General features: G+C 43.3%; 2 protein-coding genes across 3 annotated transcripts; one reads left to right on the top strand and one right to left on the bottom strand.

Moving 5' to 3' along the window:
* Positions 1 to 272: 272 nt before the first annotated feature.
* Positions 273 to 5584, top strand: TSHB (thyroid stimulating hormone subunit beta). Its single transcript, XM_055586870.1, has 3 exons — positions 273 to 366; positions 4643 to 4805; positions 5247 to 5584. The coding sequence occupies exons 1-3, from the start codon at positions 308 to 310 to the stop codon at positions 5499 to 5501; spliced, it is 477 nt and encodes a 158-aa protein (XP_055442845.1). The 5' UTR covers positions 273 to 307; the 3' UTR covers positions 5502 to 5584.
* Positions 5585 to 22179: 16595 nt separating this feature from the next.
* On the bottom strand, positions 22180 to 60885 carry TSPAN2 (tetraspanin 2). 2 transcript variants are annotated; one of them, XM_055584633.1, is made up of 8 exons: positions 60758 to 60885; positions 43612 to 43714; positions 33109 to 33206; positions 31867 to 31941; positions 30377 to 30475; positions 28960 to 29031; positions 25643 to 25726; positions 22180 to 22433 (listed from the first exon to the last, which is right to left on the bottom strand). In XM_055584633.1, the coding sequence occupies exons 1-8, from the start codon at positions 60824 to 60826 to the stop codon at positions 22368 to 22370; spliced, it is 666 nt and encodes a 221-aa protein (XP_055440608.1). In that variant the 5' UTR covers positions 60827 to 60885; the 3' UTR covers positions 22180 to 22367. The 2 variants fall into 2 exon arrangements, with proteins under 2 accessions (XP_055440608.1, XP_055440607.1); XM_055584632.1 differs by lacking the exon at positions 60758 to 60885 and adding an exon at positions 46695 to 46815.
* Positions 60886 to 121896: the final 61011 nt, after the last annotated feature.

Genomic DNA, 121896 nt, shown 5'->3' with positions numbered 1-121896 from the left:
TAGACTATATTAAGGGTTTTGTTTTTTTTTTTGAATTTGTTTTTTCTCCTTCTGTGTTTATATTTTTAAATATTAATAAAGGATGTATTTACAAGAGTAATTTTATTTTGAAATAGGAGAAAAGGAAAATTCATGCTACAATAATGTCAGAGTTTCCAGAGGAAGATGTGAAGTTGTTTGTCTAAACACATTTTATTTGAGATTCAGTATGAATTTTCAATAGGTGGTTTTCAGATAAGAAAGCAGTAATTCAAATGTGATTATATAAACAAGAGGATCAGAGAGGAATTATCCTGAAGGGTATAAAATGAACCAAGAGCTTTTAGTCTGGGTCATTACAACATCAGCTCACCAATGCAAACTAAGGTAGGTGTCTACCCTGAGAAGGCTTTGTGAAATGAAATGTTGCTATTCCAAATTATTCTTATTTTCATCATTTTAGCAGGTATTTAAAAATGGCAAATGCTGAGTGATAATTTGCTTTGATAAGCTCTAGAAATCCTAATTACTGCTTCAAAATTGTTCAATGGTGGGTGAAGATGAATAAATTACATATGTAAGGATAAGAAAATTTTCTACTGACTTCAACACAGAGGAAAAATTGGTCAGTTCCCTAATGAAGGCTGATTGCTATTCATGGCCTTCCCTTACTGTTTACATTTGATTTAAATGTTTTAATCAACTGAATAATCTATGTATTAAATCCTGTCAATTACTAATGATTATTTTTGATGATAATGTGCTTCTGAGAAAACGTGGAGTAAATTCAGTTTGGGGTACTTGTGGAGGTAATTTACTCTGTATTATTTTAGTTATAGCTAACCTGCCTTGGATAGTGTCCAAAGCACATACATACCTTTTGCTACATTTTGCTCTCTAGAAAAATATATTGCTTTAGCGTAGTTCCTGGATTGTTCACAGGGTGGGCAATCGATTCTTTTCATAGCACAGTAAGGGATTTGAAGAGAAAAGATTGGTGAAAGAAACTAGAACAATAGAGAGAAATATGCTTAGAATAAAGGTAGTAAGAACAAAAAAATGAGAGAAAATGTTGGGTAGGGGACAAAGCAAAGAGGATATCTTGGAATCAGGAAAAATGTTGCAAGTGTAGATGTACATGATCATGGCACTGAAAAGGGCATCTCATAATTTGTGCCTGAAATCATGCCTCTGTGTTTAGGTGCTCAATAAATCATTTATGAATAATTTTAAAAGAGGCGATTAAGTTGCAGAGGTTGAGAATCCAGGTGACGATACAGGAGAAATTGTGGCAGGTCTTATAAGAAGATATTACCTAACACTGATTTATATACTGAATGTTATATAGTTACATAGTCTTCTGTAGCATTCCAAGTGCTTCACATGTATTGTTTTATTCTTATTATGATTTTAGGAAGGAGTATATGGAAAAATGAAAGCACAGATTTCTTAATTTCTTAGTTACACACAATTGCAATAAAATCTGGAAGCATAATTTTAGATCACTATTAGACCAGGGACCTGACACTAATTTATCACATAGAATCATACTCTGTTTGTGCTGAAAAGTCCTTCCTTATCATCTTCTGGGTCTCAGTGTTTTTTTACAGCTGAAGAAATTAAGGCCCAGAAAAATTCTTTGGGTGAAGTTTTACTATTTGCAATAAAGGAGAAAGAATAATTCTTACTTTATTTACTGTTATATAGCAAAGATGATTCAGCACTTTTAATTTTTCTTTTGTTAGCTTGGAGTTTTACATTTAAAAGAGGAACTTCAGAACAATTTAGAGTGTCCATAATGGATATGAGAACAATGAGTAAAAGTTCCAAGACTGTTTTTTAAAAATTCTACAGTTTCAAAAAGGATCAGATGTACTTGTCTCTTTCTGCTTTGCAGATGGGGAAATTAGGCCAGACAGATTCAATATTTTAGTTGATTTCTCATAGATCTATGGGAGATCTTGAAATCTGTTCCTTACCTTCAGAACCAATATTCTCATCACTAGGTTAGCACATATCTATTTTATATAGATCGTACGCCTAAAAGTTAAAATACGTGAAATTAATTATTTCCAATGGCAAAAATCCAGTGGTTGGCTGGCTAAATGGGCAAGAACTGTATGATCATGGTGTGTGAGTATTTTATGTCATTTACTCAGTCAATATTTTTACGATCCTTCAGAGGATTCTCTAAGTCTGTGGCTCTAAAATAATGGAACCAACTCTACCATAGAGGGAGCTCACATTTGTGAAGCACTGAGAAAATCAGACTCTATGAGCAAGGAATTCTTGTAATTTTGCTCTTGTGCTTTTGCCCTGTTCTTTTGCTGTACACAATTTCTGTAATTTTGTTTCTTGGTATTTCATACCAAGAATATGCAAATTTTATTTGAAAGTATTTACCAGAAAACCCTTTTTAATGGGTGAGTTCACTTCCTTGTCCATATAGAAAAAGTCTTTGATTATTGTGGTGTCAGAGTCATAGTTTCAAGCCTCTGAGCACTTAAAACACTAACTACTTTTTGTAAACATTTATTCTTATTTATCTTGAGTGGATATCTAGGAGTAGAATTGCTGGGTCATCAGTTAAGTATATGTGTAATTTTATAAGAAACTGTCAAACTGATTTTCAAAATATTTTTATGTATCATTTTACCATCCCACCAATAGCATATGAAGGTTCTATTTATTCAAAATCATCACCAACACGTGGTGTTACCAGTTAAACAATAGGTATTTTTCTTAATTAGTGTTCATAGTTATCTCTTTCACTAGACTAGCCCTTGAGGTCAAAGACTATAACATCCATTTTATATCTCTCAGTGCCTAGTTAAAATGCTCAATATATATTTGTCTAATTCATCTGTGGTTCTCATTCTGCAAATAGGAGACTGGTTGGAATAGCCACTAATCTCTGGAAGTTGACATTTAAAATACCTGTTAGCTTGTCGAATGTGGTTTCATTTTTTTCTTATGAGTTAATTAAAGACAAAAATTCTTTAGCTTGTTAACTGAGGCTGAGTCCATGAGATTTCAATTAATGGAAGTTTTAGTGTATGCAGTTTAAAGATGCTATTGGAATATAATTGATAGATTTGAGGAAAAATTGAGAAAAATCTTGATACAGTCTTCTTGATTGAATGAAAGTGAAAGTGAAGTCACTCAGTCGCATCCGACTCTTTGCGATCCCATGGACTGTAGCCTACCAGGCTCCTCTGTCCATGGGATTTTCCAGGCAAGAATACTGGAGTGGGTTGCCATTTCCTTCTCCAGGAGATCTTCCTGACTCAGGGATTGAACCTGGGTCTCCTACATCTGAGCCACCTGTGAAGTCATTCCACTATAGTTTGGCCCCAGATTGAATAACAATGTTTGATGAATTATAATTTATTTAATAAAATAATAAAACAAGTTTGTGTTCAAAGCTATTCCATGAAGATATGTATTTTCTTTTCTGACTATGATCCTTGAGAAGGTAAAGAATCCAAATATGCCAAGCCAACTGTATGGTATTTATAAGATGAAAAAAATCTTCTTAATCTTTGAAGTGATCAACTTATATCCCAAAGTCTCAAACTTGATTATCCCCTGTCAGTGGCAAAACTGTCATAACATTATCCAGCTCATTACAATGACCAGTTGATAGTGAACACACTCTTCATCAGGGGGCTCTCATTATTTAGGGCCTGAAATCATACCTCTTTGTTTAGGTGCTCAATGAATCATTTATGAATGATTTTAAAAGAGGCAATTAAGTTGCAGAGGTTGAGAATCCTCTGATGTCTTCCATGCAGCCAAAACTTATTTTACTTTCCTGGCTAACCTACAGTGGGCCTGTCATCCTTGATTGTGTTACTCTCATTGTGTCAACCTATATTTTTTGCCTCCATAATCTTTTTAAGATAATGAGTTCCATACAACTTCAAGTAAAATAATTTTATTTTTCCAACTCTATTTCTTTCAACTTTAAAGGAATATCCCAAGGGTTGAGAAGAGGGGTTTTTAGATTGCTGGGTTTAGCCCTGTAACACCAGTGTAATTTTAATTGACCATTTTTGGACTTTCTCTAGCCTTGTCTTTCTTGACAGACATTGGGTAGAATCATACACAAGATTATTTGCCTTGAGCTGATACTCAAGTTTGATCGTTCACTTCCTTGATTTCTTTGCCCTTTCTTATTATGACCAATTTGTTGGCCTTTTAAGCTATTGAACCAAAATTTTTAGAAAAGCACGTTTCTGGGAACGCCCTTACTGAAGCCTATTAACTCACTTCTTATAATGATAAAGGCAGGTATTTTGATTGTTTCCAATGAATGAATTATTTTGTACTTAGTTGACTACATGTCCCTGCTACTTTTCTGTTGTAGTGTTTCAGGCTCGCCATTTCACTGGATCTAAGTGGCACTTGCAAGCAGGACTTTCATTCTGTGAGCTTTGTCATGATGGGGTACATGGATCATAGCCACATCTAAGTGTGCACAGAAAGGTTATTGAGAAAATTAACTATTCAAAAACACTAATATAGGGTCTAAGACAAAGTAGGGTATTCAATACATACATATATTTATACACACACACATACACATTATAGCACTTTCCAAATGTCCCTTCTGAATGTTCTAAAGGATACATGTAATATCTTAATCTTATCTTTGATTTAGCATGACTGCTATCTTCCTGATGTCTGTGATTTTTGGCCTTGCATGTGGACAAGCAATGTCTTTTTGTATTCCAACTGAGTATATGATGCATGTCGAAAGGAAAGAATGTGCTTACTGCCTAACCATCAACACCACCATCTGTGCTGGATATTGTATGACACGGGTATGTAGTGCATTTCAGTTCTTTTAGCTGAAAATTAGATAAACCTAGACCCAGTCCTTTTCTATCCAGAAAGAAAATGAGATAAACCACAACCTCATTTCCAAAATCTAATGCTTGTTGGCTCTGTAGAGGTAGAGTGCACAGGTTACAGTGTGTACTCAGCACAGTGGACACAGATAACTGTTTGTAACAGCTTTTTCCAAAATTTATTTAAATGGCATAGTGGTCGCATGATATAAGATGAAAGAGAGGGAGTGTCACTTTTATCTCAATGGCATTTAGTGTGGATATATTAAGTTGGCATTGGGAAATGGAACTAAAGAATCCTCCTCGAGTCCTATTTATGACAAAATAATATGTTAATTAATTTTTATCTGTTTCCATTACTATCTATTTTCTAAAGTCCTATTGCATTATGCTCCTTTTAAATTCTTTCCTCAGGATGTCAACGGCAAGCTGTTTCTTCCCAAATATGCCCTGTCTCAGGATGTCTGTACATACAGAGATTTCATGTACAAGACTGCAGAAATACCAGGATGCCCACGCCATGTTACTCCTTATTTCTCCTACCCGGTAGCTATAAGCTGTAAGTGTGGCAAGTGTAATACTGACTATAGTGATTGTATACATGAGGCCATCAAAACAAACTACTGTACCAAACCTCAGAAGTCCTATGTGGTGGGATTTTCCATCTAATTTTAATAGTAATGTAATGTGCAACTTGGTTAAATGTATTTACCTGGAATAAAACTAATAAAATATTGACATATTTCACAACACCTTGTATACATTTGAGTACTATTTCATCCATATCCTACCCATTCATGCATTAGAGAGCGTAAGGGCTTCAGAAGAAAAGGGGAGTGAAAGAGCATTTCCAGCTCATATGAAGGATGATTTCCACATGAAAGGGCAGAGTGGTAAAATGAAGAACAGGGACATGAGTTACTAATGAAAGCCAGTCTTAAGTAGACTCTTTTAACAGAGGGCCATAAGGTTCATCTTAGCCTATTAATAGAAAATGAATATGGGAAAGCTACAGAGTAGTGTTATCAGCTCCTGAAGTAACACATGGCATCAGTGTACTGGAGACACCTACTTCCAAAGGCTGAAACAAGACTAGAGCAGAGGGGAATAGTAAGGAATATGTGAAATTTGCAATATAGTACTTTATCCTGTCATTCAAATGCACAAGATAAAACTTCACCAAAACTCAGTAAACAGTATATTCTAATCTATTTAATTACTCTGGTGGGCCTACTGACTTATGAAAGCTATACTCCAAAAGCTTAGATAAGAGGCCATGATCATTTTACATGTAGAAGTCTAAATCCTTTGTAGTCTTTCAGGTAATTTGAGACATTTTTCAGCAACTTGTGCTGTTTGGGCTTTTGATGTCATGAAAAACTAGTATAATTATGAAAGATTTTAGAAATAGTGGTAGAATGTGAAGGGATTTCATTGAGAGGAATCATCTTAAATTTTAACCTAAACCTTCAATATGGAAACACTGTTTTCCAGTAAATTTGCTTAGTAAGTGTTTTGTTTTTCTTTTCCTTTCTTAAGTACTCTTTCATATGAGTTTGGTTTCAAGAGCTGTGTGAAGTGACAGACCTAGTCCCCTGCAGACCTGACCTCAGAAGGATGACTAATCCTGTATTTTCCATTTCTCTCTATCCAAATTCTGGATAGAGAATTTGCCACTGGGTGAAAACCATTGTCAGCAGGGTCAGTTGTCTTTGCTATATCCCACAGTCACTGGTTGCATTAACGTGGGCATCATGTAAATACCTACAGGCTGACAGTGTCTGAGGGGATGCTAAGGCAGTGCAGATGGATTAGTACCCAAACCCATGCTCCACCGACGAGGACACAGTAGTTGTACATTTATAGGCAAAGTCAGGAATCCAAATTATTCTTACCTTAATATCTGAAGTTGATATTAGGATGAGCTCCAAATATTAATCTGGGTCTTCGGATTCTCATATTGCTTGATGACATGAACACTTAAAGCTGCAGGATTATAACATTCCCTCTGAATCTGTATATTGAATATAGATATTTGATTAATGAGTAAAAAGTCTAATGTTTAAACCTAACTGGCATTAATCACATAAGACTTTCACAGAATCTGAAAAATGTTTTTCAAGAACTTGAACTGTGGAAAGGCTATGAGGTTCAGAGAGAGCCCTTATAAATAGTCAAGCTCAGAAGACATTTTTTAAAATTAATTAATTTATTTTAATTGGAGGCTAATTACTTTACAATATTGTAGTGGGTTTTGTGATACATTGACATGAATCAACCATGGGCACACATGTGTTCCCCATCCAGAACCCCCCTCCCACCTCCCTCCCCATCGCATCCCCCAGGGTCATCCCAGTGCACCAGCCCTGAGCACCCTGTCTCATACATCGAACCTGGACCAGCAATCCACTTCACATATGATAATATACACATTTCAACGCTACCCTCTCAAATCATCCCACCCTTGCCTTCTCCCACAGAGTCCAAAAGACTGTTCTTTACATCTGTGTCTCTTTTGTTGTCATATAGGGTCATCACTACCATCTTTCTAAATTCCATATATATGCATTAGTATACTATATTGGTGTTTTTCTTTCTGACTTTCTTCACTCTGTATAATAGGCTCCAGTTTCATCCACTTCATTAGAATTGATTCAAATGCATTCTTTTTAATGGCTGAGTAATTCTCCATTGTGTATACGTACCACAGCTTTCTTATCCATTTGTCTGCCAATGGACGTCTAGGTTGCTTCCATGTCCTAGCTATTGTAAACAGTGTGGCGATGAACATTGGGGTACATGTGTCTCTTTCAATTCTGATTTCCTCAGTGTGTATGCCCAGCAGTGGGATTGCTGGGTTGTATGGCAGTTCTATTTCCAGTTTTTTAAGGAATCTCCACACTGTTCTCCATAGTGGCTGTACTAGTTTGCATTCCCACCGATAGTGTAAGAGGGCTTCTTTTTCTCTACACCTTTTCCAACATTTATTGTTTGTAGACTTTTTGATAGCAGCCATTTTGACTTGCATGAGATGGTACCTCATTGTGGTTTTGATTTGCATTTCACTGATAATGACAAAAAAGATCTTACCACCCAGCTAATCACGATGGTGTGATCACTGACCTAGAGCCAGACATCCTGGAATATGAAGTCAAGTGGGCCTTAGAAAGCATCACTATGAACAAAGATAGTGGAGGTGATGGAATTCCAGTTGAGCTATCTCAAATCCTGAAAGATGATGCTGTAAAAGTGCTGCACTCAATATGCCAGCAAATTTGGAAAACTCAGCAGTGGCCACAGGACTGGAAAAGGTCAGTTTTCATTCCAATCCCAAAGAAAGGCAATGCCAACGAATGCTCAGACTACCGTACAATTGCACTCATCTCACATGCTAGTAAAGTAATGCTCAAAATTCCCCAAGCCAGGCTTCAGCAATATGTGAACTGTGAACTTCCTGATGTTCAAGCTGGTTTTAGAAAAGGCAGAGGAACCAGAGATCAAATTGCCAACATCCGCTGGATCATGGAAAAAGCAAGAGAGTTCCAGAAAAACATCAATTTCTGGTTTATTGACTATGCCAAAGCCTTTGACTGCGTGGATCACAACAAACTGTGGAAAATTCTGAAAGAAATGGGAATACCAGATCACCTGACCTGCCTCTTGAGAAACCTGTATGCAGGTCAGGAAGCAACAGTTAGAACCAGACATGGAACAACAGACTGGTTCCAAATAGGAGAAGGAGTACATCAAGGCTGTATATTATCACCCTGCTTATTTAACTTCTATGCAGAGTACATCATGAGAAATGCTGGACTGGAAGAAACACAAGCTGGAATCAAGATTGCCAGGAGAAATATCAATAACCTCAGATATGCAGATGACACCACCCTTATGGCAGAAAGTGAAGAGGAACTCAAAAGCCTCTTGATGAAAGTTAAAGTGCAGAGTGAAAAAGTTGGCTTAAAGCTCAACATTCAGAAAACAAAGATCATGGCATCCGGTCCCATCACTTCATGGGAAATAGATAGGGAAACAGTGGAAACAGTGTCAGACTTTATTTTTTGGGGCTCCAAAATCACTGCAGATGGTGACTGCAGCCATGAAATTAAAAGACACTTACTCCTTGGAAGGAAAGTTATGACCAACCTAGATAGCATATTCAAAACCAGAGACATCACTTTGCCAACAAAGGTCCGTCTATCTAGGCTATGGTTTTTCCTGTGGTTATGTATGGATGTGAGAGTTGGACTGTGAAGAAGGCTGAGCGCCGAAGAATTGATGCTTTTGAACTGTGGTGTTGGAGAAGACTCTTGAGAGTCCCTTGGATTGCAAGGAGATCCAACCAGTCCATTCTGAAGGAGATCAGCCCTGGGATTTCTTTGGAGGGAATGATGCTGAAGCTGAAACTCCAGTACTTTGGCCACCTCATGCGAAGAGTTGACTCACTGGAAAAGACTGATGCTGGGAGGGATTGGGGGCAGGAGGAGAAGGGGAGGACAGAGGATGAGATGGCTGGATGGCATCACTGACTCGATGGACGTGAGTCTGAGTGAACTCCGGGAGTTGGTGATGGACAGGGAGGCCTGGCGTGCTGCAATTCATGGGGTCGCGAAGAGTCGGACACGACTGAGTGACTGAACTGAACTGAACTGATAATGAGTGATGTAGAGCAATTTTCATGTGTTTGTTAGCCATCTGTATGTCTTCTTTGGAGAAATGTCTGTTTAATTCTTTGGCCCATTTTTTGATTGGGTCGTTTGTTTTTCTGGAATTGAGCTGCAGGAGTTGCTTGTATATTCTTGAGATTACTTCTTTGTCAGTTGCTTCATTTGCTCTTATTTTCTCCCATTCTGAAGGCTGTCTTTTCACCTTGTTTAGTTTCCTTTGTTGTGCAAAAGCTTTTAAGTTTATTTAGGTCCCATTTGTTTATTTTTGCTTTTATTTCCATTACTCTGAGAGGTGGGTCATAGAGGATCCTGCTGTGATTTATGTCAGAGAGTGTTTTGCCTATGTTTTCCTCTAGGAATTTTATAGTTTCTAGTCTTACATTTAGATCTTTAATCCATTTTGAGTTTATTTTTGCCTATGGTGTTAGTGTTCTAGTTTCATTCTTTTACAAGTGGTTGACCAGTTTTCCCAGCACCACTTGTTTAAAGAGATTGTCTTTTCTCCATTGTATTCTTGCCTCCTCTGTCAAAGATAAGGTGTCCATAGGTGGGTGGGTTTATCTCTGGGCTTTCTATTTTGTTCCATTGATCTATATTTCTGTCATCAAGTACCATACTGTCTTGATGACTGTGGCTTTGTAGGAGAGCCTGAAGTCAGGCAGGTTGATTCCTCCAGTTCCATTCTTCTTTCTCAAGATTGCTTTGGCTATTTGAGGTTTTTTGTATTTCCATACAAATTGTGAAATTATTTGTTCTAGTTCTCTGAAAAATACTGTTGGTAGCTTGATAGGGATTGTATTGAATCTATGATTGCTTTGGGTAGTATACTCATTTTCATTATATTGATTCTTCCAATCCATGAACATGGTATATTTCTCCATCTATTTGTGTCCTCTTTGATTTCTTTCATCAGTGTTTTATAGTTTTCTATATATAGGTCTTTTGCTTCGTTAGGTAGATATATTCCTAAGTATTTTATTCTTTTTGTTGCAATGGTGAATGGAATTGTTTCCTTAATTTCTCTTTCTGATTTCTATATTGTTAGTGTTATAGGAATGCAAAGGATTTCTGTGTGTTAATTTTATATCCTTCAACTTTACTATATTCATTGATTAGCTCTAGTAATTTTCTGGTGGAGTCTTTAGGGTTTCCTATGTAGAGCATCATGTCTTCTGCCAACAGTGAGAGTTTTACTTCTTCAGAAGACATTTGTTATGTGGGCTTCCTCCTTCATTAAGGAGGCTAGGCCTGGACATGAGTATAGTGGCCTGTACCACCATGGAACCTTATAGTGAGTGCATCAGAGACAACTTGTTTCCTTCCACTGAAGGCAATCCATTTGGGTTAGACACATATATGTTGTATTAAACTACTTTTGAAAATGGAGTTGTCCAAGCAAAGAATCCATGAAAAGAGCTTTGGAATTGGCATGACCCACAATTTACCTCAACTGGATCCAGAAACTTGAGTATATGGAAATGCTGTTTTGGAAAGTATTAGTATTCTTTGGGTTTAGAAGTGAGATAATAAATAGAGAACTTAGAATAAATAAGAAATAAATAACAAATGAGCATAAATGAGAAACTGAAGAATTATTGCTTGTGTGAGAAGAGAAAGATGGAAATTTGGGAACATGTTCTGAACTGGTCTTTAATTCAATCTCAAGTTTGAAGGACAGTTTTTGGCAGAGGAGATTTGAGATTCTGTTCTTTAAAAAGAGTCCCTCTTGTTTCTCATTTGATTTTTCAATATAAAGAGTTCTTTCATAACCTAATGGATTTGGAATCAGTGCAATAATCTTTGCTTTTCTAATGGCCAAACTCTTTAGAAGTAAGTGAATGTACCAAGATGATATATTGTCAGGTAATAGTGTGACGCTTCCTGATAAAAGGAAATTCAAGTAATACAAGTTCTCTTTTAGAGGAAATGTACCTCAACATAATAAATGTCATATATACAAGCCCACAGAAAACATCATACCAATGAAAACGTTTTCTCTAAGATGAGGAACAAGACAAGAATATTCACTCTCACCATAGTATTGGAAGTCCTAGCCAGAGCAAGTAGGCAAGAAAAAGATAACAGATATACAAATTGGAAATGAAAATGGTCACTGCATGACACTATATACAGAAAACCCTAAAGACTTCATCAAAAAACTGTGAGAACTAATAAATGAATTCAGTAAAACTTCAGGATACAAAATCATGCATAGAAATTGGTTGCATTTCTATACATTAGTAATAAAGTAACAGAGAAATTAATAAAACCATCCTATTTACAACTGCATCAAAAATAAAATACCCAGGAGGTAAAAGTCCAGTACACTGAAAACTATAAGACATTGATTAAAGAAACTGAAGAAGACCCAAATAAATGAGAAGATATTCTGTGCTCATGGACTGGAAGAATTAATGTTGTTAAAGTAAATTTCCATACTACCCAAAATGATCTACATAATTCAATTCAATCTTTATCAAAATTCCAATGCTAGTTTTTACAAAACTAGAACAAACAATTCTAAAGTTTGTATGGAGCCACAAGAGATCTCAAATAAACAAAGCAAATTTGAGAAAGAAGAACAAAGCTGGAGCATCATCCTCCCTGATTTCAAACTATATTGCAAATCTATAGGTATCAAGACAGTATGGTATTGGCATTAAAAAAGACAATCAGTTGAACAGAATACAGCACCTAGAATAAAACCATGCATATATGGTCAATTAATATACAACAAAGAAGCCAAAACTATACAATGTGGAAAGAATAGCCTCTTTAATAAATGGTGTTGAGAAAACTGGACATCTATCTGCAAAAGAATGAAACTGAACTACTTTGTCACAGCATATACAAAAATCAACTTAAAATGAATTAAAGACTTAAAGGTAAGACCCAATTCCATAAGACTCATAAAAGGGAATGTAGGCAGTATGCTCTTTGATGTTGGCTTTAGCAATATTTTTTCAATCGGTCTCATCAGACAATGGAAACAAGAGCAAAAATGAACTACATCAAACCAAAAAGCTTCTGCACAGCAAAGGAAACTATCGACAAGATAGAAAGACAACCTACTAAATAGGAGAAGGTATTTGCAAACAATATATCCCAAGGGGTTAATATCCCAAATAAACAAAGACTCATATAACTCAACATCAAAAAGATACATAAGCGATCTGATTAAAAACTGAGCAGAGGACCTGAATAGACAGTTTTTCCAAAGAATACATACAGATGGCCAACAGGTACATGAAAAAATGTACAGTGTCACTAATCTTTGGGAAATGCAAATAAAAACCACAATGAGATAGCATCTAACACCCATTAAATGGCTATTATCAAAAAGAAAACAAATAGCAAGGAGAAAAGGAAACCCTTGTACACTGTTGGTGGGTTATAAATTGGAGCCACCATGGAAGACTGTATGGAGTTTCCATTAAAAAATGGAAAATAGAGCTACCATATGATCCAACAATTCCATATTTGGATATTTATCTAAAGAAAATGAAAACATTAACTGGAAAAGATATATGCACCTCTATGTTCATTCCTGCACTATTTATAATAGTCAAGATTGTAGCATCATTGAAAACAACTAAGTGGCCATGGATGGATAAAGTTTTAGTAGATGTATATAATAGACCACTGCTCAGCAGAGAAGGAAATCTTCCTGTTTTTGACAACATGGATGGACCCTGAGTGTATTATAAGTGAAAAATTCTGATGGAGAAAGACAAATACCATTTGATTTCACTTATATGTGGCAAAAAATCCCAAACAAGCCCAGAAAAAAAGATAACAGATAGGTGGTTGCCAGAAGAGGAGGGTGGGGGGTGGGTAGATGAAATAGATGAAGGGAGTCAAAAGGAACAAATCTCCAGTTATAAAATAAACAAGTCATAGGGGTGTACAGCATGGTGACTGTAGTTAATAATAGTGTTGCATAGTTGAAAGTTACTGAGAATAAATCTTAAAAATTCTCATCACTAGAAAAAAATTCTTTAACAATTTATGATGACAGATATTACCTAGACTTATTGTGGTGATCATTTTGAAATATTTACAAATATTGAATCATTAATTCATACACCTGAAAGTAATATATGTCAATTATACCTCAATTTTTTAAAAGTTTGTTTTTTCTGTATGAGATTGCTTCCTTTACTGAGCAGCAAGTCTGAATTTAAGTGCAATAAAAATTATTTTTTTTGTGGTATCTTCCACTCTACTTTTATTGTTAAGTATTAAGTTCTTCCCTACCCTCTCATTTCTCCTGGCCATTTCTATTTAGCTTTTAACACAGCTATGTCTCACTTTCTCTACTTCTATTACTTTTTACTTGACTCATTTGTATGGGTTCTTCAGGACTCAGTTTGGTGTGCTTAAAATTCAGGAAGCCTCTCTCCTCTGACCATCCTCTCCAAGGCTGAGTGGATCCACTCTGGGTTAATGATAATCACAGCACTTACCTTATGGTAATTATACTTTCCTGTTTTCCACTCTAACCTCCTTGAGGGCAGAGACTTGCTTTGTTCATATTAGCATATCAGCAGTCTCATAACAGAGTTTTTTCAAGTGTACAAAATAGTAGTTTCAAAACAAAGTAAAAAAATAATTCTAATGTTAGAGTGGGTTGCAAAGAAATAGAGGAAAACAATAGAATGGAAGAGACTAGAGATCTCTTCAAGAAAATTAGAGATATCAAGGGAACATTTCATGCAAAGATGAGCTCAATAAAGGACAGAAATGGTATTTACCTAACAGAAGCAGAAGATATTAAGAAGAGGTGGCAAGAATACACAGAAGAACTGTACAAAAAAAGATCTTCCCGACCCACATCCACATGGTGTGATCACTCACACTCACCTAGAGCCAGACATCCTGGAATGTGAAGTCAAGTGGGCCTTAGGCAGCATCACTATGAACAAAGCTAGTAGAGGTGATGGAATTTCAGTTGAGCTATTTCAAATCCTAAGAGATGATGCTGTGAAAGTGCTGCACTCAATATGCCAGCAAATTTGGAAAACTCAGCAGTGGCCACAGGACTGGAAAAGGTCAGTTTTCATTCCAGTCCCAAAGAAAAGCAATGCCAAAGAATGCTCAAACTACCACACAATTGCACTCATCTCACATGCTAGCAAAGTAATGCTTAAAATTCTCCAAGCCAGGCTTCAGCAATATGTGAACGGTGAACTTCCAGATGTTCAAGCTGGTTTTAGAAAAGGCAGAGGAACCAGAGATCAAATTGACAACATCCACTGGATCATGGAAAAAGCAAGAGAGTTCCAGAAAAACATCAATTTCTGGTTTATTGACTATGCCAAAGCCTTTGACTGTGTGGATCACAATAAACTGTGGAAAATTCTGAAAGAGATGGGAATACCAGATCACCTGACCTGCCTCTTGAGAAACCTGTATGCAGGTCAGGAAGCAACAGTTAGAACTGGACATGGAACAACAGACTGGTTCCAAATAGGAAAAGGAGTACGTCAAGGCTGTATATTGTCACCCTGCTTATTTAACTTATATGCAGAGTACATCATGAGAAATGCTGGGCTGGAAGAAGCACAAGCTGGAATCAAGATTGCCGGGAGAAATATCAATAACCTCAGATATGCAGATGACACCACCCTTATGGCAGAAAGTGAAGAACTAAAGAGCTTCTTGATGAAAGTGAAAGAGGAGAGTGAAAAAGTTGGCTTAAAGCTCAACATTCAGAAAACGAAGATCATGGCATCTGGTCCCATCACTTCATGGCAAATAGATGGGGAAACAGTGGAAATAGTGGCTGACTATTTTTCTGGGCTCCAAAATCACTGCAGATGGCGATTGCAGCCATGAAATTAAAAGATGCTTACTCCTTGGAAGGAAAGTTATGACCAACTTAGACAGCATATTAAAAAGCAGAGACATTACTTTGTCAACAAAGGTCCATCTAGTCAAGGCTATGGTTTTTCCAGTAGTCATGTATGGATGTGAGTTGGACTATAAAGAAAGCTGAGTACTGAAGAATTTACACTTTTGAACTGTGGTGTTGGAGAAGACTCTTGAGAGTCCCTTGGACTGCAAGGAGATCCAACCAGTCCATCCTAAAGGAGATCAGTCCTGGATGTTAATTGGAAGGACTGATGTTGAAGCTGAAACTCCAATACTTTGGCCACCTGATACCAAGAGCTGACTCATTGGAAAAGACCCTGATGCTGGGAAAGATTGAGGGCAGGAGGAGAAGGGGACAACAGAGGATGAGATGGTTGGATGGCATTACTGACTCAATGGACATGGGTCTAGGTAGACTCTGGCAGTTGGTGATGGACAGGGAGGCCTGGCGTGCTGAGATTCATGGGGTCACAAATAGTTGGACATGACTGAGTGACTGAACTGAACTGAAGAGTGGGTTGCATCTTACAAGACAGAGAGACCCAGAGAAAAATACAGGAACTCTAGCTATGGCTCTTGATATATAGTTGTTAAATTAGAATTGGGAAATATATCAAAAACTATTCATTAATTCAACAGATGAATGTGTTCAAATAGGTATTTGTCATTTGTGGAAGTATCTTTCAGTTCAGTCGCTCAGTCGTGTCTGACTCTTTGCGACCCCATGAATCGCAGCACGCCAGGCCTCCCTGTCTATCACCATCTCCCGGAGTTCACTCAGACTCACGTCCATCGAGTCAGTGATGCCATCCAGCCATCTCATCCTCTGTCATCTCCTTTTCCTCATGCCCCCAATCCCTCCCAGCATCAGAGTCTTTTCCAATGAGTCAACTCTTTGCATGAGGTGGCCAAAGTACTGGAGTTTCAGCTTCAGCATCATTCCTTCCAAAGAAACCCCAGGGCTCATCTCCTTTAGAATGGACTGGTTGGATCTCCTTGCAGTCCAAGGGACTCTCAAGAGTCTTCTCCAACACCAAAAAAGCATCAATTCTTCGGCGCTCAGCCTTCTTCACAGTCCAACTCTCACATTCATACATGACCACTGGAAAAACCATAGCTTTGACTAGATGGACCTTTGTTGGCAAAGTAATGTCTCTGCTTTTGAATATGCTATCTAGGTTGGTCATAACTTTCCTTCCAAGGAGTAAGCATCTTTTAATTAGTTATACACAATTATGCATGTTTCAATTATATTAGGTTGGTGCAAAAGTAATTGCGGTTTTTGCATTGTTGACATTTGTCATTTGATATTGGAATACCTTCTTAAATAAATGTGATTATGTTAAAACATCATTTTAATGCACATTTCTCGTGCTATGTTTTTTCCTGATGATTTATTACTTGCTCTTTATTTTAGGCTAGGGAAACGACGTTAGACAAAAAGCAAATTCGAGTGATTTTCTTATTTGAGTTCAAAATGGGTTGTAAAGCAGTGGAGACAGCTTACAACACCAACAATACCTTTGGCCCAGGAACTGCTAATGAATATACAGTTCAGTGGTGGTTCAAGAAGTTTTGCAAAGGAGATGAGCCTTGAAGATGAGGAGCATAGTGGCTGGCCATCACAAGTTGACAATGACCAACTCAGAGCCATTATCGAAGCTGATCCTCTTAAAACTTCATGAGAAGTTCCCCAAGAATTCAACGTCAGCCAGTCTATGGTCTTTTGGCATTTGAATCAAATTGGAAAGGTGAAAAAGCTTGATAAGTGGGTGTCTGATGAACTGACTGAAATTTTTTAAAAATTGTCATTTTGAAGTGTTGTCTTTTCTTATTCTACACAATGACAAACCATTTCTTGATCAGATGTGATATGTGATGAAAAGTGTATTTTATTTGACAACTGCTGATGACAAGCTCAGTGGTTGGACTGAGAAGAAGCTCCAAAGCACTTCCCAAAACCAAACTTGCACCGAAAAAAGGTCATGGTCCGTAATTGGTGTTGTGCTGCAGATCTGATCCACTACAGCTTTCTGAATCCCAGCAAAACCATTACATCTGAGAAGTATGCTTAGCAAATTGATGAGATGCACCGAAAACTACAATGCCTGCACCTGATATTGGTCAAAAGAATGGGTCCAATTCTTCTCCATGACAATGCCCAACCACATGTCACGCAACCAACACTTCAAAAGTTGAATGAGTTGGGCTGTCTCATCAGCCATATTTACCTGATCTCTTGCCCACTGATGACTACTTCTTCAAGCATCTTGACAACCAGCAGCAAGCAGAAAATGCTTTCCAAGAATTCGTCGAATCCCGAAGCACAGATTTTTACACTACAGGAATAAACAAACTTAATTCTCATTGGTAAAAATGTGTTGATGGTAATCATTCCTATTTTGATTAATAAAGATATGTTTGAGTGAATTATAATGGTTTAAAATTCACATCCAAAATCATAATTACTTTCATGCCAACCTAATAATTAACAAAACTCATAAACATAATAATTATAACAATAGGTAATATTTATCAATGTCAGGTATGTTAGGCACTTTGCTGATTATACCTTTTAATTTAATTTAAATTTCTTCTATTTAATATAAGTAAAACCATCATAGGTTATACAGGACAAAAACAAAACAACATCAAAATTTTGAAAGTGTTACTGGCATATTAGCTAAAAACTTTGTGAAATCAGCATAGATTTTGCTTTGCAGCTTTCTGGACATATTACTTCTATTCTTCAATGTGTTCCATGTCCCTAGAGACAGCCATCTGAATAGTGGACTCCTGAAATGTATTTAGTCATCCTTGTTAAAATGAGAATATCAACAAAATGATTAATAATAACATTTTGCATTGGTGTAGTCTTTTTACCTTTCAAAGGACACCCACATGCAATACCTCACAGGCACATCTTATAGAAAAAAGAGTCATGTTGAAAGAAAATAGAAACCTTTTGTCTCTCTTAAAATATGCGTGTGTGTATGCTATGTCCCGTCAGTCACCTGTGACTCCTTGCAACCCTATGGACTGTAGCGCACCAGGCTCCTCTTGATTCTTCAGGCAAGAATACTGGAGTGGGTTGCCATGCCCTCCTCCAGAGGATCTTCCTGACTCAGGGATTGAACCTCTGTCTCCTGTGGCTCCTGCATTGCAGGTGGATTCTTTACTGCTGAGCCACTAGGGAAGCCCATCTTAAAATATACCTTGAGACAAATTTGATTTTGATGAGCCCAAACTAAGATGATGTAGTTAAGCAACTAACTTCAAAGGCCCGTTAGTGCTCCCTCCTATGGGTAGGGAAAATGAAGTTGCTGAAATCAAGGGCCTGGTGGTCAAAGGGCATTACAAGGGAGCAGTGTGCAATTTTACAGGTTGTATTTTGGATAATAAAGGAGCTACTCTGGGGAAGAGAAATGTAATTTAGGTCAAACAGTATTAATTGAAATAGAACTATATACGATAACTTTGTGAGAGTGTTGTTTTTAAGTACAGCTCCCACTTCAGTTTAGTTCAGTCACTCAGTCATGTCCAACTCTTTGCGACCCCATGGACTGCAGCACGCCAGGTTTCCCTGTCAATCACCAACTCCTGGAGCTTTCTCAGACTCATGTTCACCAAGTCGGTGATGCCATCCAACCATCTCATCCTCTGTTGTCTCCTTCTTCTCCTGCCTTCATTCTTTCCCAGCATCAGAGTCTTTTCAAATGAGTTGGTTCTTTGCATCAGGTGGCCAAAGTATTGGAGTTTCAGCTTCAGCATCAGTCCTTCCAATGAGTATTTAGGACTGATTTCCCTTAGGATTGACTGGTTAGATCTCCTTGCAGTCCAAGGGACTTTCAAGAGTCTTCTCCAACACCACAGTTCAAAAGCATCAACTCTTTGGTGCTCAGCTTTCTTTATAGTCCAACTCTCACATCCATACATGACTACTGGAAAAACCATAGCTTTGATTAGACAGAACTTTGTTGGCAAAGTAATATCTCTGTTTTTTAATATGCTCTCTAGGCTGGTCATAGCTTTTCTTCCAAGGAGCAAGCATCTTAATTTCATGGCTATAGCCACTATCTGCAGTGATTTTGGAGCCCAAGAAAATAAAGTCTGTCACTGTTTCCACTGTTTCCCCATCTATTTGCCATGAAGTGATGGGACTGGATGCCATGATCTTAGTTTTTTGAATGTTGAGTTTTAAACCAACTTTTTCACTCTCCTCTTTCACTTTCATCAAGAGTCTCTTTAATTCTTCTTAGCTCTCTACCATAAGAGTGGTGTCATCTGCATATCTGAGGTTATCGATATTTCTCCCGGCAATCTTGATTCCAACTTGTGCTTCATCTGGCCTGGCATTTCGCATGATGTACTCTGCATATAAGTTAAATAAGCAGGGTGACAATATACATCCTTGACGTACTCCTTTCCCAATTTGGAACCAGTCTGTTGTTCCATGTCCCATTCTAACTGCTGCTTCTTGACCTGCATACAGATTTCTAAGGAGGCAGGTAAGGTGGTCTGGTATTCCCATCCCTTTAAGAATTTTCCAGTTTGTTGTGAGCCATAGTTCCCACTAATAACACTATGGAACGGTTACTACTCTTTCCTTTTTTCATCAATTGTTTGGGTTGATTGATATTAATAGTTAGACATTTAGATAAGTTGTATGAAGGTATGGATAAATAAATAATGGAATTTTAAGATAAATCAAACAAGCAATTGCAGTACATAAAAATTTAATTTTGAAATAACTTAAAATATTTCATCAAGATGCTTTGATTCAGTGTCTGGGTACCATACATTTAAGAAAATGTTTGGGTCTGATCTCATATTAGTTCAGGTAAACAAATATAACAAAAAACTTATATATGTGCATATATATTTGTACACATATATGTATACATGTGTTTATATATACACATGTATACATATATTCAAGTTATGCATGTATATTCTATATATAGAGAGAGTCAAGATATATATGTATGTAAGTCTACTCTCACTCAGAGGTTAAATTCTGTACTTTTACTCACGGCACATATTTTAGAAAAATTACTCCCAAAAGGTGCACTTTAATCATATATGGAAAAAATCTCTACTCTTCCACTTTTAACTAGACTTCTTTAAGGTTAATTCAGATATAGAATGAAACTCACTTTTGTTGAATCCCAGAGGAATCTGAGCTGGAAGAAACCTAAGTATACCCTGAGGCTTGTTTCTTGTCTTTAGGCAGACAAATGAAGTAAAGCCAGCAAGAGAGATGGACTGCTTGTTCTTTACTTTCAGAGCTCTATTTCTCAACTACCAGCACAGAAACATCTATTTCATGAAATGATTTTCTTAAAATAATCTTTTTGTTACCTATGGACACAGCGAAGTAACCATGCACAATTAAATTTTTAGCTTGCCTCCAACTGGACTTTTTTTCTAGAAATCTTCCTCCATGGTTATTAGCATTAGCAAGTATGGCAGGAGAAACACGGTTCTCCAAGGGAGTGAGATTATTTCAAACGGATAGGCCTTTTCAGCAAAATGTTTTGTGAAAGTTTCTTGAAGTATACACTTTCCTTTAGTGCAGACCCAAAGACTTGTGTTCTCACACGAGTATAAACTTATTTGGGGGTTTCAAAAGTCCCCCATACTTTCATTTTTGTATGGCCTTTTAAAATGTAAATTTTAAAAAATCTATGTTTTACTAGATGCAGCAAGTTGTTAAAAATGTACATACATGTCAATTTAGATTATAAATTTGGGATTACAATGAAGCATCAAGACCATAAAGAACACAAACATTTTATTTTTATAAAGAGACTTGCACAGAAGGAACATGTTTCTGTTGTGTGTGTATTTTTATTTCCTTAGCTTGTCTCTGTTGTGTGCACAAAACTAGGAGAGGATGTTTTCCTTTATTTTGGTTTAGCTAAGGATGCTCATGATATAATCTATTTTAAGTGGTGAAAACTTGTAGTTCTTAATCTATAAAGAAGAATTCTCTAGGTGAATAAATAAGAAAAATACAAAAAATTAGGAAAATATGTAAACTCAAGTTATGAGGTATTTCAAAGATGCAGTGCCAGTAAAAAGTTTCTTTCCCACAATTTGCAACTGCCAGATGTCTTGCTTTAGTCTTTCTATGCTTCCATCTGAAGAAACACAGAAAAGTTTGAGATCAAAGCCCTTTTGTGGATGTGAGGGTGGCAGTGGTTCAGAGAAGAGTCAGAAAAGGAAAGTTATAAAGCAATATTTAAATGTCTTTATATAAGAACAAAAATATTTCCTTAAAAAGTTGTTAAAAGGTTTTCCTTTTAGTCCTGAAAACACTCAGTTTTATAGAGCATGTGATTGTCTGTGTGACACTCTTTCCAGAGTGAGGTTTTTTTTTTTAATACTAGGAAAGTATGACTTATTCAAATTAGATTTTCCATGCTATATTTAGTTTTACAGGTGTATTTAATCCTAAATTCTGGAGAGATTACATATATAAAAATAAATCCCAGGAAACCCTTACACCTAACCCAAACACAGTCGTTTTTACCATTGCACCATGATCTCTCAATTTCTGTGGCTTATTGCTTCCATAAGTTAGAAATCCCTGAATTCTCTATATCTTACTTCCTATGGCTAGAGTCTGAGAAACTGACCTACTATCATTTTTCTTCTAAACAACCAAGTTTCTTTTTTCAAAGCTTTTTGATCTTTTTCTTAGAGTTAAATATGCTCACATACCAAGATTCAGGAATTCCCAGCAACCAGATTTCATTATGCATATACCAGAAACACACAGATCACACATGAACATGCTCTCAGTCAGCATACATAGGCATTCATTAAAGGTGCAAACCAGTCTTGAGCCAAACACGCATACATGTGCAAATGTACAGTTAACAGCAAATTATTTTAGATCCTAATGTCCTTTGAATATTAAAAATGAGCCAGGAGACAGCCCCTGTGACATTTGTATATTCTAGATTACACTTTTCATGTAGAAGTAGCTTCATATCACATCTCGTGAATTTCGTATCGCACAGCAAAGGACCATGCTGAATACCATGCCAAAGATCTGAAACAGAAGAAACCACTTGTTAATGACTTCCAAATGATGAAAATTGATTTTAAAAAAAGGCCAGCAAACTGCCTGCATGTTTAACTCAAGTTAACAAGTAATTATAACCAATAATTACTGGTTATAAGTGGCACTTTTATGTGTGATACATAATTATGGCTACTGGTGAAGACTTCCATTAACTGCTTAAAATACATTCCTATTTTATTATTTTAAAAATAACAAGACTCTGCTCTAAGAAAAGGCATCTATTTCTAGCGTATAGGACTGTTCTTAATAATTATAAAAGACTTAATACACTACCAGTTTTGGAATTTTATATTTCAGGTTAACCCCAGATCTCATTTTTATTTTTACTTTGGAAAATGTGTTTGTAACCATTTGTTGTTTAAATACACTTGTGGTCTAAATAGTTTTCTATTGCTGGCAAAGCTTTGAATTTTTGCAACACTGACCACATATTAAAAAATGGAGCATTTTGGGACTTTCCTAGTAATCCAGTGGTTAATACTCAAGGCTTCCACTGCAGGGGGTGTGGGTTCATTCCCTGATCTGAGAGCTACGATTAAGATCCTGCATGACATGCAGCATGGCAAAAAAAAAAAAAAAAAAAAAAGCCATTGATTCATTCAAGAAGTGGAGCATCTCTTCATTTCCAGTCCATTTTTAATTGCAAATGATTCTTAATAAAGCATCATTATTTAACTCAATAGTTTCACCAAAGCATAAACTGAGGTGTGTGAACTATGGCATTACTGACATCTTTTATGTCTTGGATAATTCTTTGAGAAGCTAAATATCTGGCAAAATCAATAGCTACTTAAATGGTTTGAACAGAAGGATGCCAAAAAATCATTTTTGTCCTCAATAACTTCTACAATTTTGTAGAGTCTATGAAACGCTATGTGTAGGTGTGATATTTCTAAACTGCTACCAATGTTTGTTCAAAGAAATTAGAATCATAACTCTCTGACTCTCTCCTCAATCTCATCCTACATCAGACTAAGATCTATAAATGCTGGATTTAAAAAGGCACATGTTAAAAATAAATAAATCAATAAAAAGGCACGTGTTATCAGTTTTTGGAAGGGAAAAGATAAACTTAAGGGAATAGCTGGGATCGGGACTCCAAGCTTCTGACAGAATTCAGCAGCAGGGTGTGGCAGGGGAGACACCTAATGGCTATTTTGTTAACTGATTATACGGTAAAACTTACCTTATGAAGAAAAGAATTAAAGAAGGAACTTTAGGGGTGCTGAGTCAAGATGGCCAGCAGAGGGCATTCCCCCTTTTCCGTGGTTGTGAGGCTGGGTGCAACCCATACTTAAGCCACAATGTACCCTCAGAGAGAAACTTCTTCAGTCTCCCCCTGCCACTGTCCTGAGTCAGGGGTGACCACTTTCAGAATGGGCAATCCTTGAGACTGTAAAATGGTTGGCAGGGTCTATTTGATACTTCTGTTAATGCAGATCTTTTTCAAATCTTCTGCCTCAGAACTGTCCTTGGGAAGCCACAGACTAGTCATCAGGCTAGCCCCAGGGTGGGTGGGGAGGGCCCTGAGAGAGGTCCCCAGATAGGGATGTGTTCAGCATAGTATTTTCACCCATTGCCCCAGCCCTCTGTGCTCTAAATACAAGAAAGGAGCAAAGATGACTGCGTGTCCCCTGAGAACTGCCAATTCATTCATTTCCTCACAATTCCATTGCCCTTGCCTTAGCTTAGACCATGAATTAATCTACATAGGAGGACTAGAGGGTAAGTCTATCTTGTCTGCTCATTTGTTCAGTCATGCCTGATTCTTTGTGACCCTATGGCCCACCAGGCTTCTCTGTCCATGGGATTTTCCAGGCAAGACTACTGGAGTGGGTTGCCATTTCCTCCTCCAAGGGATCTTCCTGACCCACGGCTTGAACCCACATCTCCTGTGTCTCCTGCACTGGCAGGTGGATTCTTTACCACTGAGCCACCTGGGAAGCCTAAGTCTATCTTGAAGTGAAAGTGAAAGTCGCTCAGCTGTGTCCAACTCCTTACGACCCCCATGGACTATACAGTCCATGAAATTCTCCAGGCCAGAATACTGGAGTGTGTAGCCTTTCCTTTCTCCAGGGGGTCTTTCCAACCCAGGGATCGAACCAGGGTCTCCCACATTGCAGGTGGATTCTTCACCAACTGAGCTCCCAGGGAAGCCCAAGTCTATCCTAGCATTAGCTGTTAGTAATAACTCAACCCCTGGACAGTGGAAATCACCTTTTTAGGGGCCTACCTAAATCTTACTTCCCTCCAACTTTATCTCCACATTGAACTACATGTCCTTCCAAACCTGGGTGGCTCCCCTCTACCTTAAAGGATAAAGCCTGACCTATCAAAAAGTAACACAAAGAACTCAATTATATGGACCCTCCTAAACCATTCCAGTGTCGTCTCTTGCTACATGTACCATAGCTTTCTGACCCTATCGACTCTTGTACATTCTTCTTTTGGGCTTTAGAGGTACTGAGCTCAGTGCATGGGTGCAGTATGCTTCAGTTCACACGTCTATATATGCTTTGCCTGGGTCCTGGGTTTGGGAACACTCATTACATGTAGATCTAGCATTTATCGACTGTTGCATTCCACACACTTTATATGAATTAATTTCTAATTATTCTTTACATCTATTATCCCACTTAATCGTCACAACAATTTTATGAGGTTGGTATATTAAGATCCCCATTCTGCTGATGAAGGAATTAAGACATAGAGAAATTAAGAAAACTTCCAGTGACCCCAGGGCTTGTAAGTAGTGGGGCTAGCAGTTGAATCCAGGGAGTGGGATGCCAGAGAGCACATTGTTAATCACCACATGGTGCTGCCTCTGAAGATCATAGGTGAGAGAGTTTAACCTATGTTACCTTCTTCTAACAAAGGAAGAGACTCGGAATTAAAAATCACTTGTCTAGTTTAAGCTTGATGGGCTTAAAATGGGAAGCTATTGCAACAATAAACTCAAAGTCATAATTCGTTTAAAATGGAAATTTGTATCACATTTTTAGAGAATTAAGTATTGATGGGTTTAATTAGCTTTGTTCTTAGATATCTTGTCAAAAAGTCTTTGTCTTTTATGAGAAATCTCTCTGAAGACACAGCCACATCACACTTGAAGAGAAGATGCAAAGGTTCAAAGGTTTCTTAGGGGTCAAAGAAGGTACATTCTAGAACTTGCTCACCGTGAGACCTGCGATTCCAATACCGACAATTCCGATGAGCTGGAGCTTAACACTGATTATGCTCTCAATTTCGTCAATGCAATTCTGTTTTGGAAAAGAAAAGGTCAGGAATAACAACTGATGGTATGTGTGAATCATCCAGTTCCAATCCATTCCTGTGAGAGCTGACCTATGTCAGCTTCTGGTCATATTTAAACCATTCCTCCTAGGTACTTAAAATCTCCTTTAGGTTCTGATAAACCAAAAATGTAGTTGGGAGAAAAAGAATAATACTCTCCTTTTGGTGGAATTTTCCTATTTAGGCCAATGGCTGCTTCAAAGCCCTGAAACCTGGCTGGAGGAAGCTATTCTGGAACATGAGGCGTTTAAAAATTTGCAGCTTCTCTTTCCTTTCAGCAAATAAGTAAAATACACCCAGAATAATAGCCCCTTGTTTTGGGTTGCCATTTACAGTTTAAATGATTTTACATACTTTTTAAAAATACTTGGTCCAATTCACTATGCAAGGTAGGTATCACCTAGTGGTAGGTATGTAAGTAAGAAGCTATAAAGTCTGTATAGGTTCAAATTTAACAAAGGAAAGCCAAGTGCTGGGGGCTGGAGGATTGTTTTCTTCTTGGGTGGCTGAGATGGATGGCATTATTCTTCCATCTGTGTCCCACAGAGACTGGGCAGGGCAGGTCCAAAGAAACTTCACAGATGGGGGAATATTGGACAGGGGCAGAATAGATCACTTGTATAATAATTGTAATTACTTTCTCCAACTTCTGTTTGGTCCTCTTAAATACAGAGGTATTCTTGCAACCCAAATTTGCCCTTAGGCTGCCCAGGTCCTTTTACTTGTCAATGATCCGCTCTCTCTGATACTTGCATAAGCTATATGAAACTCTTAACACTGCCTTCACATTTCCTATCATACTTCATTCATTCATGGTTAATTCATTCAACAAACATTTCTCAGCATCTGCCTTACATGCCATGCCACTGGAATGGCATGATGGATTTGGAGAAAATAAGACATGGTTTCTTTCACTCTCAGGGAGCTAATAGTTTAGAGAAGGCCATAGACTCACAAAAATAATTACATTGCATTCTGGTAAAAGTTCGAGAACCACTGCTTTAGATAATAACTTCTTTACTTACTGGAGTCAAGCCATAGAAATTCTTCAAACCTTCCTCACCTGCACCTATAAACTTACACACCCCATTCATCCAGTGCCAGGTACTGCTCTCTGCAGGGAGCATGCAAGGTGAGCAAGGCACACCGCTTCTTGTCACTGCCCTTCTCTGTGGAAAGTTAACCCCTTTCCTGACTCTGGGTCTTATTCTCTCATCACTTCTGGAAGCTTGTACTGCCGTATATCTCCCTTCCTTCCTACACATGCAGCCTCTCCTTCTGCACTGACACTGTCACCCATCATGTAACAGCATGCACATGATTTGCAGTCTAAAGCAAAAATCCCCTCTAATCGTGTCCTCCAGCTCTGCCCGTGTCCCCTCCTTTCTTTCACAGAAAGTTTCTTTCTATGAAAAAGAAACTAAGAGGTAAAGTGAGGAGATAGGATAATGTGAGGACCATGATACAGATGCTTCTAGAAACATCCTCATACTTCCCTCATTTCCTACATTGTTCTTGTGCATTCCAAACTGCTTCACCAAAACTGCATGGCAAATGTCATTAAGAATCTTCTAAGCATCAAATCCCAACACATTATTTCCAGCCTTTATTTCCTTGTCCTCTTCTCAGCATTTGACTTTATGGATAAGCCACCACCTCCCTCACTCTACAGGAGCATTGTCTTTGAACTCTTCCTCATTCTGACTCTTTCTACACAGTCTCATTCTGGCTACTTGTCCTCACGTGTGTGCATGCTCAGTCATTGAGTTGTGTTCAACTCTTTGTGATTCCATGGAATGGACTGTAGCCCACCAGGCTGCTCTCTCCATGGAATTTTCTGGTCAAGAATACTGGAGTGGGTTCCATTTCTTTCTCCAGGGGATCTTCCTGACCCTAGGATCAAACCCACATCTCCCATGTCTCCTGCATTTCAGGCAGATTCTTTACCACTGAGCCACCAGGGAAGCCCACTTGTCCTTAGCTTACCCCTTAAATGATAGTACTTTTGCCCACCTCATTCCTTATTCTACATGCTCTCCTGGGCATTTCCGTTCACTCCTAGGCTTTAGCTATCACCAGCTCGCTGGTTTCTGACACCTGTGTCTTCAGCTCAGATTACCTGCAAATGTCACAGGTACCTAGTGTGCAAACTTGACTGAAACTGAAGCTGTCAACTGCTCCTTTCCCTCTGTTCACCTCTCTTAGTGAGTGAGCCTCTGTCTACCCAGCAGGAGTCCAAAGTCTCAGCTTCTTCCCTTTCACTCCCCATCCACATCTAGTCAGTAACCTAGGGCTGCGGATTCTACCCCTGGACATCTCTGAGTCTGTCACGTCCTCTCCCTCCCCTCTGTCTGTAACTTGCTCTAAGCCCTCATCCTCTCTTACCAGGGTGAAAACAAGCGTCACTTCCATGGCCTCCCTCCATGAATCTCCAGCCTTCTGTTCTACCAGTCACACCCCCAGTCACCTGAGTGCTTTCTACAATGTGAAACCGATTATGTTTATCCTCTACCAAAAGCAACGGCTTCCCTCAAGTTCCAGGTATAAAATCATGTCTATGCTAGCCTTTCCAAAAATGTCCCCTGCCATTCCCTGTGGGCTCCCTACTCTCTTGCAGTCCTGGAATTTCACACTGTCATGTTTTCTGTTCCAGCTACTTTCAGGACCTGGAATGACCTCCCCTTGTTCAAACTTGGCTCAAGAATCCCATCCATGGTCAAGCTTTCCTGACTCCACTGTGTCTCCACTGTATGCTGGGCAGATACTGTACTCTGCATGGCACCAGCTCCCTTGACTAGACTGTGAGGCCATTGAGACAGGGACCATCTGTTTTTCATCTTAGAGTTTTCAGAACCTGGCATAGTGCCTGTCATGTAGCATTTAATAAAGGAAGCATTTATCAGTGCCATGACATCCATGGAAGACACTCATGGGGCAACATTCTTAAGAGTGCAAACCCTTGGCCTTGGTGAGCTTAATTAAGGCCACTCTATTTGCATTATTACCGGCAAGTTAGCACACTGTTATTCCCCAGGGTACCAGGAGACTGGGACTCAGCATTGCTTCACTTGTTCTATATAGAATAAAACTGAGACTAGAAGCCACTGTGAGAGGGCCTCCTAGAATCACACCCTCCATCTTGAGAGCAAGAACCATCTTAACACCACAGGCAGGATAGGAATCTGGTAGAGACGCTTACCTTGTGTCCTAGGAGCTCCTTTGGACAGGTGGGTTGGACCTGTTCAGGGCTTTCTTTTCCACAGCACTGAAACTAGAAAGTCAGAAAAGAGCTTTTAGGGAAGGTAATGAGAGGACACAGACGGAGAAGCAGCAGTTACAAGCCCGGGTCTCTCTGTAAAGGACTGGGATTGCTGAGGCCGCAAAACATGTTTGTCGCCTGACATTGCAATCCAACAGCCATTCTGGGGAGAGCGTGGTCATATGGTCATGCTGGCAGAGCAGAAAAATGACTTCACCAAAGTGTCCACCTTTTATGACAGGAGGTGACTGAAGGCAATCCAAACAAGGCAAGAGGCTGACAGTGCCTGTGTAAACTGCTGTTTTTAGACAGGAGTTGGGCCTTTAGATTTTTCCTTTTGGCTTTGCCAAGTAGCTAATGTTTTATGACCTTCAGGAAAGGCTCATTAACTGAAGAGAGCCCGGAACAGAGAGCAGAAGTGACCACAGAGAACCCCAGGGGCTAAAAGACTGGTGCTCAAAGACTGGCCAGCCAACAGGTATCCTGCCTTAGGGCTGCCCTTCAAAGACAAAGGAACCTGTGTGCTGTTTGACGTCCTTAGGGCGGCTGTGGCTGAACAGGATAAATGGTTGGCAACTTCCAGGACAGACCTGTGACATACAAGAACTAGGCTATCTGAAAACACCTAGCCAGGAGTTCACTGCTGCTTCTCTGTATCACGTGGTTGAGAAATCAGGACACCACTGGCCTGGCCCATCTCCCCCGGCAGTCTTTCTCGATTAAACGCTGGCAGCTGAAGAGTGCTGAGCCGACAGCACGTTCCCACAGGACGTCCTGGGAGAAACGGCACATGCCTCCCTCACGTACCCCTTTGTCTCACACCTGGGGGAGCTGAGTGAGGATCAGGGAGGCAAGGAACTTGCTCCAGGTCATGAAGCTGTTCTGCGGCAGAGCTGCAGCTAGAGATAAGCTTTTCTGACATGAAGGTCACGGTTGTTTCTGTTACACCGCAGGGCCACTCTTGATAGAAGCTGGTATTTACTTGGGCAGCTTTGCCTCTCTGGGTGCATGTCCAGACTTCCTCTTGTCAACTCCGTGTTAGACCTTTTTCTCTTCTAGATTCTGCATATAACGCAAATGGTGACTCCCACGAAGGGAGAAATACAATGCTGCTGCCTGGCTTCACTCAATTTATTCTTATTTTTAATCTAGGTGATTAGAGAGAACCTAGCTTGTGCATAATATTTGTTGCTGTTCAGTCGCTCAGTCATGTCCAACTGTTTGTGACCCCATGGACTGCAGCATGCCAGGCTTCCCTGTCTTTCACTGTCTCCCTGAGTTTGCTCAAATTTATGTCCATTAAGTCGGTGACTCAGTAATCTTTAGAGGATGAAATTTGAAGGAAGAAGTCACTTACCGTTGAGTGGAAGGTGATGAGAGTCCCATTTCCCTTTTCCTTGTCTCTAAGGTAATCATTATAAGCTTCTTCATACATGGTCTGAACATGTCGTATTGCCTGAAAAAAATATCAGGAAAACAAAGGGACATGAGTGGCAAGTTCCAAATGTTCTCCTTTCATCAAGAAAAAAGCCCTCTTCCCCATCCTTCAAGAATATGACCTTTTCATGTGTTTATTTGGACTTGAGGGTAATTCTATATATATGGACCAGATTGCAGGTTCTGGAATTTCTAAGATGCTTCTGATGGAAGGATAGACTAACCAAAAATAATTATCACAGAATAGAAAGCTTTCTTAGAGTGGAGGTTCTCAGCCCTGAATGGACAGCAGCAAAAACTGAACGCCAGGTTCCTGGGCCCCACCCAGGTGATTCTGATGCACAGCCAGGGTAGAAACCTATGCATTCTTGGGACTCCCTTGGTAACAAGTACTCAAATCTTTTCATGACGTGGTTTAAAAGGTGTTCATGACCAGGGAAAACTGTTTCAGCATTTAAATACCATAGAAAATGCAGAGAATGCTTTTTCTAGTGTAACAGCATGTGACCCCCAAATCCATAGGCTCTCAAGAAGTCATAAAATCCAATTCCTCTAACTTACATATTTGAGGTTAAAGGAGTTTGAGTAAACTCCAGGAGGTGGTGAAGGACAGAGGAGCCTGGTGTGCTACAGTCCATGGGGTCCCAAAGAGTCAGACATGACTTAGCAACTGAACAACAACAACGTTAGAAAAATTCCAGAGGAGGATATTTACTCATTCTACATATTTACCATTTTTAAAATCTAAAATAAATTCATAAACAGAATTGATAGCATGTGAATTTACAGGAAATACAGCAAAACTTAAGATTCCATTTTCCTCCTCTTCCATTTCACTCCTCTTTGCATGTTTAAGTCTAAAAAGTTCCCCTCGTCTGTGGGTTCTTCTGATAATCTATCCTGCATACCTACAGTTTGAGCACAAATCTAAACTGGCTTCATGGGCACCCAGAAGGCAGACTGTAGTCTTTGAGGTTTGTCCTCTGCCCAGGCCAAACCCTAAGAACAAAGGACAAGTGAACAGGGGTGCAAATGTGTGTTCTTCCCCATTCCTACTTCTCACACCTGTAATCTAGCTCCTCCCACATTCAAACGGGATCACCTTAAATTAGAGATCTTTTTGTTACAAAAACCCATAGATTCCTTCATGTATCTAATGAAAGCAATTAACTACCTCCCCAGGAATATATGTGCACTTACATGTATGTGCACGCGCACACACACACACACACACACATGCCTGCTTAAGTCTGCACCACATTTCTAGGTTAAAAATTCTGCATAAAAGATAATTCTGGGGTTTATTTGGCTTTGGAATGTCACTGTGGTTGTCAATATTCTCATGTCTTTTGCCATAAAGAGAACACTTTAACCATCATTAAAGAACATTTATAAGTAACATTTACTTACTACATCCTTGCCTATGAAAGCAAATACTCCAGTGGTTATTTCAGCAGCAAATATCACCAATAGGCAGATAAAAAACTGTGAAGGAGAGAAAATACTACCTTCATTAATTCAATAACCTTTTCAATTTATTTAACCTCTTTAATTCTAATTCCATTTGAAAAACAAGGTTATTAGTTTGAACAGAAATATTACAGAAGGAAGCATCTGATCCCTTGGTCCACGTGCAGCTTGTTTGCTCAGTAATTCATTCAGCAATCATTTATTGAGCATTTGCTCTGGGCCAGGAACTGCCCTGGGCACTGGGTATACAGTGGGGAATAAGATAAGATCTCAGTGTCTCTGCTCTTCTGGACATAATATTAATAATAGAAAGAGCAGGAGATGATGAATGAGTAAGCAATAGAAGAGTAAGATCATTTCAGAGTGATATAGAAATCCTACCACCTAGAACAGTGCCTGGCACCCATATGTTCAGTGACTGCTTGATGAACAAAAGAGGTTCTATAAAGATATAAAATCAGACCAGGAGATAGACAGTGACTGGAAGTGCTGGATTTGGGGAGGAGGTGACCTGAGACCGCAAGCTCTAGATGGATTCTCTGAGGAGGAGGGAGTGGAGGTGAAGGGTGTCCTTCCGGACAGATTTCTGCTCTGATCTCGTGGGTCTGCTCTGATTAAACTAAGCTCAGTGATAAACAAGACACAGGATGCTCCACAACAGGGGAAAAAGAAAGAGTGGAGAACTAAGGAAGTGAGTTAGAAACCTTACATGGCAAGAGATCAGGAGAAGTGGCCACAGTTCAAACATCAAAGATTGCAGAGAGCAAGCAGAGGCCGCCTAATAAACCTGCTGTTTCTGATGCCTCGTGGAGAAATACAAAAACTTCTTTCCTGCTCCTCTTTTTCCTTTGGTCACACTGGCATTGGATGGATAGCAGTTAACTGCAGTTTTTCTATTTTTTCTAAACAGAGGCTGCTTGTTAAAACAAACCACAAGAGGGATGTTTGCTTAAATTATTGATCTCAAACAGCAGTACTTTTCTTGTAGATAAGTGTTTCCCTGACTACAGGAATCTTGTAGCTGCCTCAGTCACTATGAGGTGTCATCAGGCACTTTTCCTCCCCAAACATCTTCACACTAACGAACTAATTTTTTTTTTTTTTTTCATGCTTTCCGTAGACATAGGGACAAAGATAATGCCCAGCTCCAGGCCAAGTCCCTCCCCATCTCTCCCCACTTACAGATCCAAGAACACACTGCGACTCCCTCGTGGCCCCACAGCACCCGAAGAAGCCCACGGCCATCATCAGGGCCCCTGCTCCAACCAGCACATACAGCCCTGTGGGGAGAGGACAGAGAAGATGCTGACCAGTCACGACGGGCTCTCCCCAGCTCCAATGCTGCCAGCCTGGCCTCTGTCACCACCACCCCAGACATCCTGCCTGGCAGAGCCTTCAGTTGTTAATAGATAAAGGTTAACCCTTGGGGAGTGCTTCCTGCTGAGCGCTTGGAACACCTGCACAAGGATCCTGAGAGGGAGGGGCTGCTATAATCCCCAGGGAACAAAGAAAGCTTGTGTTTACAGAGGTGAAGGAAGCCTCTCAGGTCACACAACGAGCAAAGACTGGCCGGTGCATCTGTTCCACAACTCTTAGTCACCTCCAAGTGCCTCCTATCTGCCTGGCACTGTACCTTCCAGCCTCCACTACCCCTGTGAAGTGAGTGTTAGTGCCATTCATATAAACTGGTAACAATGAATCCAAGGGTGGTGAGGAGCCAGTGCCAGAGCTTGGACAAGAACCCACATCTTCCTAGGAGCCCGTGGTCTCTCGTGGCACTCTGGAATTAGTAGCTGTTCGCCCACCTTGTAAAGGCCCTGAGGACAAAGTGTCTGGGAGGGGAGAGGGCTGTTGATCTGCCCAGGCAGAGACAGGGAAGCAGGGAGGAGGTGGGACAGATGAGGGAGGCTTTTAATTAAGGAGAGGGGCGGAAGACACAGTGATGAGGCAGTAAGGCTCTGTGTGAATGATAAACTTTACAGGGCAATACCACATACACAGGACACATGCTAGGTTATACATGTCACAAGAAAAAAGCTGGTGAGGGGAGGCGATAAGGTAATATGCACCAGCAGGGTTATTGTTAATAGACTATTAGCTACATTTGCTTTAAGGGCTTCTTTTCTCCAGGAACTGTTCTAAGCACTTGGCACAAATTTATTCATTTAATCTTCATGAAGCAGATACCATTATTATCTTCATCTTTTTTTTTTTTTTTTTAGGCAGAGGAGCTGGGTCCCGAAAGTTAAGTGATTTGCCCAAGATCACAGAGCTGGGATAAAAATACCCATCTGCCTCTAAAGCCAGCTCATGGCCATCAGCCCATCCTGCCTCCCCAGCAATAACAGAGGCCTCAATTTGAGTGATAATTTTGCTCAGTTCTGAAGTCAAGCCACAGGAACAGCTGTTCTCACAGAGAAAGAAAAGGGCAGAAATGTTCTCGTTGTGAGAGAAAGAAGGGCAAGCCAGGTTCTGACTTCCTTTTCTGATCCTGAGATAAGTTAGAACACAATATGGGGTCTGGAACTTGGCTTGCTTAGAATAATGCCCATTGCCTCAACTCTATTTTCTGCATTTTATTCATGTGAGTCACCTGGAAACCACGCCCATCCCTGAGGGGGTGGGGAGTTGGCACGCCACCCCTGTGGGGAAACCCTGAGGCTGGCCTGCAGGGAGCCTCTGGGGCCCCTCTGGGTGCTGTCGGTGGTTTGTGGGCAGACCTCGCTGCTCCCTGAGAGCTGAGCAGCAGGCGGGCCACCTCCTGCACCACCCAGGCTGTTCTCGGGCCCCTTTCAGAGTCGGGGAAGCCCTGTTCTTCCAAGGTCCCCAGACAGGTATTTATGTATTTCCTGCTAGGCAGGCTCAGCCACTTCCTCTTTTTTCCTTTTCCCTAAAAAAATAATTTCATGGAGAATGGATGTGGTAATGAGAGAAATGAAAACATATTAAAAATAATACTACTGTTGGCCCCACTGCCTAATTACCTTATTGTTCTAAAGAATTTCTTCACTTTTCAAAGCTCGCTTATTTCCGTCTCCTAAAAGCAGTAAGTAAGGCAAGTATTTTACATATTTCTATTTCTATAATGGGGGTCAGGGCAGCAAGAGGGCTCCAGGCAGGACACACAGGTCCGGAGCCCTGATTCCACCCCCATTGAAACAGTTCCCTCACAGAACATTTCCTGGTTGGGCCAACTTATTGGATGGATTTCCTGCTTATGGTGTCCGTTGCCTCTTCACTGCTGCATGATACTGTCTACAGATCCTGCTTGGAGTCACAGCCTAGAGACTGGACCCTCTGGGATCTTATCCATCCTACACTCCAGTCACATAGGAATTCATCATGATGAAACTCAGCCTGTGGGTTCCCATATATGTCTTTCTCATCTATAGATGTTAAATCCTTGAACAAACGTTATTCACCCTACCTAGAATACGCCAGGAACAAGATAGAATTCCCAGTCAGTGTTTGTTGGATATGAGGATAAAGGGAGAGCAAATCAGATTGGAAGTTTTGGATGGACTGTCTACCATCACCCATCTTTGCTTAGAGATACATGCTGGGGCTACATTCCAACAAGCATCCAAGAAGCCACCACATGGCTGGGCTCTCCCGAGTCAGGCAGATGAGGACTGGCTGCACAGCCTGCAGAAAGGCTCCTGAGAGTGTGCAGCCTCGCAGGGAGGGGTGCTCTTGAGGCTCAGGTACAGTGGACAGAGGCACCTAAGTCTGAGGACAGAGCTGCTCCCCACCATAAACAAGCTCACTCAGCCCCTTGCCCTTCCAAAATAAGAGCTCCTTTAGAAAATGTGCTTATTTGTACAATATTCCATTCTTCCAGTGGTAAAGAATCTGCCTGCCGATGCAGGAGATGTGGGAGACGTGGGTTCAAGCTATGGGTCAGGAAGGTTTCCCTGGAGTAGGAAATGGCAACCCACTCTAGTATTCTTGCCTGGAGAATCCCATTGACAGAGGAATCTGGTGGGCTACAGTCCATGGGGTCTCAAAGAGTCGGACATGACTGAGCACATACACATACTCCATACTCCATTCTTAGGCTATCAGAATCAGAGCTCAGAGCAAACCCCCTGAAACTAACCCAGCAGCTCCAGTTCCCGAGGCCTCTCCCTGGCAAACCTCTCCCCAGCACACCTCCTGTGCATGTGTGGCCACGTGACTCAGCCCCATGCCAAACAAGCACTGCTGGTTGGAGTTGATGTGAAAAATCAGAAGAAATTCTACTCGTGGCAAAGGTCTTGGGCCTGCTGAATCCAGTTTCAAATCTGACTGTAATACTCTGAACACCATGGGGCCACTTGTAGCTTCCAAGGATACCTTTTCCTTTTTCTGATCTGGCCCTCAAAACACAGCTATTGAATAGATAGATTGATCGGCAGGCACACTTTAATTCCAAGATGCTTTCTGTAGGTCGGGAAGATCCCTTGGCGAAGGGATAGGCTACCTACTCCAGTATTCTTGGGTTTCACTTGTGGCTCAGCTGGTAAAGAATCTGCCTGCAATGCAGGGAGACCTGGGTTCAGTCTCTGGGTTGGGAAGATGCCCTGGAGAAGGGAAAGGCTACTCACTCCAGTATTCTGGCCTGGAGAATTTCATGGACTATATAGTCCATGGGGTTGCAAAGAGTCGAACATGACTGAGTGACTTTTACTCACTATGCTGAGCTCCCACAGCAGCTTTGTGACAAGGGGATAACCTATACCCAATCCCCTATGCTTCCTGAGTCCTGTTTCCCTTAGTTTGAGAAAGAAAAAACATTTTGATATTGCATTTTTAGCATTAACAGCTGGGCCTTGCCACGCCAATGATCTCCAGGTGACATGCTACCACCAATTTCCTGACAGTTCCATCACTTGTCTCTGGTTTCAGATCCTTCTTTCTAAGCTAGAAGCATCATCCCAAGTAACACAGAAAGGAGACAGTGACCTCCTAAATGCCTGTCTGAGTCAACTCATTTTTAAATGGCTCACCTTTTAGGGACTGAATAGTGGCATGGTCATCAATTTCAGTGACTTTTTGGCAGCAGATGATTTTACATATCCATCTAATGACCATTTTTCATCAAAAAATATTTTTCTCTGCTTCTGTGCAACTTTCCCTCCCTCCTAGCTTGTTGTGGACACACACAATTATATATTAATTTGGAATACTGGATGGGACTTAATTCATGGAGAAAGTTAGGACTTGTGTGCTCAGTTGCCCAGCTGTGTCCGACTCTTTATGACCCCATGGACTGTAGACTGCCAGGCTCCTCTGTCCGTGGGATTCTCCAGGCAAGAATACTGGAGTGGGTTGTCATTTCCTTCTCCAGGGGATCTTCCTGACCCAGGGATGGAACTTGTCTCCTGAATTGGCAGGCGGGTTCTTTATCACTGAGGCACTTGGAAAGCCAGGTGAGACCTTGGGTCCTCACTAAATAACCATAGCAGCTGTTAGTTACTGAATGTTGTTGTAGGAATTTAACATGCATGAGTCATGGAGTCATTCAACACTAAGAGTGACCCCACCACTCCAGTGCCTCAGGGTCTCTGAGTCTGTACTGTGCCCTTGACGGGCATTATCTCAGGAGTCTGGTGCCCGAGAAGCCTCAGTGCTATCAGCTAGTTTCTTGGCCTGACTATCTGGCATCTAAACCACTCCAACATCTCCCCTTCTCCTCCTCTCCCATGCAGTTGTGCCACCCGCAGCAGACTCCTCCCTTGGCCTGCCCTGCAGTAAGAACAGCCGCTAATACTTATTGAGGGCTCACTGCACTCAAGTACACTCATAGGTTAAATCACCTCCTGCTCACATCAGCCCTGTGAGGTATGTAGAAGTGGTATTCATATTTCAGAGGGGAGGAATCTGAGACACAGAGAGGTAACTTACCGAAGACTGCACAGCTAGTAAGGCTCGAAACTGGAACCAAACCTGGGACTCTACTCCAAGGTGCGCACCCTAACTCCTATGCTGCACTTGCAGTAGGAACCAGAAGAAAGGTGATTTTCTTAACTAGAAATCTGTAACTTTTCATTGGAAGGACTGATGCTGAAACTGAAACTCCAATACTTTGGCCACCTGATGCGAAGAGCCAACTCATTGGAAAAGACCCTGATGCTGGGAAAGATTTAAGGCAGGAGGAGAAGGGGAGGACAGAAGATGGGATGGTTGGATGGCATCACCAACTCAATGGACATGAGTTTGAGCAGCCTCTGGGAGATCATGAAGGAAAGGGAAGTCACGGGGTTGCAGTCCATGACAAAACAACAACAAGAAACGGCAGGAGGGTTCTTTTCCTCCGTCCTTGAGAAAAGTGCCCAAGGAATCTAACACTGATGATTTCTGGGGTTTCCCCTCAAAGCATTTTCTGGGGCGGGAGCCAGAAATCTGGGTCTGCCAACTGTGTCTTTAGGTAAGTCCTCTTATTTCTCAGTTTTGTTATTTGCAATATGGCAATAATGATCTATACTTAAGTTCTTGTAAAAATGCTTTGGAGAAATTGTGTCAACAGTGTAAGCTATATCACATGTCTGTTTTGCAACTACTATGAATCTCAGGTACAACTAAAAATGGAGAAGTGAAAAATATTACCAGAGTGAGTCAGAGTCTTTAAAAAGCCCCAGAACACTCAGCACTGGAACGCTTACCTTACACATGACATTTAGCCACAATCAAAGCCAGGCTCTGCAGCTCTGTATTCACGGAGGGACAGCCACAGACAACCTGGGATTCCAGAGAGTGAGTGGCTGAGTCTGAGCAGGCAGCTCCTTCCCCTTGGGGAGGAACCTGCTGATGCCCTCCATCCTTTACTCATAGACATGACTTCATGTGTTCCAGCCTTCTGAGGGCCCAGGGAATCTCTCCCCACCCTGTGCCTCTGGAAGGAAGACCCCTATGTTGTCTGTACCCCTAAGGGGCAGCCCCAGAGAAAAACTGTAACGGGAGAGCAGAGTGGCATGTTAGTGGAACTTGGAAGACATTGGGGGTCTCTCCCAAGAGTGAAGGAGACCAACATAAAGAGGGTCTGGGAAACATCAAGTCACCCCAGCCTTTCTTGTTGCCAGTTCCACTCTTGGTAAGGTCTCCCTTCTCCACCCTAGCAACCAGTGGTCGTGATACCCTAGGTCAGCCTCCAAGTCTTGACCTGAACTCAGAAGTCCTTGAGAAGAGGTGGTAGGTGTAGTCAGTCTGACTGCCCTGGCTCCCTGGCCTCATTTCTAACTCTCCTCACAGCTGGATCCTCTCCACACTGGTTCCTCACTATGAAGTCAATCCCAGATCTTTATTATATGAGGGGACATTCTCTCCACCACCAAGGAGGAAGACACAAGGGTCCCAGAAAGGAAAGTATCCCCCTAGAGGAGGAAGTGTGTGTGTGCTGTGCTAAGTAGTGTCCGACTCTTTGCGACCCCATGGACTATAGCCCGCCAGGCTCCTCTGTCCTTGGGGATTCTCCAGCCAAGAATACTGGAGTGGGTTGCCATTCCCTTCTCTAGGGGATCTTCCTGACCCAGGGATGGAACTTGTGTCTCCTGCATTGGCAGTCGGGTTTTTTTTTTTTTTCCACTAGCACCTTTTGAACTGTGATGTTCAAGAAGAGTCTTGAGAGTCCCTTGGACTGAAAGGAGACCAAACCAGTCAATCCTAAAGGAAATCAACCCTGAATATTCACTGGAAGGACTGATGCTGAAGCTCCAATACTTTGGCCACCTGATGCGAAGAGCCAACTCATTGGAAAAGACCTTGATGCTGGGAAAGATTGAAGGTGGGAGAAGGGGGTGACAGGACAAGATGGTTGGATAGTATCATCGACTCAATGGACATGAGTTTGAGCAAACTCCAGGAGATGGCGAAGGACAGGGAAGCCTGGCATGCTGTAGTCCATGGAGTCTCAAAGAGTCAGACACAACTGAGCGAATGGACAGCAACAGCCACTTGGGTAGCCCCAGAGGAAGAAAGATTTCCTATAAAGGGTGGCAGTCATCTGCCCGGAAGCAGGGAGTTACACCACGTGCCTTCCTGAGGTCCCTCTCAGGGGAGGGTTGTGTTTCTTTAAGAGCACTTTAATAGGCCAAGCTTGTTCTCCAGGGCTCTTTAACAAAGTGGTGATAAGAGTTTAATGTGCTGATTGCTCTGGAACCTATTCTGAAAAGAAAATACACAGTTCAGTGCACAGCCTAGGGACATGAAGTGAGATTTTCCAAAAACTGGGCCTGCTTCTTCTTTAAAGTCCTATTACCTCATACTGTTTGCTATGCAAGTCCATAAAATGGTATCCTGGTACATTTTTTCTTCTCATTTTATTACTAGAGATCTGGTGTCTTTCCTATTTGGAAAATTATTTATTGAGGAAAGAAATATCAACCTCTGTAAACACATATATTGCTCTTTCTATTTATAAGAAATATTTGAAGTGGAGAGAAGGTTCCTGACTTCACAAGGACATTTTCTTGTTGGCACTCACCAGAGAGACAACACAGGGAAACAAACAGAACAAGCACAGGCCTGGGTATTGGCAAACCTGGACCGAGGGCTGAGCCCCACTGTGCAAAGCTGGAAAACCACAGCTGACCACCAGCCCCCTTTCCTGTCTGTTTCACCCCCTGGTCCTTAGTCTCCTTATTCTGTTCAGTGCTAAGACTCTGTGCTCTCTTCTCTGAACTTTGAGCACTGACCATAAGCATTCTCACCCCCAGCCCTTCATGGGTGACTTAGAGAGGGGAGCTGAGGAAGAACCAAGGGTGGCAGACCCAAGCCCACATCCCAGGCCACCAGGAACAAGCGCAAAGGGTTCAAGCCTTGTCGTGGGGACTGTTGTTTTTCCCACCCTGAGTTCACCTCCTCTTCTTCTCTATTAGACAAAGAGCATCCTTAACTCTCAGTCCATGTGGTCTGAGAGGACTGACTTGCCTCAGCTCCATGGCAGGTATGAGGCCCAGGCTTCAGCCAACAAGCCCATCTCAAGCAGCTGGCCACAATGACTGGTGTGGGAAGGGGCACTGGACCCAAGACCGCCAATGACAGTGAGACCCAGGACTTTGGTTGAATCAGCTGGAAGAAGAGCACACTGTTGCCAGGGTTACTTGGGAGGTGGCACCTGGAGCTGTGGGTGGCCAATTTATCAGAGCTAGGGGGAATCTGCCCCAGACTGGAGGCACAGGAAAACAGAGCTAAGAGATGGCTACAGACTGGATTCTGATCATATCACTTGTGTGCCTAAGATGAGTATTAATCCTGATGTTTCCGTTATGAGTCAAGAAATTTCCATTTTGCTCAAAAGAGTTTGAGTCTAGTTTCTGTGATTTGCAATTGAGAGAGTCCTGACAAATACGTCCACAAATATGTGACATTTCTTGCATCTTGGGCAGTTCATATGGCTTTAGTTTAGATTTGGAAATAGGATCAGGAATGTTTGTTTGGAGCTAGTTCACCCTCCTACTCAGCACAGGAATCTCCTGTATGGATAGAAGATCCATTTGGATTTTTGGTTAAATACCAACGTATCAGAGGGGTCACTTTCTATAGAAGTCTGTTCAGCTTCTTTGATTTATCAAACCATTGAAAAGTTTTTCTTTTTTTGGACCCAAATCTACACCTGTAAACTGCTATCAGTGCTTCATTTCTGGAGGAATACAGACAGAAGCTGCTCCCAGACTGGCCTCCATCCTTCTTTCCACCCGCATCCCTTCTCTAACCCAGCAGGGTCCCTGACTTCTGTAACTCAGGTTTCCATCTGAAAATCATGAGTTGTGACTTCTATGCTTGACTCTATCACTGATACCTTTTTTTGTTTTGATTCCTCTGTCCCTGAGTTAAACAGTGTTTAATAATAACATTTAATAATGCTTAATAAAGTTTCTTGCCTTTCTGTCCTTTTCTTCACAATTCCTACTACCACCACCATGGGTTATGCCCTTATTCCTTCAGGTCTGACTGTATCAGTAATATAGCATAGTCTTTTTTGTCCTCCCCTCTCATTCCAGAATAATCTCTTTAAAATGCAGTGTAGATTGATTGTGAAAGTGAAAGTCACTCAGTCGTGTCTGACTCTTTGTGAGCCCATGGACTATACAGTCCATGGAATTCTCTAGGCCAGAATACTGGAGTGGGTAGCCTATCCATTCTCTGTGAATCTTCCCTACCCAGAAATCAAACCAGGGTCTCCTGCATTGCAGGTGGATCCTTTACCAACTGAGCTATCAGGGAAGCCCTGTAGATTGATTGTACCCTCCCCCAAAGTCTAAACTATCCTTCTATTGTTTATTTTGTTCTTTAAAATTGTATTATTTATTTACTTTAGGCTGTGCTGTGTGGGGCTAGTTATGGACCTTCTTTTGTTTATTTTGTTTTTTAAAAATTGTATTATTTTTTTACTTTTGGCTGTGCAGTGTCTTCATTGCTGTGTGGGGCTTTTCTCTAGTTGTGGAGAAGGAGGGTTACTCTCTAGCTGCCATGCACAGGCTTCTCTTGTGGTGGACCACAGGCTCTAGGGCACACGGGGTTCAGCATTTGTGGCACTTGGGCTCTAGAGCACAGGCTCAGTAGTTGTGGTGCATGGGCTTAGTTGCTCAGAGGCATGTGCTATCTTCCTGGATCAGGGATGGAACCCATGCTTCTGCATTGGGAAGTAGATTCTTTACCACTGAGCCATGAGAGAAGCCCCCCTTCTATTGTTTATTAAATTAACTAGCACTGACATTCAAGGCGCTCTGTATCTGTCTTCCCTCCCTGCTCAACTTTTCTAATTGTAATTCCTTCCATGCCCATATGCTTTACATTCTGGTAAGAGTTATCTGCCCAACCTAGGCTTGCTAATCACTATCCCATAGGCATGCCTTGGTCCCAAACCTCTTCAGTCCCTAGTCGTCCCCTTCTCTATTGATTAAGGTTGGTCTTTCATACCTAACTCAAATCCGTCTTGCCTCACCAGTTTAGAATGACCCCTGATGCACCAACTGCAAACACCACTAAGCTGGCACTTAGTTACACACTAGTTTCTCAGCCTCAACTCTTCACATGGTCTACATCAGCTTCCCACTCCTCACCCCTTTCCCACTGCTGGAAGAAGGCTGCACTACCCCTCCCATGCTGAGGCCTCTGCCCAGGGAAGCTCTCCTGCCCCTACTCCCTTCCCTACCCTCCCCACCCCACTCTGCTCCACTTCCCCTCCCCTCTGCAGTTCCTAATCATGGAGGGACTCAGATTAGCCCCTCCACACCTTAAGCTGTCTCTCTTTATTTTGAATTAGGTGTCTCTCCCAGACAATTTAAAATATACAAGATCACAAATACACAAAACCAGAGCTTGACTGGGCAGGGCTCCCCTGTCACCCCAGGGATGAGCAAAGGACTGACTTTGCCGTGTACCCACTTCACTCAGGGGGTGCAGGGGGGGTTTTCCAGTTCTTTGGACGTGAATTGTGGTTACGTGCTGGGCTTCTTCCTTGAAGTGGCGGAAAGAAGTGCAACCGTTCAGTCCCACCTGGTTGTCCTCGGTTTTGGAAGCAGAGGGATGAGCCAGGTGTCGGGTAGCAGGGCCCTCTCCCCGCTGCCTGGCTTGGGTGGGCATCTGGGGCTCTGATTTGCCTCCTTTCTCTCCCTCCGTTCCCCTCCCATGGAAGTCTAGCTGCAGGCTCCCCTCTAAGCCCGGGCAACCCCGTCTAAAGAAGGGGAGGCTGCGGTCACTCACCCATGTAGAAGTACTCTGGGGACTTGTCCTCCGAGGAGAAATCCTTCATGGAGCCTCCAAACCGAAACCATAGTCCAAAAGCAATGACCGCAGACCCTGCCAGCTGAAAGGTAAAGAGCCTGTGTTGGCAAAGGAGGGCAATGTGTGTGTGTGAGCTGGGAGACTGGGGGCTGGCAGAGTGGCCCCTGAAAATCCAGCTGGACCCCTCTTCATGTTTCATACAGTGGGCGTGGAATGATGTGCTCAGAGTCCCCACCCCCACCCCAGGTCCCCGATGGGATGTTAAAGCTGGGCTCTCCTGATTCCAAGCTCAGAGTTTCTCCCTTCTGTCAGGCTGCCCTGCGATTATGGGGCAGGCACAGCCTAGCCCAGGATGCCTCTCAAAAAGAGTTCCCACAACAGTCCCCCTGGAAGCTATCTGCTCCTAGTCCTATTGTTCTCTGCTGGGTACTCTGGACTTCCTCACCAGCACCACAGAGAGAGGTCACCAAGAGCAAGATGAACTCCCAGACCTGGGGGAAACCCACTTTCTAAATAGGAAGAGAACATGCCAACCTCAGAACCCACCCACACCTCCTGAGTGCACAGTGCCCAGTTAGAAAGCTGCTTTAGAAGCTCTAGAACCTGTCCTGCCCCCAAGGCCACCATGGTCACTGCCCTGCCCTGCCTGAGGATGGTTGTCCAGGAGGGAAACTGGCCGGGGTTTTTTTTGTTTCTTTCTTTCTTTCTTTTTTTTTTTGGTTGCTATTTTGGGTTTCCATGGAAAGCAAGAAAGGAAAAAATAATTTTCTGAAAAAGCCTGGTCTGTGTGTTGTGAGGCTTATGGAGAGGCTGAGTGGCTGGCACAGGCGGTGGCTGGGCAGGCTGGCAGCTTCTGGACTCATTGCCTGCCTCTCTGCTGCTGTGAGGGCCTCTGTGAGGGTCCGCACTGGCTCTGAACGCCTTCCCTACCACTGCAGAGCTGTCCCAGCAGGCTCCCGCCGTGGCATCCTCTCTCTCTACAACCATCTCGAATTTGATTATATCAGTTCAACAGTTACTCACCGACACCTTCTGGACTCAAAGCACCACAGGAAAGTGAGCAGAGATGTAAAAAGAGCCCCCTGGTTCAGCCAACCCATCCGGTTAGAACTGGGCTGCCTAAGCCATCCCCGAACCACTAGTTCAGAGGCTGCCCCGGCCCCAGTAGCGAAGAGCAGACACGGAGGCTGGCGACAAGGAGACAGAAGCATGAAAGTCAGATACGTAGAGGTTTAATAAGGAAAATGATGTCAAAGTCGGGGTCAGAGCCCTGTGTATACAGGATCCTTCTTTGGGTATCTGTGAAGGGCTGGGGCTCTCTGACTGCATTTATATGAAGACTTTATCTCTTTTCACCCTTTATTCCCCCAAGGCCCATTCCCTTGGTGGCCAGCTTCTTCAGTAGAGGAGCATGATGTCTGCAGGAGGAACTGGAGGCACAGAGTTCTACCAGCGGACTCTCTGAGGCGGAACAACTAAAAGTTTCCAGTACTTAGAGGAAAGCACTAATTGGATAATGTGAGGGACAGCTAAAGGAACTGGGCTGCTCGACCAGCTTTAAAAGATTTTTGCAGTTTAAAAAACATTAACAAGGCATGGAAAAATATTTAAAGAAGTACTGTTAAAACATTAAGGATATTTTCTTTGAAAGGTAAAATTACAGGTGACTTTTCTCTTTGCACGATCCTCTCGAAGTTTTGTGGGTGAAGCAGGTATATTATAAGCTTAAAAGCCTGATATGGTAGTTTATCTCATTAATCCAAAAAAAGTGGGGTGAGTTTTCTTGGGCTGGGCTTTAGTTTGGGAGGAAACTGGCTTTGAAGGTCATTACTGTTTCTCGTACAGGGAAGAGAGTGATGTCCTTTGGGACAGCCCTGTCCTCGGGGTGCTGCCTGGATGGCTGTGTCCAGCAGAACCTCACAGGCAGCCCTGCCCGCCCCGCCTCTGCAGCCACTCGGTGGAAAGAGTTTCCAAACACAAAGCGAAAATCTATTGACAGAGGCATCAGGCCAAGGCTTGCAGCCACCGAGCAGACGGTGGAGGAGGTGACTGGTCCCAGGGACACCGTACCACGAGGCCACATTTTTGGCATCTCTGTACACAGGCTCTAATTTATAGCCGTCTGGGATCATCCTCCCAGACGGAATACATTTGTCCGCTTCTGGCACAGATGTATCTGATGCATAATGGAAAATTAAAAGAGAGGTTGCAATTTAAAGCCCCAGGGCCAATGAGGAAAAAAATCTGAGCATGCTCATCCATGGCCCCCCACCCCCAACCCCAAACCTAGGGTTTCCTCCTGGGTCCAGGAAACTGTGGGGGAGCTGGGTGTCGTCACTGTGGAGGGAATCCTCCCAGCATGCCGCCAGGTTGGGAACACTGTGGGTGTGGACCAGGTCAAGCCCAAGGCTGCCGCAGATGACAGCCATGCCTGCTTTGGAAAGTGGTATCAGCTGAGATGACATAGTCCTTTGGTCCTTTATAACTCACCATTCTTGCAAGACTCTTAAAATACTCTATGTTCACTGGGCTTTGGTTGATCTACCACACACCTGAAGTTGCATGAAAATAATTCCCATCAAGTTCAGTGCAGTCAGGGACAAAGTGAGCAAGTCTAGGGTCAGTAAGACCCATTGCTCTGTGCCCCCCAAACCTAGGAAGAGACGTCTCACTGAGTGAGCATCTAGGCCTATACTTTAACCCTCCTAGACAAACCCACCACCCCTCACACAATGCCCCCATCCTCAGTCCGTCTTTTGCATTCAGTCACAACCCTGCACCTCAGCCAACATGGGAACAAAGGCTGCCCGGCCATGGTGCTTTCCTTCTCACGCCGCTGCTGCCCTCATCTCCTTTCCTTTCTACATATCTTTCAAAGGTAACTATGGTCCTGACTGGGTACTAGGCTAAGCATCAAAGAAGCAACAATGAAGAAGACAGTCTGGCTTCCAGGGGGTGCTGGTGGTAAAGAATCTGCTTGCCAGTGCAGGAGATGTGGGTTCGACCCCTGGGTCAGGAAGAAGATCCTTTTGCAGGAGGGCAACCCAATCCAGTATTCCTACCTGAAGAATCCCATGGACAGAGGAGCCTGGCAGGCCATGGTCCATAGGGTCACAAAGAGTCAGACATGACTGAAGTGACTTAACACACATGTACAGGCTGACATGGAAGATAATCCCATAAGCTAATAAACGTCACAGGACGCAGGAAGTGTGCTCCATGGGACAGCATCACCACCCAGGGATTAGACCAAACTATGACGACCGGCTGTCAGCAGAAGACATTCCATTTTGATTTACATCTTGAAGAATGAGTTAGAGGAGCAGAGAGGGATGGCAGAAAGAGGGAACAGCATGGGTGAGGGCTTCCTTATGTGGAACCCTGTGCTGGGGAGAGAGAAGCATCTGGGAGAAGTCAGAGTCTGGAGCTTGAAACTGGATTTACAGCACGTGGCTCATGGCTTCTGCTAAGCTTGCTACCATTGTGTAAAGCCCATGGCAGGGTCTTGAGGGGAGGAGGAAGTGGAAGCCTTCACTTTAATGGGGATGAGTGCTGTGTGATGTCAGACAGTGAGGAGCCACAGGTAATGACCTGAGTGGCTGGAGATCAGATTGGGGTTGCTACAGGATGGATGCGGTGATGGGCAAGGACCATGAAGGATCCTCTCTATCAACTAGAGAACTTTGCTGAGAGCTGCTCTGCATCCAGGACCAGTATCATTCCCCATGCCTTTGGAACAATTGCCATTAGGAATATTGTTTTTCCAGGAATGGACATTTTCATACAACAGCATGAGTAGGGCTTTGATGTTAATCATTTAATAAGTATTTATTGGACATCTATTGTGAGCCAGGAGGCAAATATTCACAGATAAGGAAGATCTAGTTCCTTCTCCAGAGGATCTCAGGGGCTTGTGAGAAGCTGATCTCTGTGGCCCAAGAGAGACTCTTAACGCTGTGGGCAAGAATTCCATCAGAGAACCAGCCCCTGAGAAGACACCGGATGTCATCATTCCTTGTGTCACCATTTCTTTTCTGAGTACCTGTTGCGCATTAAGCACTCAGAATGTTATGCAACAGGATTTTGAGGGCAAAAGTGTGTGCACTATTTAAAAAGAGGACAGAAGTAAAATAGAGAAGATAGAAGTGAAAGAAACAGACAGTGACATATAAATCCTCGCCATTAGATCGGGGATCACCCGGTACAATTACATTGTGCATTTTCACGGACAAGTTATTTCAGCAGCTAACTATATTCTGTAGAGTCTGCAGGACAAAGTTGCAAACTGTAAGCATATGTCTGTGGAGAAAGTGTGTGTTTTAAAACTAAAGTAGCAGGGGACAGGACTACAGATTTGATTAGAAAATTTTTAATGCAAAGTGGATGGACAAAAAGTTTTCTTTTAAGTAATGCCCATTTGCCAGAAACACGTCATTTAACATGAAGCAAAGCTTGTTAGTGGATTTCAACTGTATTGTACTGTATTTATTTCCACTTTCCTGTGATTGTTGATGAAAGGTTCTATCTTGAGGATATATATTTTTACTTCAGAAATTATTTTTTCATGAATCAAAAACATGGTTCTTAGGAAGGTGCTAATTGAAGGGAAGGGCAGTGCCGAGACAGAAAAATGCAAATATTACTCCCCAGGCCTGGGTCCTCCATTTTGCTCAGCTCCCCCCAACCCCCACCCCCAGCAGAAGGTAGCCATGCTGACCACAAAGAGCAAATACATGCTACTCTATTATCTGATGACTAAACTCTCCAGATAAAAAGCATCACTTAGGGGTTTTCTCAGACAGTTCATGTGCTTTTCCCTAGATGGGTGTGTGTGCTTAGTCATTCAGTTGTGTCCAACTCTTTGCAACCCCATGGGCTGTAGCCCGCCAGGCTCCTCTGTCCATGGGGATTCCCCAGGCAAGAATACTGGAGTGGGTTGCCATGCCCTCCTCCAGGGGATCTTCCCAAACCAGGGATGGAACCCAGGTCTCCTGCATTGCAGGTGGATTCTTTACTGTCTGAGCCACCAGGGAAGCCCAAGAACACTGGAGTGGTTATCCTATCCTTCTCCAGGGGATCTTCCCGACCCAGGAATTGAACCAGGGTCTCCTGCATTGCAGGCAGATTCTTTACCAGCTGAGCTACCAGGGAAGCCCCTAGATGGGAGACACAGTAAATTGTCCTCAGATGCTCTCTCTAGTCACACACAGTTCCTCCTCTCACCTGGGGACCCTGCTCTTGCTATTTTCCTCTTCACTCCACCTGGCTCACAGCTTTCAGCTTTGACGTCACTTCCTCTCGGAAGCTTACCGTGGCCGACGTATGTGCCTTCCTCCATGTCTTATATAACCATTTCTGTTTAAATATTTTTGTAACTTAAAGAAAATTAAGGCCTGAGCTGTGTGAGGGCAAGCACAGGGTCTACACTGCTGTGTTCCAAGCTCCTAACCCCTCTCCCTTGAACAACCAGTTCCAAACAGACATCTGTTGAGTGAATGAATGGAGGGCCTTCTTCACAAAAGTGTCATTTAGGCTGTGCTGTGGACTGAATTGTGTCTCCCCCTAATTAATACATCACTGAAGTCTTAACTGGCCCTCACTGTGATGGTGTTTGGAGGTGGGGCTTTGGGGAGGTGATAGGTTAGATGAGGTCATGAGGTGGGGATTCCCTATAAGAGACATCAGAGCCCTCTCCTTGCCATGGAGGACGCAGGGAGAGGCAGCCGTCTGCAAGCCAGGAAGAAAGCTTTCATCAGGAACTGAACTGGCAGATACCTTGAACTTGACTTTCCAGCCTCCAGAACTATGAGAAATAAATTCCTGTTGTTTAAGCCACTCAATCTATAGTTTTTTTTCTTTATGGTGACCTGACCTAAGACAGGGTGATAGGAGCAACTGTGAACAACCTCCTTCACAGCCCTCCAAGGGAATACTTTCAGAGTACTAATTTTAAATTCATCTGCACCTGGGAAACACAGGGCAGACACCTCAGATGGCACTGTGTGAAGACACTGTTGAGTCTACTCAGCATAACACTTGCCCACAGAAAAATAATTAGAGCAGCTAGTATCAGGTCTGTGTTTTTCCAGCCTGTAAGGATGCATGCCAGGCATCAGGCATGCACACAAAGAATAAATCTATATACACCTTTTACAGGCAGAACATATGAAGACTTAACACAATCATGGCAACACACACACTCAGTGCCCTTAAAGGAAAGAATAAACAAACTGAATTCTGTATTTCTAGCTCTTCCAGGGTGAATGCCATTGTGTATATACATACCCAACTTGCTGGCAATTTTCTTTTTCGGGATGACGTCACACAAAGTGGAAAATGACACTTCAACCCTAGAGACTTCATTAAAAGCTTTTAAGCTAATACTTGCTCTTGGAGGCAATTCTCAGCCCAGATGGAATCATGTAATGAACACTCATAATTCTTCATCTGATTGCAAACCACATTAGGAAACCATAAGGGTAATGGAGTTTCATCCTTTTAGCAGGCAAAAGTCAGAAGCACATTTGCTCCAGAAGATGATACTAGTTTTGTCAAAGAGGAAAGCCAGCTCCCAAGATTTTCATCCTACTATGCAGTGAAAGCAAGGCAAGGATTCAGATGGCACGTTCTCAAAATGAAGGATTTTGTCAGAAGAAATTCAAGAGCCAAATACCATATGACATTCAGGTGAAACCACCTCGGAGGAAGGTTGGTGTCCTTGCTTCCACATCAGGACCAGGTGAGGTGGAATTGGGATGCAGGATTGTGGCAGCAGACGAAGACATGGCTGTTAGCTTGGAAATGCATGGCTGTCAGTCTGGAAATACACTGGTTAGATCCCAGTGTTTCTGATTTCCCACATTAGTTTCCTTATAACGATTTCATGAGAGCAAGCTCATGCTAAGAAATTCCTGAAAGACTTCCTTCAGGTAAGGATAGATTTTAAAATCAATGCTTAATTCTCGGTACCATGGAAGGGTATCTGTGTGTGCTTAGTCACTCAGTCGTGTCCGACTGTTTGCAACCCCATGGACTGTAGCCTGCCAGGCCCCTCTGTCCATGGAATTCTCCAGGCAAGAATACTGGAGTGGGTTGTCATTCCCTTCTCCAGGGAATCTTTAAGACCCAGGGATTGAACCTGGGTCTCCTGTGTAGCAGGCAGATTTTTTACCATCTGGGCCACCAGGGAAGCCCATTGGAAGGATTCTGCCATCCAAACCGCGACAGATTGGGACATTATCTATCTATCTAGAAAGACAATCAGGCGATATATTTGTGTTAAACACACCTTCTTCTGTTTGTTTAGGTTGTTATAGGGTTAACTGGTATGGATCAACTGACATTGCTGAGGTTGGGGGGATGCTTTACACAAAAGAACTGGGGAGACACTAAATTCAGGGGAGGAAGTTGAGCCAGGATGAAAAGCTTCCTCTGAATGATAAAGCAGGTAACTTAAATACAGATAGGCAAAGTGTCTGTGTTTATTCAGTGGTTGTACATACTGCATTTTTCTAAAGAAGTACAAGGAAAGGGAGAAGAGAGATCTGTAAGAATTAGGAGACAGATGATGGTTATATGGTTTTCTTCACACATTAAAACAAATGCCACAGACTACTGGCTAATGATTCCAATGAGCAGATGGCTTTATCAAATGAAAATCAAGTACAACTAAAGTAAAAGCCAAACTACCAAGCTACCAAATTGATTTAAACCCAATGTCCGTCTCACATGACCTGGAGGACCAGCTCCAGGAGGACAAAAGTGGTCTTTTGGATGTTGTCTGAACTTCCTCCTAGCAGCATCTAGCTAGCTTCATCCCAGGCTTGCCTCTGAGTAAACATGTGACATCTCATCTGTATGGAACTTTACACAAGCAAATTGAATATTTGCTTATTGAATACTCCACAAATGGAATATTAAACATTACTTATTTTATGGCCTAATATTTTACAAGGTAGTCTGAGAGAACTACTTTTGAGCGGATAGACAGGTTTCTGGAATATCAACCAATAATATCAATCTTCGCCCAGTTTTCGTTGTTGCAGAAAGACAATGGGAGGGGAGAAAAAATGTTTCAGGTAAAACTCACATTAGATTGGAACAAGACAAAACACTTTTTTAGTTAAAAAGTTAGCTTGAATGGAACCCAGTAAGAATCATGAGTCTTGTACTCTAGAGAGATTTTTCTTAACAGCTATTTAACCAGAAATTATTTGGGGTCAGGAAGGCAGACAGCACGAGGCCATTACAGGGGGCTAGACAGATACAGCTAGGGCAAGGAGAGACCACATGGGCTTCCTGGAGGAGTGGCAGCAGCTTCCAGGCCCTGTCCCTGCCCCACTGGGGGGCTCTGTTGTCTCTCCCCATTCCCTTGGCCTAGTTTATAAGCTGACACTTTCCCAATCACAATTACAACGGAGAGGACAGGGCTTGGCACACACTTTGGAACATTCGTCAACTGCTCTTGTAGAGAACTTCACCTCTTCTGAGCTTTCAGACTGAATAATGATGCACTTGGACAGGTTAGTAATAAAAACACCCACTTGTATATGCTGGGTTGTCAAGGAGCTGCAGCAGATAAAAATGAGGGTTCTAGGCATCCTGGGTTTGAATCAAGCTCTGTCACTTACTAGTCCTGTGACCTCAGGCAAGTCTCTTAACCTCTCTAATCCTCAGCTTCCTCAGCTGCAAAGTGGAGGTAATAATAGTGCCTCCCTGAGAGAATTAAATGACTTCATCTTACACACTTAGAACAGTGAGTGCCAGCACTTATGATTATTATGGAGGTAGACAGACTAATGTTACATTCAAACTGAAAACTTAATCCTACTCAAGATAGGAAATACTGTGGCCATGATTCTAATGACTTAGACCTCTGCTGTCTTCTTCTACTAATTTTTACTTTAGCTCTGTCTGTAATAGATGGGAGTTTTCTAAACCTCTACGCTAAGTATGTCATGGCCCCTTTCCAGAAGCTATGTTCCCCCTCTCTCTTTAGTTTAGTTAAGATCCAATAGAGAAAAGCAGGAGAAGAGGACTTATGAGAGAAAGAATAAATTAGGCTCCTGCTGCTGCTGCTGCTAAGTCGCTTCAGTCGTGTCCGACTCTGTGCGACCCCATAGACGGCAGCCCACCAGGCTCCCCCGTCCCTGGGAATCTCCAGGCAAGAACACTGGAGTGGGTTGCCACTTCCTTCTGCAATGCAGAAAAGTGAAAGTGAAGTCGCTCAGTTGTGTCCAACTCTTAGCAACCCCATGGACTGCAGCCTACCAGGCTCCTCCATCCATGGGGTTTTCCAGGCAAGAGTACTGGAGTGGGTTGCCATTGCCTTCTCTGAAATTAGGCTAGAGCTATCCAATAGAACTTTCTCCAATGATGTAAATATAAATGTTCTGCTGTCCAATACTGCAGCCATTGGTGACCCATCGTCATTGAGCACTTGAGATGTGGCTAGTGTGACTGAGAAGCTGAATGTTAAATTCCTTTTAATGCTGGTTAATTTAAATGTGAAAAGCCACATGTGGTAGTACAGCCACCATATTGGAGAGTGCAGAATTAACATGCTCATCCCAGCTTCAAACTTCTCTCCTTATCAGTCTGTAGACTTGGAGTTGTTAAGAGGGTAGAAACCACACACAGAAAGCCAGCTCTGCCACTAGTCAGCTCTGAGGCCCTGGAAAAGGCTCTGAACTCTCTGTCCCTGTTCCCTCATATGTAAACTAGGGGTGACAATAGCTGCTATTTTAGAAGGTCATTGTGAGCATTAAAGAAGTTAACATAGAAAAAATGCATGGGAAAGCAGATATCACCTAGCTTCCATTTATATTTTGTTGTTCAGTTGCTCAGTCGTGTCCAGCTCTTTGCAACCCCCGGGACTGCAGCACACCAGGCTTCCCTGTCATTTATGTAATGTTTCATATTCTTCTTCAATTTTTGCTTATTGAAATTAATTTTAAACACAGTCTCTTGATATCAGTATATACCCTTGATCAATTCCCATCTTGCTTTTCCTCTGCCTTAAGCTGATCAGAGGTATTCTCAACTTCTCCCTCTCTCTCTCATATGCCAGAGTGTTTTATGCATCTTTTTTGTACCTGCATTTCTGGAATGCATCAAGATAATATAATCTCTCTGGTCATAGACTTCACATTTGCCAAGTCTGCAGCATTTATTATACCTTACATTCCATGTGCCTTCATAAGTATGTGTGGTGAAAACAGCCCAGTGTTTAAAATCAGAAGACCTGAGTGTGAATCTTGGTTTTGTTCCTTTTTAACTCTTTGATCCTAGACACACCATCTACTGATCCTGCCTTCCAGCTTCCACATCTGTAAAATCGGGGTTACATTATTTCATGGGACTGTTGTGATTCACGATCAAATGGGATCATGTATGTAAGAGCATTTTGTAAGCCAAGGCATCATGTGAAAGTTATTTTTGCCCATAAAAAAATTCAAACAGGATAAAAAAAAAGCAAGCCAAGGTAACCCCTATTCATATCTGTATGATGTGCTCTCAACCCATCAGGTCATCCCATCTTACCCACTTCTTTCTCAATTCCTTCTCCTTAATTCCCTAGCAAGAATGACATGATGGTTAGTGTCGTGTCACTTGCTCTAGGAGAACAGCCTTGTTGTGATATAAACTGCAGTGGTAAGGTGGGGGTTAGAAGTTATGTTCCTTTTTGTCACGCATGACTGCAGACTCAAAGATACTGCATTTTCTCAGATAACACAGTGAAATGCCATGGACTATGGGCAGATGACCTCCTGGTAATTGTAGAAACCATCAACCCTCAATGTAAAAGAAAAATCTTAAAACAATAATGGTAGAGAGGTAACTGGAAAAAGAACTGCCACATGGAAGCCAGATAAGCAGGTCAAAAGGGAGGACACTCCCTGCTCCATTCAGAAATGAGAGCCACAGGGGCACTTTGATCTCTTAGGGCCACATCTAAACCAGTTCTCAAAATGTGTTTCCTGGACCAGCAGCAGCAGCAACATCTGGGGGCTTCTTAGAAATGCAGACCTACTGAATCAGAATATTTGTTTGAACAAGATTCCCTGGTGATCTGTATGCACATTAAAGTGTGAGAGGCACTGATCGTGGGGTTTTCCTAATTCCACCCAGAGGGCTCTGCTTGGTTGCACAGAAGCATGACAGGCAACAAACAAACAGCCGCCAAGCTGGTGTGTATTAACCAGAGCCATGTCAGTGACTGCTGAAGCTCCTCTAGGTGCTGAGGGATGGGAGGAGGAGGAGACCGGCACAGCGCACTCACACCCTCGAGGAGCAAAGACATTAGAGACATAATGAACTACACTCAAAGGCACACGGGAGTGTGGTTCATTATCTTACTAATAAAATAGGTAACTAATGAGAACCTGCTGTACAGCACAGGGAACTCTACTCAGTGTTCTGTGGTGACCTAAATGGGAAGGAAACCCAAAAAAGAGGGAATATGTGTATACGTATAGCTGATTCACTTTGCTGTACAGAAGAAACTAACACAACATTGTCAAGCAACTATACTCCAAGAGAAAGTTAATTTAAAAAAAGGGCTCAATGAAGCACCAAATAAAGGCCTCTTGAGTGTCTCAAGATCAAGGACTGTATCTTAATCATTTCTGAATGCTCAGGACTTGGCAGGGTGCTGGGCACATGCCAGGTGGTCAGCACATATTTGCTGAGTGACTAATTGCAGGGGAAAGAATCTGTCATTTTGACTCCAGGCCTTCAATAAGCTACAAGACTGTTGCCACTTTGCTTGATTGGTTGGACTTAGGACACCTGTTTCCCACTTTTCCTTACTTTCACGGATCTCTTAGATTCTGGATTCCACTTTCCTACTTGTCTTCTAGTGTTTAAATTGGATTACCACTAATATCTTGTGTTAGTGTTTACTATGCACATGTACCATACTTAATACTTTACATTTATTTACTCTTTTATCAGCACCAAAATCATAGATTGATGTTGGTACTTGATTAAGTCCATTATATAGATAAGAAAAGCCTCAAAGAGGTTAAACAGCTTACTCATTAAGCTTCCCTAGTTAGTAAATACTATGGCCAGGAATAAACTGAATGAGATGCAAGTATCCACTTTCCAGGCTTCGAATCCGGGGATGTGAACGGCCATGCTGCCTAGACCTGGCTGCGGTCTGTAAGACTACTGGTATGATAGCTCTTGCTTCTGCAGGCTGGCCCCTATTATAGGGTCCTTGCCTCTCCCAGCAACACTGAGCGCCCCCTGTCATCCACAACAGGGGAGGCTGGCAGCTGGCGCTCTCTTCTCACCTTGACAGAAATCAAACGTGGAGAGCAGGACTTCCCTAGTGGCACAGTGGATAAGAATCTGCCTGCCAATGCGGGGGACACAGGTTTGATCCCTGGTTTTGGAAGATTCCACATGCAGGGCAACTAAGCCTGTGTGCTGCAAGTACCGAAGCCCAAGTGCCTAGAGCCTGTGCTCTACAACGAGAAGCCTGTGCTTTGCAACTGAAGAGTAGCCCCTGCTCACCACAACTAGAGAAAAGTCCGCACAAAGCAATGAAGACTCAACACAGCCAAAGAAAAAAAAAAAAAATTATAAAAACATTAAAGATTAAAAAAAGCAGAGACCATCCAACAACAGGGCTGAGGAAATTCCTAATCGCCTTCTGGGGTGGTCTAACTTAGGGGTGGACCCCAGAGAATACTTTCTTCAGGTTTGTTTCTATAAAACAGTTTTTCTGATAGGTGGTACCTCTGAAGTTACTATTTGAAATAAGTTTGGGAAAGAGGAGGAGGCAACCTCTGTGAGCTTTGGTGGAGTCAAACATCTTTGACTCTCAAGCCCACAAGACACAGCCCTTCTTAAAAGGACCCATTAGACATCACCATGTGAAACCCCAAAGCTGCATTAACAACAGTGAGAAGGAAAGGAGAGCAACTTCAAACAAGCCATATATGGCATCGGACTTTCGACAATGAGCGGTCTTGCTTCCTGTTGGTCGGCAACCCTGAGCAGCTCACACAGCACAATGATAGGAAAATGCTGAACACACAACAAACCAAGGAATAAACAGCGCCCAGGTTTTTTTTTTTTCGTTAAACCAACACAAGTGGCTTGTTAGATGGTGGTGTTTTATTTATATTGCTATGCAACAGAGGGAAAAAAATAAAGGTGATTTCAGTGAAATGCATGGAACTATGCCATGCTATCTGATTGTAGTGGCCGAATTTAGACACGACAGATGTTGGGAAGGGTTACGTGTTAGACATCAACTGTGATAACAAATTAAATTAGTGGGGTTCGGGGCTAGGCTTTACTTGTGTTTTGTTAAAATTCAAGGGTGAACAGAGTCAGCAGCCCTTGGCCAGGCTCTGGTGGGATCTAGTTGAATGTTTATAAAATCAGGAGCATGACCTAGGGAAACTTCAGCCAAGCAGCCAGAAGGAGGTTGCAAATCCATTTGTCAAATTGCAGATCACAGAATATGCCGCACCCCCGCTTGCCTCTGCGCCCGCCTTCGGGCGAGTTCCTGACAGGAAAAGAGGTGCTGCCACCCAGGGGGACCTCAGCCGGGCAGACACACGAGCATCTAAGAGTGTGTGTAAATATTACGCTTCAAGTCCCGGCAAAAGCCAGTCCTTCCAGGAAAATTCTCCCCTGCTCTCTCCGCCTTCCCCAAACTTCCCACAAATTCTCCAGCCAGGAAAAAACAACATAAGAAGCTAGGGTGGGGCTTTTCTGCAGTCAGGTTCCCTTGGTTACAGTGAAGGTAGGTACTTAGACTATGTATCCCAAACAATCGCTTTCCTCTAAATCATTAGGCACTGGTTTCAAGCCCCTCCATTCCCTTTAGTTGTACAGGTATAGACATGAGAGAGCCGCCCGTCCCTGGTCCCCATCCTTGTGGAACTGAGAGTGAGCAAGGCCCTGCTTCCCCTCCTGGGCCCAATCTGTGCAAAGAATCCATCAACAAGTAATAAATAGAAAGAGTCCTCTGGATAAAATTGACAATTGATTATCTGTGCAAATAGCGAAGGCCATGTATATCAAGTTCTCTAGATTCATTAATTTTTTCTACGGGTGCTTTCTGTGTGCTGAGTACTATTAGGCACTAAAGATATATTTGTGAACAAGGCAGAAAAAAATTTTCTGCTCTCAGAATATTCTAAGTTCTAGTGGGGAAAACCCACAAGTACAAACTGAGAAGCTAACGTGTAAATGAAGACAAGCTGCAAGCTCCTTGGCAGCAAACATACACACTTTTCCCAGATATTAAGGGACTCTGGGGAAAGAGGGCTAACTTTCATTAATGCTTTCTGTGTGCCAGGCACTTAATAATAATTTTAAAAAATTGAGCACTTACTGTATAGTGGGCTTGTGGGAAGGCGAAATCAAATACTTTATGCCTTTCCTTTTAATCCTCTCAGCAACTCTTACCCCAATTGTTCAGCTGAGAAAACAAGGCTAGAAATAAGAATAACTTGCTCGAGCACACTCTGCTTGGGGTCTCTGTGCTTGAACCTGATCCCTTTGTCAGATGGCACTCTCACTCTTGCTGTTCTGCTGGGGATGGTGGTGGTGTATCACCCCCTCACCCTCGTCCACCTCCAGTCTTCCAGTCCTTCTAAATTCAGTTTAAACATCACCTTCTTCATGAGAACTGTTTCACCTCATCACTAATGCTATGGACTTTTAAAAAAATTGCTTACTTATTTATTTATTGTGTGTGTGTTTCTATTTATTTATTTGACTGTGTGGCATGTGGGATCTTAGTTCCCTGACCAGGGATCAAATCCGTGTCCTGCAAGACCCTGCATTGGAAGCATGGAGTCTTAACCACTGGACCACCAGGGAAGTCCCTCCTGTGAACTCCTTAATTAGATAAGATATATAAAAGGCCATGCCTAACCCTAGTGGCTAACACATGGTAGGCATTCAAGCATTGCTTGTTCCTACCTCCCTTCCTTCCTGTGTCAGAAGTGTGAAATTAGTCACTTGATTATACACTGTTGTGTTTGTTCTTGCTCTATATGCCTTGGTCATTTCCTCAACTAGATTAGCAGCTCAGGGCACAGTATTTTTATTTACAAATATATATGTGTGATTGTGTGTGCATATAGATATTTATATTTACATATATGCTGCTTTTACAAGTCTCATGTAATGATGGTTTAACAGAATGGTTCTCAAACTTGAACATGCATCAGCATTTCCTGGACTTGTTTAAAAAGATTGCTGGGTCTCTCCTCCAGAATTTCTGATTCAGCAGGACTGTGTTGGAACTTAGAATGTGCCTCTCTGACAACTTTCCCGGAGGTGCTCTGGCTCAGGACTCCCTTTGAGAACAGCTGGTTAACTACATGTACCACAGTGCTCAGAAGCATGTGGGTGAGCTGGAGGCCCACCTCTGCCTCTCATTAGCTGTGTGACCTTGGGAAAGTGGACCTATTTGTGCCTCTGTTTTTCCTTATTTGTATAAATGGGGATAATAATAGTATGCATATCCAGAGTGTTGTGAGGATTAAGTTAATAATGAATGCAATGTGCTTAGCACTCTCCCTGACACAATGAAAATGCTCAATAAATGTTGCCTATTATCCCTGGAAAGGCTGGCATGACATCAAGCACTAAAGAAGCTGAACCCAGTCTAACAATTCCTTCTCAGACTTAGATAAGACCTCTTTTAAGCAGTGAGAGTGTCACTGAAGCATAACACTTACAATTAACAGCTTTGAAATTAAGCCAGACTATTACAAAGCACAACATAAAAGGCCTTTAGGAATGCTCCCCCCCCCCCCCCCCACTATGCTGGATGCAAATGACCAAGGGTACAATAGCCATGTGTATTTTTAAAATTCAGGACTGTCTACGGGGTACCTGCTTCACACCTTACCCTGCTAAAGGATGCTGAGGATGGCCACTTGGCCTCTGAGAGCTTGGAACTGCTGGAGTCACCCAGGCCTCTGGGCTTATGGGTTGGCAGACACCAGTGGAGATCATCCTTCAGTAATTAGTTGGTGTCACAGATGAAAAGCTCCCCAGAGTAGTCAGGACAGCCACCAACCTCCTCTATCCTAATTGTTTGAAAGCCCTTGGCCCCCTGCTGCTCCCTCCCAGCTCTAAGAACTTCTTCACCCAAAGCAGGATCTGTATTTCCTTCAGGGTCTATCTGAGCAGTTAGTGGCTGGCAGTCCCTGGAGGAAGCCCAAGAAGGAATGTGCACAAGAGACAATTCTCAGACCTTGTTTCCCAGTCCTTCAGGGCCTCAGACAGAATATCTAGGAATTCAGGGATGGTCTAGCCTTAATTTTGTTCCAGTAGTACGGGAGACAAGGGTCCTGGCCGTATCAGTCAGCGAACCACTAATCCCTGGAATGTTGTTCATTCAATGCAAAGTTGAATGAGATCATCTCTGGGAGCAGTAGTATTTTGCAGAGCCTGCTGGCAGGGTGTTGTGGGGTGGTGCTGCCGCCCCTTGGAAGCCCCTCTCTTCCTCCCATTCCCTTACAGAAGAACACAACCCCTTCCTTCCATTCCAGCGGTACCCTCCCCTAATATTCAGAAAAAGGATGACCCCGCCAATATCACTTCCACTGCTACCCCCGATTTCCCACATAAGCCCACCACAGCCAGGTGCTGTCTTCACACACTCTGGATGGGGCACCACCTCTGGCAGTCCCGGCGCCCTGGCCAGGCCCAGGCTCCAACGGAAAGGCAGAGCGAGAAGGGGGTGTGTGCACTGGAGGGGGTGGGGGTGGGGGTGATGGTGCGGGGTGCGGGAGAGAATCTGGAGGTAAGGAGAGGCTGGTGTCCCCGCATCTGGTGTCATCAGGCTCCAGATGAAAAGCAAGGCAGAGAGGTTCTTCAACGGGAAGAGCCACACGCACGGGGTCTCCCCGCTTTTCACCATTTTTCGTTGCTCGATCTCTCTCTTGGTTCTCTCCCCCTCCATCCCTCTCTCCCACCCCCCACCCCCTTTTGTCTGCCTTTTTCTCACCTCCGCATTTTTGAACACCCAGCCTTCTGGAGCCGGGATCGGACGCCGCAGCGGTCAGCTCCCTGGGGACCCCAGCCCTGCGCCCCCGCCCGGCCCCCTCCCCTGCCCGGCCCTCTCCGCTCCGGGTCTCACCCAGAAGAGCAGGTTGAAGCCGAGCAGCAGGTACTTGATGCACCGCAGGCCCCCGCGAAAGCGCCCCATGCTGCGGCCCCGGCGGCGGGATCCGGAGTCCCCAGGCCCGGGCTCGGAGCGCCGGGAGCCGGCGGGGAGGGGGCGGAGCGCGATGGACCGTGGGCGGGGCCTGCGGCGGGCGGGGTCGGTGGTGGGCGGGGCGGCGGGCGGGGCGGGAGCCCGCACCGGGTGAGAGAGGATCAGGGATGACCCGAAGTCCCTAGGCGGGCGATGGGTGGGGGCGCCGCGGACCGGGGGTCGAAAGGACAGAAAGCGGATACCCGGCTCTCCCCCGGAACGAGGAAAGGCTGCCTCCTTCCCTTCCCAGGCCGGGGGACGCGCCCCGCAGGTGCCCGGCTCGCGGTGATTATCGGAGCATCTGCGAGAAAGGAGCGTCCACTGGGAATCCGAGACCCATTTAATCAGCGCTCTGTGCAGACTCATTTGAGGCCTGCGGTGATGGTTGAGAATAAGGACATGGCCCTGGTGGTTATGGAAACCTGGGAAGGTGGCCTCGGGTAGAAGAGATAAGTAGGACCCAAGGCTGCCCAGAAACTATCAGTACCCATCGCGGGACACCCGGCCCGGGGCACCCGGGTCCCCAGTTGTGGTTTCCCAGCGCCTTGCCAGCGCACAGGCCGCGCGGAAGCAGATTCTAGGGGACCCTCCCTCGGCTCCTCCCGCGCTTCTCCAGAACTCTTACCTTAATAGGCAAGAACTGGGAGAAGGCGCGGGATGCGGCTTTGCTGTGTCCAGAAGGCTGTTCCCCGCGCTGCACGGCCTGGCCTGCGGAGGGGTGTCGGACAACCCGGGTCCTGATGGATTGACAATGGAAACCCTTGGAAAGGAATGCAAAACCTCAGGGATTATTGTGATATGGTGATGGTAGAAAAGCGGGAGCAGGTTTTGTTTTGCTTTGTTTTATTAATATAAAACCGCTGGTGGGGAAACCAGGCTCCCACTTCCATTGACTAAGTGTCTGCAATATGTGGTGCCAGACAGTACGGCGGGGGCGACAAGAAAGTGTGAAATCCAGGGAGCCTATGCATTAATTCAGTAAAACTCCAAGTGCCTCTTATAGACCAGGGATAGTAGCAAAGCCTCAGGGACTCGACAATGAGAAGACAGCCAGGCCTGGCGCGATGACTCTGGTGATAGAGACAGATCTGTGAACAAATGTTATAGCAAGACGAGGGCAAGGCTCTGGTAGGCACCTCCTGGTCTCCTGGCATCGGGAAGGGAAGGCATTGCTGGGGAGAGTGGGCCTGAGCAGGTCCTGAATGAGTCTGAATAGAGAGGAAGAGCAGATGGGGCAGCTTGGGCAAAAGTACAGGCTGGAGAGGCAAGGGCCTTCTGTGGGGACTGTGAGAAGTGAGGGAGCCCAAATGGAGCAGGGGGAGGTGAGAGGGGATGGTGCTAGGGCGCAGCTTTCAGTCAGTTCCCCAAAGTGCAAAACTATGCTGGAGTCTCCGTTTCCTCATCTGCAACATGGAGATAATAGTACATACGTCATAGAGTTGTGAAGATTAATAAGTTAATATTTGTAAAGTGCCTAGAACAATGCATGGCACAGAGTAAGAACTGTAAGGGTTAGCTTTTACTGTGTTTTAGTCTTTCAGTCAGTTTCTACCATTTTTGGTACCAGTCAGTTGCCATCTTTGCCTACCTCTGTGTCTTTGGACATTTGTTTGAATATTTCATGCACTTTACTTATGAAAATGAATAGAAGGCAGAAAAATGAGTGTGCAGATTTGACTAATAAGTGTAAGCCCAAAATAGTAAAATAGTTAATTAGGTATGCAGAAAGAGGCACATCTCTAGCTTCAGTCAGACAACTTGACATCTCTGATCTATTAAAACAGAAAAATACTAAATTAAAAAATAATGTCTAGTACATAGTAGATATTAAATAAGTCTCTGAAGTAAATGAAAAACAATATCATTCTTTATATTGTTGAATATTATGTCTCTAAGTAAGACAAACTACATTTAGAGACTATTATAGGCTCTTTAGGAAAGAATCCCTATTATAAATCTATTGTTCTTTCGTATTACAATTTTAGTACACATGTATTAGAGACAGATCATTGCCTACTAACATAACAGATACAGATTTTGAGTGTAGACTTCCCCAGTCACTCCCTCCAACAAAGCTGCGTCTTAGGGGAGCTGACTCTTTATAGGACTAGGGCATTCTAACTGGTAACACATGTTCAAGAGTAGATTATTATATGAAAGCAGAAAAAATCCATTAAATAAGGAAGTTAGCCTTTAAACTAGACGTTATGCAAAGCTGGAGACAGAAACTAAGCAAGGGTAAGATGGTTAGATTTCTATTTTTAGTCAAGTTGGGACTGTGTGGAGGATGCTTTGAAGTGAAGACTTGAAGCTAATTAAAAGACTATTAGAGCAATGCATGGATTCCCTGGTGGCTCAGTAGTAAAGAATCTGCCTGCAATACAGGAGACAGGGTTCGATCCCTGGATCAGGAAGATCCCCTAGAGAAGGAAATGGCAACTTGCTCCAGTATTCTTCCCTGGGAAATCCCATGGACAGAGGAGCCTAGAGGCATGACCAGCAACTAAACCACCACCCATAGCAATTCAGATAAGAAATGAGAACCTGAACCAAGACAGGGGTAGTGGGTCTAGGAAAGAGGCTCAGATTTGAGAGATATTCAGACTTGATGAAAGATTAAGACAGATTGGATATGAGGTGTAGAGGGGAAAGAGAAGAAAGGATGACTGCTGGTTTCTTACTTGGGTAAGTAACCAGACAGATCATGGAATCATTAACAGAGATAGCACTTTTAGAAGGTGGAGCAGGTTTGGGGGAGAATGTTACAGACATTGTAGGTGGACTCACCTGTCACCCAATCCTACATCCAATTTAGAGGATAGGAATGCTAAGAACTTGCTTCCTGGTATCCTTTCCAGCTAGGCATGGTCGTATAACATATTTCTGATTAATGGAATTTATATGAAAGTCTGTTGGAAGGTTTCTGAAAAACCTGAAATTGTCTTGAAAAAAAGGTTCAGCTATTGCTGGCATTGCTCCCTTCCCTTTTTTCCTGTCTTGAACTAAGACATGATGCCTAGAGCTGTAGAACATTTTGTGACTGTGAGGAAAGGCCAAGAGATTGCAGACTTGCTAGCCAGGAGATCACTGAACTGTGGAACCAACACCAGTAGCCACTTATCTCCAGATTTCTTCTTATGTAAGAAAAATAACCCTCATTTTGTTTGATGCATATATTCTGTTATTTGTGGCTGATGATATTTTAACTGACATAGGGAAATAATACGTTCGTATTTAGATCTGTTGAGTTTTAGAGCTGATGGGAATTCCAGATGATGTGGTCCAGGAGACAGATGGAAATATGATTGGGATTCTGGAGAGAGGTTTGGACTGTAAGTTTAGGTTGAAGATTCATCAGCAAATGCTAATAGAAGCCAATGTTCTCCAAACTTTTGTCCACACATTCCCTAAAATAATTATGAAAAATTATATCCTTCTTTGCACATTTCTCCCAATATTTTATTATGAATATTTTCAAACATACAAAAAGTTGAAATAATTGAGCTGTAAACACCATATACTCACTGCCTAGATTCTACATTTTGCTTTAGTTACGTTACTTACCTCTACATCTATCCATTCATCAACTTATCTTATTTTTTATGGACTTATAGGTAAATTTTAGACATTAATGCACTTTACTTCTAAACTCTTTGGAATGAATAACAGTAAGTAGAGTTCTAATATTGGTTTATACTTTTTAAAGATGAAATTTATCTGAATGAACTGTTCACATTTTAAGCATACCAGTCAATGATTTTTGACAACTATGTTTGCCTTTCTAACTCCAAAGCCTGTTAAGGTATAGGATATTACTGTCACCACTGGAAAGTTTCCTTGTACCATTTCCTGGCCAGTCCATGGCCCCATGTCTCTTGGGGAAAACTACTGTTTTAATGTTTTTACTATAGATTAGTTTCTCTTGTTACATAATATCATATAAATAGAATTGTACAGTATTTATTCTCATGCATTAAATTGATGCATAAGATTATGTGTTATAAACTTGAGTGTATGCAAAAGATGTCATTATGATGTATTTTAAATATTTTGAAAGAAAATGATCACGTCCCTCATTTTAATGCATTCAGTAGAAACTAGTGTGATCTGCTACCTACCATCATCCAAGTTTTCTTTTTCAGATTTAATATCTGAAATGACAACATGAAATTTTTGATCAAAACTTTCAGATGATGTTCTCTTCAATTTTTAAACATTTATATTTATGAGCAGCTTAATTCAAAATAATTTCTTAAATTGAGATATAATTGACATGCAACATTAATTTTTGGTGTAAAAACATCATGATTTATCATTTATATATTCATCATCTGTTAAAAATACATGCACAAGCTCCTTGAAAGTTTTACGTCTTTCTTTTTTCTTCTTGAACTTGTATTTTATTTCAATGAAATGTAATCCTAAAGCAATGCATTTTTATGCTTGAAAGATTTTTCTTGAATATTCTTTTATACTTGTCTGAACAAATATTTCTATATGTTTATTAAAAGAGATTAAATGTTTCCTCCTGAGACCATAAAGCTTCAAGTTTTAATTAATTTATTCTAGACTATTATTAAAATTATTCTTAGTATACAGTTGACTACAATAATAAATACATCTTAAATAAGCAATCATTAAACATAGAAGTAAAATATTCCTGGAAGTGTATCTGTTAATGAGATTGGTGGGGTTGGGATTTTTTTCTACTAGTTCATGTATCCATGAATGAGAATATTCCTTATTGCTAGAACAACACAGGTCCCAGTGTAAATCCCCTTAACATTTTTTTATTGCTTTGATATTAATGCTGAGAAACTTTGTTTAGATAAATGAGTAGATGAGGATGGAAGGAGTTGTTATAGCAATGCCAATCAACTCTTTAAACCCCTTCTGAATTATATGCCCCAATTTGCATACTGATCTATCATCAAAAACTATTTCTAATGACCAATAGCTGACATCTTCATTTAGTGTTTCTTCAAATTTTTTGAAAGCATAGTTGGAACTCTTCTAACTTACAAGAGCATTTGTTGCCCATATTATAGTCATTCACTATATTAATGTCATTGTTAGTGGTCTCAGTACCTACATGAGGTTTTCAAGATGCTGGCCCAGAGAATTTTATATAAACTCTGGGGAAATGTACTGTGATTAGATTTAGGAGGAGTGAGCAGTAGCTTGTGAGGGAAGACACCTTGATTACAGACATATTCTCAGACACATCGATTCTAGGAAAGAGTACGTGTGGAAACTGAGGATCTGGAAATGGAGTCTTTAAAAACTATTCGTGTTGGAGTAGCCCTGGAAAGATTTCTTATACTGCCAGGATATGCATGCCCGAGACAAAAGGCTGTTTTAGGCCACCAGAATGGATAATATGGCCAGGGAGAATGTGAGAAGGGTTGAGAACAGAAACTTTAGAACAACAGCATTTTAGAAAGTGGGCTTCCCTGGTGGCTCAGACAATAAAGAATCTGCCTGCAATGCGAGAGACCCGGGTTCGATTCCTGGGTTAGGAAGATCCCCTAGAGGAGGAAATGGCAACCCACTCCAGTATTCTCACCTGGAGTCTATTAGGAGACAAGTACATGGACAAGTACAGAGGAGCCTTGTGGGCTACAGTCCATGGGGTGGGAAAAAGTTGGATACGATGGAGAAACTAACATACACACAAGAACATACAGAGATGTAACACTCAAAGGAGACTGGAAAGAAATGACCAGAGAGGTAAGAGAAAACTCAAAAAAAGTGATGTCACAGAAGCCGAGGGAGCAAAGGGCTGCTGAGGAGGGAATGGCCACTGTACAAATACCTCAGCAATAACAGGCGAGATTATAGTTCCCTGGAATTGGTGTTATTGAAATTTAGGGCCTTGACAACTGGATAAGAGCCATTTCAGAATAGCAGGGCGGTGTTCCTCCAGAATAGGTATACTTTGACTTCTGCAAATTATCTCAAGGTACTACCACAGTGTATTAAATCAGATGACAAGTGCATTTAAAGGTTGGTTTTACAAGTTGCCAGGGGAGTTCCTCACTAATCACCATGATCAAAATATGTACATCTCCTTTTGCATGATGGTTATTTCCTGTATACTCCTACCTTGAAGGTGTAGCCCTTGGGAGGGGGGACCAGGTTTGGGTGGGGTCTCCCAAAGACTCCTTACCTTAATGGGATTTCAGGCTTTACTTCATGAGCCCCAAGTCTTTGCAGCTGTTGAAACAGAAACTAGGGGCCAAAGATGGCCTTGGTACCTGCTTAATTTCGAGGGTTCTTGCTTTTATTTCATTATGGGCTTTGTAGATTCTCTTGCTTTTGTGCTAGCTAAGCAATGTGTTTTTAAAAAGATGCTTATATATTTCTAGTGTTTAATTTCAATGGAGAATGTAGTTTAGGGTATCAAGTCTGCCCTAGTGCTAGAAAAAGAAGCCTGGTGTGCCCGCTGTCGTGACTTTCGTTTTGATAAGCAGGACACGGGCAGTGTTTTGACTGCTAGGTTTGCAGCATATTAATCCTGTTGCTATGCAGTTGTTGCTGAAAAATAGTCTGTGGGCGCAGGGTTTCTAAACCAACCATGTCTTGGATGCCCAGAGAAGGAAGGAAGGCGAGGGCCTTGGCTTGCTGATTACAAACCATCTCCATGGTCACAGGTTGCTGAGCTCTCCTGTCATGACGTTTTCCCAGCAGCATGCAGGCATCTGTGGCTTCCTCTCATTATTTTTCTGCTTCTGGTGTTTGCTGGTGAGAGGAAGGAGTGTATACCTGCTTGTGTAGGCATGTAGGACGCAAGAGAAGGGGCTATGAGACAGGAGCAGAGCACACTCAAAAGACAGTTGTCTTCACAACCTTAGGAGTTGGGGAATAACCTAGGCATTTTAATTTTCCCTTCTGTAGGAGGTTGGGGAAAGGAGAGGAACATAACCCATTCAGGTCTAAGTTCTAAGTCTGAATATTTACTGTGTCTTCTAGATGATCCTCATTTGAATGATCTGAATTAGGACATTAATTAGATTAATTAAAAATTACAGAATAGGTAGGTAAAAAAAAAATTACAGAATAATAATCTGGTGTTATTTTAATGTGATTTTTCCTTTTGTTCCTAAGTTTCAGCAGAGGCCCCAAACACTGAGAACAAAATCATAGCTACCTAAGGACCTTTATAGTCTAAGGCAAAGTGCAAGACTGTCTGCATAGGCAGGGTTCTCTAGAGAAACAAAACCAATAAGATGTACTTGTATACATACTAAAGGGATTACTCATGTGATTATGGAGGTTGAAAAGCCCCACAGTCCAACGTCCACATGCCAGAGACCCAGGAGAGCCAATGGTATAGTTCCAGTCCAATAGCTGGCAGGCTCCAGATCCAAGTAGAGCTGATTTTTCAGTTGGTTCTGATTTTTCGGTTCCTGAAGGCAGAAAAAGACCAATGTCCCAGCTCAAGGAAGTCAGGCAGAAGGAATTCTCTCTTACTCAGCCTTTTTGTTCTATTCCAGTCTTCAGCTGATTGTGTGAGGCTCACTCACATTAGGAAGGCAATCTGTTTTACTCAGTCTACCCATTCAAATGTTAATCTCATAACAGACATATTCTCAAAGACACGTCCAAATAATGTTGGGCCAGATGTCTAGGTCCCCTCCGTCAAGGTGACATGTAAAGTCAATCATCACACAGTCTATATAGGACTTGCAAAAGATGGAATGAAACATGATTCTGCCAGCCAAGGGCACCCCTTATCATCTTGGCTAAGAGAAGGCTAAGAGTACATTGACAGATTAAAAAGAGAGGGTCAGTCTCACCCCACCAAGGAGAGGGGTGATAGATGGGATGCTGTCCCTTCCCAACTTCAAGTCACCTGTAAGAGGCTTCAAGAAAACCCCTGGAGGGGTGACAGATGTCCCCGGAGTTTTGGGGACAGAAGAACTGGTACTGGATTCATGTCTGGCCCTGTCCCCACACGATGGCAGAGTACAGTTGGCCCACTCTGAGAATGACAGACTTCATGACATGAGTGCTTCCTGGGGACCAGACGTGAGCCCTTTGGAGAGACTTGCACTTGGGATGTCCTAGAAGAGACCTTGGCAAGAGGAGTTCCCGGCAGATGTAGGGGGTGGTGGGGAATAGTTAGAAATCAGGAGCTCCAGGGATAGTCATGATTACACAGCTAGAAGGGGCATTCCCCAACTCAAGAGAACTAAAGATGGGGCAGGAGCTTCAGAGACCATAAAAATTTACTGTCATTTATGGACATGGGAAATTTATGGGATATTCCATGTTCAAACCAGCTATGCATGCATTACATGAGACATCTGGCTGCACAGCCTTTGATGGGAATAATGGAAATAATAGACTCTATTGAGCATTTAACATGCAGAGCTCTGTTCTGAGCTCATTATAGTTATTAGCTTCTTTGACCCTTAAAACAACTCTAAGAGTTATTACCATTTTAAAAATGTGGCATGGAGGGTTTAAGTAACTTGTCCAAGATAAACTGTGACAATGTTTGGTTTCAGGTCCTAGAGGTCTGACTAGAGAGCTTACGTTTTCACTCTGGCTTTGGTCACTCTTCAAATCTTGAGTGCCTACTATTTGCCAGGCACTGTGGTAGGCACTGGGGATATTGAATGACACCTGCTTTTGGGAGCTTATGGACCAATGGAAGCAACAGTCATTTAAACAAGAAATTATAATATCATTGACAAGTGTGTCAATAAAAAATGTCTAGAATGATTTGGGAAAACACAGAGGGGGGACTTAAGACAGCTGGGAAAGGCTTCAAGGAAGAGATGCCACTTTGGCTAACACTTGACGAGCTAGAGTTTGACAGACAGAGAGGAAGTGTATTTCTTGGGTTGATCATAAGAAGACTAGCCAAAGAGACAGTAAGAAGTTGGGTGTGGCTATAGTGTGGTTGGGGTGGGGTGCTGGCTGGGAGGAGAGCAGGGAGATGGCAGAGGGGATAAAATGACATGTGGGGCCAAACTGTGAGAGACCTTGTCTCTTTGTGTCTGCTAAGTTATTGGGACTTTATCTTGTGGGGAGCAGGAGAATGACTCGTTTGTATTTTACACAGAGGGGACTGAGGAGTGAGGGAGATACATTCATTCAGCTAGTCTTAATTGTGCCAGACCCTCTGCAGTGACCAGATGTGGTCTCAAGAAGCCTGCAGATGTTCTGAGAGGGGAGATGGCATCTACCCAAACCTCCCATTTCAAGGAGACCAACACTGAGTCCCAAATGAGAAGTGCCTGGTGCTTCAAGGGCAGTGAGGGTTCAGAGGAGTGAGATACCCTTCAGGCTGGGGGAGTCGTCGAAGGCCTCAAGAGGTGGGGGGGCGTCAGGGTTTCAGGCCTTGAATGATTGTGTGATTTAAAAGGCAGAATGGTGGTGCGACAAACATGGATGTGGGTGCTGTGTGTGGGGAAAGGTGAATCATCCCCTTCGGCCGGAGTGCAGGGGACATGAAGGGCACCTGGCTGGAGCCGTGGGCAGATCTTGAATTGTGTTTCCCAAAGTATGGTGCCAGTAGGGAATTCACAAGATGACTTTTGGTGGTACATGATGGACGTTTTAAAGTTGGGTGTTTATATGCATGCACACTAAAAATATTTAATCAGTAATTATAGTATTGCTTACAGTGAAGCAAAATAAATGAGGCAATTTAATCAACATTCAGGACGTAATAATATAGATGGTATTCAGATAGGACAAAATCATCAAGGAAATAAAGATTCAGGAAAATTGGGCTAAGGTGTTTAGAATGATTTAGGAGGGTAGGCACACCAGAGTGGGGATTCAATAGAATGATCAATCTGAGAGCTGGTGTACAGTGGATCAAACTGGAAAAAGGAATCTGAGCTGGAGAAACCAGTAAGGAAACAATTATAGTGAATCAGTAGTAAGAGTTTCCTCTTTAGGGAGCCTGTGCTGCTCCAGTTCTTGTAAATTCATCTTCTGGCTGTACATGGAAGTAACATGTGCTGTCGGAAGTGGCCACGATGTCTCCCACTGCCTCTCTGTAATGAGGCATCTCTTGGTTTTGGCAGTGGCGTTGTGAAGATTTGACACATTATACATCACAGTTTCATCTCTGAGCTCTTCCTTGGAATCATTGCCACTCTTTTTCCACCAGAAACTTTTCATCTAATGCAATGGAAGAAGTCTTCTGTGAAAGAGGGGAAAAAATGAGTCTTTCAGAAACTGTCAGGCCAATGCCTCAACACCACATAAGAACCTTGAGCTCTGTTCCAACAAAGCAAAACAGCATGAAGGCAAGCCAAGGCTTCCTGTCCCACTTCAGTGTCCAACTCTTGTGCAATTTTTATCTTTAGGCCTTTTGCAATGTTGCCTTAAGATACTGCAACCCACGTTTGAAATATTCTTCCTGTGAGAAATTTCATGTTAAATTTACATATTTTGAGCAAAGCTTGCCTGTCTGGAAAGGAAGTCACAATGCGACTCCAAGAGATGTATCTCCAGGGGCAAGGAAGTGGTCTGGCCCACCATGGGTGGTTCCTGACTACAGGCAGTTTAGCAGATCCCTTGTCTTACTTTCCTTTTGTCCTGCACACCCGAACTCTCATCTATAGGTAACACTTACCTCTTCCTTCACCCTCCAAAGCAGAGGAGAGGGTCAGAGTCAGATGTACATGTTTCTACATAATGATTGGCAGAATGAGTAAAGGTGGCTTGTGTATTTAGTGGTTACCTTACCTTTCTGAAGGCTACAGATGACTCAGAGAGTGGGGCCTGGGGGAGCATTATGTGATGTGTGCCCTGATATGAGGCGATGTCTGGTGGCTCTTTCTCTACTTCCCCTCTCTCAAGCCTCCTATATTGTCCACCCTCTTGATGGGATGTTGCCCGAGTTTGTTTCCTAGGCAAAACCACAGGAATCCAGTTTGTCCTTAATGATCCTCCTGCCTTTGTTTCAGAATCTTTAGTAGATCTCTGATTTTTTTTCCCCCCAGAATTCTTTCCCATTGGTCTTGGTTGCCTCTTGTGGGATCTAGTTCCATGACCAGGGATTGAACCCAGGCCCTCTCCATTAGAAGCGGGGAATCTTAACCATGGACCATTAGGGAAGTCCTGCCACAGACTTTTTGGTGATTTTCCCTTTGGGGGAACACTGGTCCCCCTTTGGAAGCTGTTTTGAGAGAGGCTGGCACTTATGTGTGTTGTCTTGTGGCCAAGTTGAGCCCACGTGAGTTTGGCAGGTTAGTTCTGATGGTGGTGAAAGTGAAAGTTGCCCAGAGTTGTGTCTGACTCTTTGAGACCCTATGGACTATACAGTCCATGGAATTCTCCAGGCAAGAACACTGGAGTGGGTAGCCTTTCCTTTCTCCAGGGGATCTTCCCAACCCAGGGATTGAACCCAGATCTCCCTGATTGAACCCAGGTCTCCTGCATTGTGAGCAGATTCTTAACCGGCTGAGGCACAAGGGAACCCCAAGAATACTGGGCTGGGTAGCCTATCCCTTCTCCAGCGGATCTTCCCGACCCAGGAATTGAACCAGGGTCTCCTGTATTGCAGGTGGATTCTTTACCGACTGAGCTATCCCTTAATCCCCGCTGCCTGCCTCTGTGGCATTTCCTTTGTTCCTGTCCTTTTCAAGGCTCAGTTGTTTAGCCTTTCCTTTGATGCTACAACATCTGCTGCCCATAAATTAGTTTTTTTCTGAAGCAAGTCAGACTCTGCTACTGTTATTTAAGATCAAAGAACCTGAAAAGGCCACTGTCTGCTCCCTTTTCTCAGTGCTCATTTAACTTCCCCCCTGCTTAAAGCTCTACTGTGGCCGCACACTTTTGTTAGATCAAGACCCAGATCCCAACCACCGCCTGCAGACCCAGCCTGTCCTGCCCTTGGTGGTCTCTCTGTCCCACCTTCTGCATCACTCTCTCTGCCGCCTGGCTTGCCACCTTCCCTTATCTTGAGTGTTCTGTGTACTATTGTGTGGGAGTTCACACGCGCTGCCCTCTGCCTGCCCAGCTCTTGGAGTGGGCCTTCCTGTGTGCTTCCCAACCCACAGCCGGGTTTATAGGTTAGGTGCTCTCTCAGCACACCTGGTACTTCTCCATCATGACACTTATCTCAATTTGTATATGTGCATGTGTGCTAAGTCACTTTAGTCATGTCCTACTATGCGACCCTATGGACTGTAGCCCACCAGGCTCCTCTGTCCATGGGATGCTCTAGGCAAAAATACTGGAGTGGGCTGCTGTGCCCTCCTTCAGGGGATCTTCCTAAGCCAGGGATCAAATCTGCTTCTGTCTCCTGCATTGGAAGTCAGGTTCTTTACCCCTAGTGCCACCTGGGAAGCCCTTGTATATATACACATGTGAATCTATTTACAGCCTAAGTAAGTGAAGTAGCTCAGTCATGTCCAACTCTTTGCGACCCCATGGACTGTAGCCTACCAGGTTCTTTCCTCCGTGGGATTCTCCAGGCAAGAGTACTGGAGTGGGTTGCCATTTCCTTCTCCAATTTACAGCCTATGTGATCCGTATTTATCTCCTTCACCAGATGACAAGTTCCATGAAGACAGGAAATATGTTTTTGTCCCAGACTGTATGCTGGTGTCTAACACAGCACCTGCTATGTGGTAAGAGTTCAAAACATTTCTGTGGAACAGATGCATAGGAAGATGCACAGTCTGACCTTGTCAGATGACCTGGGATGTGAACTGTGCTGCCAGCCTGCCCCTCACTGAGATCTCTGTGCTTCATCTGTCCTCTTTAGGGCTCTGGTCTGCACTGGGCAATGGTGGCTGCAGCGGTTTAATCACACAGCTAAACATGGTTTTTTGCTAACAAGCTTCTCCACTGCCTTCTTTTCTCCAGTCTTCTCTCATACCCTCCTCTCCAGCTTATCCTACTGAGCTGTATTCTTCTGCGGAGGCTGTCAGTTCTCCTATGGTTGGATTATTATACCCATGAAGGCAGGAACTAGGGGTGTGAAGACTAATTCTTTCTCTGGCTCTGCCTGAGTTGCTGGGTGGACATTAGCTAATTCATTTAATCTCACTGAACCTGAGTTTCCTCATCTTTAAAATGGAGAGAGTATCTGCTCCACTATACCGTACCATCCGTCACCCTTCAGTATCCATGAGGATTGGTTTCAGTCTCCCTGCTCCCCACTTCCTACACATCCCCAAATCCAAAGATGTTCAAGTCTCCTATGAAAATAGGAGCATAGTATTTGGATATAACCTACCCATATCTTCCCGTATACTTTAAATCACCTCTAAATTACTTATGATACCAATATAGTGTAAATGTTACGTAAATAGTTGCTCATGTGGCAAATTCAAGTTTTGCCTTTTGGAACTTTCTGGAATTTCTTCCCCTGAATATTTTCAATCTGCGGTTGATTGAAAGTGCAGTTGCTTGGATCTTTGGATATGGAACCCATGAATACAAAGGACTGCTTGTACCTTGTGGTTGGGAGGATGTGAAGAGACGATAAATGTCAAAGCACTTGGGAAAATTGCTCAATGGACAAAAAGTATAGGAAACATTTTTCATTACCTTATATCATTCCGATACCCTTTATAATATTTGGTCTTTTACAGGTACTCTCCAAAAATTACAGTGCCTCAACCTATCTGCCCTTATTTCATCTAGTAAGTAAAATAAGATGTACTAACAGCTAGACATGGAGTTAAAGGCTTCATATATGGGATCTCATTTCATCCTCTCAAGACTGACATTAGTTTTTCTCAACTGACTGGGAGAAAACTGAGACTGAGAGAAGTTAAACAACTTATTCAAGGTCACTCAACAGGTCGGGGAGCCGGGGTGCAAATCTACACCCACTGACTCCAAGGTCAGTGCTCTTCACCCAGACCCACAGGGCCTCCCTTGCGCATTCCTCAGGTGGCTGCCCAGAGGCCCCACTATGCTGAGTGTCCCACACTTTGGGCACGGTGTTGGCTGACTGACATCCTTCGTTTCCCTTCAGGTTTACACTACCACCATCATTTCACAAGTGAGCAAAGCAGAAGCTCAGAGACGGAACCTGGACTTCCGCTTCTGGGAAGAATAGATCAAGTTGCATCAGGCCACCGCCACTACCACTCAATGGCAAAGTAACAAGGAGAAAACCGGGGAAGCTGTCAAAGTCATCTACTGAAACAAGGAGAGCAGTAGAAGCAAAGAGTAGGAGGCAAACTGACCTAGAGAAGAAATGGCCTTTCCTAAAACAGCTGATCCCTACTTATTTTCTTCCCTGGGGGCATCTGCATATTCTGAGCATGGGTGTGGACTTGACCTGAGCGAGCAGACTCCACAGAGGGAGAGAGAAACCACAGAGGCTATGGCCATCTTGAGGGGCTGGTATGACAGATGAGAAACCATAAAGGCTGGACTGGTTTTCCCCCTGGGACTCTGGCTGAGCTCTGGGGAAGCCGGTAAGAGGGCTCAATAAGCTGGGAACTAAATCTGAGGCTGATTATCCTGCATCACAGGTTAGTTTTGTTTTGGGTTTCTTTTCTGGGGCCCATGTGGCCCAAAGGATCGTTTCTACTTCTTCCCTTTAGCCTCTGTATTCCTCTTGGACCAATCATGTCTAGATTTTCTGCGACAAGTAGCTTTCCGAAGACACTGGCGCCCCCTGCTGTCAGAAAGCATCTTTGCAAGGACTTGGAGCCTGCCCTTAGCATCTTCTGATACCCTTCTTCCAAGAATCAGAGGTTTAACCTCCATGATCAATTTCAAAGTCTGAGATTTTGTCTCACTGGTCTCTTTTGAATGCTGACTGTCTTGACTTGTAGATGCCCACGGCATCTACATGTCAGTTTCTCTTCTGTAAAACAGAGTCAAGAGGGACCACTTCCCAGGTTGCTTGTGCATTAAAGGCGGCAGTGGATAAAGTTTTAAACATTGCCTGGACCCAGAGGGATGGTATGGGGAGGGAGGAGAGAGGAGGGTTCAGGATGGGGAACACATGTATACCTGTGGCGGATTCATTTTGATGTTTGGCAAAACTAATACAATTATGTAAAGTTTAAAAATAAAATAAAATAAAAAAAATAAAGAAAAATAAAATAAACATTGCCTGGTATACAATTAGTGCCAGGTAGACACTTATAGTAGCAGTGATGATTGCTAAGGCTGCCTTAGGCTCTTCTCAAAGCTCCTCAAAGCAGGCAGCCCTAGCTGTCACTCTCAGTGGTGGTAAGAGCTACTCTGGCTCTGAATGTTCCAGGACGTTCAGATGTTCTCAGTTCTTCTAATAGAAGGACACCAAGGACCTGGAGGCTGGTGGTCAAAACTAGGAAGAGGAAGGCTTGAGTTATGGCAAGGTGAGTGCCATGCAGTTCCCCTGACTTCAGCCTCTAGTCTGTTAACCGGGTAGCCTTGGCGATTCTCAAGTCTCAGGCCTCTGGGAGCTGAGGTTACTAAAACTGTCTCTGAAAAACTGCCTTTCACAAGGTTGCATTTTGGTCCCCTCTTAGAAGATGAAACCTCTGACTTCCCTTACGTGGAAGTGCTCTTGAGTTGACTTTGCAGGGAGTTCAGGCCTTCGGGGTTTGTGGCTTCACCTCCGCATCATGCTGTTTCCCATTTTTCAGTTTCTCCACCTCTCAAATTTCTGTGTCACCAGTATCGAGAGCAGCATAGGTCTCATGGAGGCTTCTTCTCTGGCAACCAATTAGAGTTAGCGTCACTCTTCGTTTCAAAAGCATGCACTGTCCCTTGGGTGGCGACCTGCAATCCCTAGATCTTGGCACCGCCTCTCCTCGAGGCTCCGCCCCTGACCCGCCCCCTCCCAGAGTGCTTTGTGTCAGCTCTGGCCGAGTGGACAAGTGGACGCAGCTGGCTGCCGGACTTCGGGACTTCTCTCTCTGGATCCCATCCTGCCTGCGACACAGGGACAGGAATGCAGCTGGCAGCAGCCTGTGGGGGCAGTCAGAATCTGAGGTATTCCCGATAACTCTGCCACTGCCGGGCAGCCCACAGATCCAGTCGCCTCCTGCTAACTCTGAGCCACTACTTTTCCTCCCTCAGCATCTTTATTCTTTGACCTTTTAATTTCTCCCTGCTCACACGTTACTGCATATACGAAGTTAGGTTTGGGCCTTGTGGTTTTGTTCAGTTCTAGAGTTGCCAGATATAATACAAGATACCTAGTTAAATTTCAATTTCAGATGCAGAAGAAATCATTTTTTTTTTTTAAGTTTAAATATGTCTGAAATATTGCACGGGACATATACTAAAAAAAAAAAACAAAAACGTTTCCTTGTTCATCTGAGATTGAAGTTTCACTGGATATCTTATTTTTTTCACCAAATTCACATTTTATTCTGTTCTGTTCTGCCTGGTCACGGGCCTCCCTGCGATGAGGAGCTTTCTGGAGGAGGCGCTTTACCTGACATCAGGGACTGCACCACCCTTCAGATCAAGTGCATCGTTAGCATAATTTTTTCCTTAGACTGGAAGCTCCTTGGAGGCAGGACTTGTGCTTCCCCTCTGTGGGTAAACCAGTCTGCGTGTGGAGTCTCAAGCGAGGGCCTGAGGGCAAGCCCTCTTATAACAGTTTGAATGTGGGGCTCCCTTTCGTGAAGCTACCCCATAGGGCTGGGACCACATTTCCTGAAAGGCCGAGGGGCTTGTGAGCAGCAGGGAATCCTGGAGGTGGAAATCCCATGCTCACAGGTCTGATGATGTCTGCAGGGCTGGGGGATTGGCACTGAGCTTCTGCCCAGTGGGATTCTTCTGGGTGCCTTGTGCCATTCTGCAGGACACAGAGGTTTATTTGATACTTTTCTGTGGCATGTGTTTAGGATAAAGGGCAGACCTGGACTCCCTTCTCTACCTGATAGCCTCTCAGTTTCCTGGCTTGTGCTCCCTTTCAAAACAAGGGGAACAACTCCTTTGTTATGTGCACGAGGAGAAACATTTGAGCAGGCTTTGGCTCTTTTGCCTCTCAGTCCAGTGCTCAGCACTGCCTGTCTCCCCATGGATTTGGTGAGGGAGACGTAAAGCAGGAGGTTTACCTACACCCAGAACTCTGGCAGTTGTGACTGGCTTTGCTTCTCTTCTCAGCAGAGATGACAGGAAGTATCAAAGCCAAATATTCACTGGAGGCAAAGTCTGAACACTTGAAATAAGATTTAGTGACTCAATCCATTGTGGGCAACTTGGGACTCTGAAAATCCCTGCAGGTTATGTGCTGATGATAGCTGAGCTAATCTTAGGGAGGTGGACAGGGGCATCTTCTGGCGTCTATGTTTTCAAATTTCCTCTTTTCTCCTCCATTCAGGAAAAATAAGCTTTATTCTTGGGTTGTGAAGCCGAAGAAGCCTCTGGAAGCCTGTCATCGGTGAATGACAAGGTCAAGGTCTGAACCCTAGAAAGCCTTGGCCTCAAGCAATGCCATTCCCTTCTCTGTCCCTGCCCATTGATGTCCGCTCATTTCCAGGAACCTGTGCGGTGTGCGGATCACACCAACGCTGGTTCTCTAAGAGGCACAGAGGTTACCCTAACTGTCCCCTGCCTCAATGGGGCCCATCTGAAAGGGTGTCCCATTTTGTAAAAAAGTGCAAAAAATTTTCTTGTTTCTGCTTTAGCCAGAGCTCTCCTTAGTTCACTACCCCCACCTCCCATTCTTATCATCATTTTTTGCTACATTTCTCATCCCTAAGTGCCCCTTGGAGCCCTCTGTTGGGACTTGTCCAATCCTCTGGCAGGGGGAGGGCTACTCCTTCCCTTGGGCTCTTTTCCATTTCCCCCCACCTCTTGCCCACCGGGCAGCTCTTAGGGAGTGATTGATGGTGTTGTCTCTCATTATGTTGCCAGAGGGGAGATGGTGAAGAGGCTAAGTGAAAGAAAGGGGCCTGGGTCTAGGGGTAGGTGGGTTTGTTTCTCTGGAGGGGTTCAGAGGTCCTTTTTCATACCTTAAATTTCATGAATGGATCTCCTGTGGTCAATAAAATAAGTTTTTAACTAAAAAGGAAGTTTTAGAAAGGACTGCTCTGCCTCCCCCAGCATTGATGATCTGGCATGAGAATAATTTATTCTTAAACAAAACATAAAAGAAATTTACTATAATATTGATTATATAAAAATGAGGAATTTCTGTTTATTAAACATCTTAAAGACAGGTTATACACTGGGAAAAGATTTTTGTGATACATGTAACTTGCAAAGGATCAGTATGAAGATTATACATGCAGAATTCTTGCAATTCAAAAAAAAAGGAGATGGATAAATAGGAAATGGATAAATGACATGAACATGCTGCTGCTGCTGCTAAGTCGCTTCAGTCGTGTCCGACTCTGTGCGACCCCATAGACGGCAGCCCACCAGGCTCCCCCGTCCCTGGGATTCTCCAGGCAAGAACACTGGAGTGGGTTGCCGTTTCCTTCTCCAATGCATGAAAGGGAAAAGTGAAAGGGAAGTCGCTCAGTTGTGTCCGACTCCTAGCGACCCCATGGACTGCAGCCTACCAGGCTCCTCCGTCCATGGGATTTTCCAGGCAAGAGTACTGGAGTGGGGTGCCATTGCCTTCTCCAACATGAACATGGGTTTCACGGAAAAGGAAATTTATGTGATTAAGAAACATATGCAGAGGTATTCGGTCTCATTAGTTATAAAGGAAAAATAAGACAATAATGAGTTAACATTTGTCTGACTAATTGGCAAAAGTTACAAAGTCTGTTGATACAGGGAATTGGAAAAGATGTAGACATTCATTTATTCAATAAAAGTTCATCCACTTCTCCTTTGTCCTAGATACACATTTAGTGCTCAGGACATAGCAGTGAACAGAAAGACAAATATGCTAGTTGTTACGATAGCTTACGTTCTTCTGGGAGGAGATGGACAAGAAGCAATAAATATAATAATTAGCTAGTTGTATAGTATGCTAGGAAGTGAGATATAGAAAGATGTGAAGACAGTTGAGCATAATGTGGGGGAAATTTCAGTTTAAATGGAGTAAGTCAGAGTATATCTCATTGAGAAAGTGACATTTGAAAAAGATTTGAAGGGCATGAGGCAGTGAATTGTGCATGCCTAGAGAAGAGCATTTCAGGCAGAGAGGATAGCCACTGTAAGAACTCCGAAGTGAAAAATCAGCAGGATTTCTTATACCCTGTCGATGGAATGTAACTTAGTATAACCTCTCTGAGAAACAATTTGGCATTATCTTGCAAATTTGAACAGCAGTTCTGCTCCTAAGTATATATCCCAAAGATGCTTTTTCAGATGTTCACTAGGGGAAATGTGGGACTTGAATCTGCCTGTTCAATTCCTGGGTTGGGAAGATCCCTTGGAGAAGGGACAGGCTACTCACTGCAGTATTCTTGGGCTTCCCTGCTGCCTCAGATGGTAAAGAATCCACCTGCAATGTGGGAGACCTGGGTTCGATCCCTGGGGTGGGAAGATCCCCTACTGGAGGGCATGACAACCCCACTCCAGTATTCTTGGCTGGAGAATCCCCACGGACATAGGAGCCTGGTGGGCTACAGTCCTTGGGGTTGCAAAGAGTTGAACATGACTGAGTGACTAAGCATAGCACAGCACAGCACAGGGAAAATGTACAAGAAGCGTTCATAGCAGTGGTGTTCACAATTGCAAAAAAATTAAATAACTCAAATATCCAGGCATGGGGTTTTAACCATATTGTCAAGGTATATGTTCCAGTTATGTGTTGCTGTAAAACAAATCATTCCCAGACTCAGTGACTTAAAACAATAAGAGTATTTTATTATCTCTCATAGTTTCTGTGAGTCAGAAATTTGGATAGGTCATAGAAGGATTGACTTGTCTCTCCTCCACAACATCTGGGGACTCAGCTGGAAAGACTTGAAGATTGGGGGTGGCTCAATAGCTTGGACCTAGTATTATCTGGAGATGTCAGGAGTCGCATGGTTTGTGATTGATGCTGGCTGTTGGCTAGAATGTAGACTGGGCTGTTGGATAGAAAACTTTACACATGGCCTCTCCGTGTGCGATAGTTTGGACTTTCTCATCACTTGGTGGTTGAGTTCCTAGAGTATGTGCCCGTGAAGAGTAAGGTAGCAGCAGTACATGGGCTTTTTTTTATTTAACTTTGAAAATGACAATGTTCCTTCTGTCTCACTGTGTTGATAGAGGCAGACACACTTAGGTGCAAGTTGAAGGCATATGGACACCACCCCTCAATGGGAAGAATAGCAAGACAATATTGTAAGAAAAGCATGTGGAATGGGAGATCTTATTGTGACTATCTTGGAAAAATGCAGTTTGCCACAGTCTACTCTCTGGCCACAACAATTCCCTCTCATACACAAAATACACTCATCCCCTCCCCTGCGACTTCCAAGGCTTATCCCATTATAGCCTCAGCTTGCAGTCCAGGATTTCATCATTTAAATCAGGTTCAAATGGGAATGAGGCTACTCAGCTGAAGTCCTTAAGGATCAACTTGAGTATATTCTTCTCAAGAAGATCTTTGGACTAAAGACATGTTTTCTCCCCACACAGGCAACGTACAATGGTAGGTTAGGCATAAGTTCTAGATCTTTTGGTTCATAAAGAGGAAAATAGAAGACATATAGCAAGCAGTCACTGGTCCATAGTAATTCTGAAATCTATTTGAGCTCATATTGCAAGGTTGTTCCATTATGAGGGCTCAACTCTGCTCTCTGGAAATTTTATGAATCTCTTGGCTCTCTTTTCTGGGATCTTGGAATTTTGATCTTACCTTCTGAGCCACTCTTCTTTTCACATGTAAAACAGCTCTTTTACAGCTGAGTTATTTTCTGAGCCTCTCGTCTGCTTATAGAAGCTTGAGGGTTCAAAGATCCCTTCATTTTGTAGTGTCTGTCTCCCTCAGTTGAAACGAGTATAATCCTTTGTGGCTTTTATGTATCCATTTGTTATCTACTCCATTAATCAGAAGCCTGTGCACAGTGATGTTTGAGATAAGATCCTCTCTACACTGGGCTCGCAATGAGACTGCTGTGAATCAATGCCTTTAAGATATTATGAAGCTCTGTTTTTTAACAGAGAATCTATGAGACTTGCCTTTCAAATTCTTTAAAGGAGGAAACATTTTGGAATGGTGGAATAAGAACCTCTGAAAATCAGTTCCTGTGTAAAAGCAGCTTGAACACTGAAAAAAAATGCCATAATCAGTTTTTTTTTTTCAGAATTCTGAAAATTAATAAAAGACTTGTAACAATTAGTTGAGTGTTTAAGAAGCCATCTTGGCAAGAACCAACTTAATTTCAACAGTATAAAATTTGCTCTAATTTGGTTTTTGTTTACTCTTTGCCTCCTTTGTGCTATAATTGTCATAAAAATTATATCTTTTTACATTGTAAGCCCATCAACACACTTTTATTATAATTATTGATTTATGCATTTTCTTTAAAATCAGATAGGAAAAGAAAAGAGTTACAAATAAAAGTATATTTGTACTGCCTTTTTATTTATCTATTAGTTACCTTTATGATGTTCTTTAGGCTTCCCTGATAGCTCAGTTGGGAAAGAATGTGCCTGCAATTCAGGAGACCCCAGTTCTATCCCTGGGTTGGGAAGATCCACTAGCGAAGGGATACGCTACCCACTCCAGTATTCTTGGGCTTCTCTTGTGGCTCAGCTGGTAAAGAATCTGCCTGCAATGCGGGAGACCTGGGTTCGATCCTTGGGTTAGGAAGATTGCCTGGAGAAAGGAAAGACTACCTACTCCAGTATTCAGGCCTAGAGAATCCCATGGATTGTATAGATAATTCCACTGTGTAAATAACCAATGGGTCGAAGAAGAAGTCCCAAGAGAACTTAGGAAATTCTTTGAGATAAGTGAACATAAAAACACAACATACTCAAACTTATGGGTCACAGTGAAAGCAGTGCTTAAAGAGAGATTTGAGCTATGAACATTTATATTAAAATGATGAAGATATCAGATCAATAATGTAACCTTCCATCTAAAGAAACTAGGAGAAGAAGAGCGATCTAAACCCAAAGCCTGCAGAAGGAAGGACATAATAAAGTAGAAATAAATACAGTTGGGAATAGAAGAACAGCAGAGAGAACCAGTGAAACCAAAAATCAGTTGTTTAAAAAGATCAATAACTAAGGTGGGGTGGGGAAAGTAAAAAAGGCTCAAATTTCTAAAATCAGGAATAAAAGAAGAGACATCACTTTTGACCTTCCAGAAACAGAAAGTGTTGTAATGGAATACTGTGAACAACTGTAGGCCGATAAATTGGATAACATAGATGAAATGGAAACATTCCTAGGAAGACACAGACTACTGAAATTGACTCAAGAATAAATAAAAAATCTGAATAGACCTGTAACAAGTAAAGAGATTAAATTAGCAGTTTAAAAACATCTCAGGTCCAGATGCTTAACTGGTTAATTCTACAACATATTTGAAGAATTAATACCAGTACTTCACAAACTATTAAAAATAGTAGAAGAGAAAGTCAGACTATTAGGCCAGTTTTACCCTGATACCAGACAGAGACATTACTAGAGAACAAAACTACAGGCCAATACCTCTTATGAATATAGATATATATCCTCAACAAATTACTGGCAAACCAAACCCAGAAACATATAAAAAGTATTATACACCCTGACCAAGAAGGATTTATTCCAGAAATTCAAGGTTGATTCAATGTATGAAAGTTAATCAACTGTAATATACCATATTCATACACTAAGATCGCATGATAATCTTGATAGAGAAAAGCATTTGACAAAACTGAACACCCTTTCATAACACTAACTTGACACTTCATAGTGAAAGGCTGAGAGCATTTCTCCTAAAATCAGGAAGAAGACAGTGATCTCCATTCTTTCCACTTCTGTTTAATATTGTAGTGGAGGTTCTAGCAGAGCAGTAGGCGAGAAAGTGGCCAAAGGATTTGAATACATGTTTCTCCCAAGAAGACACGCAAACAGACAAAAAAGCACAGGAAAAGATTCTCAAAATCATGAGTCATTGAGAAATGCAGATCCAAGTGCAATGAAACAGCAGTTCATGCCCACTAGAATGGCTTTTAAAAAAGAAAGACAAAGCCATTGTTGATGAGGATGCGCAGAAACTGGAACCCTCATACATTGTTGCTGCTGCTGCTGCTGCTAAGTCGCTTCAGTTGTGTCCGACTCTGTGCGACCCCAGAGATGGCAGCCCACCAGGCTCCCCCATCCCTGGGATTCTCCAGGCAAGAACACTGGAGTGGGTTGCCATTTCCTTCTCCAACATTGTTAGTAGGAGTGTAAAGTGCTGCAGCCACTTTGGAAAACGGTTTGGCAGTTTCTCAAAAAGTTAAACATAGAGTTATCTTATGACCAAGCGATTCCACTCCTGGGCATATATCCAAGGAAACTGAAAATATATGTCCACACAAAACCTTATATATGACTATTCATAGCAGTACTGTTCAAAATAGCCCCCAGAATTGGAACAACCCAAATATCCATTAACTGTTGAGTGGATAAGTAAAATGAGATATATACATATAATGGAACATTATTTGACAATAACATGAAATAAGGTACAGAACTGATACCATTTTTATGTATCTTTTTCTTTCAGAATTGGAAACCAAGGCTGCCAAAGATCACACAGCTAGTTTAAGTGGTGAAGCTGCAATTCTTACCCAGGAGCAAGCCATCAAGGATGGAGCTGGTGGGTGAGAACAGGAACTAGCGGGAGATGGAGCTGGAGGCATGTGGAGGGTCTGGGTCATGTCCAGCCTTGCAGGCCATGGGAAAGGAGTTTGGATTTTATTCTATGTGCTTGAGAAACTATCAAAAAGATTTAAGCAGGAGAGTGCATGATTTAATGTACGTGTATAAAAAGCCAATGATGAACTTTGTTTCCATAAAAAAATTGTGTTTTATGGTTATAAAAACTAAAATTATTCGTTTGGAAAATTCAGAAAAGCATGAAGTTGAAAACAAAAATCATCTCTTAATTCCACCCTTTGCAGACAATAGGTAATCACTGTTAACCTTGGAATATAGTAACCTTGGCATATTGTTTTCTAGTCATTGAAAATATTTATATTTTCGCATAACTGGAATAATCACTCTATACATATTGTTCTGCCAACCAGCACTTAAGAAAAGTAGAGTGTCGAGTGGTAGTTTTGTTCCAAGGTTTCTCAGGAAGAAATGGACATTAGTTGGGGTGGTGGGAGAACCTGAGGAGTGGGGTTGGGGTATGGAAAGAATCCCATTGTGTTTTCAGGGGATTAACCCAACAGGAAGTTGGGTTGTCACATTGGAAGGCTGCCTTTGAACCACATGTGAGTTCACTGAAAATTCCAATTTCTTTGAGTTCTCCGAGAACCAGACTAGAGCCCACACCTCTTCTTCTCCTACAGGCCTTGGCCACAAAACCCCAGCTATCCTATGCAGCTCCTAAAGTGGAGAGATTGTCCTTCTGTGAGGTTCTGTGGGCCTCCCCCATCCTCATCTTCCCTTCTGCTTTCACAGCATCGTAATTCTGGCATGAGAGGATGGATAGGTCATAGGCTTCAGCCTGCTCCTCTTATTTACAGTTGCAATACATCACCAATTTTGTGTCAGGCACAGCGATAATTCCTTTTTTATGTATCGTTTAAATGTATCCTGCCCCATACTCTGAGGCAAGCTCTTTCACTGGTGCCTGCGTGCTCAGTTACTTCAGTCATATCCGACTCTTTGCAACATATGAGCTGCAGCCCACCAGGCTCCTCTGTCCATGAGATTCTCCAGGCAAAAATACTGGAGTGGTTTGCCATGCCCTCCTTCGGGCGATCTTCCTGACCCAGTGATCGAATCCACATCTCCTGCTTTGCAGGCTGATTTTTTACTGCTGAGCCACTGGGAAAGCCCCTTTCACTGGGGAGGAAACTGAAACTCAAAGAAGTAACAACAGCTAAAAAGTGGTAGAGCCAGTTGAATCTGAATATGTCAAATCCAAAAATTCCATGTATTTAACCACTTCTTCATATACCCCGTGTTCCCTCAAAACCCTCTGTCATGAACCTGTCTTGCTGGTGGCAGAAGTTCACTCTCCACGTCTCACTAGGATTAGGCTGGGCTGAGGTATGAGCACAGGTTATCGGTGAGGCCAACCAGTGTTAAAGCCTAAGGTGTTTCAGTTCAGTCGCTCAGTCGTGTCCGACTCTTTGTGACCCCATGAATCGCAGCACACCAGGCCTCCCTGTCCATCACCAACTCCCGGAGTTCACTCAGACTCATGTCCATCGAGTTGGTGATGCCATCCAGCCATCTCATCCTCTGTCGTCCCCTTCTCCTGCCCCCAATCCCTCCCAGCATCAGAGTCTTTTCCAATGAGTCAACTCTTCACATGAGGTGGCCAAAGTACTGGAGTTTTAGCTTCAGCATCATTCCTTCCAATGAACACCCAGGACTGATCTCCTTTAGGATGGACTGGTTGGATCTCCTTGCAGTCCAAGGGACTCTCAAGAGTCTTCTCCATCACCACAGTTCAAAAGCATCAATTCTTTGGCACTCAGCTTTCTTCACAGTCCAAATCTCACATTCATACATGACCACTGGAAAAACCATAGCCTTGACTAGGCAGACCTTTGTTTGCAAGGTAATATCTCTGCTTTTTAATATGCTATCTAGGTAGGGTATTTAAGATGTGCAAATAATAACCCAGGCTGAAGAACTGCCATGCAGTTCCGGCAGGGAGAGGAAGCTGGTTTGAGGGCATCAGGACCACCTACTGTTTAAATATCAGTGCTAATAGTCTGAATCCTCACACCCATCAGGGCCTCCACCACAGCTGGACTGGATCAGGTTGGAGTAACTTCCCCAAAGCCAGCTGGGAAAACCTCCAGGATGCCGTTCCCGGGGAAGCCGACCCTGCTGCCACCCCCCCACCCCCCCGCCTCCTTCCATTCATGGAAAAGTACAGGCAGTACTGGTGCCCCACAAGCCTTCAGGCAAATGCCTGGCTGCCCTCTGGACTCACAACGGCAAGCTCTGACTGGTTTGTCCTTGGTCCAGGGCTGGAGGAAAATCGCTTCCCAAAAAAAGCAGTTTAAAAAAAAATGTGGAAAATATACACAGCCCAAGTGTCTGCACAGAGCGGGGGCGGGAAGTCTTCTAGACAGCCTTGCAGAGAAGATTCCATGGTCCTCCTGCGAAGAGGCTGGAAGGAATGTGAAACCCTATCACCCGGAGGAGGGGAAATGCACACTACGCCTTTCACTTTCTGCCCGCTCTAGGAAGGCGTCAGGGGTGTGGACCATGCTGCAAAGTCTGCTTCCTGAGATGCTGCCTCCGACAGCTGTGGTTCAGCAGGTGGGCGAGGTTGGACCCCTGGTCTCTGGAGTGTCACTCAGGTGCTTGGGAGGAGCTGGGCCACGCATCAGTTTCCTTCTGGATGCTGAGGTTGCCCAAGCCTCCAGGTACTAACCTAACTCTCTTATCTATTCCTCTCTCCCTCCCTTACATAGGGATTGTTAGTTTTACATGGGGGCTTCTCTGGTGGCTCAGATGGTAAAGAGTCTGCCTGTAATGCAGGAGATCTGGGTTTGATCCTTGGGTCGGGAAGATCCCCTGGAGAAGGGAATGGCAACCCACTCTAGTATTCTTGCCTGGAAAATACTCATGGATGGAGGGGCCTGGCGGGCTACAGTCCATGGGGTCCCAAAGAGTTGGACACAACTGAGTGACTTTATTCAGTTTTACATATGTTCTCATTTGACACTTGCAGCAAGTAAGAAAGTGGGATATAGATATTACTGGACTTACTGGACAAAAGAAGCGATCAAGGTTCAGGGATGCCATCTTCCTAAGGCCACATGGATATCAGTCTTCTGTGAATCCAGTGTCCTCACAGCACACCTCGTTGCCCTGTGCCCTTGACGCTCCATGGGTCCCTGCTGTTGTTCTTTCAGAAGCAGGAGGTGCTGGTGAGTGTGTGTCCGGGAGTCAGGAGGCTGACGTACTGTGGCACTGGACTTGGCCCATAGATGGCTTACTGAGTGTGTGGAAGAGTGAATGTGTAACCCTGGGCAAGACCTCACTTCTCTGTGCCACGGTTTCCTCACTTTGCATGATGCAGGTGTGGAGTTGGGTAATCTCTAAGCCCCTTCCCATTTCCAAAGTTTTGAGGTGCTCCCTATACTTTCTGATCAAACAGAAACTTTCTGGGTCTTGCCACCGAAGCCACCACGTTCTTCCTCGTCCACTCAGTCACGTTTCCCAGCACAGACCCTGCGGTGACCTGTCTTGATACCCACTGCCCAGGTGCAGTGGGCCGAGTGTGGACTGAAAGCTCAGACCTGCTTTAGCCTCTGTACAGACACAGACCCAGGCCAGGTGGCCCACAGATGTGTTTTTGATTCCCTGAATGACTCAGCCCTGGGATACCTGAGTGAGGCTGGATTTTGGGTGAGAAAGTGAAGGTGTGGGAGAAACTCATGTGTCTTAGTGTTTAGGGGTGGGTGGTGAGGCATTATGCTAAAGATAAGGGTGAGGGGCTAAGGTTTTTGACCAAGAAAGGGATAGATGCTCTGACTCCGTCACTGTGAGTCAGATGTCTTCTGGATCTAGATTGAGTATTGGAGGGTGTATTTCCTTTTCCTAGTCTTAGATGGCTGGGTGTCCTTGATTGGACTAATAGTATGGGGCATAGAAAGGCAGGCAATGGCTCTGACAGGTATCAAGGGGCTGAGCCCTGTAGCCTCCAGGGTGGTCGAGGGCCTTGGAGGGCTTGTTTTTCATGCCCTGTGGTTGGTCAAGCTTCATCCTTCTGGAGGTTCCATGTACAAGGCTCCTCTGCCTCCTGGCCTGAGCTGAGAGGGTGGTGCTGGTGGTGTGGGGAGGGCATGTAGAAGCTACTTGGGAATGGGAGGACTGGCACGGGGATGCGGGTGGGGCTGCCTTTCCGTCTGGGCTGGAACGCCTACCTCTGTGTGAGCGCAGATGGCAGAGGGGGCGGAGGGCGGCAGAGTGGCTCCAGGCTTCCCCAACCCAGGCACCATGTTTGAAATCCAGTTTATTGAATTTACAGTAAAGGTTTTATGGGGCTTTCCTGGAAGCTTCTCATTATGGAAACTCTTGTGCTGGCAGTTTGGTGGCTGGTGTCTGGTTTGCTGGGGAGAGGTTGAGTCAGGCCCTGCCTTGATGGAAAGTTCCTCTGCCTGGGTCACTGGAGAGGAGCAGGCTGGGGGCCCGAGCAGGCCTGTCAGGCTCTTGGAGTGGACGGCTGTCCTGCAGCCAGGTCCCAAATGGGCCCCTACTTGTTTCCTGCGTGTCCATCCTCTGGGGGTTCCAAATATCTTCTCAGAGGAAGCTGTGCTGAAAGCCATCTCTGTCATTAAAGCCGTTTTCATTATTTTTCGTGTGTTTGAAAAGCATGAGATGCCGGCCCACTCACCAAAAAGAAGCCAACTCCATAAGCATGGATTTGCTGATGATAAACAGCAGGAACACACAGGCACAGGGCACATCTGGATCCAGAGCCTGGCATGGAGTGCCACCAGCTTCCCCGTACCAGCTTCTTTGTCTGGCTTTTCCAGCACCCTCTTGGACTCCCACTTTACACCTTCCTCACCACTCGGCTCCCGTTCTGACCCCGGGACCCCTGATTTCATGTGGAGAAGAGCAGGGGTGTGGGCTAGGGATCTTTGAAGGCCCAGAAGCCCAGTCTTGGCAGGTTCTTTCCTGCCAAGGCCCTGTATGGACACTGATTCACGAGTCAGCAGCCTTCCTGTGGCTGCTCATGAAACTATCAGTTCCTACGGTGCTGGCTTACTGGTCCTTTCCCGCGTGCCTTTTATTTACGCACTGATGTCACTGGTGTTCTGTTCTTTAAAATGCAGGGGCATTCAGAATGTGCTACCTGGCATTTGAATGACAATTGTGAAAATCAGTTAGGTTGCCAAGGTTTCTCAGGGCACTGATATGTGACCAGTGTCCTTTTCTGTAAGGGTGTTGAGGAGGATTCCCCCAGAGAGAATGTGGTCGCTCTGCAGTGCTCATGGACAGCCCCCTTTCTGATGAGCTCTGGTCTGGCACCCAGTGAGCTGCCCACTACCAGAGATACCAGCTGTGGTTTGCACGACTGCTCTGAATGTGGTTGGTCTGATAATCTCTCAGCTTTCTAACCCGAGGTTCCAGGGGGAAGCCAGTTGGAATAAACAGTTATTAGCTTTAGAGTTCAAGTCCCAGTTCTCATACATGCTTGATTTCCTTCTCTGCAAAAAAGGAGATAATAATATCAAGGCTGCTATGAGGCAGAAATGAAACAACCTGGAGCTGGGATGGGAGCTCACTATTATTCCCTCCTCTTCATTTCAAGTCAATTATGTGCTTAGGGTACAGGCGCCACACTGTAAACAATCCTGCATTTAAAAATAAACAGCTACTTAGCTTCATCTGATACATGATATATACACACATGAGTGTCTGCATCTTGTTTTGATTTCTCCCCACTGTCTGTGTCTCCGACACGTATGTCTGGGCGAGTGAGTGTGTCTGTCCAGGATGGCAGAGCTCCGAGCACCACCGGGCACAGTTATCTGCCTCATGATGGTGATGATGGTAATGACACCTGTCTTACATTTGTGATTGCATTTGACTCTCATGGTAACCCTGGGAGGAAGGAAGGACTAATGGGATGAATGGTCACAGTTGATTAGACTGCCTAAGGACACACAGTCAGGATAGCACCAGGACCAGACCTAGGACGCAGGCCCTGCTGTGGATTGAACTGGAGACTTCTTAGGATTGCCCTCTCTCTGCCTCCCTCCAACTCCTCCCCAGATGTTCTTCTTTTTAAAAAAAATACACTCTGGACTCCCTTTTTCCTGAGCTTGGATTGAGTTCCAGTAGTCAAATAAATGGCTAGTTTTCCATGTGGGCTCAAAGCAGCATAAACTAAAAGACAGGGAAGGCATTCCACAGACCCTGCAGGTCTGGTGTCTGGGGTAGCTGAGGGCTCAGTTGCCTGCAGCCTGAAGATCCTGGGGAAGCAGAGCAGTGGACCCTGCAGCCAGAAGAGTTCAGGGGAACGTGGCCTTTTGTCTAGGGATCTGCAGGCTAACTGCTTTAGACAGCGATGCTCAGCCCATCCATCCTTTTCTCCCTAAATTAATTAACGTGTTCATTCATTCACATCTCTGGCCTGAGTGGCATGTTACACTCAGTGCTTTGTCATACACAGGAAAGGTGAGATCCTCCCTGGCCTTGAGGATTTTGCAGTCAGTTGATGAGTCAACTAGACAATGGAAGTAGACAAATGGAAGCACCAGACAGTAAAGATTAATAAAGAAAACTTTCCTGGCAAGACTGGGGTTTAAATCCTGGCTCAGTGTGGGAAGCAGGGGCTTGGCTGAAGGGCTACTGAAGGGCTACCCAGGTGTACAATAGAAAGGGTCACCTGTGGAGGGGAAAGGCCAGGTGAGTGTGAGTGACACAAGGCTTACAGCTGTGCACCAGCCTAGCCCCTGATCAGACAGGGCAGCTGCCCCAAGTGCAACTAACCCATGGGCCTGCCGGTGACTTGGTTATTTGAAATGGTGAGCCACGCCAAGTGACATTCCCCTCAGACTGTTATGAACCGGAAAACACCGAGAGAATGAAATAGCCATGGGAGCTGAAGCTGCAGGCTCATGATGTGGAAGAGGAGAGCTGCCAGGCTAGATGCATGCAGGCCTGCATTCGAGAGGAGCAGTGCTCTGATGAGCAGGAGCTGGAGGTGGGAAAAAGCTCAGCTTAGGGAGTCGGAGAACTGCTCAGCGAGAAACGAGAGGGAGGCACAGAAGGAAGTCACATCGTGTTAAAATGGTGGAGATTCCACGGTTGGGGGCCCAGGGCTGCTGCACAGCCAGAGCCCAGCTCCAGTGCTGAGCCTGCCCCCAGTGCCTGCTTGGTTCCTCTGGGTTCCTGTGTCCATGGATCTGTCAAGAAACCCAGTGACCAGAGGAGACGCTGGTTAGTCTCAGGCTCATGCAAACAAAAAATGTATTAGCTTAACTAACATGTTTGAGACCTGGAGAGTGAGGATCGGTGGAATGGCCATGCACACACGTCCTCAGGTATGCACACTTGTGTATGTTCATTGAGATGGACGTGCAGGCTGAGTTGCGATGTAGAAGTTCTGTGAGTGTGGAGCACCAGGGCTCTGGGGGCTGCCGAGCCGTGGGACGTGGGTTGGGGCAGCAAGGGAAGCCAAGCCTCCAGCCCTGGTGTCCAGTGGGAAGAACGAATGGGTCATGGCAGTAGAAACTGCTAATTTTAGTTTCCTTCAAGATGTAGATGTCATTTAAAGTCAAACTATTTCCTGCTACTGGTGCCCAGAAAATGATTTATTGGATAATGCTAAAGCTGTTCTCTGTGTCCGACGTGGGCAGCGTGACGCTGTCCCAGAGCAAAGGACTTGTGGCCTGAAGGGCAGCAGCTCAGTGCTGTCCCTAGAGGCCATTTCTGGGTGGTGTTTATTTTGTCCATCCCAAGGCGCTCCACTGTGGCTGACTCTCCCTCATATTAATTCTTCAGATACCTTTAATGTATCTGTACACTTTTGTACCTACAATTTTGTCTGTTGCCCTTAGAGGTTTGTGTTTGGGGGTTTATTGTTTCCTTTGCTTCCCTGAACCCTGGGGTCAGGATCTGGGGTCAGGAGTCCCTGTTCTGACACTCTGTGCTGTGTGACCTTTGGCAAGGCATGCACATCTCTGAGCTGTGAAGTGGGACAATGATATCCCACCAGGCTATCTTAAAGGGACAAGGATCAAATGCCAATGTTTGAGAAAGCTTTTAAACTCTGAATTATAGTTCTAAGTGAGGAATTGATATGATTTTCTTCTTGTAAGATCTATGCTTTATAGTTTTTAATGGCTTTCTCACAACCCCAGCCCCAGATCAGCACACTGATGAGCAAATAGGAGGAGCCCAATAAATAATTGTTGAATGGGATCATCGTTGTTTTCATCTTTACAAATTCCTTATTATGCCTATCTGGTGCTGCGCAGAGAGCTCACCCTCCCTGCACCGCTGATAAGCAGGGACACCCACATGACCATGGGAAAGCATCAGGGAGTTACATAACTCGCCAGTAGAGAATAAACATCAATTACACATAAAGGTTAAGAGATTTTGGAGGTTAGACAAAGCACTGAGTGAATAATTGAGGTAAGAAAGTAGCTTGTGGGAACGACTTTTAAGATATTTCCTACAGATTGAGGGAGGGTGGAGCTGGGGAACTGCTCTTATGTGATTAATGTAAGAAGACCTTCCAGGGGAAGTGGGTTCTCAGGAGCAGGTAGACTGGAAGAAGGGATGGGCTCAGTGAAGAGGTAGGGAGCATTCCAGGTGCATGAGTGTTAATTCTGCAGGCTAGAGTGCTGAGATAGCCTCAGAGTGGCAGCTTGGAATGTTTAGAAGTGTGTGTGCATGTGTGTACACATATATGTGCATGTGTTTGTGTGTGTGTGTGTGTAGATGGTAGAGTAGGAGGAGGGCAAGAGACAGAGTGTAAGAAAGAGAAGGAAAGGAAGACACGGTGGGACAGATGGAGAATACAAGAGGTTGATAAGCTGAGGGTGTGAGATGTTAGGGGAACCCCATAAAGAGATTTCTTTACATTATATCCAATAAAGATGCCCCAGCTTCGTTGTTTGGATTTAGAACTTGGGACCTGATTAGAATCAGGGGAAGGGATGAGGTTAGATATGATCGCAGAGGAAAGAACTCAGGTCCCGAGATCCGCACGGTCTTGTGCAGACCTCACCAGAGTTCAGTTGAGCCTTGGCCAGTTGACCTGGCACCTTTCCTTTTGAAGGTTTATCATGGGACTTGAGCTTTTATTTACTGGCAGTCATTGTGGAGAACCGGCACTAAAGCCCCCAAGTTCCTACTTGTTTTCTGCCTCAGGAGTGAGTGATGTGATCAGGCAGGCGCCGTGCCATTGGTCTAGACTTCTGAATGTGCACGTCCCCTTCAAGTGAGGAGGAGGACTGGGCTTCCCTCTGTCCAAGCCAAGAGTCAGACATGATCTCAGCAGAGCCGCTCCCTAGAGGGAGGGGCAGGCACTGTACTACTTCTTTCCACTTCCAGATGGAGAAACTGAGGCCCTGAACAGTGAGAGGAGCTTCATGAACTCAGGATAGTGAACTAGCTGCAGAGCTGAGAAAAAACTGGGCTTCGGCTCAGAGTGGCTGCCATCCAATATACTTAATGGATGTGGGTGTGCCTGTTCCTCTCTGGTTCTCCTAAATCTTCCAAAGGGACATCAGAGATGACATAGTTTAAAAACAGACCCTGTTTCTTGAGAAAGAATGTGTGGCATTGGGAGAATTACATAATCCTTATAAGTCCAGTGTCCTCATCTGTAAACAGGGAATAACGGTACTACCTACCTCATACCACTGTTGTGATGGGTCATTGAGGTCAGAAATGGATTGAAATCTCAGGGTCCAATTTCTGACCCCCCTAGCTGAATGCATGAGCCGCCACACTGTCCACTTGGTGGTGATCATGCCCACCTGACCTGAGCCCACTCTCAGTTACCCAGTTCACTGGTGGGAGCCATGGCCTTGTCAGCCTAGACACCAGCCAGTCTCATGCAGGTCTGTATCCTGTTGGATTTACTTTGCTAGTTATGCTATCACAGTGGGGGAGGGAGCTAGCTTGGAGTGCCTACTATGGGCCAGGCAATTTTCTAGGTGCTCTACATAAATTATTTCATTGAATCCTTATCAGTCATGTGATGGGGGTTATCATACCAAGGGTTTGTATCCCTCCCCCCAAATTGTTTACCTAGGTAGTCTGGATGCTGAGTGGTAGAAAGAAAGGAAAGACTGACATTTTCAGCATCCAAATTGAAGAGATTATGAAGCTGAGTGTCTGTAAAACCACATGCCTTCTCTCAGCTCTGCAAGACTTGTAGACTTGGTGCTCTTTGGAGGAGGTTGACCTTACCCTTCTTGAAGCTCTCTTCCATGGCTTCAGTGCTTTTCTGGTTTTCCCTCCACCTCAATCTTTCCTCTTCTGGGAGGGGGTGGGCAGCTCTTCTTCTGCCTGTTCCTTAAAAATTAGCTTTCTCTCAGGGCCTTCCCTCAGCTTTTTTTCTGTTTTCATATTGACTGCCCCCCCTTAAGAGATGTTTTCCCTTACAAGGCCATAGATTACTCCCAACCCCAAAATTATTTCCCAGAGCTCCAGGCTAAAGTCAATTAGCAGTCACCGCCTAGACAACTCTTGGTTGTCCCTCAGGCACATCCAGTCCTACACGCTCAGAACTGAGCTCTCCATCTTTCTTCCTCATCAGCTCCTTCTCATAATTTCTGGTTTGATGAATGACATAACTATCAAGATAGCCGCCCAAGCCTGAGGCTGGGAATTTGTCTAGACTCTCCTGTTTCCTTTAATCTCCACACCCAATCTCCCAGGTCTGGAGACCCTCTCGCCTTCACATCTCTTCCTCCTTGCTTTCTTGACCCTCAGTTTAGACCCTCAGTTTTCTGTTTGCAGTTCAGCTTCTGTTCCCTCTGCCAGAGAAGTCCTTTTCAATCTGTAAAACAGATTTGTGCCTCAGTGGCTTCTGTCACCTTCAGGATGAAGGTTAAAGCCTCCTCAATCTGACCCAGTTGACCCCTCTCCAGGTAGCTCTCTGGCTGGGACCCCATGTTACCTCTCTTCCCCAGATGGGGTGAGAACACTTCCAGTTTGTGCTATACTGTTTTGGAAGGCCTTTCTCCCACTGATCTGTCTGGTGGCAGACATCTTGACTGGACAGTCACCTCTCTTTGGAAGACCTTCCCGAATCACCACTTCTGCCTCTGCATGCCCACCGTCATTGACACACACGTCTACCATGATTGGTGGGACTTCCCGGCCAGGCTTAAATCTGCTTGAGGTTTCATTTTAGCCTCACGTCTCTCTAGTGTCCATCGTGGTGTTTAGCACGTAGTGGGAATCCAACCAATGTTTGTTGAATGAATGCGGATGGGAGGTAACGGACCATTGAAATCCCTGCTGCTCTACGCAGAAGTGAGGTGTGGTGAGCGCTTGTTCCTGCCGCTAGAGGGCACCCTGGCTGTGTGCTTCATGGAGGCCGATTGAAGTTGGGCACCTCTTCAGACGGCTTCTTGCTGCGATCTACACGCCAGATTGGTCACTGAGTGTGCCTTGTGGGCTGTGCCGTCCCCTTACCAGGTTCTTGTCATTCCCTTTAGATGTGTCCTTTACTCCTCTCATCACGCCTCCCTCACCTCCTGCTTCCCCTGGATGTACACAACCTTCCACTGTGGCAAATTTCAGACCTTTCTTTACTGCCTTTAGCAGTAGCCAATAAAATCTTAACTTGAGCTGAGACACTAACTGATAACAAGTTCTGAGGATATCATCTTCCTGGTGGCACAGTTGCATTGTAACAACTGCTTTTAATGCCTTTGAGTAGCATGTTATGAGCGCTGCTGGTGGGCATTTCCTGGTGGGAGGGGTGGGGAAGCTGTCAGAGCCCCTCAGATGATGCCATGTGGGGGCCTGCCCTGTGAGCGCTCCATCCTGCTGATGTCCTAAGGCATGCATCCATCCCCCTGCCACTCACCTGGCCCATTACTTACGTTTAGCGGCTATTTCTCAAAGTGTGTCCAGTTTTGAACTGGGCTGTACTTTTCTTTTATATAAAATGTTGTGAAAGCAATGCATTCTGTATCTTCATGAATAAAATTTCTTCTTCACAGAAAGTTCTGCAGTGCTTTGTGTCATGAAACCACACTTGAATTATTGTGTCAGTTATGAGCACTTCTTTTTAAAGACAATGGGAATTATTTAAGGATGTGAAGAGCCAACTCATTGGATAAGACCCTGATTCTGGGAAAGATTGAAAGCAGGAGGAGAAGGGGATGACAGAGGACGAGTTGGTTGGATGGCATCATCGACCAATGGACATGAGTTTGAGCAAGCTCCAGGAGACCGTGAAGGGCAGAGAAGCCTGGTGTGCTGCAGTCCATGGGGTCACAGAGAGTTGGACACGACTGAGCAACTGAACAGCAACAACAAATATCAAAATGATGGAGGCTCTTGGAGGGTCAAATGAAGAAATAGGGGCTGTGTAGAGTGGAGAGGAAATGAAGTAGGGAAAGTGTGATGGCTTCCTGTCATGAGAGTGCTTCTGTTTCTGCCAACATATAATGAAAGAATGAAAAATAGGTTTTCAATATCAAGGAAGCTCCATTACAGTCTTTTGTAGTGCAGAATCTAGGGAGTGGGGTAAAAGAGAAAATACAAGAAAATTTAAAAAACTAGAAAGGCTGAGATTATCCACAATAATTGTACTACCAGAGAGCAAGATGGGGTGGGGCACTGTGGAAGGAGTTTGCAGTCTGCTCCTAGGTTGGCTGGGAATGGTTAAAAGAGGGAGAGTTTTGGGGAGTGTCTGTAACTGAGTAGGGCATCAAGAGAGAAATATGGGGAGAGAGGACTGTGAGAAACTGTCTCTAGTTTATTATTTGATTGCCTTTTAATAATATTTGAGAAATTCCAGGACATTTTAAAATTTCATCTTCACCTGTTTTTGATTGTTAGACTGTTTAATTATTAATAGACTGAAGCATTATTGAGACAAGAGCACGGGGGATGTTGGGATTATATGGGCTAACTGAGGAAGAATTTTCTAATAACCAGTTAAGAATAGGATAGACTCCTTCATACTGTAGTGAGTCCCACTGAATTTGGATGAGCAGCGGTCAGGGGTGCCATGTTGAGGGGCTCTGCCGCGGTGGAAGTTTGCTGTGTCTTCTAGGATTCATTTAAATTCTGAGTTTGTAGCTTCATGACAATGACATTGCTGGGCAGGTTTGAGAAGCCCACCTTCTTACCTGTCCTCCCATTGTCGGGTATGGAGTTCATGAAAAGTTGGGAGTATACAAGGAGATGATGGGCCTCCAGTCATGCTAGATGGTTCTTTTCTGGGAGGTAGTTTAGCTCTAGGAGACCCTGGTTCCCAACACTATTAAGGGGTCAGTGATCCTGTATTAATGTACCTACAGTCAGAAAAGTTAATAGAAATGCAGATAATCAGTTTGAAAAACATCTGCTTACAGACATCTGCTGTGTCCATATATAGTCCCAGGATCTGGGGTACAAGAGTCACTGAGACACAGTCTTCATTCTTGAGGAGTTCCTCTTCTGTAGGGGAGAGCCACATAAGGCAGAGGCTACATTCTGCGTCCCAGACATGGATAGAAGTATGCACAGGGAGGGGTGATGGGAAATGAGGACAAGCTTTGCCAAGGAAGGTCATTCTAGAGCAAGTTTTAAAGGGTGAATAGGGGTTTGCCAAGTGAGCAAGGGGAGGGAAAGGGCGTTCCAGGCAGACGAAGCCACATGGGCCAAGGAGCAGATATATGAGGCCACATGATACTTTAAGGGAGTTGGGGTCAGGGTGATGTGGCATGATTTGGAGCCTGAACGTCTAGTTATAAAGTTTGTGATATGAGACTATGGGGTTATGAAGGGCTTTCTCTTTCATACTGAGGACTTTTAGCTTTATCCTTCAGGCACTGTGGATCCCAGAAGCATTTTAGTCCTATCACTTTTGGGTGAGCAAATGGAGGATGGCTCGGAGGGGTGTGACAGAGTGTGCACACATGTGAATAGGCATGTGCATGACCAGATCCAGTTAATCAAAAAGCCCAAGGATGTGGGGGGCCTGCCCCAGCAGACAGCCGCATAGTCTGCTTTGTAACCATGCTTCCATCCTCAAAGTGTTTCACTTGCCTCTCATGGAATAAAAGATCATTCAGCTCAGTTCTTTCATTTGACAGAGGAGGAAAGTGAGACCCTGAGCACGGCAGTCCCTTGCCCAAGATCGCAGAGCTCTGAGATGGCAGATTCCCTGGTTTCTTGGCTCTTAATCCAGAGCTCCCTTCATGATGTCATTCTGCCTTCTGAGAAGCTCCACCACCACTTCAGAGCTGGATCTCTGAAGAATGGTAAATAAAGCTTTGGCAGTCAGGGCACAGCTGTCCTTCCTTCCCAGCTAGGTCCCTAGCACATAGAGTGCCCAGGAATACCTCTCTGACTCACTTAAAAAGCTCCCGATTCTCTTCTTCCTGAAGAACTCCTGTTCCTTCTCTGGGATCCTGGCAAATGTCAGCTTTCATCTGAGGGAGTCTGTTGCCTCAACCCTTTTGGGCAGAACCAGTCGTGTTTCCTCTCTGCACATCACCTAAAATGACAGGTTTACAAGCCTCCTACCCCACAAGTCTTCAAGCTCTTCGGAGGAAAGCACCATGTCCATCTGGTTCCTGGTTATAGCTTCAGTATCTAGCATGGTACCTGGAGTAGCATGATACAGATCATTGAAAGACTAAATTGATGAGCTGATGAAGGTATGAATCAGAAGTCTGACCCGGAATCCTTGTGTGTGGCTCTATTGTGAGACTCTCAGGGGTCTAACAAAGCACATGGTTTTCTTATGTTACAGTGGCTGGTGCTGGTGTTCTAAATAGAAATGCATTAGGGATGGAAAGTTTTCTATGTGTTTCTTTTTCCTAATGCAAAATGAAGGTGGTGACTCTGGGTTTATTGTTCCTTTGTAATTCCTCTGTGTTACATTGACCACAGGAAATGAATTTCCCTTGGACACGTTCAGCCTGGAAGATTTATTTATTTACTTTTTTAGCTGTTAAGAGCTAAGGCTGTTCTTGCCATTTAGATTTGTTTTGGGTCTTTTGGGAAAAAAAATTCTCTTGCCTTAAAAAAAATTTTTTTTTCTTCCTTCTCCCTCTCAAATTCCATGCTTGTTTAATCTTGTTTAAACGATTAGATTCACCTTAAGGAAACCAAAAAATGGAACACCTTTGGGGAGGGGGCTGGGGAACCCAGCATTCTTGCCCAGCCAGCTTTTCTTCTGTCTTCTAGGAGAGCCTTCCCATCCACATTCTTATGCCAACTGATTAACAGCTTGTGATGAAGCAGCAGGCTGTGCATCTCCAAGGGGTTAGCTCTTACTGGATGGAGAGGACTTGTTCTTTGCGTAAAGAAGAACTATTTGCATTTATCTTTTCTCATTTGATTAAAATCCCTGGGCCTGGTGCAGGCAAAGCTGTGAGCAGGTGACCTGGGGGCTGGTGGTGGTGGTTTAGTCACTAAGTCGTGTCTGACTCTTACGACCCCATGGACTGTAGCCCACCAGGCTCCTCTGTCCATGGGATTTCCCAAGCAAGAATGCTGGAGTGGATTGCCATTTCCTTCTCCAGGGAATCCTCCAACCCAGGAATCAAACCCGGGTCTTCTGCATTGTAGGCAGTCTCCTGCATTGCAGGCAGATTCTTTACCAACTGAACCACCAGAGAACCTACCTGGGGCTGTGGTGGATGGCATCTGAAGAGCTCTGGGCACTCCTTTGGGGGATCTGCGGGGTTTGGCCTAGTCGGGAGAGATCCTCTTTGGTTGTAGGTGTGCAGATACCTTCTATCTCTCTGGCTTTATTTTCGCCTGAGTTTCAGGTCCCTAGAGCTTTCTGGGGGCTGTTTGTGGCTGTGGTCAGCTAGTGGCGCTGGGTGGGAGCTTACACACAGCCTTGAAGCCCTGTGTTGTGAAGCAGGGACTGACATGTCTTCCTGTGGCTCTGAGAAGTCTGAGGGCAGAGAAGCTACGGAGTGACAGCCCTTTGGGAAATTTGGAGAGTGATTAAAAGGTAAGTGAAAGGAAGGCCGTTGGTGGATCACCTTGCAACTGTGAAGAACCGAGCTGGGTATATTTAAAATGTACGGTGCACTGGTAAAGCATTGTCCTTTGCAGGAGATGCAAGAGTCTTGGGTTTGATCCCTGGTTGGGAAGATCCCCTGGAGTAGAAAGTGGTAACCCACTCCAGTATTCTTGCCTGGGAAATCCCATGGACAGAGGAGCCTGGCAGGTTACAGTCCATGTGATCTCAAAGAGTCGGACACAACTGAGCATGCATGCAGACAGATGCATGTTCATTTAGTCCTAGGAATAAGAACTCCTTCACATAGGTACATTGCATACATGATTATGTTTAGTCCTCAGAATGTTCCCCTATGAGGTGCTTACTGTTATTTCCTCTTTACTCATGTGGAAACTGAAGCTTGGAAAAGTCAGGTGAGTTAAAGAAATTGCCCAGGGGTGGAACTCAGACCTGACTGAAAAATACCCTTTCACAGTACCCTGTCATGGAACCTACCCGGGTTGGGGGCTGGGGCCTGAGAGTCATGAGGCTTTTTTCAGAATGCCATAAAATACGGTCTATTGAGCTCACTCAAATGAGAAAGGAACAATTTCTCCAGCAACCAATGATCATATCAAACCACAAACATAAGCAGCCCAGGCTAGGAGAAAGAAAACTGTTGAAGGATGTGTGAGTGTTTGCTTTTGTGTTTTCTCCTTAATAGTTTCTACTCATTCATTTATTTTGTCTTATGCTATCTCTGGCTAACAGGCAAGTGGTAACAAGCACCAAGGGTGGAACAAAAATTTATGGGAGAAATGCCTACAAATTGAGAAAAGGCTACATGTTCACATATTTTCAGTATATTAGAAAAGCTGCTAATATTTGATTCACTGGTGCCCCCTGCCCACCCACCCCCACCCCCCAGGCATGCTTCCAGAGCACCAGCTGTCACAGAGGCATTGATTCTGAGCCTTACTGAGCATGGTTGGAAGAAGTAGGTGTGTGCAGTGGGAGGGCTTATCTCCAAGTATGGATCTGCTCTTGTGAGCTCCAAAAGCTGTTGTTTACCATTTTACAGGCAGACAACTCACCTTCCATGTCCTTTTTGCTTAGGTCACCATCAAGATGATGGGAAATGCTCAAGCACGCTAGCAGGCTTGAGAACTTGACCTGAGCATGCTGGAGCAGAGGTAGGAGTGGGAAAGGGGTATTCGCTCAGAATTTTAGAAATAGTTGGTAATAATGCTGTAAGTGGACCACTGCCCTTCAGAAATCCCCTAGGTGATTATGCTCTTCTTTCCAACAGGCTCAGGGACCATAATTTTCCACAACTTGCAGATATTCTCCAGGAGAGGAAGCAGGAGTTCTCTGTGCCTCTTCCCATCAGCATTCCTCACTGGGGCCTGAGGGTGTGAACCTCACAGATTCCCACACTCTTTAGAAGGATCAGAGCTCTGTCTGCTTTTACTGCACTAAGTAACTATTATCTTCATGTGTGAGGTCGACTCTATTAACAAAATCTCATGTGGATGTCCGGCCAATCCCTCCCTCCTTTTGGATGGTAAGGATAGGTGGATGGGTTGGTGGGACAATAATACCAAGCTACAGCAATATCAATATATTTCCCCAGCTTACCTCTATTTCTAGCCTCTGCAGAGGCTAGAATAGAGACTGAGCTCCAGATGATAAGATACTAGTGAAGTGATTATGCTGCACTTTGCGCTTGTAAAAAAGAACAAATGTTGAATAACAACAATAGTAGTAATATGATTTTGATTTGGGGCTGGGGCCCCAGAATTTCAGAGATGGAATGCATATGGAATACATTCATAGCTCTGTGTAATGCCCTATAAACTGATTGGGTTCAGTTGAGAAACATTTGTCAGCCAAGTTCCCATTATGGGGTGTGGTGGGCTCTGATTTGGGCTCTTACTGGAGGGGCTGCCTTAGAAGACAAGATGCTGTTGTTAACTGTGGTAGTGAAATGTCTTTCAGGGAATTTTCCTTATCTTTGGTAAACTTCCAAGGAACGGTTGATCTGGTTTAAATTGCTCATTTCAGTCTGTTATACAGAGGTATGATGGATCAAACAGGAAATGCGCAGTATAGGAGACCCGCTCAAGTCATAGGCCATGAGAATTTCAGATTTCAAGTTTCTCCTCTTAAGGCCCTTGCTATTCGGGAATACCAGTAATGGGATGTGATTGGTCAAGTTATTGCAGGTTCGAGTAATCTAGAAGACCATGGATGATGAGTCTTAATATACTGTTGGCTGTTTGTGGTACATTGCAAGACTGCTGGGGTAGGGTTTACAAAGCCCCTGCCCTTCTCGTTTTTGGGCTGGGCACCCTTTTCATGATAAGATAAACCACCGTATGACTACATTTTTGTTCTGGAAAAGAGGAAACCAAAGGTTTTCCCAGAGGGTTTTGTGCCCGGAGTTTCTTGCTCTCTGTGGTTTGGCTTCCCTACTTGGGTGGCCTTAGTGGTCGGCTGTTTTTACCCAGTTTCCTCGCTGCTGTTTTGATCATCGTCATCGCCAGTCACTGTTGCATGTTCTAGTGGAAATTTTACAAATATGTAAAAATGCGATTCAGTTAGAGGTTTATCAAATAGAAATCTTTGCCACACTTAGGAAGTAGTAGTTTTAATGTATGCGGAAGATTTAAAAAGCCAAAGTCTGTTTTAACAAAGGTTTATCCTTTGTGGCATGAGTCCGTTTTTTAAGTTTTGTTTAATAAAACTCAGTTTTTGCTGGAATTTATCAGGGATATGGATAGATAAGAGAGCTGAAAGGAGCCTGGAGAGGATGGAAGGGTACTGGGCATGGAGTCTGAGAGGGAGCTAACAGTGGGAAAATGGGCAGTTACTGGAGGGGAAATGTATAGACGGATGACCAAGCAACTCTCAGTGTCATCAGAAAATAATTATCACTAAGTGCCCATGTATGCCACCAACAGAAACATGGGGATGACTGATATGCCCCAATCTAGAAACTGAGGCAGGACAGCCAGTGTTTCTCATCTTATCAAAACAGGAGGGCTTCCTGAGGGAGGTGGGCATTGAGAATGATGCTCAGGAAGAATGCTGGCTGAGCAAAAGGGCAGGGGCTGGCCTTTCCCCTGAGGTAGCCAGTGTGGGCTGCTGTTTTTTAATATCTTTGCCAGTCCTGGGTCTAGCTGAAATATTCCAAAGCAGTGGGAGAATTTTAGCAGGGAGCCCTGCTAACTTCAAGCAAGGCAAGGTCCCTCTCCACAGCTTAAACCATCCCCCTCTACAGACTCTGACCTTGACTCCTGCCCGAGTCCCACCTTTGCATTTCATGCTGCTTATTGGACTCCTCCAAATGTGCCCAGTTGGTACCTCACATTTGAAGGGTATTAAATATAATTTTCTGATTATTCTCTTCTTTTTTTTCTTTTCCTGACATCCAACTTTACTTTGAAACACATTCCACATTTTTTCCTATGATTTTCATTCCTTTCACCACCACAGTCCTTTTTTCACCGATTACATCATGACTAGTGTACTAGCTTGGCCGTATTTCTCATCATCCTGCCCCCATATCCTCTCCTCCCTCATGTGCTGATGATAGAGGTGCCTCCCAGATACAGTCCAGCTTAAGAAATATTGACCAAGTACTTTATATGTGCACAAGGCCTGTCACTTACAGAACTCAATAAATATGTCCTAAATTATACCAAATGGATATAGTCTCTTTCATGAAGACAAACACAAAGTCATTAATCAGAAACAACTGAACAAAAGGGAGGAAAGATTTGTATAAAAGAAGGGGATGGAGAAGAACTTTTCCAGACAGCATGAGATAGAGGACTATGTCCTGAAGAAAGAGCCAGGAGCCACGGCTGGTCAGTGATGGACTTGCAATCAAGTGCCACCCTGTACTTACTGGTTACAGGGCTCTGGGCACTGACTGTTTATCAACCTGTGTTTTCTCCCTTTCAGGGTGATAATTTAAAACTGTGTCATCACTGAGGTCCTTTCTAGGGGACAGTTCTTTGACCATTTTGTTGACTTTTGGTCATTTTCCAGTTCTGCCCAAGGGCTTAGGGTTGGGGTGATGACTGATGACTTAGTTCTGAAATAGGTAACTCAGTAACCTAATTGTAAGCATGGGTCCCTGAGACAATAAGTACAAGAGTAATAATTACATAAAATAAAATAATTACAAAAGTAATAGGCCTGCCAATTTACTTTGAGCCAATAGACAGAGGCCCATGAGCGGTGTGCTTCTGGAGGGCTTTAATCTGCATGGTCCTTCTTCCTGGTTGGTAATGATGCTGATGTTGTTGGCTGGCCATCAGGGTGGGTATGTCAGCAAGTTTTTGCCCTGCCTCAGGACTTAGTCACCACCCCCTGCTCCTGTGAGAGTTCACCTTACTCTTTACTCTCTTATTCCAAAGCACTACAGTCCTTGTTTGGAATGATCTGAGCCCTGCTTCAACAGACCCAGGCACTACCCCATGCTGGGCCATCAGGTAAAGCCTGGGACCACAGATATTTAAGGTCACTAAACTGTGTGGGATGCAGGGAGGGTGCTCTCACCCTGAACACAGGCTTCTGAAAATCTGGTTCCAGAGTATATATTAACTCAAAACTCAAATGTTAGAATGTCAGGAGAGAAGTTATGAGATCAAAACAATTCTAACTTTAAATATTACTAATTTTTTTCCCAACTGGCTAATGTGGAGCACATGACCTAATTTCCCTGGCTTATTAAACAACAAAATATTAGTTTTTGAGGAGCAGCACTATGGGCCTGATCTCAGGAAAAATATATGATTTATATTTGAATTCTTCTCAAATCTGGGAAAGGGTAATAAATTTGGTCAGCTTAACAAGTCTAGGAAAAGATTAATTCCAAGGATAAGGTTAATAAAAGGAAATGATTTGCCAAATGCATTCTTTGCTCTTCCAGCGAAGCTAATTTTTCTCAGCATCCTCTATGTCCATGCAGTTTTTTAGTCCTTCACCTCTAACAGGGTGTGACCCTTCTCTGTAATGACCTTCACCCTCTTCACCCATGATAGAATTGTGTCATGGGAGTCCTCCCAAACTCATTCCTTTCAGAAGTCTTCCATTATCAGTTCAGTTCAGTTGTTCAGTTATGTCCAACTCTTTGCAACCCCATGGACTGCATGCAGCATGCCAGGCTTCCCCTGTCCATCACCGACTCCTGGAGCTTGCTCAAATTCATGTCCATCCAATTGGAGGCTCCCAGAGTTGCATGATAGTGGGCAAGACTCTAACCTCTGTGCCTCATTATTTTTTTAATCTTTGAAATGAGTCAATAAAATATTAAGGATCTCTCTAGCTGTGAGAGCTGTGGCTCAAGATAACCTGTTTGCATTTGCCTTTTTTTGGTCAGAAATAGATTGCAGATCCAGACATAGGAAGAACAGAGAGAGATCTGTGTTTCTGTTTGAATAGAAATAAGACATAGAGAACACATTTCATCCCTCTCTGAAAAGCTAACTTTCCTCCTCTTCAGACTAATGTTATCTCCACCCTTCCTGACATCCACCTGTAGGGACAGACTCATGTTGATTCTTCCTGGTCCTGTAGGCTGCTTTCCCATTTAAGGTCATCGTAGTCTGAATCCTATTCTTTACTGAACCACAGGAAATTGCCTTTTATTTTTTGTGTATCCAGAAATGGTCTAATATTGGTAAGTTCGTATGGTCAACCTAAGGCAAAGCCCTTTGTAAAAGCTGTTCCCTCAGTCTTGCCACTCTTGCCTCCTCCTCCCTTGATCATAACCTTTGACTCCCTTGATCATAACCTTTGACTGACTGACAAGTGCTTGCTCCTCTCTCAAGGCTTTGCTCAGGTATGAGCTTTATCTCTGCAGCTTTCTTGGATCTCTTGGGCTCTCACAGAACTTCTCTTGGGCTCCATGAGGTCAGGATACCAGTGAGAAATAGATGGCATATTCAAGTGGGGAAATCAAGGGAAGCCTCATGAGGATACCATTTATAAAGCTGTGGGCAGAATGAAGGAAAACCAGAAGGTCACTTGGGTTTGTGACAGCAAGAAGCCGTGACACCACTTCAAGGCTGAAGAAGCAGGGCAAGGAAGGATTGCTGCAGCCAAGAGAGAGCCCCGTGGGAATCTGGGAGCGGCCTACTCATGGCGATGCGGCTTTCAGCAGAGAAATGGAGCCACTTCCAACCTAGGGCCAACAGGGAGGAAGCCAGGGAATAAATATACCCTTAGTCCTTTCTTTCTTCCTGTTGGGCCATCCCTGCTTCTGTCTCCTATTTATCAAACCCAATCAGAAGCCAGAGTCTAGGCACTGTACAGACCTGATATCCTTCCAGATGAGCTGCATGGGGCACGGGGCAGGGTGGAGGTGAGGCTGAGGTCAGGAATGGCCTGGTGGAGAACGAGTGACCCTACTACCAACATTTGTTTGTCATAAATTTCCATTTGCATCTTGAGGAAGGAGAAAAATCTGACAGAATTCAAGAAATGATCCTTTGTGAGGGAGACAGGAGCCTGGAGTATGTTTTAAGAGAGGTAATTCACTTTTTTTTTTAAGTTGGATAGTATTTCAGATATAAGAAAACACAATAATGAAGCCGACACTTGATATACCCACCACCAGACTTAAGTAATTGTAACTATTTTATCATATGTTTCAGATACTTATTTAAAGTAATAAAATACTAGAGATTCAGCTACAGCCATCTCTCCCAAGTCCCATCAACCTTCCTTCTCATGAATAACCACTTTCCTGAAGTGTTGCTTCTGCATAATTTTGTTATACATCTGGAAACAACATGCCTGGTCTTGCATGCTACATACCTTTTACAACTGCTTTTTTTTTTTAGTCAGCTGCATATTTTTGAGATTTAGCCATATTAGTAAGTTAGATCTAGTTCATTCTTTGCAACAACGACTTGTTGTGTGACTGTTCCATAATGTGTTCACCATCCCTGTGTTGGTGGCTGCTGAGGTTGTCCCAGGTTTTCCCTTCTTTCTCTTTTTGCTGTTACGAATAGTGTTGCATTAAACATCTTTGTACCTGTGTTCAGTGCAGGAGCACCTCTGAGAGGAGTTGTGTTTCTGCGAGTGGAGTTGGTGGGTCCCAGGGGATGTGCATGTCGGCTAGCAGTGCAAGCGACCGTGCACTCAGTTGCTCCATTGTGTCTGACTCTTTTCGACCCGGTGGACTGTGGCCTGCCAGGCTCTTTAGTCCATAGAATTTTCCAGACAAGAATACTGGAGTGGGGTGCCACTTCCTCTTCCAGGGTATCTTCCTGACTCAAGGATTGAACCTGCGTCTCCTGCATTGGCAGGCGATTCTTTACCATTGCACCACCTGGGAACCCTAGCTGCTGCTGCTGCTAAGTCGCTTCAGTCGAGTCCGGCTCTGTGCGACCCCATAGATGGCAGCCCACCAGGCTCCCCCGTCCCTGGGTTTCTCCAGGCAAGAACACTGGATTGGGTTGCCATTTCCTTCTCCAATGCATGAAAGTGAAAAGTGAAAGTTAAGTCACTCAGTTGTGCCCTAGCAGTGCTAAGTAATTCTCCAAATTGGTTGCACCAGTTTACAGAGTCGTGGAGCAGAGGGCAAGGGCACATGAGGATAATCGTGAGTTTTCTCTCAGACTAGGTCTGGTAGAGCAATGAGGGACTCTGCTTCCGGGTCCCTTCCTATTATCTATAACCTTTGTCCCAAAGGGAGAAGGAGAGGAAGGTCAATTTTTGCCTGTGACAGCTTGTAATTTTCCTTGGAGAGCCCTTAGGGAGAAGAAAGTCTGTTTTATGTGCTCAGGAGTGAGAAGGATACTGTGAGAATAATAGTGAAGACTATTTCCTGAGTGCCTGCTGCATGACAGGCACTTTAATTATTATGTTTATTTTTATCTGTTTTTGGTTAACAAATAAAACCTACATACATAAATATATATAACATAAATGTGCTTAATAAATGATGATAAAGCACATAACTGTATAACTCCCATCCAGGTCTAGAAAGAGATCACAGCTAGGAGGTCCTTCATGTTCATTCCTCTGTCTCCACACTTGAAGCTCCCTCAGAGCTAATCATAATTTGACTTCTATTGCTATAGTTTAGTTTTGGCTGTTTTTAAAGTTTATCTGACTAGAACTACATAGTAATTTTTCTTTTGAGTCTGGTTTCTGTGACTCATTCATATTATTAAATGTGCCTGAAGTTTAAAATTTCATTGCTATTATATTATTGTATTGTATTATATATACAATATTATATATTGTATTATATTCTTTATATACACTATAATTTATTCATACATTTTTACTCTTGGTGGACATTTGGGTTGTCTTCAGTTTTGAATCTTAAAATGAAAGTTACTATGGACATCCATGACCATGTCTCTTGGTGCCCGTATACATGCATTTCTGCTGGGTATACATATGCCTGGGTTACGGGAGATGAGTACATTCTTCTTTAATTTTTGACAGTGCTGCGGGTTGTGGGATCTTATTTCCTCCACCCGGGATTGAACCTGGGCCCTGGGTAGTGAAAGTGTGGAGTTCTAACCACTGGACCATCAGGAAATTCCCAGGATATGACTATCTTTAACATTTAATGTCAAACTATTTTTCACAGTGACTCTGCCAACTGATGCAATCACTAGTAGTGGATAAAATTCCACTGCTCCAAATCCTCACCAATAATAATTATTTTCAGTTTTTAAAATTTCAGCCAGGCTTTAGAAATGTAGAGCTACTCATCTCACTGTGGTTTTAGTTTGCTTTCTTTCTTTCTCTTTTTCTCTTTTCCTTTGATGACTAATGAGATTAAGCAATTTTTCCTACAGGGCCATTTGGGTCTTATCCTTTGTAAAGTGCTTGTTCAACTCCCTTTCACATACTTCTATTGGTCTGTATTGTTTTTTCATTTTTTATTTATAGGAATTTTTAAACTTTTCTGAATAACAGTCCTTTGTCAGTTGTGTAAATTGCCAACGTGTTATTCTATTTTGTGACTTGTCTATGTATACTTTGTTCTCATGTGTCTTTTGACATTCTTAGGTCTAATGTATTTCATTTCATTAATCTTTTTCTTTATGTTTGGTACATATTTACTTCCCGCTTAAGAAATATACCCTTCTTCACAGTGATGAAAATATTCACATATGTCTAGAATTTTTATTTTGCCTTTAACATTTAAAGTTGCCTTCTTTTTTTAAAATAAATTTATTTGTTTTAATTGGAGGCTAATTACTTTACTATATTGTATTGGTTTTGCCATACATCAACATGCATCCACCACGGGTGTATATGTGTTCCCCATCCTGAACCCCCCTCCCACCATGCTCCTCCCATCCCATCCCTCTGGGTCATCCCAGTGCACCAGTCCCAAGCATCCTGTATCCTGCATCGAACCTGGACTGGTGATTCATTTCATATATGATATTATACATGCTTCAATGCCATTCTCCCAAACCATCCCACCCTCGCCCTCTCCCACAGAGTCCAAAAGACTATTCTATACATCTGTGTCTCTTTTGCTGTCTCGCATACAGGGTTATCGTTACCATCTTTCTAAATTCCATATATATGCGTTATTATACTGTATTGGTGTTTTTCTTTCTGGCTTACTTCACTCTGTAAAATAGGCTCCAGTTTCATCCACCTCATTAGAACTGATTCAAATGTATTCTTTTTAATGGCTGAGTAATACTCCATTGTGTACCACAGCTTTCTTATCCATTCGTCTGCTGATGGACATCTACGTTGCTTCCATGTCTTGGCTATTATAAACAGTGCTGCGATAAACATTGGGGTACATGTGTCTCTTTCTTAGAACTGATTCTTGTGTATGGCATGAGATAGAGTTCAGATAAGACTTTTTTTTCCCCATGTGACTATCCAGTCAACTTAGTACCTTTTATTAAAAATATCATACCCTTCCCAATTCTCTGCAGAGCCACTTTGGTCACAAACATCACATATAAAATGACATAAATGGATTTCTGAAATTTCTCTTTTATTCACTGGTATGCTTGTCCTTACACAAAACCACTCTCAGTTTTTGTGGTTTTAGAATAAGTTTGATATCTGGAAAAAACTTCTTCTTCTTTGTTTGTCTTTGTCAAAAGTGTCTTGTTTCTCTTTGGCCTTTGTTTTTCCTACATATCTTAGAATTAGTTTGTTCAGTTCAGTTCAGTCGCTCAGTCGTGTCCGACTCTTTGCGACCCCGTGAATCCCAGCAAGCCAGGCCTCCCTGTCCATCACCAGCTCCCGGAGTTCACCCAGACTCACGTCCATTGAGTCAGTGATGCCATCCAGCCATCTCATCCTCTGTCGTCCCCTTCTCCTCCTGCCCCCAATCCCTCCCAGCATCAGAGTCTTTTCCAATGAGTCAACTCTTCGAATGAGGTGGCCAAAGTACTGGAGTTTCAGCTTTAGCTTCATTCCTTCCAAAGAAATCCCAGGGCTGATCTCCTTCAGAATGGACTGGTTGGATCTCCTTGCAGTCCAAGGGACTCTCAAGAGTCTTCTCCAACACCACAGTTCAAAAGCATCAATTCTTCAGCACTCAGCCTTCTTCACAGTCCAACTCTCACATCCATACATGACCACAGAAAAAACCATAGCCTCTATTTCCCATGAAGTGATGGGACCGGATGCCATGATCTTCGTTTTCTGAATGTTGAGCTTTAAGCCAACTTTTTCACTCTCCACTTTCACTTTCATCAAGAGGTTTTTTAGTTCCACCAAAAAAAAAAGTACTGGAATTTTTATTGGAAATGTGCTTAATTTACACAGTTTAAGTTACAGAGCATTGATAACTTTACATTATTCATTCTTTGAAACCATGAACCAGACCAAATCTTCTTCAGTTTATCTTGATGGTTTATATATTTTTCTCTGTGAAAGATTTACACATTTTTTATTAGAATAATTTGTAGGTATCTGATATTTTTAGTGGTTTTATAAATGACATCCCTGTTTTAAATTGAGGTTGAGTTGATAAATCCTAAAATAATAGGCAAAGTGTACAGTTATATGGATTCTGACAATTGTATATACCCATACAATCAAGGCTTCCCTGATAGCTCAGTTGGTAAAGAATCTGCCAGCAATGCAGGAGACCCCGGTTTGATTTCTGGGTTGGGAAGATCCCCTGGAGAAGGGAAAGGCTACCCACTCCAGTATTCTGGCCTGGAGAATTCCATGGACTATATAGTCCATGGGGTTGCAAAGAGTCAGACATGACTGAGAGTCTTTCACTTTCATACAGTTAAGGGCTTCCCAGGTAGCTGTAGTGGTAAAGAATCTGCCTGCCAATGCAGGAGACACAAGAGTCTTGGGCTCCATCCCTGGATCAGGAAGATCCCCTGGGGAAGGAAATGTCTACCCGCTCCAGTATTCTTCCCTGAAAAATTCCATGGACAGTGGAGCCTCAAGGGCTACAGTCCATGGGCAACAAAGAGTCAGACACGACTGAGCGATTGAGCACACACACACATATACAATCGAGATAAAGAACATTTCTATCATCTGTGAAAGGCCTCTTTTCCCCTTTTGAGTCAACCCCTGTCCCCTCCCCAGCTGGAGGTAAGCACTGCTCTACTGTTCTGATTTCTTTCATCGTGGATTAATTTTCCCTGTTTGAAATGTCTGGATTCTCTAACTCAGCATCTTTTGAGGTTCATCTATATTGTTGTGTATACTGGTTACTCTCTTTTATATTGCTAAGTGATATTCAATTGATTGAATGTACCACAGTTTGACTTTCCATTTTCCTGTTAATGAAAATTTGGGGTAGTCTAGTTTTTAGTTCCTATGAATAAAGCTGCTCTGAACATTCTTGTGTGAATGTATGTTTTCATTTCTCTTGGGGAAATACCTAGGAGTGGAATGGCTGAGTCATAGGGGAGGTACATACCTTTATGAGAAACTACCAGACTTAGGTCTCAATGAACGTTCTGTCAGTAATGTTTGAAGTCCCACTTGCTACGTATCCTCACCAATGGTTAGTATTGCCATTCTTTTAAATGTTAGTTATTCCAGTGGGAAGGAATTAGCAACCCACTCCAGTACTCTTGCCTGGAGAATCCCGTGGACGGAGAAGCCTGGTGGGCTACAGTCCACGGGGTCGCAAAGAGTTGGACAGGACTGAGTGACTTAACTTTCACTAACTTCATTCCAGTGGGTGTATTGGTATCTTATTATAGTTATAATTTTATTTCTCTGATGATTAATGATGTTAAGCATCTTTTCATGTACTTATTGTTCATTTGTATATAACATCATTTGTCAAGTATCTGTTTGAATTTCTTGCCCATTTAAAGAAAGGTGGATTACATTTTTAGTTTTGAACTGAGGAAACAGGTCTGTCTCCTGCCCAGCCAGCAAACAATAGTGGCATACCAGAGGATAACCATTACAGACATTCCTGCTTACAAAGGGGAAAGTGAGGCACAAAGGAGTTGCTCAATGATAGCAGTTCTGAAATCCAGCCAGGCAGATGCTGTAAGTTCCTTGATTAGGGCCCAGTCCTATTCCTGGCTGGCCGCGGCTTTCCATAGCTCTCGATCCTGTCCTCTGGGCTCCTGGTCCACCTTTGAGCCATTCTTTCTCCTTCGTGGAAGTGTCATGTTTGCAGCTGAGTTGTTTTCTCAGACTGTTTTCCTGCTGTAGAAGTTCGGGGGTTCAAAGATCTCTTTTCATTTTATACTATCTCTGTCAGTCTCTGTCAAAACTGGCAGTACTTCTGGTCTCTCAAATCCTCCATGACCCTCCATCAGACAAACCCAGACCTTCAGATGTCTTTGAGATAAAGCCTCTCTCCATGGGCTTCTGCTGAAATGGCTGAGGGACAAGGTCTTTTAGCCTTTTAGGACCTCGATTATTATTTTTTAAATATATTCTCCATTTCCCCTACTATCTTCTTTTCCCCCCTCTTTTAAAATTTTATTTTATTTTTTCAAACTTTAAACTTTTTATTTTGTGTTGGGGTATAGCCAATTAATAATGTTGTGGTAGTTTGAGGTGAACAGCGAAGGAACTCAGTCATACGTATACATATCCATTCTCCCCCAAACCCCACTCCCATTCAGGCTGGCACCTAGCGTTGAGTAGAGTTCCATGGGCTATACAATAAGAACCTCCATGATTTTATTTATATGTCCTGTGGGGCAAACTTGTGAACTCTTCAGAGGGCCTTTTGTCTGACTGAGTGTAGTCTGAGCATTGATTAGGAACTATCACTGTTTAACTTTCTGAGGTCTTAACAAAGAATTTTATAGTTACCCCCTTGGCCTCACCTTTAGAACATTGTTTCCTTAGAGTGTCCTGAATTTGGTCTTTGCTTGGGAGCAATTTCTTATTTTTAGTATTATTTGCCATCCAGGAAATTTCAGGATCTTCAAGACCAGTAAGTCCTGTCTTCTTTTGATTTAACAGTACTTTCTTTAGCTTCTCTCTTGCCTTTAATATTTTAATATAAGCAGCAGCAGGAAGCCAGGTAGCCCCTTCTGCACTCTGGCTGGAAAACCTCTTAGCTAAATAACCCAGTGCATTAGGTACCGTTTCTACCTTTTACAATACTGCAGGAGAGAGTGTTGCTAAACTTTCTGTCACAACAACACAAAGGTTCCCTTCCTTCAAGTTTCCAACAGAATTTCCCTCATTTTCCTTTAAGATATTAGCCTCCTCAAAGTCTGATTCTAACAGTCTGTTCTAGATAATTTAGGCTGTAATTAGTACTCTCTGTAAAGTCCTTTGAGAAAGGAGCTAACGATGAGCATGTGTGAAGGGATCTATGTCTAGGTCACTGCTACGTGTTTAAGAAAATAAACAGAGAAAATCTAAGATGATCTCACTTTTACAGATGAGGAATCTATGATTTAGAAGGGTAAAGTGACTTGCCCAAGGTCATGTGGCAGTTAGTGGTAAAGAAAGGATTAAAATCAGTTCCTATAATTCATTATCTGGTAAACTTCTCAGGTATCATGTAACCTCAGATTCCTGTCATGTTCTGTAGCCCTGAGAAAGCAGCTTTTACCTGAGAACTAACTGGCTGGTGGTGGCAGCGTGTAGGAAGGCAAAGGGAAGATGGCTAGCGTTTTCTGTCAGCATATTCATTGTTTCAGTGTTTTGTAATACGTCAGTAGACTGATGCTTGGACAGTTAATGCTGCTCATGGGAACTTTTTCATTGTGATTCTGAAGATTTGAGAACTTGACAGTGACATCTTCAGAGATCAAAGAGTGAAGGATTACTCCTGGACAAACAAACCTGATTACTCTTTCCCCAGAATTATTGAAACATAATTGACCAATAAAATTGTCTTATCTTTGCTTTTGTTTAAGGAGTGATAAGGCACGGATCTTTGAAGATAGTCTTCATTTTCTTGTTTACTTTTTCTTTGGAAATAAAGTTTACAGCATGTGTTCAAAAAAGTAGATTTTTGAGTCATTTGGTTGAGCTGCCTCTGTGAATGACTCTGAGTAAAAATCAGCCAGTTAACTCTTCTGAGGTCCTGATGTATGTGTCCAGTTGTCTACTGGACTTGGGGATGGTGGCCCACAGATACGTCTAACTCAACATATTCCCAACTTAATTCATTACCTTTCCCTCTCAACCTGCCCAGTCTCTTGTATTTTGAGAGACCTTAGAGACCTATTTAGTCACTCAATATGGAAACTTTGGATTTTTCTATTTTCTTCAGACAAAATTCTTTAGAATCTATCTCAGACCGATTTTTTGAATATGTCCTTCTCTCGGCATCCCCTGCTCTTTCCCTTAAGTCCACGTTCATTTATTCACCCATGATGGGTATTTATTTTCTGCTTGCACTGCATCAACAGTTATGCTCTGTGCTGGGATTCGAAGGTGAACAAGACATGATGCTTGTCCACAAGGAGCATCTCTGTATGTGGGGGTGGGGAAGGAGACAGAAGCAAAGAATAACAAGGACATGTGAGATGTTTCATATACATCATCCCTCTTCTCGCTGTTAGAAAGATCCTGACCACTCTCTGCCTTTCTTCTTTCCCTCCTGATCCGTTTGCTTCACTGCTCTCAGCATTACCTTTCTAAGGTACAGATTTGATCATGGTCAGCATGGTGATCTTCTTTGTCTTCTTGTTGCCTAAAGAATAAAGGCCAAAGTCCTCACCTCAGTAAGCCATTCCTTCACAAGTTTTTAAAAGCTGGTCCAAAACTATTTGTCCACCTCTCCACCCTTTTGTTCTCTGGTTTGAATCCTAGTCTTTAGCTACATTAGGCTTCTAGTGGATCTCCAGATGCTCCACTTGTAATCTCACATTTTTCTGTCTCTGCCCCCCCACTTCCTTTTGTCTCAAATATCTTTCAAATCTCATTCATCACCTGGCTAGCTCTTACTCATCTTCAATCTCTTACTCATCATTTATCTTCCTCAACTTCCCTACCCTGAGGCAGAATTAATTATATCCTCTTTTTTTTTTTTTTCATACAAGGACTTCCCTGGTGGCTCAGACAGTAAAGCTTCTGTCTACAATGTGGAAGACCTGGGTTCAAGCCCTGGGTTGAGAAGATCCCCTGGAGAAGGAAAAGGAGATCCACTCCAGCACTCTTGCCTGGAAAATCCCATGGACAGAGGAGCCTGGTAGGCTACAGTCTATGGGGTCGCAAAGAGTTGGATACGACTGAGCAACTCACTTTCACTTTTTCATACCACTATCTAATATCACTATTATTATAGAATTTATTTTTTTATTATAGTTAATTCATAGCCTAGACATTGAGTTTCCTTTCCTTCTAGCACCTAGAGTGCACATTGTAAAGGGTGATTTTGTTTTTACTGGTAATACATTGTGAAAAAGTAAACAGAGAGTCTCTAAGTGTCTGGAAGCGGTCATCAGAATTCCTGCATTTGGAAATCAAAAGAAGTTCCCAGGCATATTTTTCATCCTTTGTCTTCCATGTGAAGTTTGAGGGTATCAGTTGGGACATTTCTGTTAGATTATCCTGGGTTTCCAAAATGTAAGATGAGACTTAAATAACCTTAGGAGTTCCCACCAGTGGTGGTGAGAGGGAGGATTCCTCAGGGATGCTGGAAGTTAGGAGAAAGTCCCACTTTCACTTCATGATGTTACTAATGTTCTTTCACAATCTGTCTCATGCTTCTCGTAGCGAGGTATATGTAGATGTGCGTGTGGCAATACTTGCAGATGGCTTTAAACCTTAGACATGAGATGACCTATGCATGACTCACCCATTGCTGTCAGTGCATCTTCCTTAACTTTATGAGTAAGTGGTAAGATATCTGGGCACAAGTGCTTTTTCCTACCAAACCCTGTCTTACGAATGTGAACAGGATGCTTTGGAAAAGAATCTGCCACACATCCAATTGAATAAAGATTTCTCATACATTTGGGAAAAATCAGTCTGAAAATTTTCAGCCTTTATTGCAGATTAATCCACAGAATTTCACTTCATGGAATGTCCACTATTTCAAAACATTTCCCACAGAGAATTCTATCAATGAATAAGAAGTCTGCAGAAGGTTACAGATAAGGGTTGGACTTGTTTCCTTCTTTTTTTCCCCTGAAGCTAAGAACTAAACCACATGGTCTCTAGACCTGGTTTAGAGATCTGGGTTGCGTGCTTTCAGGCTCTTAGAATGTTGGAGCTGGAAGGGACTTGAGGGAATATTTGGCTCGGCCTCCTCACTTTACAAATGGTGTCAGGAAGGTTAAAGACTTTTTAAGGTCACATAGCTTGTTGGGGTGAAGCTAGGACAAGGACCCAGGTCTCCTAACTCTAAGCCCAGGGATCTGTCCTCTACACCAAACATAAGCAAATTCCCATACGAGATGAATGGAACAGCTTTAAAGTTTACATGTAAGACTGTAATGCTTTTGAATATGGCCATGTCTGCCTGTTTTCCTGAGGCCTGAACCTTACTGCAGGTGGACTCTCAGAGACAACCCTGTAGGAGGCTTGTGCTGTCAGTTCTTACCTTGGGCCTGCTCTCAGAGGAGCCGTGGATGTTGATGTTAATGACGGATCAATATTAAACTTAGATTTGGGGAGCTGGCTAATTCAATGGTGTCTACTTGTCCTCTCCTTGCTTTCAGGGACTGCCAGCCCATCCTCAACCTCTGGCCCCCTCCCCGGACCCTGCCTCCTTTCCCCAGGGACAGGCCCACCGTCCTTGTCCTTGCTTCCTCCCCAGCTCAGCCCCTCACACCTGGGACACCTCTGCTCCCGCTATGGGAGTTGTCCCCAGAGCCCAGTCAGAACCCTTGCTGATGGGAACAAGTTCCTTCTCCACCTTTCTCTAAAGCCTCTTCCTGCCTCCTTATCACAACAGAAGCTTATCTTTCCCTTGGATACTGTCCCTGCGACTTTCTCCAACAGAGGTTTCCCTTCTTCCATTCCCAGTGGCTTAGAGTGTGGGGAGGCTGAAGAATGTGGGTGCCTTCATTTTCCTCCAAATTGTGCTCATTTAGGCATCCTCTGGCCCTCTCAATCTTTTTACTCTTATTTAAAAAATTCTTACTGACTCACCAAAACTTTCTCAAGGAGTCTACTTCTTCCAAATTCTTTCTTTAAACCTTGAACAATAGTTCTACTTCCTCAGGTTCCATGTCCCTCCTGCAGAGATGATTTAGGCTTTCTCTTTTTATCTCAAAATTTCTGTGTATCTTTCCCCATATTTTTGTTCTTCCCTGTTGTTTCAGAGAATGGAGTCAAAACTTCAAGGTTTCCACATGGTTCTTGGATTCTGGCCTCATCTACCTGCTCTGGGACCATGAAAAGAAAGTGAAAGTGTTAGTTACTCAGTCATGTCTAACACTTTGTGACTCCATGGGCTGTAGCCTGCCAGGCTCCTCTGTCCATAGAATTCTGCAGGCAAGAATACTAGAGTGGGCAGCTATTCCCTTCTTCACGAGATCTTCCCAACCCAAGAATTGAACCCAGGTCTCCTGCATTGTAGGTGGATTCTTTACCATCTGAGCCACCGGGAAAGCCTGCTCTGGGATATAAAGACACATATCTCTGAATTGCATCTCTTGGTATTTCCATTTCACTGAATGCAACCGTTCCTTGCCCATCTTTCCCAAAGAGTGTTCTGCAGTTTCAATCTCCAGTGCCTAAATAAAGATCTTGGGGCCTGGTGCCTAGAATCTGTCTTTTGTCTTAAGGTTAAAATTTGAAACTAGAATCATGTGTAGAAATTTGAAATGAGACATGGGTAGGAATCATGCCTGCTTAGCTACCTGTTTTTTGTCATTTTGTTGTAGTTCGTGTCTGACTCTTTGTGATCCTAAGGACTGTAGCCCTCCAGGCAAGAATACTGGAGTGGGTAGCCCTGGAGAAGGGGATCATCCCAGTCCAGGGATCGAACCCAGGTCTCCTGCACTGGCAGGCCAACTCTTTACTGTTGAGCCACAAACTCTTTACTGTTGAGCCTGCCTCCTTTCCCCAGGGACAGGCCTGCCATCCTTGCTTCCTCCCCAGCTCAGCCCCTCGCACCTGGGACACCTCTGCTCCCGCTATGGGAGTTGCCCCCAGAGCCCAGTAAGAACCCTTGCTGATGGGAACAAGTTCCTTCTCCACCTTTCTCTAAAGCTAGCTACCTTTTGTCATGTAACAAATTATCCCCAAATTTGGTGGCTTAAAACAACATTCCTCACTACATCATGTTCTATAGGTCAGGCGCCAGGATGTGGCTTAGCTGAGTCCTCTGCTTCAGAGTATCACAGGTTGCAAAGTGTTGGCTGGGGCTGCTGTCCACATTAGGCTTAGCCAGGGAGGAGCTGCTTCCAGTTGCATTCATATGATTGTTTGCAGCACTCAGTTCTTCAGAGGCTGTTGGTTTTAGTTCCTTGCTGACTGTTGGCTGGAGGCTGCCCTCAGTTCCTTGGCATGTAGGGAGCTTATAACATGGCAGCTCATAATATCTGAGTGAGCAAACTGAGGAAAGCCAGAGGAAAAAAGAGTACAAGTATGGGACGGAATCACAGTCTCTTATAACTTGGTCTCAGACATGCCATCCCATTATCACTCTTGTAGTTTTCTGTCTGTCAAAAGTAAATCATCTGTCCAGCTCATGCACAAGTGCATGTGTGTGTATGTGTGGGTGTGTGTGTGTGCTCAGTCATGGCCGACTCTTTGTGACCCCATGGATTGCAGCCCACCAGGCTCTTCTCTCTATGGAATATTGGGAAGATCTCCTGGAGTAGGAAATGGCAACCCATCATACACAAGGGGAGGGGATTAAACAAGAGTGTGAATATCAGGAGAGTGGATTTTTGGCAACCTTTTAGAAGCTGACTACTGTATACCCCAACCCCAAAGCTTTCCCTCAAACTTCTGCTACCTATTTAAGGTGTCAACTTATTTTCCTCATATTTATCACTCAGCTTCTCAAGAGAGGAGTCTAAATTGGTGGCCTTTATTTTTCCAGCCACATATTCACTCTTTAACCTATCCCACTGTGGCTTCCACTCTCACCACTCTATTCCTGAGGGTTGCAAGTGAATTTGAAAAGGAGCAGGACCCTATGGTCCTTGGCCATATGACCTCAGCCTGCCTTTTGTCTGTAGAAAAACTTTAGCCAAAGAGTAAGTTTAACCAGAGAATTGAGAAAATGCAGAAACAAAGGCAAAGAGTCAAAGGAGACCAAATAATAATTTAGTCATTAAGTATAATCAAGGACCCTAGTTCCTTCTCAAAGGCTATAGATAGTATTCTGAATCAAATTCTGTGAGCTCTCTTGTAGATACTGAAACCCCCACAAGGTGGAAGAAGTTAACTACATGATGGCCAGACAATAGCCATGATATAAGCTGCCATAATTCCAAAAACAAGCTCAAGGAATGGGAACAAACTGGCCCTGGAACTGGAAATTAACTCTACTTAATCAAGACAATGCTGGTCAGACCACCGATGACCAATTTCAAGATGACTGCCAGAGCTGTTGATGCATGTAGCTCCCTCCCTCTGTGTATAAAAATTCTCCCCACCCCCAATTGTCTGTGGGGCAGGGGGTGTGAGCTTTTGGACAGGAGTCTGGCTTCCCCCACCCCATTCAAAATAAAGCAAATTTTCCTTTCTACCAACCTGGCCTCTTCATTGGCTTTTGAGTGTTGAGCAGCCAGATCGCACCTTGGGCTGCAAACTAATTGCCAAGTCCTTTCCTTCTCCTCTCCAGGGACTCTGCAGCATCTGATTGCCCTTCTTCCTTAGGATTCTCTCCTTTTTTGGCTTCTGTGATACTCTGCTTTCCTGGGTCCTCAAACTCTTCTGCTCACTTCTCTGTTTATTCTTCTACTGACTCTCCCCTCCCCCACCATTTTGACTAATTATTAATTTTGTATTTGGATAGAACATATTATCTAAGAGAGACTGAAAAAGTTTTAAGACCAGCTTAAGATTTCATCGAGGGTCATAGAAATGACCAGTCCACTAAGCCTGTTGGGAGCAACAGTGTAAAAACAAATAAAGTTGCTTTAAAAATGATGTCTCCTGTCAGTCAACAGGAACCTGAGGAGACGTGATGACTGAATGTACGATGGTGTCCTCGAGGGATCCTGAAAGAGATAAACTAAGTTAGAAATGAAGGCAATCTCAATGAAGTACAGGCTTTTGTTAATAATAATTAAGCAATATTCGTTCATTAATTGTGACAAATGTACCATACAAATGTAAGATGTTAAAAATGGGAAACTTGGATGTGGGGACTCTGTGCTCTATTCACAGTTTTTATGTAAATTGAAATAAAATAAAAAGTTGAAATAAAATAAATAAATATGAAATAAAAATGAAATAAAATAAAGTGAAATAAAATAAAAATTGAAATAAAATAAAAAAAAATGCACGCTGTCAAGCTCTGCTCTTCCAGGTAAAGGTCACACTGGTATTTGTACATTTATATATATGTGTCATGTCTCTATAGATTCTACCTCCAAGTTTGTGCTCACCTTTCTGCCTCTTTAGAACTAATCTCAGGGCCCTGCATATTCCAGAAGTAATTATTGAATGAATGACTGAGTGAAGGAGTGAATGACTGTGAAATACCAATGTGAACTTTGAAACAGGCTGTTCTATAAAGACATAATTAACCCAGCTGAAGTCAAGGGTGATGGGAACATTTTACTGGCCTTTGTCTTCAGTTCATTCAGTTCAACCAAACCTCTAAAGTGGTGGGTTCCCACTTCTTCAAATTACATGTTCCTGCTCTGTTTTTATCTCTGTCACTTCCTCTTCTTTCATCTTTCTCTCTCTATTATTGTTTCTTCTACTGTGGTGTCCTTTCCACTCATTTTGACCCAAACAATGGTTGTCCTTCCTAATGTGTTGTGGTTGAGTGGGAAATTTCTAGAGTGTCAGTGATGAGCTAGGACTGAAGCAACAGGAGAACAAAGATGTTTGGTACTGGATG

This window comes from Bubalus kerabau, chromosome 6 (assembly GCF_029407905.1).
Source record: "Bubalus kerabau isolate K-KA32 ecotype Philippines breed swamp buffalo chromosome 6, PCC_UOA_SB_1v2, whole genome shotgun sequence".
Lineage (NCBI taxonomy): Eukaryota > Metazoa > Chordata > Mammalia > Artiodactyla > Bovidae > Bubalus > Bubalus kerabau.
The sequence above is the reverse complement of the archived record's forward strand: the minus strand, read 5'-3'. Positions and strand labels throughout refer to the sequence as shown.

Excerpts from the sequence above, each read along its gene's own strand:
- TSPAN2 (XM_055584632.1), bottom strand. The coding sequence starts at position 46,784 with ATGTGTGTTAAGTCACTTCAGTCATGTCTGACTCTTTGTGACCCTATG. Across the intron at positions 43,715-46,694 it reads CTGTCCATGGGATTCTTCAG|CTGGCAGGGTCTGCGGTCAT; the intron begins GTAGGAATACTG and ends TTTACCTTTCAG. Across the intron at positions 25,727-28,959 it reads AGGAGCTCCTAGGACACAAG|AATTGCATTGACGAAATTGA; the intron begins GTAAGCGTCTCT and ends TTTCCAAAACAG.
- TSHB (XM_055586870.1), top strand. The coding sequence starts at position 308 with ATGAACCAAGAGCTTTTAGTCTGGGTCATTACAACATCAGCTCACCAA. Across the intron at positions 367-4,642 it reads GCTCACCAATGCAAACTAAG|CATGACTGCTATCTTCCTGA; the intron begins GTAGGTGTCTAC and ends TCTTTGATTTAG. Across the intron at positions 4,806-5,246 it reads CTGGATATTGTATGACACGG|GATGTCAACGGCAAGCTGTT; the intron begins GTATGTAGTGCA and ends TTCTTTCCTCAG.